Source organism: Chlamydotis macqueenii, chromosome 1 (assembly GCF_036417535.1).
Source record: "Chlamydotis macqueenii isolate bChlMac1 chromosome 1, bChlMac1.mat, whole genome shotgun sequence".
NCBI classification, from domain to species: Eukaryota; Metazoa; Chordata; class Aves; order Otidiformes; family Otididae; genus Chlamydotis; species Chlamydotis macqueenii.
Genome location: NC_141556.1, coordinates 58,066,206 through 58,210,384, shown reverse-complemented (window position 1 = coordinate 58,210,384; position 144,179 = coordinate 58,066,206). Strand labels below are relative to the sequence as shown.

Sequence of the window (144,179 nt, the reverse complement as noted above, 5' to 3'; positions counted from 1 at the left end):
CACACGCGAGCTGGCCGCACTCGGAGCTTTCGCGGCTCTTCTCTCGCTCTTTCCCGCAGAGCTCCGGCGATGCGCAACTCGAACCGCGAAAGCCGCAATGAGCTTTGTGCAAGCTGCGCAGAAGAAACAAGGCACTAAAGCGGCAAATGTCCAGCTAATCTCCCACGTGAAAAGGGTCAGCAAGGAAAGCTCTTGCTGCTCTTCACTCGCTCTTGCTAACAGCCCAGAAGCATTGCGACTCTTCTCTGGATGATTTGCCCACCAACACTTCACATCAGCTAAAGCCGGCTGCCCGGAGGAAAAGAGGCTAGGAAAGATCGTAGCAGGCACGGTTGTTGCCGCACGAGAAGTGCCTGCTCCGGAGGCTTCTTGCGAGCAGCGCTTAAAGCACGCGAACATCGCATTTCTGTGCTTTCCTGAACAGCTTGCGCTGGGACAGCTACAGCCGTGTTTTGCAAGCTGCCCGGGGTTCTGAGGCACTAAAAGTGCGGATGTGTGGCGACTGTCCAAGACGAGAACCGGCTGCTCTGAAAGCCCTTCCTGCTCTTCACGTACGCTTTCTAGCAGCTCTACGGACACACACGTCAGCCTCTTCACTGTCCCACACAGCTAGCACGCTGGCAGTTACGGTCAACTTGGAAGCAGCCGCGCAGAAGGCAGTCGCCCGCCAACCGACGAACAGCGGATCATCGCGGCCACACGCGAGCTGGCCGCACTCGGAGCTTTCGCGGCTCTTCTCTCGCTCTTTCCCGCAGAGCTCCGGCGATGCACAACTCGAACCGCGAAAGTGCAATGAGCTTTGTGCAAGCTGCGCAGAAGAAACAAGGCACTAAAGCGGCAAATGTCCAGCTAATCTCCCACGTGAAAAGGGTCAGCAAGGAAAGCTCTTGCTGCTCTTCACTCGCTCTTGCTAACAGCCCAGAAGCATTGCGACTCTTCTCTGGATGATTTGCCCACCAACACTTCACATCAGCTAAAGCCGGCTGCCCGGAGGAAAAGATGCTAGGAAAGATCGTAGCAGGCACGGTTGTTGCCGCACGAGAAGTGCCTGCTCCGGAGGCTTCTTGCGAGCAGCGCTTAAAGCACGCGAACATCGCATTTCTGTGCTTTCCTGAACAGCTTGCGCTGGGACAGCTACAGCCGTGTTTTGCAAGCTGCCCGGGGTTCTGAGGCACTAAAAGTGCGGATGTGTGGCGACTGTCCAAGACGAGAACCGGCTGCTCTGAAAGCCCTTCCTGCTCTTCACGTACGCTTTCTAGCAGCTCTACGGACACACACACGTCAGCCTCTTCACTATCCTACACAGCTAGCACGCTGGCAGTTACGGTCAACTTGGAAGCAGCCGCGCAGAAGGCAGTCGCCCTCCAACCGGCGAACAACGCATCATCGCGGCCACACGCGAGCTGGCCGCACTCGGAGCTTTCGCGGCTCTTCTCTCGCTCTTTCCCGCAGAGCTCCGGCGATGCACAACTCAAACCGCGAAAGCCGCAATGAGCTTTGTGCAAGCTGCGCAGAAGAAACAAGGCACTAAAGCGGCAAATGTCCAGCTAATCTCCCACGTGAAAAGGGTCAGCAAGGAAAGCTCTTGCTGCTCTTCACTCGCTCTTGCTAACAGCCCAGAAGCATTGCGACTCTTCTCTGGATGATTTGCCCACCAACACTTCACATCAGCCAAAGCCGGCTGCCCGGAGGAAAAGAGGCTAGGAAGGATCGTAGCAGGCACGGTTGTTGCCGCACGAGAAGTGCCTGCTCCGGAGGCTTCTTGCGAGCAGCGCTAAAGGCACGCGAACATCGCGTCTCTGTGCTTTCCTGAACAGCTTGCGCTGGGACAGCTACAGCCGTGTTTTGCAAGCTGCCCGGGGTTCTGAGGCACTAAAAGTGCAGATGTGTGGTGACTTTCCTTTCAAAGTCAGTGGCACTGTCCCAAACTATTTTCCGAATTTCAGTGGGGAAAGTGCCTTCTTCACCTTCTCTTATAATTGATGCGGCTACTGATTGCATCCACAGTTGAGCTTGGATACAACTGAGAGCCAGGGAGAGGTTGTTTTGGACCACACCGAGTGCATCTATAACCAATTCATGGTCTTTTTCATTCACCTTCTCCCATTTTGGTAATATATTTGATAACATCCATTGATTAGTTCCCAAAGCCACTAGGGAAGATCGTAAAGGACGTTGCAATTTAGTCAGGTCCCTAGTTGTGGTAGCCAATTTGTTCATCTGAATCAATACTATTTAGAACTCCCAATCCTGTTCCCAGAACACCAGTTAGGTCTCTCTTTATTCGTTTCTCGGAAGGGGTCCGTTTTTGCAGCCAGGTTGTCCATCCCTCGTAAGAGGTTTTTAGGAGAGGTGAGCAAGCTGGCTGAATTTCTGAAGCATTATTTTGCATTGACAATTCAACTTGTTTCAGGGACCATGATGGATTGAATAACATCTGTTGCTGGCCCATATTTCTAATTACATATGGTCCAATCTCAAAAATTTTCGGGTTCAGTACAATAACTGGTTCAGTGGTAAGAGGTGCTGTGTATCTTGTCATGTTGGGGCTGGGAGTAGTAGTTGTTGGCTCAATAATGGCCATTTTAAATTTGAATGTCAGTGCCACGTCACCTTTCTGGTTATTCCAGAGACAGATTACAAAGACAGGTTGGGTTAGTGTAAAATTACTCCAGCATTCCAATTTTTCCTTTTCAAGGACACAAAGACTCTTTGTGAGTACAGATTCATTAGTTCTTCTTACAATAATTTGGGTTGCTTTTTCATGGATAGATCCATTGACCATTCGGCAACCTATTTGAATTTTTTTCTCCAATTGTTCCCATCAAGAGGGGAGCCCTGCTGTCTCTGTCCCAGCCCCACTCATGCCCTGAGTACATTTCCATTTTGTGCATAACCACAGTGGCCAAGTTTAAGCCCGACCGTTTAAAAGGTGGTCCCATGCTTCCTGTAAACCCAAGGGAGGCGTGAGACCACGGCCATTTGGTGTTCTTTTGATTACAGGTTAGTGGTAAGATGCAGAAAAATATTGTAAGCCCAATCACAGGTCCAATTAAAAAATTGGTCATTTTTAGAATTTATGCTTCCAAATTATCATCCATGTGCAGCTTTTCCCACTCACTGTTGTCCCTCGGAGTTCTTCTGCAAGATGAAATAACAGAGCTTGCCTCCTTGAGGCACAGCTAAAATGACGGAACTATCCAACGGGTATTTATCCGATGTTCCTTTCCCAGGGCATCAGAGGCTACCCACGCATATGCATTTAGAGGGGTTTTTAGGACCAATGGTACTGTTCCCGCGGTGGGAAGCTCCACTAAAACAGGTTGTCCTGGGAGGTGAGCTGGATTTTTAGAGTCATTCGGTCCTTTTAAAGAAGGGATTAAAGTAGGGACTTTTGGACAGAAGGCAGTGATTTTAGGGCATCCATTTACCCCCATCTGTCATTTACACCTTTGACAGCTTCCCACAGGCGAGCATCCCAATTGCCTTCCTGTGGTTTCAAAAGTCGTTTCAGCAAACCATTGGTTCTTTCTACAATACCATTGTGGGTAATAAGGAGTGTGAAAAATCCATTTAATCCCTTCACTTCGTGCCCAATCCTGTACTATTCTGGCAGTGAAGTGGGAACCGTTATCAGACTGTATTTCTTGTGGTTTTGGAAAAGTTCCAAACCATTGTCGCAATGCTCTCACAGTGCTTTCTCCCGTAGCCCTGTTAAAGGCTTCTGCTTGGACTGGTCCTGATATTATTTCCACTCCCACCAACACAAAATGTTTCCCTCCTGATTTCTTAAAGGGTCCAATATAATCCACCTGCCACGCATCCCACAAACCTTTACCCTCTCTTAGATGCAGGGGATCATCTTCTAAAGGGTGTCTTTCCAGTCGCCTACGACATTGCTCACAGGCAGATATGCAAGTTTCGCATGTTGCTCTGGTGACAGGCCAGCCTCGAGCAAGGGCTTCACGACACAGGTCCTTAGCTCCTGTGTGTTTACGCTTTACATGCAACCATTCTAGCAGGCGGTCCCAATCTTCTGTGACTTGGTCCTTTTGTACAGGGGCTAGCCTTGCTAACTCATCCGCTCTGTTATTCCATTTACCCGCTGAGCCCCCATCTGCCTGATGAGAAGCTACCCATCCCACGGCAAAGTTCCCCTGTTTAGCAATGTTTAAGATATCTTGCCATTTTTCCTTTTGCCACACTGGCATTCTGTTAACCTCCCATTCATTTTGCTCCCAAAAAGGCAGCCATTCAGTACAACCCTTAAACACAGCGTAGGAATCAGTATAGATGTGGATGGGAGAAGTGGCTTGAGCTTCACGCTGGAAAACACTCCACACTGCAATTAACTCTCCTACTTGGGCGCTGCCCACTCCCTCTGTACTAATTTGTTCATCAGAGGAGGTATGGAGTGCTACTGCTCGATAGTTCCATACTTTCCCTTCTCTTTTTGCAGAAGCATCGGTAAACCAGGCACTCACTGCTTGGTCGGGAGAGAAAGGAGGAGCCGCTTGGATGACAGAGGCAGGTTTATCTTGGCTGCCATCCGAGCTTTCTGTTTCTTGTATAGCCAGGTGTTTTAAAGCTCCTTCAGTCACTGAGAAAATGTTACAGTAGTGTTCAATCTGGGCATACCATTTTCATACTGAGGCTTTCTGAGCCACCCCGTCAGGGGGAGGGGTCCCACTGGTAACTGCCTTTATCACTTTAAATGGGCCTCTCAGTACAATTGGTTGTTGGCGTGCAATTTTCTCTACTTCTATGAGAGCCAGGCTAACCACAAACAACCCTTTCTCCCAAGCAGTGTATCTCCTCTCGGCATCTTTAAAGCTGCGAGAATAAAATCCCACAGGCCAAGTTGGACCCTCAGGGCCCCGTTGCCATATATGTACTGATAATCCTGATATGGCAAATCCCCATTCCACCTGAAAAGGGTCTGTAGGGTGGATAGGACCGAGAGCCTGGTGAGCCGTTGCTTCAAAAATTAACAATTGCACAGCTTCTTCCTGAGATGGGGTCCATTCCCATTTGACCCCTTTCCTCAGCAAATCATAAAGAGGTCTAGCAATAATGGAGAAGTCCGGAATATGTTTTCTCCAGAACACCAATAGTCCTAAAGTATGTTGTAAATCCTTTTTTGACTCAGGCATTTTAATCTGACCTAAAGAAGTGAGGGTGTCCGGTGGGATACACATCATTCCCCCTTTCCACCAAATTCCCAAAAACTTTACTTCTTGTGATGGCTTTTGGACCTTTTCGGGGGGAATTTGCAAACCCAGATTCTGGTGGGTTGTTTCCACCTCCTTTATTTCTTCCCCCCCCCCCCCCGGATGTCATAAATATATTGGTAAACATCTACAGCTTCAGGTTTTGGTATTTTTTCCAATTCTTGGGCTAAAGCATGATGAGCCAATGTAGGAGAGTGCTTATACCCCTGGGGTAGCCGGGTGAAAGTATATTGTTGCCCTTCCCACGTAAAGGCAAAACGGTCTCTGTCCTCTGGTTGCAAAGGTACCATAAAAAACATGTCTTTAACATCTATAGTTGCCATAATTGGGTGAGCTTTCTCCTGAATTATTGTTACCAATTCCGCCAAATTGGGCACTGCGGCAGTCAAAGGTTCGGTGTTGGCGTTCAGTCTCCTAAAATCCACTGTGAGTCGCCACTTTCCATTTGGTTTTCGCAGTGGCCACACCGGAGAGTTAAAAGGAGAATGTGTATTTATCACAACCCCTTGCTCCCAAAGTTCCTGCATAACAGGTCTGATACCTTCTTTTGCTCCCAGGGGAAGGGGATATTGTTTGACATTAGTTGCTTTGCTAAACGGCAGAGAGGGTGCAGTTTGGAGTAACCTAATATTTAATTGCGGGGTCCCAAAAGTCCACCACAAGCCTTCTGGGTCTTTCCAACCTTTCCCTTTAAGGACATCCATTCCTAATAAATTAGTAGGAATATTCCCGATCACCATTGTAACAGTGACCGTGTTTTCCTCTCCCGGCAACGTTAGCTTTACCTGAGCAACACTCATGGCTTCTGTTGACCCTAAAGCATTCAGGACACAAAAACGTCTTCTCGAGGGAGAGACACCACACCTTTGTGCATCTTCTTTAGTCAAAGCGGAGACTTGGGCACCGGTATCAACCAAAAAGGTCACCAGTCCACGTTTTGGACCCACAGTAGCCGTAATTAGCCAATCTCCCCTGCTAGTCTTGGTGAGCTGTCGGATATAAATCCATCCTCCATTCCCTCGCTCACCAATGGGGAATGGAGGTTCTAGTTTTCCTGCATCTGGGGAAAAACCTCACTGTTTCTGTTGCCTGTGTCTTCCAAAGGTGGGGCTGTGGGTGTGATGGGTGAGATTTCTTTCCCTTTGGGTGGGTATTGTTTTGGGTTACACCATTTTGATACCACCTTGCTCAGCTTTCCAATGGGTAAACCATCCATTACATCTCTTGGAACACCCTTTTTAATTCCCAAAAGCCACCACTGTTGTCGGGTCATGGGCTGTGCTCCCCCCGCTGTTTTAAAACGAGGGCTAGGTTGACTGATGTGGGGGGGGGTGAGTCCCTGATGTCTATCTGACGGATTCCTTTTGGTCTGTCCTCTGGGAGTTTTACTGGACCATATTTTCTCCCATAATTTATCAGCTCCTGTGCTACCTCCCCCCAAGTCCACACCTTTGCTTTATCACCTGATGAGGGTCGAGATGGGCTGAGATCGGAGGGAGACACATTCATAGGGCTATTGGTTGCATTTCCATGGCCTCTCATAAAGCCCTCCAATCTTTCTAAGGGACCGAGTGTCTCAATGGTCTTTCGAAGTTGAATCCCCAAAGGTTTAAGTGACTCTGGAAGTCCCCTTATCAAGGGAGTCATGCTCTCAGGGTCCACCGGCAACATCATTGGAGATTCACATCTAGGAGTTAACTTTCTTTCTTTCATCATTTGCAAACAAGCAGCTTTTTGGACGCTTTCCACCAGCTGATCAACTGTGCCAGTGATTGGAAGAGGATCCCCTCTCTCCAAAGGGTTTAACCCCCCAGCCCAATAAGCGGCTCGCTGAGTTAAGGACCATGGGGCACGATTATCTCCTGTGGTCAAAAAGACTCCAGGACCCCAATATCCCTCAGCCTCCTTTTCACTCGGCTGGATTTGATCTCCCCCGGTTAGAGATACACGCCACACATACTCCGTCTCAGATTCTTTGGCAAGATGCCCGTACTCCCGCTTCAGTTTGGCAAGCTCAGTAGCGGTATACGGCGACTCCTTAGTTGTTATCTGTGGGTTGCTATCCTCATCATTCAAATAAAAGAATTCTGTTTTAACCAAAGGTCTTACCCGAGGGTGGTCGCCAGAGTGATCCCTCATTTTCTCCAATTTCTTCTGAGGGTATATTGGACTTATCTGTTGAATACCTCTCTCCTCAAGCTTCAGATCTGTCTCACTGTCCAATTCTGAATTCTTTGGATATTCCTCCCTCAAGATAGATTTTAGCAAAAGGTTTTGCTCCTTTTCTCCCCCCAGCTGTTTTTCGAGGTAGGATACTGTCCCCTGAGGGCCTCCACCAAACGCTGGAGCAACTCAATAATCGTCTCCTGCTCTCGCTGCTTAAGGCGGCCCTCTGCTGCTGCTGCCAGACTGGCACCCAGAACAGCACAAACTATGGCTTTGCCTCTGCCAGATATTACCCTCGCCTCCTTCTACAAGGAAGTCATTCGATCTACTACGCTCTGCAAATTTGTCCAATTATCCCGAGCCCAATCTTGCCCAGGTGTGGACGGCCGGGCACCGTGCTGTGCCACGAACTCATAAAGCAAGTCTCGATTTCTCACTAACAAAGAGACACACGACACACACGTCGAGTCTCTTCACTGTCCTACACAGCTAGCACGCTGGCAGTTACCGTCAACTTGGAAGCAGCCGCGCAGAAGGCAGTCGCCCTCCAACCGGCGAACAGCGGATCATCGCGGCCACACGCGAGCTGGCCGCACTCGGAGCTTTCGCGGCTCTTCTCTCGCTCTTTCCCGCAGAGCTCCGGCGATGCGCAACTCGAACCGCGAAAGCCGCAATGAGCTTTGTGCAAGCTGCGCAGAAGAAACAAGGCACTAAAGCGGCAAATGTCCAGCTAATCTCCCACGTGAAAAGGGTCAGCAAGGAAAGCTCTTGCTGCTCTTCACTCGCTCTTGCTAACAGCCCAGAAGCATTGCGACTCTTCTCTGGATGATTTGCCCACCAACACTTCACATCAGCTAAAGCCGGCTGCCCGGAGGAAAAGAGGCTAGGAAAGATCGTAGCAGGCACGGTTGTTGCCGCACGAGAAGTGCCTGCTCCGGAGGCTTCTTGCGAGCAGCGCTTAAAGCACGCGAACATCGCATTTCTGTGCTTTCCTGAACAGCTTGCGCTGGGACAGCTACAGCCGTGTTTTGCAAGCTGCCCGGGGTTCTGAGGCACTAAAAGTGCGGATGTGTGGCGACTGTCCAAGACGAGAACCGGCTGCTCTGAAAGCCCTTCCTGCTCTTCACGTACGCTTTCTAGCAGCTCTACGGACACACACGTCAGCCTCTTCACTGTCCCACACAGCTAGCACGCTGGCAGTTACGGTCAACTTGGAAGCAGCCGCGCAGAAGGCAGTCGCCCGCCAACCGACGAACAACGCATCATCGCGGCCACACGCGAGCTGGCCGCACTCGGAGCTTTCGCGGCTCTTCTCTCGCTCTTTCCCGCAGAGCTCCGGCGATGCACAACTCGAACCGCGAAAGTGCAATGAGCTTTGTGCAAGCTGCGCAGAAGAAACAAGGCACTAAAGCGGCAAATGTCCAGCTAATCTCCCACGTGAAAAGGGTCAGCAAGGAAAGCTCTTGCTGCTCTTCACTCGCTCTTGCTAACAGCCCAGAAGCATTGCGACTCTTCTCTGGATGATTTGCCCACCAACACTTCACATCAGCTAAAGCCGGCTGCCCGGAGGAAAAGATGCTAGGAAAGATCGTAGCAGGCACGGTTGTTGCCGCACGAGAAGTGCCTGCTCCGGAGGCTTCTTGCGAGCAGCGCTTAAAGCACGCGAACATCGCATTTCTGTGCTTTCCTGAACAGCTTGCGCTGGGACAGCTACAGCCGTGTTTTGCAAGCTGCCCGGGGTTCTGAGGCACTAAAAGTGCGGATGTGTGGCCACTGTCCAAGACGAGAACCGGCTGCTCTGAAAGCCCTTCCTGCTCTTCACGTACGCTTTCTAGCAGCTCTACGGACACACACACGTCAGCCTCTTCACTATCCTACACAGCTAGCACGCTGGCAGTTACGGTCAACTTGGAAGCAGCCGCGCAGAAGGCAGTCGCCCTCCAACCGGCGAACAACGCATCATCGCGGCCACACGCGAGCTGGCCGCACTCGGAGCTTTCGCGGCTCTTCTCTCGCTCTTTCCCGCAGAGCTCCGGCGATGCACAACTCGAACCGCGAAAGTGCAATGAGCTTTGTGCAAGCTGCGCAGAAGAAACAAGGCACTAAAGCGGCAAATGTCCAGCTAATCTCCCACGTGAAAAGGGTCAGCAAGGAAAGCTCTTGCTGCTCTTCACTCGCTCTTGCTAACAGCCCAGAAGCATTGCGACTCTTCTCTGGATGATTTGCCCACCAACACTTCACATCAGCCAAAGCCGGCTGCCCGGAGGAAAAGAGGCTAGGAAGGATCGTAGCAGGCACGGTTGTTGCCGCACGAGAAGTGCCTGCTCCGGAGGCTTCTTGCGAGCAGCGCTAAAGGCACGCGAACATCGCGTCTCTGTGCTTTCCTGAACAGCTTGCGCTGGGACAGCTACAGCCGTGTTTTGCAAGCTGCCCGGGGTTCTGAGGCACTAAAAGTGCAGATGTGTGGTGACTTTCCTTTCAAAGTCAGTGGCACTGTCCCAAACTATTTTCCGAATTTCAGTGGGGAAAGTGCCTTCTTCACCTTCTCTTATAATTGATGCGGCTACTGATTGCATCCACAGTTGAGCTTGGATACAACTGAGAGCCAGGGAGAGGTTGTTTTGGACCACACCGAGTGCATCTATAACCAATTCATGGTCTTTTTCATTCACCTTCTCCCATTTTGGTAATATATTTGATAACATCCATTGATTAGTTCCCAAAGCCACTAGGGAAGATCGTAAAGGACGTTGCAATTTAGTCAGGTCCCTAGTTGTGGTAGCCAATTTGTTCATCTGAATCAATACTATTTAGAACTCCCAATCCTGTTCCCAGAACACCAGTTAGGTCTCTCTTTATTCGTTTCTCGGAAGGGGTCCGTTTTTGCAGCCAGGTTGTCCATCCCTCGTAAGAGGTTTTTAGGAGAGGTGAGCAAGCTGGCTGAATTTCTGAAGCATTATTTTGCATTGACAATTCAACTTGTTTCAGGGACCATGATGGATTGAATAACATCTGTTGCTGGCCCATATTTCTAATTACATATGGTCCAATCTCAAAAATTTTCGGGTTCAGTACAATAACTGGTTCAGTGGTAAGAGGTGCTGTGTATCTTGTCATGTTGGGGCTGGGAGTAGTAGTTGTTGGCTCAATAATGGCCATTTTAAATTTGAATGTCAGTGCCACGTCACCTTTCTGGTTATTCCAGAGACAGATTACAAAGACAGGTTGGGTTAGTGTAAAATTACTCCAGCATTCCAATTTTTCCTTTTCAAGGACACAAAGACTCTTTGTGAGTACAGATTCATTAGTTCTTCTTACAATAATTTGGGTTGCTTTTTCATGGATAGATCCATTGACCATTCGGCAACCTATTTGAATTTTTTTCTCCAATTGTTCCCATCAAGAGGGGAGCCCTGCTGTCTCTGTCCCAGCCCCACTCATGCCCTGAGTACATTTCCATTTTGTGCATAACCACAGTGGCCAAGTTTAAGCCCGACCGTTTAAAAGGTGGTCCCATGCTTCCTGTAAACCCAAGGGAGGCGTGAGACCACGGCCATTTGGTGTTCTTTTGATTACAGGTTAGTGGTAAGATGCAGAAAAATATTGTAAGCCCAATCACAGGTCCAATTAAAAAATTGGTCATTTTTAGAATTTATGCTTCCAAATTATCATCCATGTGCAGCTTTTCCCACTCACTGTTGTCCCTCGGAGTTCTTCTGCAAGATGAAATAACAGAGCTTGCCTCCTTGAGGCACAGCTAAAATGACGGAACTATCCAACGGGTATTTATCCGATGTTCCTTTCCCAGGGCATCAGAGGCTACCCACGCATATGCATTTAGAGGGGTTTTTAGGACCAATGGTACTGTTCCCGCGGTGGGAAGCTCCACTAAAACAGGTTGTCCTGGGAGGTGAGCTGGATTTTTAGAGTCATTCGGTCCTTTTAAAGAAGGGATTAAAGTAGGGACTTTTGGACAGAAGGCAGTGATTTTAGGGCATCCATTTACCCCCATCTGTCATTTACACCTTTGACAGCTTCCCACAGGCGAGCATCCCAATTGCCTTCCTGTGGTTTCAAAAGTCGTTTCAGCAAACCATTGGTTCTTTCTACAATACCATTGTGGGTAATAAGGAGTGTGAAAAATCCATTTAATCCCTTCACTTCGTGCCCAATCCTGTACTATTCTGGCAGTGAAGTGGGAACCGTTATCAGACTGTATTTCTTGTGGTTTTGGAAAAGTTCCAAACCATTGTCGCAATGCTCTCACAGTGCTTTCTCCCGTAGCCCTGTTAAAGGCTTCTGCTTGGACTGGTCCTGATATTATTTCCACTCCCACCAACACAAAATGTTTCCCTCCTGATTTCTTAAAGGGTCCAATATAATCCACCTGCCACGCATCCCACAAACCTTTACCCTCTCTTAGATGCAGGGGATCATCTTCTAAAGGGTGTCTTTCCAGTCGCCTACGACATTGCTCACAGGCAGATATGCAAGTTTCGCATGTTGCTCTGGTGACAGGCCAGCCTCGAGCAAGGGCTTCACGACACAGGTCCTTAGCTCCTGTGTGTTTACGCTTTACATGCAACCATTCTAGCAGGCGGTCCCAATCTTCTGTGACTTGGTCCTTTTGTACAGGGGCTAGCCTTGCTAACTCATCCGCTCTGTTATTCCATTTACCCGCTGAGCCCCCATCTGCCTGATGAGAAGCTACCCATCCCACGGCAAAGTTCCCCTGTTTAGCAATGTTTAAGATATCTTGCCATTTTTCCTTTTGCCACACTGGCATTCTGTTAACCTCCCATTCATTTTGCTCCCAAAAAGGCAGCCATTCAGTACAACCCTTAAACACAGCGTAGGAATCAGTATAGATGTGGATGGGAGAAGTGGCTTGAGCTTCACGCTGGAAAACACTCCACACTGCAATTAACTCTCCTACTTGGGCGCTGCCCACTCCCTCTGTACTAATTTGTTCATCAGAGGAGGTATGGAGTGCTACTGCTCGATAGTTCCATACTTTCCCTTCTCTTTTTGCAGAAGCATCGGTAAACCAGGCACTCACTGCTTGGTCGGGAGAGAAAGGAGGAGCCGCTTGGATGACAGAGGCAGGTTTATCTTGGCTGCCATCCGAGCTTTCTGTTTCTTGTATAGCCAGGTGTTTTAAAGCTCCTTCAGTCACTGAGAAAATGTTACAGTAGTGTTCAATCTGGGCATACCATTTTCATACTGAGGCTTTCTGAGCCACCCCGTCAGGGGGAGGGGTCCCACTGGTAACTGCCTTTATCACTTTAAATGGGCCTCTCAGTACAATTGGTTGTTGGCGTGCAATTTTCTCTACTTCTATGAGAGCCAGGCTAACCACAAACAACCCTTTCTCCCAAGCAGTGTATCTCCTCTCGGCATCTTTAAAGCTGCGAGAATAAAATCCCACAGGCCAAGTTGGACCCTCAGGGCCCCGTTGCCATATATGTACTGATAATCCTGATATGGCAAATCCCCATTCCACCTGAAAAGGGTCTGTAGGGTGGATAGGACCGAGAGCCTGGTGAGCCGTTGCTTCAAAAATTAACAATTGCACAGCTTCTTCCTGAGATGGGGTCCATTCCCATTTGACCCCTTTCCTCAGCAAATCATAAAGAGGTCTAGCAATAATGGAGAAGTCCGGAATATGTTTTCTCCAGAACACCAATAGTCCTAAAGTATGTTGTAAATCCTTTTTTGACTCAGGCATTTTAATCTGACCTAAAGAAGTGAGGGTGTCCGGTGGGATACACATCATTCCCCCTTTCCACCAAATTCCCAAAAACTTTACTTCTTGTGATGGCTTTTGGACCTTTTCGGGGGGAATTTGCAAACCCAGATTCTGGTGGGTTGTTTCCACCTCCTTTATTTCTTCCCCCCCCCCCCCCGGATGTCATAAATATATTGGTAAACATCTACAGCTTCAGGTTTTGGTATTTTTTCCAATTCTTGGGCTAAAGCATGATGAGCCAATGTAGGAGAGTGCTTATACCCCTGGGGTAGCCGGGTGAAAGTATATTGTTGCCCTTCCCACGTAAAGGCAAAACGGTCTCTGTCCTCTGGTTGCAAAGGTACCATAAAAAACATGTCTTTAACATCTATAGTTGCCATAATTGGGTGAGCTTTCTCCTGAATTATTGTTACCAATTCCGCCAAATTGGGCACTGCGGCAGTCAAAGGTTCGGTGTTGGCGTTCAGTCTCCTAAAATCCACTGTGAGTCGCCACTTTCCATTTGGTTTTCGCAGTGGCCACACCGGAGAGTTAAAAGGAGAATGTGTATTTATCACAACCCCTTGCTCCCAAAGTTCCTGCATAACAGGTCTGATACCTTCTTTTGCTCCCAGGGGAAGGGGATATTGTTTGACATTAGTTGCTTTGCTAAACGGCAGAGAGGGTGCAGTTTGGAGTAACCTAATATTTAATTGCGGGGTCCCAAAAGTCCACCACAAGCCTTCTGGGTCTTTCCAACCTTTCCCTTTAAGGACATCCATTCCTAATAAATTAGTAGGAATATTCCCGATCACCATTGTAACAGTGACCGTGTTTTCCTCTCCCGGCAACGTTAGCTTTACCTGAGCAACACTCATGGCTTCTGTTGACCCTAAAGCATTCAGGACACAAAAACGTCTTCTCGAGGGAGAGACACCACACCTTTGTGCATCTTCTTTAGTCAAAGCGGAGACTTGGGCACCGGTATCAACCAAAAAGGTCACCAGTCCACGTTTTGGACCCACAGTAGCCGTAATTAGCCAATCTCCCCTGCTAGTCTTGGTGAGCTGTCGGATATAAATCCATCCTCCATTCCCTCGCTCACCAATGGGGAATGGAGGTTCTAGTTTTCCTGCATCTGGGGAAAAACCTCACTGTTTCTGTTGCCTGTGTCTTCCAAAGGTGGGGCTGTGGGTGTGATGGGTGAGATTTCTTTCCCTTTGGGTGGGTATTGTTTTGGGTTACACCATTTTGATACCACCTTGCTCAGCTTTCCAATGGGTAAACCATCCATTACATCTCTTGGAACACCCTTTTTAATTCCCAAAAGCCACCACTGTTGTCGGGTCATGGGCTGTGCTCCCCCCGCTGTTTTAAAACGAGGGCTAGGTTGACTGATGTGGGGGGGGGTGAGTCCCTGATGTCTATCTGACGGATTCCTTTTGGTCTGTCCTCTGGGAGTTTTACTGGACCATATTTTCTCCCATAATTTATCAGCTCCTGTGCTACCTCCCCCCAAGTCCACACCTTTGCTTTATCACCTGATGAGGGTCGAGATGGGCTGAGATCGGAGGGAGACACATTCATAGGGCTATTGGTTGCATTTCCATGGCCTCTCATAAAGCCCTCCAATCTTTCTAAGGGACCGAGTGTCTCAATGGTCTTTCGAAGTTGAATCCCCAAAGGTTTAAGTGACTCTGGAAGTCCCCTTATCAAGGGAGTCATGCTCTCAGGGTCCACCGGCAACATCATTGGAGATTCACATCTAGGAGTTAACTTTCTTTCTTTCATCATTTGCAAACAAGCAGCTTTTTGGACGCTTTCCACCAGCTGATCAACTGTGCCAGTGATTGGAAGAGGATCCCCTCTCTCCAAAGGGTTTAACCCCCCAGCCCAATAAGCGGCTCGCTGAGTTAAGGACCATGGGGCACGATTATCTCCTGTGGTCAAAAAGACTCCAGGACCCCAATATCCCTCAGCCTCCTTTTCACTCGGCTGGATTTGATCTCCCCCGGTTAGAGATACACGCCACACATACTCCGTCTCAGATTCTTTGGCAAGATGCCCGTACTCCCGCTTCAGTTTGGCAAGCTCAGTAGCGGTATACGGCGACTCCTTAGTTGTTATCTGTGGGTTGCTATCCTCATCATTCAAATAAAAGAATTCTGTTTTAACCAAAGGTCTTACCCGAGGGTGGTCGCCAGAGTGATCCCTCATTTTCTCCAATTTCTTCTGAGGGTATATTGGACTTATCTGTTGAATACCTCTCTCCTCAAGCTTCAGATCTGTCTCACTGTCCAATTCTGAATTCTTTGGATATTCCTCCCTCAAGATAGATTTTAGCAAAAGGTTTTGCTCCTTTTCTCCCCCCAGCTGTTTTTCGAGGTAGGATACTGTCCCCTGAGGGCCTCCACCAAACGCTGGAGCAACTCAATAATCGTCTCCTGCTCTCGCTGCTTAAGGCGGCCCTCTGCTGCTGCTGCCAGACTGGCACCCAGAACAGCACAAACTATGGCTTTGCCTCTGCCAGATATTACCCTCGCCTCCTTCTACAAGGAAGTCATTCGATCTACTACGCTCTGCAAATTTGTCCAATTATCCCGAGCCCAATCTTGCCCAGGTGTGGACGGCCGGGCACCGTGCTGTGCCACGAACTCATAAAGCAAGTCTCGATTTCTCACTAACAAAGAGACACACGACACACACGTCGAGTCTCTTCACTGTCCTACACAGCTAGCACGCTGGCAGTTACCGTCAACTTGGAAGCAGCCGCGCAGAAGGCAGTCGCCCTCCAACCGGCGAACAGCGGATCATCGCGGCCACACGCGAGCTGGCCGCACTCGGAGCTTTCGCGGCTCTTCTCTCGCTCTTTCCCGCAGAGCTCCGGCGATGCGCAACTCGAACCGCGAAAGCCGCAATGAGCTTTGTGCAAGCTGCGCAGAAGAAACAAGGCACTAAAGCGGCAAATGTCCAGCTAATCTCCCACGTGAAAAGGGTCAGCAAGGAAAGCTCTTGCTGCTCTTCACTCGCTCTTGCTAACAGCCCAGAAGCATTGCGACTCTTCTCTGGATGATTTGCCCACCAACACTTCACATCAGCTAAAGCCGGCTGCCCGGAGGAAAAGAGGCTAGGAAAGATCGTAGCAGGCACGGTTGTTGCCGCACGAGAAGTGCCTGCTCCGGAGGCTTCTTGCGAGCAGCGCTTAAAGCACGCGAACATCGCATTTCTGTGCTTTCCTGAACAGCTTGCGCTGGGACAGCTACAGCCGTGTTTTGCAAGCTGCCCGGGGTTCTGAGGCACTAAAAGTGCGGATGTGTGGCGACTGTCCAAGACGAGAACCGGCTGCTCTGAAAGCCCTTCCTGCTCTTCACGTACGCTTTCTAGCAGCTCTACGGACACACACGTCAGCCTCTTCACTGTCCCACACAGCTAGCACGCTGGCAGTTACGGTCAACTTGGAAGCAGCCGCGCAGAAGGCAGTCGCCCGCCAACCGACGAACAACGCATCATCGCGGCCACACGCGAGCTGGCCGCACTCGGAGCTTTCGCGGCTCTTCTCTCGCTCTTTCCCGCAGAGCTCCGGCGATGCACAACTCGAACCGCGAAAGTGCAATGAGCTTTGTGCAAGCTGCGCAGAAGAAACAAGGCACTAAAGCGGCAAATGTCCAGCTAATCTCCCACGTGAAAAGGGTCAGCAAGGAAAGCTCTTGCTGCTCTTCACTCGCTCTTGCTAACAGCCCAGAAGCATTGCGACTCTTCTCTGGATGATTTGCCCACCAACACTTCACATCAGCTAAAGCCGGCTGCCCGGAGGAAAAGATGCTAGGAAAGATCGTAGCAGGCACGGTTGTTGCCGCACGAGAAGTGCCTGCTCCGGAGGCTTCTTGCGAGCAGCGCTTAAAGCACGCGAACATCGCATTTCTGTGCTTTCCTGAACAGCTTGCGCTGGGACAGCTACAGCCGTGTTTTGCAAGCTGCCCGGGGTTCTGAGGCACTAAAAGTGCGGATGTGTGGCCACTGTCCAAGACGAGAACCGGCTGCTCTGAAAGCCCTTCCTGCTCTTCACGTACGCTTTCTAGCAGCTCTACGGACACACACACGTCAGCCTCTTCACTATCCTACACAGCTAGCACGCTGGCAGTTACGGTCAACTTGGAAGCAGCCGCGCAGAAGGCAGTCGCCCTCCAACCGGCGAACAACGCATCATCGCGGCCACACGCGAGCTGGCCGCACTCGGAGCTTTCGCGGCTCTTCTCTCGCTCTTTCCCGCAGAGCTCCGGCGATGCACAACTCAAACCGCGAAAGCCGCAATGAGCTTTGTGCAAGCTGCGCAGAAGAAACAAGGCACTAAAGCGGCAAATGTCCAGCTAATCTCCCACGTGAAAAGGGTCAGCAAGGAAAGCTCTTGCTGCTCTTCACTCGCTCTTGCTAACAGCCCAGAAGCATTGCGACTCTTCTCTGGATGATTTGCCCACCAACACTTCACATCAGCCAAAGCCGGCTGCCCGGAGGAAAAGAGGCTAGGAAGGATCGTAGCAGGCACGGTTGTTGCCGCACGAGAAGTGCCTGCTCCGGAGGCTTCTTGCGAGCAGCGCTAAAGGCACGCGAACATCGCGTCTCTGTGCTTTCCTGAACAGCTTGCGCTGGGACAGCTACAGCCGTGTTTTGCAAGCTGCCCGGGGTTCTGAGGCACTAAAAGTGCAGATGTGTGGTGACTTTCCTTTCAAAGTCAGTGGCACTGTCCCAAACTATTTTCCGAATTTCAGTGGGGAAAGTGCCTTCTTCACCTTCTCTTATAATTGATGCGGCTACTGATTGCATCCACAGTTGAGCTTGGATACAACTGAGAGCCAGGGAGAGGTTGTTTTGGACCACACCGAGTGCATCTATAACCAATTCATGGTCTTTTTCATTCACCTTCTCCCATTTTGGTAATATATTTGATAACATCCATTGATTAGTTCCCAAAGCCACTAGGGAAGATCGTAAAGGACGTTGCAATTTAGTCAGGTCCCTAGTTGTGGTAGCCAATTTGTTCATCTGAATCAATACTATTTAGAACTCCCAATCCTGTTCCCAGAACACCAGTTAGGTCTCTCTTTATTCGTTTCTCGGAAGGGGTCCGTTTTTGCAGCCAGGTTGTCCATCCCTCGTAAGAGGTTTTTAGGAGAGGTGAGCAAGCTGGCTGAATTTCTGAAGCATTATTTTGCATTGACAATTCAACTTGTTTCAGGGACCATGATGGATTGAATAACATCTGTTGCTGGCCCATATTTCTAATTACATATGGTCCAATCTCAAAAATTTTCGGGTTCAGTACAATAACTGGTTCAGTGGTAAGAGGTGCTGTGTATCTTGTCATGTTGGGGCTGGGAGTAGTAGTTGTTGGCTCAATAATGGCCATTTTAAATTTGAATGTCAGTGCCACGTCACCTTTCTGGTTATTCCAGAGACAGATTACAAAGACAGGTTGGGTTAGTGTAAAATTACTCCAGCATTCCAATTTTTCCTTTTCAAGGACACAAAGACTCTTTGTGAGTACAGATTCATTAGTTCTTCTTACAATAATTTGGGTTGCTTTTTCATGGATAGATCCATTGACCATTCGGCAACCTATTTGAATTTTTTTCTCCAATTGTTCCCATCAAGAGGGGAGCCCTGCTGTCTCTGTCCCAGCCCCACTCATGCCCTGAGTACATTTCCATTTTGTGCATAACCACAGTGGCCAAGTTTAAGCCCGACCGTTTAAAAGGTGGTCCCATGCTTCCTGTAAACCCAAGGGAGGCGTGAGACCACGGCCATTTGGTGTTCTTTTGATTACAGGTTAGTGGTAAGATGCAGAAAAATATTGTAAGCCCAATCACAGGTCCAATTAAAAAATTGGTCATTTTTAGAATTTATGCTTCCAAATTATCATCCATGTGCAGCTTTTCCCACTCACTGTTGTCCCTCGGAGTTCTTCTGCAAGATGAAATAACAGAGCTTGCCTCCTTGAGGCACAGCTAAAATGACGGAACTATCCAACGGGTATTTATCCGATGTTCCTTTCCCAGGGCATCAGAGGCTACCCACGCATATGCATTTAGAGGGGTTTTTAGGACCAATGGTACTGTTCCCGCGGTGGGAAGCTCCACTAAAACAGGTTGTCCTGGGAGGTGAGCTGGATTTTTAGAGTCATTCGGTCCTTTTAAAGAAGGGATTAAAGTAGGGACTTTTGGACAGAAGGCAGTGATTTTAGGGCATCCATTTACCCCCATCTGTCATTTACACCTTTGACAGCTTCCCACAGGCGAGCATCCCAATTGCCTTCCTGTGGTTTCAAAAGTCGTTTCAGCAAACCATTGGTTCTTTCTACAATACCATTGTGGGTAATAAGGAGTGTGAAAAATCCATTTAATCCCTTCACTTCGTGCCCAATCCTGTACTATTCTGGCAGTGAAGTGGGAACCGTTATCAGACTGTATTTCTTGTGGTTTTGGAAAAGTTCCAAACCATTGTCGCAATGCTCTCACAGTGCTTTCTCCCGTAGCCCTGTTAAAGGCTTCTGCTTGGACTGGTCCTGATATTATTTCCACTCCCACCAACACAAAATGTTTCCCTCCTGATTTCTTAAAGGGTCCAATATAATCCACCTGCCACGCATCCCACAAACCTTTACCCTCTCTTAGATGCAGGGGATCATCTTCTAAAGGGTGTCTTTCCAGTCGCCTACGACATTGCTCACAGGCAGATATGCAAGTTTCGCATGTTGCTCTGGTGACAGGCCAGCCTCGAGCAAGGGCTTCACGACACAGGTCCTTAGCTCCTGTGTGTTTACGCTTTACATGCAACCATTCTAGCAGGCGGTCCCAATCTTCTGTGACTTGGTCCTTTTGTACAGGGGCTAGCCTTGCTAACTCATCCGCTCTGTTATTCCATTTACCCGCTGAGCCCCCATCTGCCTGATGAGAAGCTACCCATCCCACGGCAAAGTTCCCCTGTTTAGCAATGTTTAAGATATCTTGCCATTTTTCCTTTTGCCACACTGGCATTCTGTTAACCTCCCATTCATTTTGCTCCCAAAAAGGCAGCCATTCAGTACAACCCTTAAACACAGCGTAGGAATCAGTATAGATGTGGATGGGAGAAGTGGCTTGAGCTTCACGCTGGAAAACACTCCACACTGCAATTAACTCTCCTACTTGGGCGCTGCCCACTCCCTCTGTACTAATTTGTTCATCAGAGGAGGTATGGAGTGCTACTGCTCGATAGTTCCATACTTTCCCTTCTCTTTTTGCAGAAGCATCGGTAAACCAGGCACTCACTGCTTGGTCGGGAGAGAAAGGAGGAGCCGCTTGGATGACAGAGGCAGGTTTATCTTGGCTGCCATCCGAGCTTTCTGTTTCTTGTATAGCCAGGTGTTTTAAAGCTCCTTCAGTCACTGAGAAAATGTTACAGTAGTGTTCAATCTGGGCATACCATTTTCATACTGAGGCTTTCTGAGCCACCCCGTCAGGGGGAGGGGTCCCACTGGTAACTGCCTTTATCACTTTAAATGGGCCTCTCAGTACAATTGGTTGTTGGCGTGCAATTTTCTCTACTTCTATGAGAGCCAGGCTAACCACAAACAACCCTTTCTCCCAAGCAGTGTATCTCCTCTCGGCATCTTTAAAGCTGCGAGAATAAAATCCCACAGGCCAAGTTGGACCCTCAGGGCCCCGTTGCCATATATGTACTGATAATCCTGATATGGCAAATCCCCATTCCACCTGAAAAGGGTCTGTAGGGTGGATAGGACCGAGAGCCTGGTGAGCCGTTGCTTCAAAAATTAACAATTGCACAGCTTCTTCCTGAGATGGGGTCCATTCCCATTTGACCCCTTTCCTCAGCAAATCATAAAGAGGTCTAGCAATAATGGAGAAGTCCGGAATATGTTTTCTCCAGAACACCAATAGTCCTAAAGTATGTTGTAAATCCTTTTTTGACTCAGGCATTTTAATCTGACCTAAAGAAGTGAGGGTGTCCGGTGGGATACACATCATTCCCCCTTTCCACCAAATTCCCAAAAACTTTACTTCTTGTGATGGCTTTTGGACCTTTTCGGGGGGAATTTGCAAACCCAGATTCTGGTGGGTTGTTTCCACCTCCTTTATTTCTTCCCCCCCCCCCCCCGGATGTCATAAATATATTGGTAAACATCTACAGCTTCAGGTTTTGGTATTTTTTCCAATTCTTGGGCTAAAGCATGATGAGCCAATGTAGGAGAGTGCTTATACCCCTGGGGTAGCCGGGTGAAAGTATATTGTTGCCCTTCCCACGTAAAGGCAAAACGGTCTCTGTCCTCTGGTTGCAAAGGTACCATAAAAAACATGTCTTTAACATCTATAGTTGCCATAATTGGGTGAGCTTTCTCCTGAATTATTGTTACCAATTCCGCCAAATTGGGCACTGCGGCAGTCAAAGGTTCGGTGTTGGCGTTCAGTCTCCTAAAATCCACTGTGAGTCGCCACTTTCCATTTGGTTTTCGCAGTGGCCACACCGGAGAGTTAAAAGGAGAATGTGTATTTATCACAACCCCTTGCTCCCAAAGTTCCTGCATAACAGGTCTGATACCTTCTTTTGCTCCCAGGGGAAGGGGATATTGTTTGACATTAGTTGCTTTGCTAAACGGCAGAGAGGGTGCAGTTTGGAGTAACCTAATATTTAATTGCGGGGTCCCAAAAGTCCACCACAAGCCTTCTGGGTCTTTCCAACCTTTCCCTTTAAGGACATCCATTCCTAATAAATTAGTAGGAATATTCCCGATCACCATTGTAACAGTGACCGTGTTTTCCTCTCCCGGCAACGTTAGCTTTACCTGAGCAACACTCATGGCTTCTGTTGACCCTAAAGCATTCAGGACACAAAAACGTCTTCTCGAGGGAGAGACACCACACCTTTGTGCATCTTCTTTAGTCAAAGCGGAGACTTGGGCACCGGTATCAACCAAAAAGGTCACCAGTCCACGTTTTGGACCCACAGTAGCCGTAATTAGCCAATCTCCCCTGCTAGTCTTGGTGAGCTGTCGGATATAAATCCATCCTCCATTCCCTCGCTCACCAATGGGGAATGGAGGTTCTAGTTTTCCTGCATCTGGGGAAAAACCTCACTGTTTCTGTTGCCTGTGTCTTCCAAAGGTGGGGCTGTGGGTGTGATGGGTGAGATTTCTTTCCCTTTGGGTGGGTATTGTTTTGGGTTACACCATTTTGATACCACCTTGCTCAGCTTTCCAATGGGTAAACCATCCATTACATCTCTTGGAACACCCTTTTTAATTCCCAAAAGCCACCACTGTTGTCGGGTCATGGGCTGTGCTCCCCCCGCTGTTTTAAAACGAGGGCTAGGTTGACTGATGTGGGGGGGGGTGAGTCCCTGATGTCTATCTGACGGATTCCTTTTGGTCTGTCCTCTGGGAGTTTTACTGGACCATATTTTCTCCCATAATTTATCAGCTCCTGTGCTACCTCCCCCCAAGTCCACACCTTTGCTTTATCACCTGATGAGGGTCGAGATGGGCTGAGATCGGAGGGAGACACATTCATAGGGCTATTGGTTGCATTTCCATGGCCTCTCATAAAGCCCTCCAATCTTTCTAAGGGACCGAGTGTCTCAATGGTCTTTCGAAGTTGAATCCCCAAAGGTTTAAGTGACTCTGGAAGTCCCCTTATCAAGGGAGTCATGCTCTCAGGGTCCACCGGCAACATCATTGGAGATTCACATCTAGGAGTTAACTTTCTTTCTTTCATCATTTGCAAACAAGCAGCTTTTTGGACGCTTTCCACCAGCTGATCAACTGTGCCAGTGATTGGAAGAGGATCCCCTCTCTCCAAAGGGTTTAACCCCCCAGCCCAATAAGCGGCTCGCTGAGTTAAGGACCATGGGGCACGATTATCTCCTGTGGTCAAAAAGACTCCAGGACCCCAATATCCCTCAGCCTCCTTTTCACTCGGCTGGATTTGATCTCCCCCGGTTAGAGATACACGCCACACATACTCCGTCTCAGATTCTTTGGCAAGATGCCCGTACTCCCGCTTCAGTTTGGCAAGCTCAGTAGCGGTATACGGCGACTCCTTAGTTGTTATCTGTGGGTTGCTATCCTCATCATTCAAATAAAAGAATTCTGTTTTAACCAAAGGTCTTACCCGAGGGTGGTCGCCAGAGTGATCCCTCATTTTCTCCAATTTCTTCTGAGGGTATATTGGACTTATCTGTTGAATACCTCTCTCCTCAAGCTTCAGATCTGTCTCACTGTCCAATTCTGAATTCTTTGGATATTCCTCCCTCAAGATAGATTTTAGCAAAAGGTTTTGCTCCTTTTCTCCCCCCAGCTGTTTTTCGAGGTAGGATACTGTCCCCTGAGGGCCTCCACCAAACGCTGGAGCAACTCAATAATCGTCTCCTGCTCTCGCTGCTTAAGGCGGCCCTCTGCTGCTGCTGCCAGACTGGCACCCAGAACAGCACAAACTATGGCTTTGCCTCTGCCAGATATTACCCTCGCCTCCTTCTACAAGGAAGTCATTCGATCTACTACGCTCTGCAAATTTGTCCAATTATCCCGAGCCCAATCTTGCCCAGGTGTGGACGGCCGGGCACCGTGCTGTGCCACGAACTCATAAAGCAAGTCTCGATTTCTCACTAACAAAGAGACACACGACACACACGTCGAGTCTCTTCACTGTCCTACACAGCTAGCACGCTGGCAGTTACCGTCAACTTGGAAGCAGCCGCGCAGAAGGCAGTCGCCCTCCAACCGACGAACAGCGGATCATCGCGGCCACACGCGAGCTGGCCGCACTCGGAGCTTTCGCGGCTCTTCTCTCGCTCTTTCCCGCAGAGCTCCGGCGATGCACAACTCGAACCGCGAAAGCCGCAATGAGCTTTGTGCAAGCTGCGCAGAAGAAACAAGGCACTAAAGCGGCAAATGTCCAGCTAATCTCCCACGTGAAAAGGGTCAGCAAGGAAAGCTCTTGCTGCTCTTCACTCGCTCTTGCTAACAGCCCAGAAGCATTGCGACTCTTCTCTGGATGATTTGCCCACCAACACTTCACATCAGCTAAAGCCGGCTGCCCGGAGGAAAAGATGCTAGGAAAGATCGTAGCAGGCACGGTTGTTGCCGCACGAGACGTGCCTGCTCCGGAGGCTTCTTGCGAGCAGCGCTTAAAGCACGCGAACATCGCATTTCTGTGCTTTCCTGAACAGCTTGCGCTGGGACAGCTACAGCCGTGTTTTGCAAGCTGCCCGGGGTTCTGAGGCACTAAAAGTGCGGATGTGTGGCGACTGTCCAAGACGAGAACCGGCTGCTCTGAAAGCCCTTCCTGCTCTTCACGTACGCTTTCTAGCAGCTCTACGGACACACACGCGTCAGCCTCTTCACTGTCCCACACAGCTAGCACGCTGGCAGTTACGGTCAACTTGGAAGCAGCCGCGCAGAAGGCAGTCGCCCTCCAACCGGCGAACAACGCATCATCGCGGCCACACGCGAGCTGGCCGCACTCGGAGCTTTCGCGGCTCTTCTCTCGCTCTTTCCCGCAGAGCTCCGGCGATGCACAACTCAAACCGCGAAAGCCGCAATGAACTTTGTGCAAGCTGCGCAGAAGAAACAAGGCACTAAAGCGGCAAATGTCCAGCTAATCTCCCACGTGAAAAGGGTCAGCAAGGAAAGCTCTTGCTGCTCTTCACTCGCTCTTGCTAACAGCCCAGAAGCATTGCGACTCTTCTCTGGATGATTTGCCCACCAACACTTCACATCAGCTAAAGCCGGCTGCCCGGAGGAAAAGACGCTAGGAAGGATCGTAGCAGGCACGGTTGTTGCCGCACGAGAAGTGCCTGCTCCGGAGGCTTCTTGCGAGCAGCGCTAAAGGCACGCGAACATCGCGTCTCTGTGCTTTCCTGAACAGCTTGCGCTGGGACAGCTACAGCCGTGTTTTGCAAGCTGTCCGGGGTTCTGAGGCACTAAAAGTGCAGATGTGTGGTGACTTTCCTTTCAAAGTCAGTGGCACTGTCCCAAACTATTTTCCGAATTTCAGTGGGGAAAGTGCCTTCTTCACCTTCTCTTATAATTGATGCGGCTACTGATTGCATCCACAGTTGAGCTTGGATACAACTGAGAGCCAGGGAGAGGTTGTTTTGGACCACACCGAGTGCATCTATAACCAATTCATGGTCTTTTTCATTCACCTTCTCCCATTTTGGTAATATATTTGATAACATCCATTGATTAGTTCCCAAAGCCACTAGGGAAGATCGTAAAGGACGTTGCAATTTAGTCAGGTCCCTAGTTGTGGTAGCCAATTTGTTCATCTGAATCAATACTATTTAGAACTCCCAATCCTGTTCCCAGAACACCAGTTAGGTCTCTCTTTATTCGTTTCTCGGAAGGGGTCCGTTTTTGCAGCCAGGTTGTCCATCCCTCGTAAGAGGTTTTTAGGAGAGGTGAGCAAGCTGGCTGAATTTCTGAAGCATTATTTTGCATTGACAATTCAACTTGTTTCAGGGACCATGATGGATTGAATAACATCTGTTGCTGGCCCATATTTCTAATTACATATGGTCCAATCTCAAAAATTTTCGGGTTCAGTACAATAACTGGTTCAGTGGTAAGAGGTGCTGTGTATCTTGTCATGTTGGGGCTGGGAGTAGTAGTTGTTGGCTCAATAATGGCCATTTTAAATTTGAATGTCAGTGCCACGTCACCTTTCTGGTTATTCCAGAGACAGATTACAAAGACAGGTTGGGTTAGTGTAAAATTACTCCAGCATTCCAATTTTTCCTTTTCAAGGACACAAAGACTCTTTGTGAGTACAGATTCATTAGTTCTTCTTACAATAATTTGGGTTGCTTTTTCATGGATAGATCCATTGACCATTCGGCAACCTATTTGAATTTTTTTCTCCAATTGTTCCCATCAAGAGGGGAGCCCTGCTGTCTCTGTCCCAGCCCCACTCATGCCCTGAGTACATTTCCATTTTGTGCATAACCACAGTGGCCAAGTTTAAGCCCGACCGTTTAAAAGGTGGTCCCATGCTTCCTGTAAACCCAAGGGAGGCGTGAGACCACGGCCATTTGGTGTTCTTTTGATTACAGGTTAGTGGTAAGATGCAGAAAAATATTGTAAGCCCAATCACAGGTCCAATTAAAAAATTGGTCATTTTTAGAATTTATGCTTCCAAATTATCATCCATGTGCAGCTTTTCCCACTCACTGTTGTCCCTCGGAGTTCTTCTGCAAGATGAAATAACAGAGCTTGCCTCCTTGAGGCACAGCTAAAATGACGGAACTATCCAACGGGTATTTATCCGATGTTCCTTTCCCAGGGCATCAGAGGCTACCCACGCATATGCATTTAGAGGGGTTTTTAGGACCAATGGTACTGTTCCCGCGGTGGGAAGCTCCACTAAAACAGGTTGTCCTGGGAGGTGAGCTGGATTTTTAGAGTCATTCGGTCCTTTTAAAGAAGGGATTAAAGTAGGGACTTTTGGACAGAAGGCAGTGATTTTAGGGCATCCATTTACCCCCATCTGTCATTTACACCTTTGACAGCTTCCCACAGGCGAGCATCCCAATTGCCTTCCTGTGGTTTCAAAAGTCGTTTCAGCAAACCATTGGTTCTTTCTACAATACCATTGTGGGTAATAAGGAGTGTGAAAAATCCATTTAATCCCTTCACTTCGTGCCCAATCCTGTACTATTCTGGCAGTGAAGTGGGAACCGTTATCAGACTGTATTTCTTGTGGTTTTGGAAAAGTTCCAAACCATTGTCGCAATGCTCTCACAGTGCTTTCTCCCGTAGCCCTGTTAAAGGCTTCTGCTTGGACTGGTCCTGATATTATTTCCACTCCCACCAACACAAAATGTTTCCCTCCTGATTTCTTAAAGGGTCCAATATAATCCACCTGCCACGCATCCCACAAACCTTTACCCTCTCTTAGATGCAGGGGATCATCTTCTAAAGGGTGTCTTTCCAGTCGCCTACGACATTGCTCACAGGCAGATATGCAAGTTTCGCATGTTGCTCTGGTGACAGGCCAGCCTCGAGCAAGGGCTTCACGACACAGGTCCTTAGCTCCTGTGTGTTTACGCTTTACATGCAACCATTCTAGCAGGCGGTCCCAATCTTCTGTGACTTGGTCCTTTTGTACAGGGGCTAGCCTTGCTAACTCATCCGCTCTGTTATTCCATTTACCCGCTGAGCCCCCATCTGCCTGATGAGAAGCTACCCATCCCACGGCAAAGTTCCCCTGTTTAGCAATGTTTAAGATATCTTGCCATTTTTCCTTTTGCCACACTGGGATTCTGTTAACCTCCCATTCATTTTGCTCCCAAAAAGGCAGCCATTCAGTACAACCCTTAAACACAGCGTAGGAATCAGTATAGATGTGGATGGGAGAAGTGGCTTGAGCTTCACGCTGGAAAACACTCCACACTGCAATTAACTCTCCTACTTGGGCGCTGCCCACTCCCTCTGTAATAATTTGTTCATCAGAGGAGGTATGGAGTGCTACTGCTCGATAGTTCCATACTTTCCCTTCTCTTTTTGCAGAAGCATCGGTAAACCAGGCACTCACTGCTTGGTCGGGAGAGAAAGGAGGAGCCGCTTGGATGACAGAGGCAGGTTTATCTTGGCTGCCATCCGAGCTTTCTGTTTCTTGTATAGCCAGGTGTTTTAAAGCTCCTTCAGTCACTGAGAAAATGTTACAGTAGTGTTCAATCTGGGCATACCATTTTCATACTGAGGCTTTCTGAGCCACCCCGTCAGGGGGAGGGGTCCCACTGGTAACTGCCTTTATCACTTTAAATGGGCCTCTCAGTACAATTGGTTGTTGGCGTGCAATTTTCTCTACTTCTATGAGAGCCAGGCTAACCACAAACAACCCTTTCTCCCAAGCAGTGTATCTCCTCTCGGCATCTTTAAAGCTGCGAGAATAAAATCCCACAGGCCAAGTTGGACCCTCAGGGCCCCGTTGCCATATATGTACTGATAATCCTGATATGGCAAATCCCCATTCCACCTGAAAAGGGTCTGTAGGGTGGATAGGACCGAGAGCCTGGTGAGCCGTTGCTTCAAAAATTAACAATTGCACAGCTTCTTCCTGAGATGGGGTCCATTCCCATTTGACCCCTTTCCTCAGCAAATCATAAAGAGGTCTAGCAATAATGGAGAAGTCCGGAATATGTTTTCTCCAGAACACCAATAGTCCTAAAGTATGTTGTAAATCCTTTTTTGACTCAGGCATTTTAATCTGACCTAAAGAAGTGAGGGTGTCCGGTGGGATACACATCATTCCCCCTTTCCACCAAATTCCCAAAAACTTTACTTCTTGTGATGGCTTTTGGACCTTTTCGGGGGGAATTTGCAAACCCAGATTCTGGTGGGTTGTTTCCACCTCCTTTATTTCTTCCCCCCCCCCCCCCCCGATGTCATAAATATATTGGTAAACATCTACAGCTTCAGGTTTTGGTATTTTTTCCAATTCTTGGGCTAAAGCATGATGAGCCAATGTAGGAGAGTGCTTATACCCCTGGGGTAGCCGGGTGAAAGTATATTGTTGCCCTTCCCACGTAAAGGCAAAACGGTCTCTGTCCTCTGGTTGCAAAGGTACCATAAAAAACATGTCTTTAACATCTATAGTTGCCATAATTGGGTGAGCTTTCTCCTGAATTATTGTTACCAATTCCGCCAAATTGGGCACTGCGGCAGTCAAAGGTTCGGTGTTGGCGTTCAGTCTCCTAAAATCCACTGTGAGTCGCCACTTTCCATTTGGTTTTCGCAGTGGCCACACCGGAGAGTTAAAAGGAGAATGTGTATTTATCACAACCCCTTGCTCCCAAAGTTCCTGCATAACAGGTCTGATACCTTCTTTTGCTCCCAGGGGAAGGGGATATTGTTTGACATTAGTTGCTTTGCTAAACGGCAGAGAGGGTGCAGTTTGGAGTAACCTAATATTTAATTGCGGGGTCCCAAAAGTCCACCACAAGCCTTCTGGGTCTTTCCAACCTTTCCCTTTAAGGACATCCATTCCTAATAAATTAGTAGGAATATTCCCGATCACCATTGTAACAGTGACCGTGTTTTCCTCTCCCGGCAACGTTAGCTTTACCTGAGCAACACTCATGGCTTCTGTTGACCCTAAAGCATTCAGGACACAAAAACGTCTTCTCGAGGGAGAGACACCACACCTTTGTGCATCTTCTTTAGTCAAAGCGGAGACTTGGGCACCGGTATCAACCAAAAAGGTCACCAGTCCACGTTTTGGACCCACAGTAGCCGTAATTAGCCAATCTCCCCTGCTAGTCTTGGTGAGCTGTCGGATATAAATCCATCCTCCATTCCCTCGCTCACCAATGGGGAATGGAGGTTCTAGTTTTCCTGCATCTGGGGAAAAACCTCACTGTTTCTGTTGCCTGTGTCTTCCAAAGGTGGGGCTGTGGGTGTGATGGGTGAGATTTCTTTCCCTTTGGGTGGGTATTGTTTTGGGTTACACCATTTTGATACCACCTTGCTCAGCTTTCCAATGGGTAAACCATCCATTACATCTCTTGGAACACCCTTTTTAATTCCCAAAAGCCACCACTGTTGTCGGGTCATGGGCTGTGCTCCCCCCGCTGTTTTAAAACGAGGGCTAGGTTGACTGATGTGGGGGGGGGTGAGTCCCTGATGTCTATCTGACGGATTCCTTTTGGTCTGTCCTCTGGGAGTTTTACTGGACCATATTTTCTCCCATAATTTATCAGCTCCTGTGCTACCTCCCCCCAAGTCCACACCTTTGCTTTATCACCTGATGAGGGTCGAGATGGGCTGAGATCGGAGGGAGACACATTCATAGGTTGCATTTCCATGGCCTCTCATAAAGCCCTCCAATCTTTCTAAGGGACCGAGTGTCTCAATGGTCTTTCGAAGTTGAATCCCCAAAGGTTTAAGTGACTCTGGAAGTCCCCTTATCAAGGGAGTCATGCTCTCAGGGTCCACCGGCAATATCATTGGAGATTCACATCTAGGAGTTAACTTTCTTTCTTTCATCATTTGCAAACAAGCAGCTTTTTGGACGCTTTCCACCAGCTGATCAACTGTGCCAGTGATTGGAAGAGGATCCCCTCTCTCCAAAGGGTTTAACCCCCCAGCCCAATAAGCGGCTCGCTGAGTTAAGGACCATGGGGCACGATTATCTCCTGTGGTCAAAAAGACTCCAGGACCCCAATATCCCTCAGCCTCCTTTTCACTCGGCTGGATTTGATCTCCCCCGGTTAGAGATACACGCCACACATACTCCGTCTCAGATTCTTTGGCAAGATGCCCGTACTCCCGCTTCAGTTTGGCAAGCTCAGTAGCGGTATACGGCGACTCCTTAGTTGTTATCTGTGGGTTGCTATCCTCATCATTCAAATAAAAGAATTCTGTTTTAACCAAAGGTCTTACCCGAGGGTGGTCGCCAGAGTGATCCCTCATTTTCTCCAATTTCTTCTGAGGGTATATTGGACTTATCTGTTGAATACCTCTCTCCTCAAGCTTCAGATCTGTCTCACTGTCCAATTCTGAATTCTTTGGATATTCCTCCCTCAAGATAGATTTTAGCAAAAGGTTTTGCTCCTTTTCTCCCCCCAGCTGTTTTTCGAGGTAGGATACTGTCCCCTGAGGGCCTCCACCAAACGCTGGAGCAACTCAATAATCGTCTCCTGCTCTCGCTGCTTAAGGCGGCCCTCTGCTGCTGCTGCCAGACTGGCACCCAGAACAGCACAAACTATGGCTTTGCCTCTGCCAGATATTACCCTCGCCTCCTTCTACAAGGAAGTCATTCGATCTACTACGCTCTGCAAATTTGTCCAATTATCCCGAGCCCAATCTTGCCCAGGTGTGGACGGCCGGGCACCGTGCTGTGCCACGAACTCATAAAGCAAGTCTCGATTTCTCACTAACAAAGAGACACACGACACACACGTCGAGTCTCTTCACTGTCCTACACAGCTAGCACGCTGGCAGTTACCGTCAACTTGGAAGCAGCCGCGCAGAAGGCAGTCGCCCTCCAACCGACGAACAGCGGATCATCGCGGCCACACGCGAGCTGGCCGCACTCGGAGCTTTCGCGGCTCTTCTCTCGCTCTTTCCCGCAGAGCTCCGGCGATGCACAACTCGAACCGCGAAAGCCGCAATGAGCTTTGTGCAAGCTGCGCAGAAGAAACAAGGCACTAAAGCGGCAAATGTCCAGCTAATCTCCCACGTGAAAAGGGTCAGCAAGGAAAGCTCTTGCTGCTCTTCACTCGCTCTTGCTAACAGCCCAGAAGCATTGCGACTCTTCTCTGGATGATTTGCCCACCAACACTTCACATCAGCTAAAGCCGGCTGCCCGGAGGAAAAGATGCTAGGAAAGATCGTAGCAGGCACGGTTGTTGCCGCACGAGACGTGCCTGCTCCGGAGGCTTCTTGCGAGCAGCGCTTAAAGCACGCGAACATCGCATTTCTGTGCTTTCCTGAACAGCTTGCGCTGGGACAGCTACAGCCGTGTTTTGCAAGCTGCCCGGGGTTCTGAGGCACTAAAAGTGCGGATGTGTGGCGACTGTCCAAGACGAGAACCGGCTGCTCTGAAAGCCCTTCCTGCTCTTCACGTACGCTTTCTAGCAGCTCTACGGACACACACGCGTCAGCCTCTTCACTGTCCCACACAGCTAGCACGCTGGCAGTTACGGTCAACTTGGAAGCAGCCGCGCAGAAGGCAGTCGCCCTCCAACCGGCGAACAACGCATCATCGCGGCCACACGCGAGCTGGCCGCACTCGGAGCTTTCGCGGCTCTTCTCTCGCTCTTTCCCGCAGAGCTCCGGCGATGCACAACTCAAACCGCGAAAGCCGCAATGAACTTTGTGCAAGCTGCGCAGAAGAAACAAGGCACTAAAGCGGCAAATGTCCAGCTAATCTCCCACGTGAAAAGGGTCAGCAAGGAAAGCTCTTGCTGCTCTTCACTCGCTCTTGCTAACAGCCCAGAAGCATTGCGACTCTTCTCTGGATGATTTGCCCACCAACACTTCACATCAGCTAAAGCCGGCTGCCCGGAGGAAAAGACGCTAGGAAGGATCGTAGCAGGCACGGTTGTTGCCGCACGAGAAGTGCCTGCTCCGGAGGCTTCTTGCGAGCAGCGCTAAAGGCACGCGAACATCGCGTCTCTGTGCTTTCCTGAACAGCTTGCGCTGGGACAGCTACAGCCGTGTTTTGCAAGCTGTCCGGGGTTCTGAGGCACTAAAAGTGCAGATGTGTGGTGACTTTCCTTTCAAAGTCAGTGGCACTGTCCCAAACTATTTTCCGAATTTCAGTGGGGAAAGTGCCTTCTTCACCTTCTCTTATAATTGATGCGGCTACTGATTGCATCCACAGTTGAGCTTGGATACAACTGAGAGCCAGGGAGAGGTTGTTTTGGACCACACCGAGTGCATCTATAACCAATTCATGGTCTTTTTCATTCACCTTCTCCCATTTTGGTAATATATTTGATAACATCCATTGATTAGTTCCCAAAGCCACTAGGGAAGATCGTAAAGGACGTTGCAATTTAGTCAGGTCCCTAGTTGTGGTAGCCAATTTGTTCATCTGAATCAATACTATTTAGAACTCCCAATCCTGTTCCCAGAACACCAGTTAGGTCTCTCTTTATTCGTTTCTCGGAAGGGGTCCGTTTTTGCAGCCAGGTTGTCCATCCCTCGTAAGAGGTTTTTAGGAAAGGTGAGCAAGCTGGCTGAATTTCTGAAGCATTATTTTGCATTGACAATTCAACTTGTTTCAGGGACCATGATGGATTGAATAACATCTGTTGCTGGCCCATATTTCTAATTACATATGGTCCAATCTCAAAAATTTTCGGGTTCAGTACAATAACTGGTTCAGTGGTAAGAGGTGCTGTGTATCTTGTCATGTTGGGGCTGGGAGTAGTAGTTGTTGGCTCAATAATGGCCATTTTAAATTTGAATGTCAGTGCCACGTCACCTTTCTGGTTATTCCAGAGACAGATTACAAAGACAGGTTGGGTTAGTGTAAAATTACTCCAGCATTCCAATTTTTCCTTTTCAAGGACACAAAGACTCTTTGTGAGTACAGATTCATTAGTTCTTCTTACAATAATTTGGGTTGCTTTTTCATGGATAGATCCATTGACCATTCGGCAACCTATTTGAATTTTTTTCTCCAATTGTTCCCATCAAGAGGGGAGCCCTGCTGTCTCTGTCCCAGCCCCACTCATGCCCTGAGTACATTTCCATTTTGTGCATAACCACAGTGGCCAAGTTTAAGCCCGACCGTTTAAAAGGTGGTCCCATGCTTCCTGTAAACCCAAGGGAGGCGTGAGACCACGGCCATTTGGTGTTCTTTTGATTACAGGTTAGTGGTAAGATGCAGAAAAATATTGTAAGCCCAATCACAGGTCCAATTAAAAAATTGGTCATTTTTAGAATTTATGCTTCCAAATTATCATCCATGTGCAGCTTTTCCCACTCACTGTTGTCCCTCGGAGTTCTTCTGCAAGATGAAATAACAGAGCTTGCCTCCTTGAGGCACAGTTAAAATGACGGAACTATCCAACGGGTATTTATCCGATGTTCCTTTCCCAGGGCATCAGAGGCTACCCACGCATATGCATTTAGAGGGGTTTTTAGGACCAATGGTACTGTTCCCGCAGTGGGAAGCTCCACTAAAACAGGTTGTCCTGGGAGGTGAGCTGGATTTTTAGAGTCATTCGGTCCTTTTAAAGAAGGGATTAAAGTAGGGACTTTTGGACAGAAGGCAGTGATTTTAGGGCATCCATTTACCCCCATCTGTCATTTACACCTTTGACAGCTTCCCACAGGCGAGCATCCCAATTGCCTTCCTGTGGTTTCAAAAGTCGTTTCAGCAAACCATTGGTTCTTTCTACAATACCATTGTGGGTAATAAGGAGTGTGAAAAATCCATTTAATCCCTTCACTTCGTGCCCAATCCTGTACTATTCTGGCAGTGAAGTGGGAACCGTTATCAGACTGTATTTCTTGTGGTTTTGGAAAAGTTCCAAACCATTGTCGCAATGCTCTCACAGTGCTTTCTCCCGTAGCCCTGTTAAAGGCTTCTGCTTGGACTGGTCCTGATATTATTTCCACTCCCACCAACACAAAATGTTTCCCTCCTGATTTCTTAAAGGGTCCAATATAATCCACCTGCCACGCATCCCACAAACCTTTACCCTCTCTTAGATGCAGGGGATCATCTTCTAAAGAGTGTCTTTCCAGTCGCCTACGACATTGCTCACAGGCAGATATGCAAGTTTCGCATGTTGCTCTGGTGACAGGCCAGCCTCGAGCAAGGGCTTCACGACACAGGTCCTTAGCTCCTGTGTGTTTACGCTTTACATGCAACCATTCTAGCAGGCGGTCCCAATCTTCTGTGACTTGGTCCTTTTGTACAGGGGCTAGCCTTGCTAACTCATCCGCTCTGTTATTCCATTTACCCGCTGAGCCCCCATCTGCCTGATGAGAAGCTACCCATCCCACGGCAAAGTTCCCCTGTTTAGCAATGTTTAAGATATCTTGCCATTTTTCCTTTTGCCACACTGGCATTCTGTTAACCTCCCATTCATTTTGCTCCCAAAAAGGCAGCCATTCAGTACAACCCTTAAACACAGCGTAGGAATCAGTATAGATGTGGATGGGAGAAGTGGCTTGAGCTTCACGCTGGAAAACACTCCACACTGCAATTAACTCTCCTACTTGGGCGCTGCCCACTCCCTCTGTACTAATTTGTTCATCAGAGGAGGTATGGAGTGCTACTGCTCGATAGTTCCATACTTTCCCTTCTCTTTTTGCAGAAGCATCGGTAAACCAGGCACTCACTGCTTGGTCGGGAGAGAAAGGAGGAGCCGCTTGGATGACAGAGGCAGGTTTATCTTGGCTGCCATCCGAGCTTTCTGTTTCTTGTATAGCCAGGTGTTTTAAAGCTCCTTCAGTCACTGAGAAAATGTTACAGTAGTGTTCAATCTGGGCATACCATTTTCATACTGAGGCTTTCTGAGCCACCCCGTCAGGGGGAGGGGTCCCACTGGTAACTGCCTTTATCACTTTAAATGGGCCTCTCAGTACAATTGGTTGTTGGCGTGCAATTTTCTCTACTTCTATGAGAGCCAGGCTAACCACAAACAACCCTTTCTCCCAAGCAGTGTATCTCCTCTCGGCATCTTTAAAGCTGCGAGAATAAAATCCCACAGGCCAAGTTGGACCCTCAGGGCCCCGTTGCCATATATGTACTGATAATCCTGATATGGCAAATCCCCATTCCACCTGAAAAGGGTCTGTAGGGTGGATAGGACCGAGAGCCTGGTGAGCCGTTGCTTCAAAAATTAACAATTGCACAGCTTCTTCCTGAGATGGGGTCCATTCCCATTTGACCCCTTTCCTCAGCAAATCATAAAGAGGTCTAGCAATAATGGAGAAGTCCGGAATATGTTTTCTCCAGAACACCAATAGTCCTAAAGTATGTTGTAAATCCTTTTTTGACTCAGGCATTTTAATCTGACCTAAAGAAGTGAGGGTGTCCGGTGGGATACACATCATTCCCCCTTTCCACCAAATTCCCAAAAACTTTACTTCTTGTGATGGCTTTTGGACCTTTTCGGGGGGAATTTGCAAACCCAGATTCTGGTGGGTTGTTTCCACCTCCTTTATTTCTTCCCCCCCCCCCCCCCCCCCCCCCCCCGGATGTCATAAATATATTGGTAAACATCTACAGCTTCAGGTTTTGGTATTTTTTCCAGTTCTTGGGCTAAAGCATGATGAGCCAATGTAGGAGAGTGCTTATACCCCTGGGGTAGCCGGGTGAAAGTATATTGTTGCCCTTCCCACGTAAAGGCAAAACGGTCTCTGTCCTCTGGTTGCAAAGGTACCATAAAAAACATGTCTTTAACATCTATAGTTGCCATAATTGGGTGAGCTTTCTCCTGAATTATTGTTACCAATTCCGCCAAATTGGGCACTGCGGCAGTCAAAGGTTCGGTGTTGGCGTTCAGTCTCCTAAAATCCACTGTGAGTCGCCACTTTCCATTTGGTTTTCGCAGTGGCCACACCGGAGAGTTAAAAGGAGAATGTGTATTTATCACAACCCCTTGCTCCCAAAGTTCCTGCATAACAGGTCTGATACCTTCTTTTGCTCCCAGGGGAAGGGGATATTGTTTGACATTAGTTGCTTTGCTAAACGGCAGAGAGGGTGCAGTTTGGAGTAACCTAATATTTAATTGCGGGGTCCCAAAAGTCCACCACAAGCCTTCTGGGTCTTTCCAACCTTTCCCTTTAAGGACATCCATTCCTAATAAATTAGTAGGAATATTCCCGATCACCATTGTAACAGTGACCGTGTTTTCCTCTCCCGGCAACGTTAGCTTTACCTGAGCAACACTCATGGCTTCTGTTGACCCTAAAGCATTCAGGACACAAAAACGTCTTCTCGAGGGAGAGACACCACACCTTTGTGCATCTTCTTTAGTCAAAGCGGAGACTTGGGCACCGGTATCAACCAAAAAGGTCACCAGTCCACGTTTTGGACCCACAGTAGCCGTAATTAGCCAATCTCCCCTGCTAGTCTTGGTGAGCTGTCGGATATAAATCCATCCTCCATTCCCTCGCTCACCAATGGGGAATGGAGGTTCTAGTTTTCCTGCATCTGGGGAAAAACCTCACTGTTTCTGTTGCCTGTGTCTTCCAAAGGTGGGGCTGTGGGTGTGATGGGTGAGATTTCTTTCCCTTTGGGTGGGTATTGTTTTGGGTTACACCATTTTGATACCACCTTGCTCAGCTTTCCAATGGGTAAACCATCCATTACATCTCTTGGAACACCCTTTTTAATTCCCAAAAGCCACCACTGTTGTCGGGTCATGGGCTGTGCTCCCCCCGCTGTTTTAAAACGAGGGCTAGGTTGACTGATGTGGGGGGGGGTGAGTCCCTGATGTCTATCTGACGGATTCCTTTTGGTCTGTCCTCTGGGAGTTTTACTGGACCATATTTTCTCCCATAATTTATCAGCTCCTGTGCTACCTCCCCCCAAGTCCACACCTTTGCTTTATCACCTGATGAGGGTCGAGATGGGCTGAGATCGGAGGGAGACACATTCATAGGTTGCATTTCCATGGCCTCTCATAAAGCCCTCCAATCTTTCTAAGGGACCGAGTGTCTCAATGGTCTTTCGAAGTTGAATCCCCAAAGGTTTAAGTGACTCTGGAAGTCCCCTTATCAAGGGAGTCATGCTCTCAGGGTCCACCGGCAATATCATTGGAGATTCACATCTAGGAGTTAACTTTCTTTCTTTCATCATTTGCAAACAAGCAGCTTTTTGGACGCTTTCCACCAGCTGATCAACTGTGCCAGTGATTGGAAGAGGATCCCCTCTCTCCAAAGGGTTTAACCCCCCAGCCCAATAAGCGGCTCGCTGAGTTAAGGACCATGGGGCACGATTATCTCCTGTGGTCAAAAAGACTCCAGGACCCCAATATCCCTCAGCCTCCTTTTCACTCGGCTGGATTTGATCTCCCCCGGTTAGAGATACACGCCACACATACTCCGTCTCAGATTCTTTGGCAAGATGCCCGTACTCCCGCTTCAGTTTGGCAAGCTCAGTAGCGGTATACGGCGACTCCTTAGTTGTTATCTGTGGGTTGCTATCCTCATCATTCAAATAAAAGAATTCTGTTTTAACCAAAGGTCTTACCCGAGGGTGGTCGCCAGAGTGATCCCTCATTTTCTCCAATTTCTTCTGAGGGTATATTGGACTTATCTGTTGAATACCTCTCTCCTCAAGCTTCAGATCTGTCTCACTGTCCAATTCTGAATTCTTTGGATATTCCTCCCTCAAGATAGATTTTAGCAAAAGGTTTTGCTCCTTTTCTCCCCCCAGCTGTTTTTCGAGGTAGGATACTGTCCCCTGAGGGCCTCCACCAAACGCTGGAGCAACTCAATAATCGTCTCCTGCTCTCGCTGCTTAAGGCGGCCCTCTGCTGCTGCTGCCAGACTGGCACCCAGAACAGCACAAACTATGGCTTTGCCTCTGCCAGATATTACCCTCGCCTCCTTCTACAAGGAAGTCATTCGATCTACTACGCTCTGCAAATTTGTCCAATTATCCCGAGCCCAATCTTGCCCAGGTGTGGACGGCCGGGCACCGTGCTGTGCCACGAACTCATAAAGCAAGTCTCGATTTCTCACTAACAAAGAGACACACGACACACACGTCGAGTCTCTTCACTGTCCTACACAGCTAGCACGCTGGCAGTTACCGTCAACTTGGAAGCAGCCGCGCAGAAGGCAGTCGCCCTCCAACCGACGAACAGCGGATCATCGCGGCCACACGCGAGCTGGCCGCACTCGGAGCTTTCGCGGCTCTTCTCTCGCTCTTTCCCGCAGAGCTCCGGCGATGCACAACTCGAACCGCGAAAGCCGCAATGAGCTTTGTGCAAGCTGCGCAGAAGAAACAAGGCACTAAAGCGGCAAATGTCCAGCTAATCTCCCACGTGAAAAGGGTCAGCAAGGAAAGCTCTTGCTGCTCTTCACTCGCTCTTGCTAACAGCCCAGAAGCATTGCGACTCTTCTCTGGATGATTTGCCCACCAACACTTCACATCAGCTAAAGCCGGCTGCCCGGAGGAAAAGATGCTAGGAAAGATCGTAGCAGGCACGGTTGTTGCCGCACGAGACGTGCCTGCTCCGGAGGCTTCTTGCGAGCAGCGCTTAAAGCACGCGAACATCGCATTTCTGTGCTTTCCTGAACAGCTTGCGCTGGGACAGCTACAGCCGTGTTTTGCAAGCTGCCCGGGGTTCTGAGGCACTAAAAGTGCGGATGTGTGGCGACTGTCCAAGACGAGAACCGGCTGCTCTGAAAGCCCTTCCTGCTCTTCACGTACGCTTTCTAGCAGCTCTACGGACACACACGCGTCAGCCTCTTCACTGTCCCACACAGCTAGCACGCTGGCAGTTACGGTCAACTTGGAAGCAGCCGCGCAGAAGGCAGTCGCCCTCCAACCGGCGAACAACGCATCATCGCGGCCACACGCGAGCTGGCCGCACTCGGAGCTTTCGCGGCTCTTCTCTCGCTCTTTCCCGCAGAGCTCCGGCGATGCACAACTCAAACCGCGAAAGCCGCAATGAACTTTGTGCAAGCTGCGCAGAAGAAACAAGGCACTAAAGCGGCAAATGTCCAGCTAATCTCCCACGTGAAAAGGGTCAGCAAGGAAAGCTCTTGCTGCTCTTCACTCGCTCTTGCTAACAGCCCAGAAGCATTGCGACTCTTCTCTGGATGATTTGCCCACCAACACTTCACATCAGCTAAAGCCGGCTGCCCGGAGGAAAAGACGCTAGGAAGGATCGTAGCAGGCACGGTTGTTGCCGCACGAGAAGTGCCTGCTCCGGAGGCTTCTTGCGAGCAGCGCTAAAGGCACGCGAACATCGCGTCTCTGTGCTTTCCTGAACAGCTTGCGCTGGGACAGCTACAGCCGTGTTTTGCAAGCTGTCCGGGGTTCTGAGGCACTAAAAGTGCAGATGTGTGGTGACTTTCCTTTCAAAGTCAGTGGCACTGTCCCAAACTATTTTCCGAATTTCAGTGGGGAAAGTGCCTTCTTCACCTTCTCTTATAATTGATGCGGCTACTGATTGCATCCACAGTTGAGCTTGGATACAACTGAGAGCCAGGGAGAGGTTGTTTTGGACCACACCGAGTGCATCTATAACCAATTCATGGTCTTTTTCATTCACCTTCTCCCATTTTGGTAATATATTTGATAACATCCATTGATTAGTTCCCAAAGCCACTAGGGAAGATCGTAAAGGACGTTGCAATTTAGTCAGGTCCCTAGTTGTGGTAGCCAATTTGTTCATCTGAATCAATACTATTTAGAACTCCCAATCCTGTTCCCAGAACACCAGTTAGGTCTCTCTTTATTCGTTTCTCGGAAGGGGTCCGTTTTTGCAGCCAGGTTGTCCATCCCTCGTAAGAGGTTTTTAGGAAAGGTGAGCAAGCTGGCTGAATTTCTGAAGCATTATTTTGCATTGACAATTCAACTTGTTTCAGGGACCATGATGGATTGAATAACATCTGTTGCTGGCCCATATTTCTAATTACATATGGTCCAATCTCAAAAATTTTCGGGTTCAGTACAATAACTGGTTCAGTGGTAAGAGGTGCTGTGTATCTTGTCATGTTGGGGCTGGGAGTAGTAGTTGTTGGCTCAATAATGGCCATTTTAAATTTGAATGTCAGTGCCACGTCACCTTTCTGGTTATTCCAGAGACAGATTACAAAGACAGGTTGGGTTAGTGTAAAATTACTCCAGCATTCCAATTTTTCCTTTTCAAGGACACAAAGACTCTTTGTGAGTACAGATTCATTAGTTCTTCTTACAATAATTTGGGTTGCTTTTTCATGGATAGATCCATTGACCATTCGGCAACCTATTTGAATTTTTTTCTCCAATTGTTCCCATCAAGAGGGGAGCCCTGCTGTCTCTGTCCCAGCCCCACTCATGCCCTGAGTACATTTCCATTTTGTGCATAACCACAGTGGCCAAGTTTAAGCCCGACCGTTTAAAAGGTGGTCCCATGCTTCCTGTAAACCCAAGGGAGGCGTGAGACCACGGCCATTTGGTGTTCTTTTGATTACAGGTTAGTGGTAAGATGCAGAAAAATATTGTAAGCCCAATCACAGGTCCAATTAAAAAATTGGTCATTTTTAGAATTTATGCTTCCAAATTATCATCCATGTGCAGCTTTTCCCACTCACTGTTGTCCCTCGGAGTTCTTCTGCAAGATGAAATAACAGAGCTTGCCTCCTTGAGGCACAGTTAAAATGACGGAACTATCCAACGGGTATTTATCCGATGTTCCTTTCCCAGGGCATCAGAGGCTACCCACGCATATGCATTTAGAGGGGTTTTTAGGACCAATGGTACTGTTCCCGCAGTGGGAAGCTCCACTAAAACAGGTTGTCCTGGGAGGTGAGCTGGATTTTTAGAGTCATTCGGTCCTTTTAAAGAAGGGATTAAAGTAGGGACTTTTGGACAGAAGGCAGTGATTTTAGGGCATCCATTTACCCCCATCTGTCATTTACACCTTTGACAGCTTCCCACAGGCGAGCATCCCAATTGCCTTCCTGTGGTTTCAAAAGTCGTTTCAGCAAACCATTGGTTCTTTCTACAATACCATTGTGGGTAATAAGGAGTGTGAAAAATCCATTTAATCCCTTCACTTCGTGCCCAATCCTGTACTATTCTGGCAGTGAAGTGGGAACCGTTATCAGACTGTATTTCTTGTGGTTTTGGAAAAGTTCCAAACCATTGTCGCAATGCTCTCACAGTGCTTTCTCCCGTAGCCCTGTTAAAGGCTTCTGCTTGGACTGGTCCTGATATTATTTCCACTCCCACCAACACAAAATGTTTCCCTCCTGATTTCTTAAAGGGTCCAATATAATCCACCTGCCACGCATCCCACAAACCTTTACCCTCTCTTAGATGCAGGGGATCATCTTCTAAAGAGTGTCTTTCCAGTCGCCTACGACATTGCTCACAGGCAGATATGCAAGTTTCGCATGTTGCTCTGGTGACAGGCCAGCCTCGAGCAAGGGCTTCACGACACAGGTCCTTAGCTCCTGTGTGTTTACGCTTTACATGCAACCATTCTAGCAGGCGGTCCCAATCTTCTGTGACTTGGTCCTTTTGTACAGGGGCTAGCCTTGCTAACTCATCCGCTCTGTTATTCCATTTACCCGCTGAGCCCCCATCTGCCTGATGAGAAGCTACCCATCCCACGGCAAAGTTCCCCTGTTTAGCAATGTTTAAGATATCTTGCCATTTTTCCTTTTGCCACACTGGCATTCTGTTAACCTCCCATTCATTTTGCTCCCAAAAAGGCAGCCATTCAGTACAACCCTTAAACACAGCGTAGGAATCAGTATAGATGTGGATGGGAGAAGTGGCTTGAGCTTCACGCTGGAAAACACTCCACACTGCAATTAACTCTCCTACTTGGGCGCTGCCCACTCCCTCTGTACTAATTTGTTCATCAGAGGAGGTATGGAGTGCTACTGCTCGATATTTCCATACTTTCCCTTCTCTTTTTGCAGAAGCATCGGTAAACCAGGCACTCACTGCTTGGTCGGGAGAGAAAGGAGGAGCCGCTTGGATGACAGAGGCAGGTTTATCTTGGCTGCCATCCGAGCTTTCTGTTTCTTGTATAGCCAGGTGTTTTAAAGCTCCTTCAGTCACTGAGAAAATGTTACAGTAGTGTTCAATCTGGGCATACCATTTTCATACTGAGGCTTTCTGAGCCACCCCGTCAGGGGGAGGGGTCCCACTGGTAACTGCCTTTATCACTTTAAATGGGCCTCTCAGTACAATTGGTTGTTGGCGTGCAATTTTCTCTACTTCTATGAGAGCCAGGCTAACCACAAACAACCCTTTCTCCCAAGCAGTGTATCTCCTCTCGGCATCTTTAAAGCTGCGAGAATAAAATCCCACAGGCCAAGTTGGACCCTCAGGGCCCCGTTGCCATATATGTACTGATAATCCTGATATGGCAAATCCCCATTCCACCTGAAAAGGGTCTGTAGGGTGGATAGGACCGAGAGCCTGGTGAGCCGTTGCTTCAAAAATTAACAATTGCACAGCTTCTTCCTGAGATGGGGTCCATTCCCATTTGACCCCTTTCCTCAGCAAATCATAAAGAGGTCTAGCAATAATGGAGAAGTCCGGAATATGTTTTCTCCAGAACACCAATAGTCCTAAAGTATGTTGTAAATCCTTTTTTGACTCAGGCATTTTAATCTGACCTAAAGAAGTGAGGGTGTCCGGTGGGATACACATCATTCCCCCTTTCCACCAAATTCCCAAAAACTTTACTTCTTGTGATGGCTTTTGGACCTTTTCGGGGGGAATTTGCAAACCCAGATTCTGGTGGGTTGTTTCCACCTCCTTTATTTCTTCCCCCCCCCCCCCCCCCCCCCCCCCCCGGATGTCATAAATATATTGGTAAACATCTACAGCTTCAGGTTTTGGTATTTTTTCCAATTCTTGGGCTAAAGCATGATGAGCCAATGTAGGAGAGTGCTTATACCCCTGGGGTAGCCGGGTGAAAGTATATTGTTGCCCTTCCCACGTAAAGGCAAAACGGTCTCTGTCCTCTGGTTGCAAAGGTACCATAAAAAACATGTCTTTAACGTCTATAGTTGCCATAATTGGGTGAGCTTTCTCCTGAATTATTGTTACCAATTCCGCCAAATTGGGCACTGCGGCAGTCAAAGGTTCGGTGTTGGCGTTCAGTCTCCTAAAATCCACTGTGAGTCGCCACTTTCCATTTGGTTTTCGCAGTGGCCACACCGGAGAGTTAAAAGGAGAATGTGTATTTATCACAACCCCTTGCTCCCAAAGTTCCTGCATAACAGGTCTGATACCTTCTTTTGCTCCCAGGGGAAGGGGATATTGTTTGACATTAGTTGCTTTGCTAAACGGCAGAGAGGGTGCAGTTTGGAGTAACCTAATATTTAATTGCGGGGTCCCAAAAGTCCACCACAAGCCTTCTGGGTCTTTCCAACCTTTCCCTTTAAGGACATCCATTCCTAATAAATTAGTAGGAATATTCCCGATCACCATTGTAACAGTGACCGTGTTTTCCTCTCCCGGCAACGTTAGCTTTACCTGAGCAACACTCATGGCTTCTGTTGACCCTAAAGCATTCAGGACACAAAAACGTCTTCTCGAGGGAGAGACACCACACCTTTGTGCATCTTCTTTAGTCAAAGCGGAGACTTGGGCACCGGTATCAACCAAAAAGGTCACCAGTCCACGTTTTGGACCCACAATAGCCGTAATTAGCCAATCTCCCCTGCTAGTCTTGGTGAGCTGTCGGATATAAATCCATCCTCCATTCCCTCGCTCACCAATGGGGAATGGAGGTTCTAGTTTTCCTGCATCTGGGGAAAAACCTCACTGTTTCTGTTGCCTGTGTCTTCCAAAGGTGGGGCTGTGGGTGTGATGGGTGAGATTTCTTTCCCTTTGGGTGGGTATTGTTTTGGGTTACACCATTTTGATACCACCTTGCTCAGCTTTCCAATGGGTAAACCATCCATTACATCTCTTGGAACACCCTTTTTAATTCCCAAAAGCCACCACTGTTGTCGGGTCATGGGCTGTGCTCCCCCCGCTGTTTTAAAACGAGGGCTAGGTTGACTGATGTGGGGGGGTGAGTCCCTGATGTCTATCTGACGGATTCCTTTTGGTCTGTCCTCTGGGAGTTTTACTGGACCATATTTTCTCCCATAATTTATCAGCTCCTGTGCTACCTCCCCCCAAGTCCACACCTTTGCTTTATCACCTGATGAGGGTCGAGATGGGCTGAGATCGGAGGGAGACACATTCATAGGGCTATTGGTTGCATTTCCATGGCCTCTCATAAAGCCCTCCAATCTTTCTAAGGGACCGAGTGTCTCAATGGTCTTTCGAAGTTGAATCCCCAAAGGTTTAAGTGACTCTGGAAGTCCCCTTATCAAGGGAGTCATGCTCTCAGGGTCCACCGGCAACATCATTGGAGATTCACATCTAGGAGTTAACTTTCTTTCTTTCATCATTTGCAAACAAGCAGCTTTTTGGACGCTTTCCACCAGCTGATCAACTGTGCCAGTGATTGGAAGAGGATCCCCTCTCTCCAAAGGGTTTAACCCCCCAGCCCAATAAGCGGCTCGCTGAGTTAAGGACCATGGGGCACGATTATCTCCTGTGGTCAAAAAGACTCCAGGACCCCAATATCCCTCAGCCTCCTTTTCACTCGGCTGGATTTGATCTCCCCCGGTTAGAGATACACGCCACACATACTCCGTCTCAGATTCTTTGGCAAGATGCCCGTACTCCCGCTTCAGTTTGGCAAGCTCAGTAGCGGTATACGGCGACTCCTTAGTTGTTATCTGTGGGTTGCTATCCTCATCATTCAAATAAAAGAATTCTGTTTTAACCAAAGGTCTTACCCGAGGGTGGTCGCCAGAGTGATCCCTCATTTTCTCCAATTTCTTCTGAGGGTATATTGGACTTATCTGTTGAATACCTCTCTCCTCAAGCTTCAGATCTGTCTCACTGTCCAATTCTGAATTCTTTGGATATTCCTCCCTCAAGATAGATTTTAGCAAAAGGTTTTGCTCCTTTTCTCCCCCCAGCTGTTTTTCGAGGTAGGATACTGTCCCCTGAGGGCCTCCACCAAACGCTGGAGCAACTCAATAATCGTCTCCTGCTCTCGCTGCTTAAGGCGGCCCTCTGCTGCTGCTGCCAGACTGGCACCCAGAACAGCACAAACTATGGCTTTGCCTCTGCCAGATATTACCCTCGCCTCCTTCTACAAGGAAGTCATTCGATCTACTACGCTCTGCAAATTTGTCCAATTATCCCGAGCCCAATCTTGCCCAGGTGTGGACGGCCGGGCACCGTGCTGTGCCACGAACTCATAAAGAAAGTCTCGATTTCTCACTAACAAAGAGACACACGACACACACGTCGAGTCTCTTCACTGTCCTACGCAGCTAGCACGCTGGCAGTTACGGTCAACTTGGAAGCAGCCGCGCAGAAGGCAGTCGCCCTCCAACCGACGAACAACGCATCATCGCGGCCACACGCGAGCTGGCCGCACTCGGAGCTTTCGCGGCTCTTCTCTCGCTCTTTCCCGCAGAGCTCCGGCGATGCACAACTCGAACCGCGAAAGTGCAATGAGCTTTGTGCAAGCTGCGCAGAAGAAACAAGGCACTAAAGCGGCAAATGTCCAGCTAATCTCCCCCGTGAAAAGGGTCAGCAAGGAAAGCTCTTGCTGCTCTTCACTCGCTCTTGGTAAAAGCCCAGAAGCATTGCGACACTTCTCTGGATGATTTGCCCACCAACACTTCACATCAGCTAAAGCCGGCTGCCCGGAGGAAAAGACGCTAGGAAGGATCGTAGCAGGCACGGTTGTTGCCGCACGAGAAGTGCCTGCTCCGGAGGCTTCTTGCGAGCAGCGCTAAAAGCACGCGAACATCGCATTTCTGTGCTTTCCTGAACAGCTTGCGCTGGGACAGCTACAGCCGTGTTTTGCAAGCTGTCCGGGGTTCTGAGGCACTAAAAGTGCAGATGTGTGGCGACTGTCCAAGACGAGAACCGGCTGCTCTGGAAGCCCTTCCTGCTCTTCACGTACGCTTTCTAGCAGCTCTACGGACACACACACGTCAGCCTCTTCACTGTCCTACACAGCTAGCACGCTGGCAGTTACCGTCAACTTGGAAGCAGCCGCGCAGAAGGCAGTCGCCCTCCAACCGGCGAACAGCGGATCATCGCGGCCACACGCGAGCTGGCCGCACTCGGAGCTTTCGCGGCTCTTCTCTCGCTCTTTCCCGCAGAGCTCCGGCGATGCACAACTCGAACCGCGAAAGTGCAATGAGCTTTGTGCAAGCTGCGCAGAAGAAACAAGGCACTAAAGCGGCAAATGTCCAGCTAATCTCCCACGTGAAAAGGGTCAGCAAGGAAAGCTCTTGCTGCTCTTCACTCGCTCTTGGTAAAAGCCCAGAAGCATTGCGACACTTCTCTGGATGATTTGCCCACCAACACTTCACATCAGCTAAAGCCGGCTGCCCGGAGGAAAAGACGCTAGGAAGGATCGTAGCAGGCACGGTTGTTGCCGCACGAGAAGTGCCTGCTCCGGAGGCTTCTTGCGAGCAGCGCTAAAAGCACGCGAACATCGCATTTCTGTGCTTTCCTGAACAGCTTGCGCTGGGACAGCTACAGCCGTGTTTTGCAAGCTGTCCGGGGTTCTGAGGCACTAAAAGTGCAGATGTGTGGCCAGTGTCCAAGACGAGAACCGGCTGCTCTGAAAGCCCTTCCTGCTCTTCACGTACGCTTTCTAGCAGCTCTACGGACACACACACGTCAGCCTCTTCACTATCCTACACAGCTAGCACGCTGGCAGTTACGGTCAACTTGGAAGCAGCCGCGCAGAAGGCAGTCGCCCTCCAACCGACGAACAACGCATCATCGCGGCCACACGCGAGCTGGCCGCACTCGGAGCTTTCGCGGCTCTTCTCTCGCTCTTTCCCGCAGAGCTCCGGCGATGCACAACTCGAACCGCGAAAGTGCAATGAGCTTTGTGCAAGCTGCGCAGAAGAAACAAGGCACTAAAGCGGCAAATGTCCAGCTAATCTCCAACGTGAAAAGGGTCAGCAAGGAAAGCTCTTGCTGCTCTTCACTCGCTCTTGCTAACAGCCCAGAAGCATTGCGACTCTTCTCTGGATGATTTGCCCACCAACACTTCACATCAGCTAAAGCCGGCTGCCCGGAGGAAAAGATGCTAGGAAAGATCGTAGCAGGCACGGTTGTTGCCGCACGAGACGTGCCTGCTCCGGAGGCTTCTTGCGAGCAGCGCTTAAAGCACGCGAACATCGCATTTCTGTGCTTTCCTGAACAGCTTGCGCTGGGACAGTTACAGCCGTGTTTTGCAAGCTGCCCGGGGTTCTGAGGCACTAAAAGTGCGGATGTGTGGCCACTGTCCAAGACGAGAACCGGCTGCTCTGAAAGCCCTTCCTGCTCTTCACGTACGCTTTCTAGCAGCTCTACGGACACACACACGTCAGCCTCTTCACTATCCTACACAGCTAGCACGCTGGCAGTTACGGTCAACTTGGAAGCAGCCGCGCAGAAGGCAGTCGCCCTCCAACCGGCGAACAACGCATCATCGCGGCCACACGCGAGCTGGCCGCACTCGGAGCTTTCGCGGCTCTTCTCTCGCTCTTTCCCGCAGAGCTCCGGCGATGCACAACTCAAACCGCGAAAGCCGCAATGAGCTTTGTGCAAGCTGCGCAGAAGAAACAAGGCACTAAAGCGGCAAATGTCCAGCTAATCTCCCACGTGAAAAGGGTCAGCAAGGAAAGCTCTTGCTGCTCTTCACTCGCTCTTGGTAAAAGCCCAGAAGCATTGCGACACTTCTCTGGATGATTTGCCCACCAACACTTCACATCAGCTAAAGCCGGCTGCCCGGAGGAAAAGACGCTAGGAAGGATCGTAGCAGGCACGGTTGTTGCCGCACGAGAAGTGCCTGCTCCGGAGGCTTCTTGCGAGCAGCGCTAAAGGCACGCGAACATCGCGTCTCTGTGCTTTCCTGAACAGCTTGCGCTGGGACAGCTACAGCCGTGTTTTGCAAGCTGTCCGGGGTTCTGAGGCACTAAAAGTGCAGATGTGTGGCGACTGTCCAAGACGAGAACCGGCTGCTCTGGAAGCCCTTCCTGCTCTTCACGTACGCTTTCTAGCAGCTCTACGGACACACACACGTCAGCCTCTTCACTGTCCTACACAGCTAGCACGCTGGCAGTTACCGTCAACTTGGAAGCAGCCGCGCAGAAGGCAGTCGCCCTCCAACCGGCGAACAGCGGATCATCGCGGCCACACGCGAGCTGGCCGCACTCGGAGCTTTCGCGGCTCTTCTCTCGCTCTTTCCCGCAGAGCTCCGGCGATGCACAACTCGAACCGCGAAAGTGCAATGAGCTTTGTGCAAGCTGCGCAGAAGAAACAAGGCACTAAAGCGGCAAATGTCCAGCTAATCTCCCACGTGAAAAGGGTCAGCAAGGAAAGCTCTTGCTGCTCTTCACTCGCTCTTGGTAAAAGCCCAGAAGCATTGCGACACTTCTCTGGATGATTTGCCCACCAACACTTCACATCAGCTAAAGCCGGCTGCCCGGAGGAAAAGACGCTAGGAAGGATCGTAGCAGGCACGGTTGTTGCCGCACGAGAAGTGCCTGCTCCGGAGGCTTCTTGCGAGCAGCGCTAAAAGCACGCGAACATCGCATTTCTGTGCTTTCCTGAACAGCTTGCGCTGGGACAGCTACAGCCGTGTTTTGCAAGCTGTCCGGGGTTCTGAGGCACTAAAAGTGCAGATGTGTGGCCAGTGTCCAAGACGAGAACCGGCTGCTCTGAAAGCCCTTCCTGCTCTTCACGTACGCTTTCTAGCAGCTCTACGGACACACACACGTCAGCCTCTTCACTATCCTACACAGCTAGCACGCTGGCAGTTACGGTCAACTTGGAAGCAGCCGCGCAGAAGGCAGTCGCCCTCCAACCGACGAACAACGCATCATCGCGGCCACACGCGAGCTGGCCGCACTCGGAGCTTTCGCGGCTCTTCTCTCGCTCTTTCCCGCAGAGCTCCGGCGATGCACAACTCGAACCGCGAAAGTGCAATGAGCTTTGTGCAAGCTGCGCAGAAGAAACAAGGCACTAAAGCGGCAAATGTCCAGCTAATCTCCAACGTGAAAAGGGTCAGCAAGGAAAGCTCTTGCTGCTCTTCACTCGCTCTTGCTAACAGCCCAGAAGCATTGCGACTCTTCTCTGGATGATTTGCCCACCAACACTTCACATCAGCTAAAGCCGGCTGCCCGGAGGAAAAGATGCTAGGAAAGATCGTAGCAGGCACGGTTGTTGCCGCACGAGACGTGCCTGCTCCGGAGGCTTCTTGCGAGCAGCGCTTAAAGCACGCGAACATCGCATTTCTGTGCTTTCCTGAACAGCTTGCGCTGGGACAGCTACAGCCGTGTTTTGCAAGCTGCCCGGGGTTCTGAGGCACTAAAAGTGCGGATGTGTGGCCACTGTCCAAGACGAGAACCGGCTGCTCTGAAAGCCCTTCCTGCTCTTCACGTACGCTTTCTAGCAGCTCTACGGACACACACACGTCAGCCTCTTCACTATCCTACACAGCTAGCACGCTGGCAGTTACGGTCAACTTGGAAGCAGCCGCGCAGAAGGCAGTCGCCCTCCAACCGGCGAACAACGCATCATCGCGGCCACACGCGAGCTGGCCGCACTCGGAGCTTTCGCGGCTCTTCTCTCGCTCTTTCCCGCAGAGCTCCGGCGATGCACAACTCAAACCGCGAAAGCCGCAATGAGCTTTGTGCAAGCTGCGCAGAAGAAACAAGGCACTAAAGCGGCAAATGTCCAGCTAATCTCCCACGTGAAAAGGGTCAGCAAGGAAAGCTCTTGCTGCTCTTCACTCGCTCTTGGTAAAAGCCCAGAAGCATTGCGACACTTCTCTGGATGATTTGCCCACCAACACTTCACATCAGCTAAAGCCGGCTGCCCGGAGGAAAAGACGCTAGGAAGGATCGTAGCAGGCACGGTTGTTGCCGCACGAGAAGTGCCTGCTCCGGAGGCTTCTTGCGAGCAGCGCTAAAGGCACGCGAACATCGCGTCTCTGTGCTTTCCTGAACAGCTTGCGCTGGGACAGCTACAGCCGTGTTTTGCAAGCTGTCCGGGGTTCTGAGGCACTAAAAGTGCAGATGTGTGGTGACTTTCCTTTCAAAGTCAGTGGCACTGTCCCAAACTATTTTCCGAATTTCAGTGGGGAAAGTGCCTTCTTCACCTTCTCTTATAATTGATGCGGCTACTGATTGCATCCACAGTTGAGCTTGGATACAACTGAGAGCCAGGGAGAGGTTGTTTTGGACCACACCGAGTGCATCTATAACCAATTCATGGTCTTTTTCATTCACCTTCTCCCATTTTGGTAATATATTTGATAACATCCATTGATTAGTTCCCAAAGCCACTAGGGAAGATCGTAAAGGACGTTGCAATTTAGTCAGGTCCCTAGTTGTGGTAGCCAATTTGTTCATCTGAATCAATACTATTTAGAACTCCCAATCCTGTTCCCAGAACACCAGTTAGGTCTCTCTTTATTCGTTTCTCGGAAGGGGTCCGTTTTTGCAGCCAGGTTGTCCATCCCTCGTAAGAGGTTTTTAGGAAAGGTGAGCAAGCTGGCTGAATTTCTGAAGCATTATTTTGCATTGACAATTCAACTTGTTTCAGGGACCATGATGGATTGAATAACATCTGTTGCTGGCCCATATTTCTAATTACATATGGTCCAATCTCAAAAATTTTCGGGTTCAGTACAATAACTGGTTCAGTGGTAAGAGGTGCTGTGTATCTTGTCATGTTGGGGCTGGGAGTAGTAGTTGTTGGCTCAATAATGGCCATTTTAAATTTGAATGTCAGTGCCACGTCACCTTTCTGGTTATTCCAGAGACAGATTACAAAGACAGGTTGGGTTAGTGTAAAATTACTCCAGCATTCCAATTTTTCCTTTTCAAGGACACAAAGACTCTTTGTGAGTACAGATTCATTAGTTCTTCTTACAATAATTTGGGTTGCTTTTTCATGGATAGATCCATTGACCATTCGGCAACCTATTTGAATTTTTTTCTCCAATTGTTCCCATCAAGAGGGGAGCCCTGCTGTCTCTGTCCCAGCCCCACTCATGCCCTGAGTACATTTCCATTTTGTGCATAACCACAGTGGCCAAGTTTAAGCCCGACCGTTTAAAAGGTGGTCCCATGCTTCCTGTAAACCCAAGGGAGGCGTGAGACCACGGCCATTTGGTGTTCTTTTGATTACAGGTTAGTGGTAAGATGCAGAAAAATATTGTAAGCCCAATCACAGGTCCAATTAAAAAATTGGTCATTTTTAGAATTTATGCTTCCAAATTATCATCCATGTGCAGCTTTTCCCACTCACTGTTGTCCCTCGGAGTTCTTCTGCAAGATGAAATAACAGAGCTTGCCTCCTTGAGGCACAGCTAAAATGACGGAACTATCCAACGGGTATTTATCCGATGTTCCTTTCCCAGGGCATCAGAGGCTACCCACGCATATGCATTTAGAGGGGTTTTTAGGACCAATGGTACTGTTCCCGCGGTGGGAAGCTCCACTAAAACAGGTTGTCCTGGGAGGTGAGCTGGATTTTTAGAGTCATTCGGTCCTTTTAAAGAAGGGATTAAAGTAGGGACTTTTGGACAGAAGGCAGTGATTTTAGGGCATCCATTTACCCCCATCTGTCATTTACACCTTTGACAGCTTCCCACAGGCGAGCATCCCAATTGCCTTCCTGTGGTTTCAAAAGTCGTTTCAGCAAACCATTGGTTCTTTCTACAATACCATTGTGGGTAATAAGGAGTGTGAAAAATCCATTTAATCCCTTCACTTCGTGCCCAATCCTGTACTATTCTGGCAGTGAAGTGGGAACCGTTATCAGACTGTATTTCTTGTGGTTTTGGAAAAGTTCCAAACCATTGTCGCAATGCTCTCACAGTGCTTTCTCCCGTAGCCCTGTTAAAGGCTTCTGCTTGGACTGGTCCTGATATTATTTCCACTCCCACCAACACAAAATGTTTCCCTCCTGATTTCTTAAAGGGTCCAATATAATCCACCTGCCACGCATCCCACAAACCTTTACCCTCTCTTAGATGCAGGGGATCATCTTCTAAAGGGTGTCTTTCCAGTCGCCTACGACATTGCTCACAGGCAGATATGCAAGTTTCGCATGTTGCTCTGGTGACAGGCCAGCCTCGAGCAAGGGCTTCACGACACAGGTCCTTAGCTCCTGTGTGTTTACGCTTTACATGCAACCATTCTAGCAGGCGGTCCCAATCTTCTGTGACTTGGTCCTTTTGTACAGGGGCTAGCCTTGCTAACTCATCCGCTCTGTTATTCCATTTACCCGCTGAGCCCCCATCTGCCTGATGAGAAGCTACCCATCCCACGGCAAAGTTCCCCTGTTTAGCAATGTTTAAGATATCTTGCCATTTTTCCTTTTGCCACACTGGCATTCTGTTAACCTCCCATTCATTTTGCTCCCAAAAAGGCAGCCATTCAGTACAACCCTTAAACACAGCGTAGGAATCAGTATAGATGTGGATGGGAGAAGTGGCTTGAGCTTCACGCTGGAAAACACTCCACACTGCAATTAACTCTCCTACTTGGGCGCTGCCCACTCCCTCTGTAATAATTTGTTCATCAGAGGAGGTATGGAGTGCTACTGCTCGATATTTCCATACTTTCCCTTCTCTTTTTGCAGAAGCATCGGTAAACCAGGCACTCACTGCTTGGTCGGGAGAGAAAGGAGGAGCCGCTTGGATGACAGAGGCAGGTTTATCTTGGCTGCCATCCGAGCTTTCTGTTTCTTGTATAGCCAGGTGTTTTAAAGCTCCTTCAGTCACTGAGAAAATGTTACAGTAGTGTTCAATCTGGGCATACCATTTTCATACTGAGGCTTTCTGAGCCACCCCGTCAGGGGGAGGGGTCCCACTGGTAACTGCCTTTATCACTTTAAATGGGCCTCTCAGTACAATTGGTTGTTGGCGTGCAATTTTCTCTACTTCTATGAGAGCCAGGCTAACCACAAACAACCCTTTCTCCCAAGCAGTGTATCTCCTCTCGGCATCTTTAAAGCTGCGAGAATAAAATCCCACAGGCCAAGTTGGACCCTCAGGGCCCCGTTGCCATATATGTACTGATAATCCTGATATGGCAAATCCCCATTCCACCTGAAAAGGGTCTGTAGGGTGGATAGGACCGAGAGCCTGGTGAGCCGTTGCTTCAAAAATTAACAATTGCACAGCTTCTTCCTGAGATGGGGTCCATTCCCATTTGACCCCTTTCCTCAGCAAATCATAAAGAGGTCTAGCAATAATGGAGAAGTCCGGAATATGTTTTCTCCAGAACACCAATAGTCCTAAAGTATGTTGTAAATCCTTTTTTGACTCAGGCATTTTAATCTGACCTAAAGAAGTGAGGGTGTCCGGTGGGATACACATCATTCCCCCTTTCCACCAAATTCCCAAAAACTTTACTTCTTGTGATGGCTTTTGGACCTTTTCGGGGGGAATTTGCAAACCCAGATTCTGGTGGGTTGTTTCCACCTCCTTTATTTCTTCCCCCCCCCCCCCCCCCCCCCCCCCCGGATGTCATAAATATATTGGTAAACATCTACAGCTTCAGGTTTTGGTATTTTTTCCAATTCTTGGGCTAAAGCATGATGAGCCAATGTAGGAGAGTGCTTATACCCCTGGGGTAGCCGGGTGAAAGTATATTGTTGCCCTTCCCACGTAAAGGCAAAACGGTCTCTGTCCTCTGGTTGCAAAGGTACCATAAAAAACATGTCTTTAACGTCTATAGTTGCCATAATTGGGTGAGCTTTCTCCTGAATTATTGTTACCAATTCCGCCAAATTGGGCACTGCGGCAGTCAAAGGTTCGGTGTTGGCGTTCAGTCTCCTAAAATCCACTGTGAGTCGCCACTTTCCATTTGGTTTTCGCAGTGGCCACACCGGAGAGTTAAAAGGAGAATGTGTATTTATCACAACCCCTTGCTCCCAAAGTTCCTGCATAACAGGTCTGATACCTTCTTTTGCTCCCAGGGGAAGGGGATATTGTTTGACATTAGTTGCTTTGCTAAACGGCAGAGAGGGTGCAGTTTGGAGTAACCTAATATTTAATTGCGGGGTCCCAAAAGTCCACCACAAGCCTTCTGGGTCTTTCCAACCTTTCCCTTTAAGGACATCCATTCCTAATAAATTAGTAGGAATATTCCCGATCACCATTGTAACAGTGACCGTGTTTTCCTCTCCCGGCAACGTTAGCTTTACCTGAGCAACACTCATGGCTTCTGTTGACCCTAAAGCATTCAGGACACAAAAACGTCTTCTCGAGGGAGAGACACCACACCTTTGTGCATCTTCTTTAGTCAAAGCGGAGACTTGGGCACCGGTATCAACCAAAAAGGTCACCAGTCCACGTTTTGGACCCACAATAGCCGTAATTAGCCAATCTCCCCTGCTAGTCTTGGTGAGCTGTCGGATATAAATCCATCCTCCATTCCCTCGCTCACCAATGGGGAATGGAGGTTCTAGTTTTCCTGCATCTGGGGAAAAACCTCACTGTTTCTGTTGCCTGTGTCTTCCAAAGGTGGGGCTGTGGGTGTGATGGGTGAGATTTCTTTCCCTTTGGGTGGGTATTGTTTTGGGTTACACCATTTTGATACCACCTTGCTCAGCTTTCCAATGGGTAAACCATCCATTACATCTCTTGGAACACCCTTTTTAATTCCCAAAAGCCACCACTGTTGTCGGGTCATGGGCTGTGCTCCCCCCGCTGTTTTAAAACGAGGGCTAGGTTGACTGATGTGGGGGGGTGAGTCCCTGATGTCTATCTGACGGATTCCTTTTGGTCTGTCCTCTGGGAGTTTTACTGGACCATATTTTCTCCCATAATTTATCAGCTCCTGTGCTACCTCCCCCCAAGTCCACACCTTTGCTTTATCACCTGATGAGGGTCGAGATGGGCTGAGATCGGAGGGAGACACATTCATAGGGCTATTGGTTGCATTTCCATGGCCTCTCATAAAGCCCTCCAATCTTTCTAAGGGACCGAGTGTCTCAATGGTCTTTCGAAGTTGAATCCCCAAAGGTTTAAGTGACTCTGGAAGTCCCCTTATCAAGGGAGTCATGCTCTCAGGGTCCACCGGCAACATCATTGGAGATTCACATCTAGGAGTTAACTTTCTTTCTTTCATCATTTGCAAACAAGCAGCTTTTTGGACGCTTTCCACCAGCTGATCAACTGTGCCAGTGATTGGAAGAGGATCCCCTCTCTCCAAAGGGTTTAACCCCCCCAGCCCAATAAGCGGCTCGCTGAGTTAAGGACCATGGGGCACGATTATCTCCTGTGGTCAAAAAGACTCCAGGACCCCAATATCCCTCAGCCTCCTTTTCACTCGGCTGGATTTGATCTCCCCCGGTTAGAGATACACGCCACACATACTCCGTCTCAGATTCTTTGGCAAGATGCCCGTACTCCCGCTTCAGTTTGGCAAGCTCAGTAGCGGTATACGGCGACTCCTTAGTTGTTATCTGTGGGTTGCTATCCTCATCATTCAAATAAAAGAATTCTGTTTTAACCAAAGGTCTTACCCGAGGGTGGTCGCCAGAGTGATCCCTCATTTTCTCCAATTTCTTCTGAGGGTATATTGGACTTATCTGTTGAATACCTCTCTCCTCAAGCTTCAGATCTGTCTCACTGTCCAATTCTGAATTCTTTGGATATTCCTCCCTCAAGATAGATTTTAGCAAAAGGTTTTGCTCCTTTTCTCCCCCCAGCTGTTTTTCGAGGTAGGATACTGTCCCCTGAGGGCCTCCACCAAACGCTGGAGCAACTCAATAATCGTCTCCTGCTCTCGCTGCTTAAGGCGGCCCTCTGCTGCTGCTGCCAGACTGGCACCCAGAACAGCACAAACTATGGCTTTGCCTCTGCCAGATATTACCCTCGCCTCCTTCTACAAGGAAGTCATTCGATCTACTACGCTCTGCAAATTTGTCCAATTATCCCGAGCCCAATCTTGCCCAGGTGTGGACGGCCGGGCACCGTGCTGTGCCACGAACTCATAAAGAAAGTCTCGATTTCTCACTAACAAAGAGACACACGACACACACGTCGAGTCTCTTCACTGTCCTACGCAGCTAGCACGCTGGCAGTTACGGTCAACTTGGAAGCAGCCGCGCAGAAGGCAGTCGCCCTCCAACCGACGAACAACGCATCATCGCGGCCACACGCGAGCTGGCCGCACTCGGAGCTTTCGCGGCTCTTCTCTCGCTCTTTCCCGCAGAGCTCCGGCGATGCACAACTCGAACCGCGAAAGTGCAATGAGCTTTGTGCAAGCTGCGCAGAAGAAACAAGGCACTAAAGCGGCAAATGTCCAGCTAATCTCCCACGTGAAAAGGGTCAGCAAGGAAAGCTCTTGCTGCTCTTCACTCGCTCTTGCTAACAGCCCAGAAGCATTGCGACACTTCTCTGGATGATTTGCCCACCAACACTTCACATCAGCTAAAGCCGGCTGCCCGGAGGAAAAGAGGCTAGGAAGGATCGTAGCAGGCACGGTTGTTGCCGCACGAGAAGTGCCTGCTCCGGAGGCTTCTTGCGAGCAGCGCTAAAAGCACGCGAACATCGCATTTCTGTGCTTTCCTGAACAGCTTGCGCTGGGACAGCTACAGCCGTGTTTTGCAAGCTGCCCGGGGTTCTGAGGCACTAAAAGTGCGGATGTGTGGCCACTGTCCAAGACGAGAACCGGCTGCTCTGAAAGCCCTTCCTGCTCTTCACGTACGCTTTCTAGCAGCTCTACGGACACACACACGTCAGCCTCTTCACTATCCTACACAGCTAGCACGCTGGCAGTTACGGTCAACTTGGAAGCAGCCGCGCAGAAGGCAGTCGCCCTCCAACCGGCGAACAACGCATCATCGCGGCCACACGCGAGCTGGCCGCACTCGGAGCTTTCGCGGCTCTTCTCTCGCTCTTTCCCGCAGAGCTCCGGCGATGCACAACTCAAACCGCGAAAGCCGCAATGAGCTTTGTGCAAGCTGCGCAGAAGAAACAAGGCACTAAAGCGGCAAATGTCCAGCTAATCTCCCACGTGAAAAGGGTCAGCAAGGAAAGCTCTTGCTGCTCTTCACTCGCTCTTGGTAAAAGCCCAGAAGCATTGCGACACTTCTCTGGATGATTTGCCCACCAACACTTCACATCAGCTAAAGCCGGCTGCCCGGAGGAAAAGACGCTAGGAAGGATCGTAGCAGGCACGGTTGTTGCCGCACGAGAAGTGCCTGCTCCGGAGGCTTCTTGCGAGCAGCGCTAAAGGCACGCGAACATCGCGTCTCTGTGCTTTCCTGAACAGCTTGCGCTGGGACAGCTACAGCCGTGTTTTGCAAGCTGTCCGGGGTTCTGAGGCACTAAAAGTGCAGATGTGTGGCGACTGTCCAAGACGAGAACCGGCTGCTCTGGAAGCCCTTCCTGCTCTTCACGTACGCTTTCTAGCAGCTCTACGGACACACACACGTCAGCCTCTTCACTGTCCTACACAGCTAGCACGCTGGCAGTTACCGTCAACTTGGAAGCAGCCGCGCAGAAGGCAGTCGCCCTCCAACCGGCGAACAGCGGATCATCGCGGCCACACGCGAGCTGGCCGCACTCGGAGCTTTCGCGGCTCTTCTCTCGCTCTTTCCCGCAGAGCTCCGGCGATGCACAACTCGAACCGCGAAAGTGCAATGAGCTTTGTGCAAGCTGCGCAGAAGAAACAAGGCACTAAAGCGGCAAATGTCCAGCTAATCTCCCACGTGAAAAGGGTCAGCAAGGAAAGCTCTTGCTGCTCTTCACTCGCTCTTGGTAAAAGCCCAGAAGCATTGCGACACTTCTCTGGATGATTTGCCCACCAACACTTCACATCAGCTAAAGCCGGCTGCCCGGAGGAAAAGACGCTAGGAAGGATCGTAGCAGGCACGGTTGTTGCCGCACGAGAAGTGCCTGCTCCGGAGGCTTCTTGCGAGCAGCGCTAAAAGCACGCGAACATCGCATTTCTGTGCTTTCCTGAACAGCTTGCGCTGGGACAGCTACAGCCGTGTTTTGCAAGCTGTCCGGGGTTCTGAGGCACTAAAAGTGCAGATGTGTGGCCAGTGTCCAAGACGAGAACCGGCTGCTCTGAAAGCCCTTCCTGCTCTTCACGTACGCTTTCTAGCAGCTCTACGGACACACACACGTCAGCCTCTTCACTATCCTACACAGCTAGCACGCTGGCAGTTACGGTCAACTTGGAAGCAGCCGCGCAGAAGGCAGTCGCCCTCCAACCGACGAACAACGCATCATCGCGGCCACACGCGAGCTGGCCGCACTCGGAGCTTTCGCGGCTCTTCTCTCGCTCTTTCCCGCAGAGCTCCGGCGATGCACAACTCGAACCGCGAAAGTGCAATGAGCTTTGTGCAAGCTGCGCAGAAGAAACAAGGCACTAAAGCGGCAAATGTCCAGCTAATCTCCAACGTGAAAAGGGTCAGCAAGGAAAGCTCTTGCTGCTCTTCACTCGCTCTTGCTAACAGCCCAGAAGCATTGCGACTCTTCTCTGGATGATTTGCCCACCAACACTTCACATCAGCTAAAGCCGGCTGCCCGGAGGAAAAGATGCTAGGAAAGATCGTAGCAGGCACGGTTGTTGCCGCACGAGACGTGCCTGCTCCGGAGGCTTCTTGCGAGCAGCGCTTAAAGCACGCGAACATCGCATTTCTGTGCTTTCCTGAACAGCTTGCGCTGGGACAGCTACAGCCGTGTTTTGCAAGCTGCCCGGGGTTCTGAGGCACTAAAAGTGCGGATGTGTGGCCACTGTCCAAGACGAGAACCGGCTGCTCTGAAAGCCCTTCCTGCTCTTCACGTACGCTTTCTAGCAGCTCTACGGACACACACACGTCAGCCTCTTCACTATCCTACACAGCTAGCACGCTGGCAGTTACGGTCAACTTGGAAGCAGCCGCGCAGAAGGCAGTCGCCCTCCAACCGGCGAACAACGCATCATCGCGGCCACACGCGAGCTGGCCGCACTCGGAGCTTTCGCGGCTCTTCTCTCGCTCTTTCCCGCAGAGCTCCGGCGATGCACAACTCAAACCGCGAAAGCCGCAATGAGCTTTGTGCAAGCTGCGCAGAAGAAACAAGGCACTAAAGCGGCAAATGTCCAGCTAATCTCCCACGTGAAAAGGGTCAGCAAGGAAAGCTCTTGCTGCTCTTCACTCGCTCTTGGTAAAAGCCCAGAAGCATTGCGACACTTCTCTGGATGATTTGCCCACCAACACTTCACATCAGCTAAAGCCGGCTGCCCGGAGGAAAAGACGCTAGGAAGGATCGTAGCAGGCACGGTTGTTGCCGCACGAGAAGTGCCTGCTCCGGAGGCTTCTTGCGAGCAGCGCTAAAGGCACGCGAACATCGCGTCTCTGTGCTTTCCTGAACAGCTTGCGCTGGGACAGCTACAGCCGTGTTTTGCAAGCTGTCCGGGGTTCTGAGGCACTAAAAGTGCAGATGTGTGGTGACTTTCCTTTCAAAGTCAGTGGCACTGTCCCAAACTATTTTCCGAATTTCAGTGGGGAAAGTGCCTTCTTCACCTTCTCTTATAATTGATGCGGCTACTGATTGCATCCACAGTTGAGCTTGGATACAACTGAGAGCCAGGGAGAGGTTGTTTTGGACCACACCGAGTGCATCTATAACCAATTCATGGTCTTTTTCATTCACCTTCTCCCATTTTGGTAATATATTTGATAACATCCATTGATTAGTTCCCAAAGCCACTAGGGAAGATCGTAAAGGACGTTGCAATTTAGTCAGGTCCCTAGTTGTGGTAGCCAATTTGTTCATCTGAATCAATACTATTTAGAACTCCCAATCCTGTTCCCAGAACACCAGTTAGGTCTCTCTTTATTCGTTTCTCGGAAGGGGTCCGTTTTTGCAGCCAGGTTGTCCATCCCTCGTAAGAGGTTTTTAGGAAAGGTGAGCAAGCTGGCTGAATTTCTGAAGCATTATTTTGCATTGACAATTCAACTTGTTTCAGGGACCATGATGGATTGAATAACATCTGTTGCTGGCCCATATTTCTAATTACATATGGTCCAATCTCAAAAATTTTCGGGTTCAGTACAATAACTGGTTCAGTGGTAAGAGGTGCTGTGTATCTTGTCATGTTGGGGCTGGGAGTAGTAGTTGTTGGCTCAATAATGGCCATTTTAAATTTGAATGTCAGTGCCACGTCACCTTTCTGGTTATTCCAGAGACAGATTACAAAGACAGGTTGGGTTAGTGTAAAATTACTCCAGCATTCCAATTTTTCCTTTTCAAGGACACAAAGACTCTTTGTGAGTACAGATTCATTAGTTCTTCTTACAATAATTTGGGTTGCTTTTTCATGGATAGATCCATTGACCATTCGGCAACCTATTTGAATTTTTTTCTCCAATTGTTCCCATCAAGAGGGGAGCCCTGCTGTCTCTGTCCCAGCCCCACTCATGCCCTGAGTACATTTCCATTTTGTGCATAACCACAGTGGCCAAGTTTAAGCCCGACCGTTTAAAAGGTGGTCCCATGCTTCCTGTAAACCCAAGGGAGGCGTGAGACCACGGCCATTTGGTGTTCTTTTGATTACAGGTTAGTGGTAAGATGCAGAAAAATATTGTAAGCCCAATCACAGGTCCAATTAAAAAATTGGTCATTTTTAGAATTTATGCTTCCAAATTATCATCCATGTGCAGCTTTTCCCACTCACTGTTGTCCCTCGGAGTTCTTCTGCAAGATGAAATAACAGAGCTTGCCTCCTTGAGGCACAGCTAAAATGACGGAACTATCCAACGGGTATTTATCCGATGTTCCTTTCCCAGGGCATCAGAGGCTACCCACGCATATGCATTTAGAGGGGTTTTTAGGACCAATGGTACTGTTCCCGCGGTGGGAAGCTCCACTAAAACAGGTTGTCCTGGGAGGTGAGCTGGATTTTTAGAGTCATTCGGTCCTTTTAAAGAAGGGATTAAAGTAGGGACTTTTGGACAGAAGGCAGTGATTTTAGGGCATCCATTTACCCCCATCTGTCATTTACACCTTTGACAGCTTCCCACAGGCGAGCATCCCAATTGCCTTCCTGTGGTTTCAAAAGTCGTTTCAGCAAACCATTGGTTCTTTCTACAATACCATTGTGGGTAATAAGGAGTGTGAAAAATCCATTTAATCCCTTCACTTCGTGCCCAATCCTGTACTATTCTGGCAGTGAAGTGGGAACCGTTATCAGACTGTATTTCTTGTGGTTTTGGAAAAGTTCCAAACCATTGTCGCAATGCTCTCACAGTGCTTTCTCCCGTAGCCCTGTTAAAGGCTTCTGCTTGGACTGGTCCTGATATTATTTCCACTCCCACCAACACAAAATGTTTCCCTCCTGATTTCTTAAAGGGTCCAATATAATCCACCTGCCACGCATCCCACAAACCTTTACCCTCTCTTAGATGCAGGGGATCATCTTCTAAAGGGTGTCTTTCCAGTCGCCTACGACATTGCTCACAGGCAGATATGCAAGTTTCGCATGTTGCTCTGGTGACAGGCCAGCCTCGAGCAAGGGCTTCACGACACAGGTCCTTAGCTCCTGTGTGTTTACGCTTTACATGCAACCATTCTAGCAGGCGGTCCCAATCTTCTGTGACTTGGTCCTTTTGTACAGGGGCTAGCCTTGCTAACTCATCCGCTCTGTTATTCCATTTACCCGCTGAGCCCCCATCTGCCTGATGAGAAGCTACCCATCCCACGGCAAAGTTCCCCTGTTTAGCAATGTTTAAGATATCTTGCCATTTTTCCTTTTGCCACACTGGGATTCTGTTAACCTCCCATTCATTTTGCTCCCAAAAAGGCAGCCATTCAGTACAACCCTTAAACACAGCGTAGGAATCAGTATAGATGTGGATGGGAGAAGTGGCTTGAGCTTCACGCTGGAAAACACTCCACACTGCAATTAACTCTCCTACTTGGGCGCTGCCCACTCCCTCTGTAATAATTTGTTCATCAGAGGAGGTATGGAGTGCTACTGCTCGATATTTCCATACTTTCCCTTCTCTTTTTGCAGAAGCATCGGTAAACCAGGCACTCACTGCTTGGTCGGGAGAGAAAGGAGGAGCCGCTTGGATGACAGAGGCAGGTTTATCTTGGCTGCCATCCGAGCTTTCTGTTTCTTGTATAGCCAGGTGTTTTAAAGCTCCTTCAGTCACTGAGAAAATGTTACAGTAGTGTTCAATCTGGGCATACCATTTTCATACTGAGGCTTTCTGAGCCACCCCGTCAGGGGGAGGGGTCCCACTGGTAACTGCCTTTATCACTTTAAATGGGCCTCTCAGTACAATTGGTTGTTGGCGTGCAATTTTCTCTACTTCTATGAGAGCCAGGCTAACCACAAACAACCCTTTCTCCCAAGCAGTGTATCTCCTCTCGGCATCTTTAAAGCTGCGAGAATAAAATCCCACAGGCCAAGTTGGACCCTCAGGGCCCCGTTGCCATATATGTACTGATAATCCTGATATGGCAAATCCCCATTCCACCTGAAAAGGGTCTGTAGGGTGGATAGGACCGAGAGCCTGGTGAGCCGTTGCTTCAAAAATTAACAATTGCACAGCTTCTTCCTGAGATGGGGTCCATTCCCATTTGACCCCTTTCCTCAGCAAATCATAAAGAGGTCTAGCAATAATGGAGAAGTCCGGAATATGTTTTCTCCAGAACACCAATAGTCCTAAAGTATGTTGTAAATCCTTTTTTGACTCAGGCATTTTAATCTGACCTAAAGAAGTGAGGGTGTCCGGTGGGATACACATCATTCCCCCTTTCCACCAAATTCCCAAAAACTTTACTTCTTGTGATGGCTTTTGGACCTTTTCGGGGGGAATTTGCAAACCCAGATTCTGGTGGGTTGTTTCCACCTCCTTTATTTCTTCCCCCCCCCCCCCCCCCCCCCCCCCCGGATGTCATAAATATATTGGTAAACATCTACAGCTTCAGGTTTTGGTATTTTTTCCAATTCTTGGGCTAAAGCATGATGAGCCAATGTAGGAGAGTGCTTATACCCCTGGGGTAGCCGGGTGAAAGTATATTGTTGCCCTTCCCACGTAAAGGCAAAACGGTCTCTGTCCTCTGGTTGCAAAGGTACCATAAAAAACATGTCTTTAACGTCTATAGTTGCCATAATTGGGTGAGCTTTCTCCTGAATTATTGTTACCAATTCCGCCAAATTGGGCACTGCGGCAGTCAAAGGTTCGGTGTTGGCGTTCAGTCTCCTAAAATCCACTGTGAGTCGCCACTTTCCATTTGGTTTTCGCAGTGGCCACACCGGAGAGTTAAAAGGAGAATGTGTATTTATCACAACCCCTTGCTCCCAAAGTTCCTGCATAACAGGTCTGATACCTTCTTTTGCTCCCAGGGGAAGGGGATATTGTTTGACATTAGTTGCTTTGCTAAACGGCAGAGAGGGTGCAGTTTGGAGTAACCTAATATTTAATTGCGGGGTCCCAAAAGTCCACCACAAGCCTTCTGGGTCTTTCCAACCTTTCCCTTTAAGGACATCCATTCCTAATAAATTAGTAGGAATATTCCCGATCACCATTGTAACAGTGACCGTGTTTTCCTCTCCCGGCAACGTTAGCTTTACCTGAGCAACACTCATGGCTTCTGTTGACCCTAAAGCATTCAGGACACAAAAACGTCTTCTCGAGGGAGAGACACCACACCTTTGTGCATCTTCTTTAGTCAAAGCGGAGACTTGGGCACCGGTATCAACCAAAAAGGTCACCAGTCCACGTTTTGGACCCACAATAGCCGTAATTAGCCAATCTCCCCTGCTAGTCTTGGTGAGCTGTCGGATATAAATCCATCCTCCATTCCCTCGCTCACCAATGGGGAATGGAGGTTCTAGTTTTCCTGCATCTGGGGAAAAACCTCACTGTTTCTGTTGCCTGTGTCTTCCAAAGGTGGGGCTGTGGGTGTGATGGGTGAGATTTCTTTCCCTTTGGGTGGGTATTGTTTTGGGTTACACCATTTTGATACCACCTTGCTCAGCTTTCCAATGGGTAAACCATCCATTACATCTCTTGGAACACCCTTTTTAATTCCCAAAAGCCACCACTGTTGTCGGGTCATGGGCTGTGCTCCCCCCGCTGTTTTAAAACGAGGGCTAGGTTGACTGATGTGGGGGGGTGAGTCCCTGATGTCTATCTGACGGATTCCTTTTGGTCTGTCCTCTGGGAGTTTTACTGGACCATATTTTCTCCCATAATTTATCAGCTCCTGTGCTACCTCCCCCCAAGTCCACACCTTTGCTTTATCACCTGATGAGGGTCGAGATGGGCTGAGATCGGAGGGAGACACATTCATAGGGCTATTGGTTGCATTTCCATGGCCTCTCATAAAGCCCTCCAATCTTTCTAAGGGACCGAGTGTCTCAATGGTCTTTCGAAGTTGAATCCCCAAAGGTTTAAGTGACTCTGGAAGTCCCCTTATCAAGGGAGTCATGCTCTCAGGGTCCACCGGCAACATCATTGGAGATTCACATCTAGGAGTTAACTTTCTTTCTTTCATCATTTGCAAACAAGCAGCTTTTTGGACGCTTTCCACCAGCTGATCAACTGTGCCAGTGATTGGAAGAGGATCCCCTCTCTCCAAAGGGTTTAACCCCCCCAGCCCAATAAGCGGCTCGCTGAGTTAAGGACCATGGGGCACGATTATCTCCTGTGGTCAAAAAGACTCCAGGACCCCAATATCCCTCAGCCTCCTTTTCACTCGGCTGGATTTGATCTCCCCCGGTTAGAGATACACGCCACACATACTCCGTCTCAGATTCTTTGGCAAGATGCCCGTACTCCCGCTTCAGTTTGGCAAGCTCAGTAGCGGTATACGGCGACTCCTTAGTTGTTATCTGTGGGTTGCTATCCTCATCATTCAAATAAAAGAATTCTGTTTTAACCAAAGGTCTTACCCGAGGGTGGTCGCCAGAGTGATCCCTCATTTTCTCCAATTTCTTCTGAGGGTATATTGGACTTATCTGTTGAATACCTCTCTCCTCAAGCTTCAGATCTGTCTCACTGTCCAATTCTGAATTCTTTGGATATTCCTCCCTCAAGATAGATTTTAGCAAAAGGTTTTGCTCCTTTTCTCCCCCCAGCTGTTTTTCGAGGTAGGATACTGTCCCCTGAGGGCCTCCACCAAACGCTGGAGCAACTCAATAATCGTCTCCTGCTCTCGCTGCTTAAGGCGGCCCTCTGCTGCTGCTGCCAGACTGGCACCCAGAACAGCACAAACTATGGCTTTGCCTCTGCCAGATATTACCCTCGCCTCCTTCTACAAGGAAGTCATTCGATCTACTACGCTCTGCAAATTTGTCCAATTATCCCGAGCCCAATCTTGCCCAGGTGTGGACGGCCGGGCACCGTGCTGTGCCACGAACTCATAAAGAAAGTCTCGATTTCTCACTAACAAAGAGACACACGACACACACGTCGAGTCTCTTCACTGTCCTACGCAGCTAGCACGCTGGCAGTTACGGTCAACTTGGAAGCAGCCGCGCAGAAGGCAGTCGCCCTCCAACCGACGAACAACGCATCATCGCGGCCACACGCGAGCTGGCCGCACTCGGAGCTTTCGCGGCTCTTCTCTCGCTCTTTCCCGCAGAGCTCCGGCGATGCACAACTCGAACCGCGAAAGTGCAATGAGCTTTGTGCAAGCTGCGCAGAAGAAACAAGGCACTAAAGCGGCAAATGTCCAGCTAATCTCCCACGTGAAAAGGGTCAGCAAGGAAAGCTCTTGCTGCTCTTCACTCGCTCTTGCTAACAGCCCAGAAGCATTGCGACACTTCTCTGGATGATTTGCCCACCAACACTTCACATCAGCTAAAGCCGGCTGCCCGGAGGAAAAGAGGCTAGGAAGGATCGTAGCAGGCACGGTTGTTGCCGCACGAGAAGTGCCTGCTCCGGAGGCTTCTTGCGAGCAGCGCTAAAAGCACGCGAACATCGCATTTCTGTGCTTTCCTGAACAGCTTGCGCTGGGACAGCTACAGCCGTGTTTTGCAAGCTGCCCGGGGTTCTGAGGCACTAAAAGTGCGGATGTGTGGCCACTGTCCAAGACGAGAACCGGCTGCTCTGAAAGCCCTTCCTGCTCTTCACGTACGCTTTCTAGCAGCTCTACGGACACACACACGTCAGCCTCTTCACTATCCTACACAGCTAGCACGCTGGCAGTTACGGTCAACTTGGAAGCAGCCGCGCAGAAGGCAGTCGCCCTCCAACCGGCGAACAACGCATCATCGCGGCCACACGCGAGCTGGCCGCACTCGGAGCTTTCGCGGCTCTTCTCTCGCTCTTTCCCGCAGAGCTCCGGCGATGCACAACTCGAACCGCGAAAGCCGCAATGAGCTTTGTGCAAGCTGCGCAGAAGAAACAAGGCACTAAAGCGGCAAATGTCCAGCTAATCTCCCCCGTGAAAAGGGTCAGCAAGGAAAGCTCTTGCTGCTCTTCACTCGCTCTTGGTAAAAGCCCAGAAGCATTGCGACACTTCTCTGGATGATTTGCCCACCAACACTTCACATCAGCTAAAGCCGGCTGCCCGGAGGAAAAGACGCTAGGAAGGATCGTAGCAGGCACGGTTGTTGCCGCACGAGAAGTGCCTGCTCCGGAGGCTTCTTGCGAGCAGCGCTAAAGGCACGCGAACATCGCGTCTCTGTGCTTTCCTGAACAGCTTGCGCTGGGACAGCTACAGCCGTGTTTTGCAAGCTGTCCGGGGTTCTGAGGCACTAAAAGTGCAGATGTGTGGTGACTTTCCTTTCAAAGTCAGTGGCACTGTCCCAAACTATTTTCCGAATTTCAGTGGGGAAAGTGCCTTCTTCACCTTCTCTTATAATTGATGCGGCTACTGATTGCATCCACAGTTGAGCTTGGATACAACTGAGAGCCAGGGAGAGGTTGTTTTGGACCACACCGAGTGCATCTATAACCAATTCATGGTCTTTTTCATTCACCTTCTCCCATTTTGGTAATATATTTGATAACATCCATTGATTAGTTCCCAAAGCCAATAGGGAAGATCGTAAAGGACGTTGCAATTTAGTCAGGTCCCTAGTTGTGGTAGCCAATTTGTTCATCTGAATCAATACTATTTAGAACTCCCAATCCTGTTCCCAGAACACCAGTTAGGTCTCTCTTTATTCGTTTCTCGGAAGGGGTCCGTTTTTGCAGCCAGGTTGTCCATCCCTCGTAAGAGGTTTTTAGGAGAGGTGAGCAAGCTGGCTGAATTTCTGAAGCATTATTTTGCATTGACAATTCAACTTGTTTCAGGGACCATGATGGATTGAATAACATCTGTTGCTGGCCCATATTTCTAATTACATATGGTCCAATCTCAAAAATTTTCGGGTTCAGTACAATAACTGGTTCAGTGGTAAGAGGTGCTGTGTATCTTGTCATGTTGGGGCTGGGAGTAGTAGTTGTTGGCTCAATAATGGCCATTTTAAATTTGAATGTCAGTGCCACGTCACCTTTCTGGTTATTCCAGAGACAGATTACAAAGACAGGTTGGGTTAGTGTAAAATTACTCCAGCATTCCAATTTTTCCTTTTCAAGGACACAAAGACTCTTTGTGAGTACAGATTCATTAGTTCTTCTTACAATAATTTGGGTTGCTTTTTCATGGATAGATCCATTGACCATTCGGCAACCTATTTGAATTTTTTTCTCCAATTGTTCCCATCAAGAGGGGAGCCCTGCTGTCTCTGTCCCAGCCCCACTCATGCCCTGAGTACATTTCCATTTTGTGCATAACCACAGTGGCCAAGTTTAAGCCCGACCGTTTAAAAGGTGGTCCCATGCTTCCTGTAAACCCAAGGGAGGCGTGAGACCACGGCCATTTGGTGTTCTTTTGATTACAGGTTAGTGGTAAGATGCAGAAAAATATTGTAAGCCCAATCACAGGTCCAATTAAAAAATTGGTCATTTTTAGAATTTATGCTTCCAAATTATCATCCATGTGCAGCTTTTCCCACTCACTGTTGTCCCTCGGAGTTCTTCTGCAAGATGAAATAACAGAGCTTGCCTCCTTGAGGCACAGTTAAAATGACGGAACTATCCAACGGGTATTTATCCGATGTTCCTTTCCCAGGGCATCAGAGGCTACCCACGCATATGCATTTAGAGGGGTTTTTAGGACCAATGGTACTGTTCCCGCGGTGGGAAGCTCCACTAAAACAGGTTGTCCTGGGAGGTGAGCTGGATTTTTAGAGTCATTCGGTCCTTTTAAAGAAGGGATTAAAGTAGGGACTTTTGGACAGAAGGCAGTGATTTTAGGGCATCCATTTACCCCCATCTGTCATTTACACCTTTGACAGCTTCCCACAGGCGAGCATCCCAATTGCCTTCCTGTGGTTTCAAAAGTCGTTTCAGCAAACCATTGGTTCTTTCTACAATACCATTGTGGGTAATAAGGAGTGTGAAAAATCCATTTAATCCCTTCACTTCGTGCCCAATCCTGTACTATTCTGGCAGTGAAGTGGGAACCGTTATCAGACTGTATTTCTTGTGGTTTTGGAAAAGTTCCAAACCATTGTCGCAATGCTCTCACAGTGCTTTCTCCCGTAGCCCTGTTAAAGGCTTCTGCTTGGACTGGTCCTGATATTATTTCCACTCCCACCAACACAAAATGTTTCCCTCCTGATTTCTTAAAGGGTCCAATATAATCCACCTGCCACGCATCCCACAAACCTTTACCCTCTCTTAGATGCAGGGGATCATCTTCTAAAGGGTGTCTTTCCAGTCGCCTACGACATTGCTCACAGGCAGATATGCAAGTTTCGCATGTTGCTCTGGTGACAGGCCAGCCTCGAGCAAGGGCTTCACGACACAGGTCCTTAGCTCCTGTGTGTTTACGCTTTACATGCAACCATTCTAGCAGGCGGTCCCAATCTTCTGTGACTTGGTCCTTTTGTACAGGGGCTAGCCTTGCTAACTCATCCGCTCTGTTATTCCATTTACCCGCTGAGCCCCCATCTGCCTGATGAGAAGCTACCCATCCCACGGCAAAGTTCCCCTGTTTAGCAATGTTTAAGATATCTTGCCATTTTTCCTTTTGCCACACTGGCATTCTGTTAACCTCCCATTCATTTTGCTCCCAAAAAGGCAGCCATTCAGTACAACCCTTAAACACAGCGTAGGAATCAGTATAGATGTGGATGGGAGAAGTGGCTTGAGCTTCACGCTGGAAAACACTCCACACTGCAATTAACTCTCCTACTTGGGCGCTGCCCACTCCCTCTGTACTAATTTGTTCATCAGAGGAGGTATGGAGTGCTACTGCTCGATAGTTCCATACTTTCCCTTCTCTTTTTGCAGAAGCATCGGTAAACCAGGCACTCACTGCTTGGTCGGGAGAGAAAGGAGGAGCCGCTTGGATGACAGAGGCAGGTTTATCTTGGCTGCCATCCGAGCTTTCTGTTTCTTGTATAGCCAGGTGTTTTAAAGCTCCTTCAGTCACTGAGAAAATGTTACAGTAGTGTTCAATCTGGGCATACCATTTTCATACTGAGGCTTTCTGAGCCACCCCGTCAGGGGGAGGGGTCCCACTGGTAACTGCCTTTATCACTTTAAATGGGCCTCTCAGTACAATTGGTTGTTGGCGTGCAATTTTCTCTACTTCTATGAGAGCCAGGCTAACCACAAACAACCCTTTCTCCCAAGCAGTGTATCTCCTCTCGGCATCTTTAAAGCTGCGAGAATAAAATCCCACAGGCCAAGTTGGACCCTCAGGGCCCCGTTGCCATATATGTACTGATAATCCTGATATGGCAAATCCCCATTCCACCTGAAAAGGGTCTGTAGGGTGGATAGGACCGAGAGCCTGGTGAGCCGTTGCTTCAAAAATTAACAATTGCACAGCTTCTTCCTGAGATGGGGTCCATTCCCATTTGACCCCTTTCCTCAGCAAATCATAAAGAGGTCTAGCAATAATGGAGAAGTCCGGAATATGTTTTCTCCAGAACACCAATAGTCCTAAAGTATGTTGTAAATCCTTTTTTGACTCAGGCATTTTAATCTGACCTAAAGAAGTGAGGGTGTCCGGTGGGATACACATCATTCCCCCTTTCCACCAAATTCCCAAAAACTTTACTTCTTGTGATGGCTTTTGGACCTTTTCGGGGGGAATTTGCAAACCCAGATTCTGGTGGGTTGTTTCCACCTCCTTTATTTCTTCCCCCCCCCCCCCCCGATGTCATAAATATATTGGTAAACATCTACAGCTTCAGGTTTTGGTATTTTTTCCAATTCTTGGGCTAAAGCATGATGAGCCAATGTAGGAGAGTGCTTATACCCCTGGGGTAGCCGGGTGAAAGTATATTGTTGCCCTTCCCACGTAAAGGCAAAACGGTCTCTGTCCTCTGGTTGCAAAGGTACCATAAAAAACATGTCTTTAACATCTATAGTTGCCATAATTGGGTGAGCTTTCTCCTGAATTATTGTTACCAATTCCGCCAAATTGGGCACTGCGGCAGTCAAAGGTTCGGTGTTGGCGTTCAGTCTCCTAAAATCCACTGTGAGTCGCCACTTTCCATTTGGTTTTCGCAGTGGCCACACCGGAGAGTTAAAAGGAGAATGTGTATTTATCACAACCCCTTGCTCCCAAAGTTCCTGCATAACAGGTCTGATACCTTCTTTTGCTCCCAGGGGAAGGGGATATTGTTTGACATTAGTTGCTTTGCTAAACGGCAGAGAGGGTGCAGTTTGGAGTAACCTAATATTTAATTGCGGGGTCCCAAAAGTCCACCACAAGCCTTCTGGGTCTTTCCAACCTTTCCCTTTAAGGACATCCATTCCTAATAAATTAGTAGGAATATTCCCGATCACCATTGTAACAGTGACCGTGTTTTCCTCTCCCGGCAACGTTAGCTTTACCTGAGCAACACTCATGGCTTCTGTTGACCCTAAAGCATTCAGGACACAAAAACGTCTTCTCGAGGGAGAGACACCACACCTTTGTGCATCTTCTTTAGTCAAAGCGGAGACTTGGGCACCGGTATCAACCAAAAAGGTCACCAGTCCACGTTTTGGACCCACAGTAGCCGTAATTAGCCAATCTCCCCTGCTAGTCTTGGTGAGCTGTCGGATATAAATCCATCCTCCATTCCCTCGCTCACCAATGGGGAATGGAGGTTCTAGTTTTCCTGCATCTGGGGAAAAACCTCACTGTTTCTGTTGCCTGTGTCTTCCAAAGGTGGGGCTGTGGGTGTGATGGGTGAGATTTCTTTCCCTTTGGGTGGGTATTGTTTTGGGTTACACCATTTTGATACCACCTTGCTCAGCTTTCCAATGGGTAAACCATCCATTACATCTCTTGGAACACCCTTTTTAATTCCCAAAAGCCACCACTGTTGTCGGGTCATGGGCTGTGCTCCCCCCGCTGTTTTAAAACGAGGGCTAGGTTGACTGATGTGGGGGGGGGTGAGTCCCTGATGTCTATCTGACGGATTCCTTTTGGTCTGTCCTCTGGGAGTTTTACTGGACCATATTTTCTCCCATAATTTATCAGCTCCTGTGCTACCTCCCCCCAAGTCCACACCTTTGCTTTATCACCTGATGAGGGTCGAGATGGGCTGAGATCGGAGGGAGACACATTCATAGGTTGCATTTCCATGGCCTCTCATAAAGCCCTCCAATCTTTCTAAGGGACCGAGTGTCTCAATGGTCTTTCGAAGTTGAATCCCCAAAGGTTTAAGTGACTCTGGAAGTCCCCTTATCAAGGGAGTCATGCTCTCAGGGTCCACCGGCAATATCATTGGAGATTCACATCTAGGAGTTAACTTTCTTTCTTTCATCATTTGCAAACAAGCAGCTTTTTGGACGCTTTCCACCAGCTGATCAACTGTGCCAGTGATTGGAAGAGGATCCCCTCTCTCCAAAGGGTTTAACCCCCCAGCCCAATAAGCGGCTCGCTGAGTTAAGGACCATGGGGCACGATTATCTCCTGTGGTCAAAAAGACTCCAGGACCCCAATATCCCTCAGCCTCCTTTTCACTCGGCTGGATTTGATCTCCCCCGGTTAGAGATACACGCCACACATACTCCGTCTCAGATTCTTTGGCAAGATGCCCGTACTCCCGCTTCAGTTTGGCAAGCTCAGTAGCGGTATACGGCGACTCCTTAGTTGTTATCTGTGGGTTGCTATCCTCATCATTCAAATAAAAGAATTCTGTTTTAACCAAAGGTCTTACCCGAGGGTGGTCGCCAGAGTGATCCCTCATTTTCTCCAATTTCTTCTGAGGGTATATTGGACTTATCTGTTGAATACCTCTCTCCTCAAGCTTCAGATCTGTCTCACTGTCCAATTCTGAATTCTTTGGATATTCCTCCCTCAAGATAGATTTTAGCAAAAGGTTTTGCTCCTTTTCTCCCCCCAGCTGTTTTTCGAGGTAGGATACTGTCCCCTGAGGGCCTCCACCAAACGCTGGAGCAACTCAATAATCGTCTCCTGCTCTCGCTGCTTAAGGCGGCCCTCTGCTGCTGCTGCCAGACTGGCACCCAGAACAGCACAAACTATGGCTTTGCCTCTGCCAGATATTACCCTCGCCTCCTTCTACAAGGAAGTCATTCGATCTACTACGCTCTGCAAATTTGTCCAATTATCCCGAGCCCAATCTTGCCCAGGTGTGGACGGCCGGGCACCGTGCTGTGCCACGAACTCATAAAGCAAGTCTCGATTTCTCACTAACAAAGAGACACACGACACACACGTCGAGTCTCTTCACTGTCCTACACAGCTAGCACGCTGGCAGTTACCGTCAACTTGGAAGCAGCCGCGCAGAAGGCAGTCGCCCTCCAACCGACGAACAGCGGATCATCGCGGCCACACGCGAGCTGGCCGCACTCGGAGCTTTCGCGGCTCTTCTCTCGCTCTTTCCCGCAGAGCTCCGGCGATGCACAACTCGAACCGCGAAAGCCGCAATGAGCTTTGTGCAAGCTGCGCAGAAGAAACAAGGCACTAAAGCGGCAAATGTCCAGCTAATCTCCCACGTGAAAAGGGTCAGCAAGGAAAGCTCTTGCTGCTCTTCACTCGCTCTTGCTAACAGCCCAGAAGCATTGCGACTCTTCTCTGGATGATTTGCCCACCAACACTTCACATCAGCTAAAGCCGGCTGCCCGGAGGAAAAGATGCTAGGAAAGATCGTAGCAGGCACGGTTGTTGCCGCACGAGACGTGCCTGCTCCGGAGGCTTCTTGCGAGCAGCGCTTAAAGCACGCGAACATCGCATTTCTGTGCTTTCCTGAACAGCTTGCGCTGGGACAGCTACAGCCGTGTTTTGCAAGCTGCCCGGGGTTCTGAGGCACTAAAAGTGCGGATGTGTGGCGACTGTCCAAGACGAGAACCGGCTGCTCTGAAAGCCCTTCCTGCTCTTCACGTACGCTTTCTAGCAGCTCTACGGACACACACGCGTCAGCCTCTTCACTGTCCCACACAGCTAGCACGCTGGCAGTTACGGTCAACTTGGAAGCAGCCGCGCAGAAGGCAGTCGCCCTCCAACCGGCGAACAACGCATCATCGCGGCCACACGCGAGCTGGCCGCACTCGGAGCTTTCGCGGCTCTTCTCTCGCTCTTTCCCGCAGAGCTCCGGCGATGCACAACTCAAACCGCGAAAGCCGCAATGAACTTTGTGCAAGCTGCGCAGAAGAAACAAGGCACTAAAGCGGCAAATGTCCAGCTAATCTCCCACGTGAAAAGGGTCAGCAAGGAAAGCTCTTGCTGCTCTTCACTCGCTCTTGCTAACAGCCCAGAAGCATTGCGACTCTTCTCTGGATGATTTGCCCACCAACACTTCACATCAGCTAAAGCCGGCTGCCCGGAGGAAAAGACGCTAGGAAGGATCGTAGCAGGCACGGTTGTTGCCGCACGAGAAGTGCCTGCTCCGGAGGCTTCTTGCGAGCAGCGCTAAAGGCACGCGAACATCGCGTCTCTGTGCTTTCCTGAACAGCTTGCGCTGGGACAGCTACAGCCGTGTTTTGCAAGCTGTCCGGGGTTCTGAGGCACTAAAAGTGCAGATGTGTGGTGACTTTCCTTTCAAAGTCAGTGGCACTGTCCCAAACTATTTTCCGAATTTCAGTGGGGAAAGTGCCTTCTTCACCTTCTCTTATAATTGATGCGGCTACTGATTGCATCCACAGTTGAGCTTGGATACAACTGAGAGCCAGGGAGAGGTTGTTTTGGACCACACCGAGTGCATCTATAACCAATTCATGGTCTTTTTCATTCACCTTCTCCCATTTTGGTAATATATTTGATAACATCCATTGATTAGTTCCCAAAGCCACTAGGGAAGATCGTAAAGGACGTTGCAATTTAGTCAGGTCCCTAGTTGTGGTAGCCAATTTGTTCATCTGAATCAATACTATTTAGAACTCCCAATCCTGTTCCCAGAACACCAGTTAGGTCTCTCTTTATTCGTTTCTCGGAAGGGGTCCGTTTTTGCAGCCAGGTTGTCCATCCCTCGTAAGAGGTTTTTAGGAGAGGTGAGCAAGCTGGCTGAATTTCTGAAGCATTATTTTGCATTGACAATTCAACTTGTTTCAGGGACCATGATGGATTGAATAACATCTGTTGCTGGCCCATATTTCTAATTACATATGGTCCAATCTCAAAAATTTTCGGGTTCAGTACAATAACTGGTTCAGTGGTAAGAGGTGCTGTGTATCTTGTCATGTTGGGGCTGGGAGTAGTAGTTGTTGGCTCAATAATGGCCATTTTAAATTTGAATGTCAGTGCCACGTCACCTTTCTGGTTATTCCAGAGACAGATTACAAAGACAGGTTGGGTTAGTGTAAAATTACTCCAGCATTCCAATTTTTCCTTTTCAAGGACACAAAGACTCTTTGTGAGTACAGATTCATTAGTTCTTCTTACAATAATTTGGGTTGCTTTTTCATGGATAGATCCATTGACCATTCGGCAACCTATTTGAATTTTTTTCTCCAATTGTTCCCATCAAGAGGGGAGCCCTGCTGTCTCTGTCCCAGCCCCACTCATGCCCTGAGTACATTTCCATTTTGTGCATAACCACAGTGGCCAAGTTTAAGCCCGACCGTTTAAAAGGTGGTCCCATGCTTCCTGTAAACCCAAGGGAGGCGTGAGACCACGGCCATTTGGTGTTCTTTTGATTACAGGTTAGTGGTAAGATGCAGAAAAATATTGTAAGCCCAATCACAGGTCCAATTAAAAAATTGGTCATTTTTAGAATTTATGCTTCCAAATTATCATCCATGTGCAGCTTTTCCCACTCACTGTTGTCCCTCGGAGTTCTTCTGCAAGATGAAATAACAGAGCTTGCCTCCTTGAGGCACAGTTAAAATGACGGAACTATCCAACGGGTATTTATCCGATGTTCCTTTCCCAGGGCATCAGAGGCTACCCACGCATATGCATTTAGAGGGGTTTTTAGGACCAATGGTACTGTTCCCGCGGTGGGAAGCTCCACTAAAACAGGTTGTCCTGGGAGGTGAGCTGGATTTTTAGAGTCATTCGGTCCTTTTAAAGAAGGGATTAAAGTAGGGACTTTTGGACAGAAGGCAGTGATTTTAGGGCATCCATTTACCCCCATCTGTCATTTACACCTTTGACAGCTTCCCACAGGCGAGCATCCCAATTGCCTTCCTGTGGTTTCAAAAGTCGTTTCAGCAAACCATTGGTTCTTTCTACAATACCATTGTGGGTAATAAGGAGTGTGAAAAATCCATTTAATCCCTTCACTTCGTGCCCAATCCTGTACTATTCTGGCAGTGAAGTGGGAACCGTTATCAGACTGTATTTCTTGTGGTTTTGGAAAAGTTCCAAACCATTGTCGCAATGCTCTCACAGTGCTTTCTCCCGTAGCCCTGTTAAAGGCTTCTGCTTGGACTGGTCCTGATATTATTTCCACTCCCACCAACACAAAATGTTTCCCTCCTGATTTCTTAAAGGGTCCAATATAATCCACCTGCCACGCATCCCACAAACCTTTACCCTCTCTTAGATGCAGGGGATCATCTTCTAAAGGGTGTCTTTCCAGTCGCCTACGACATTGCTCACAGGCAGATATGCAAGTTTCGCATGTTGCTCTGGTGACAGGCCAGCCTCGAGCAAGGGCTTCACGACACAGGTCCTTAGCTCCTGTGTGTTTACGCTTTACATGCAACCATTCTAGCAGGCGGTCCCAATCTTCTGTGACTTGGTCCTTTTGTACAGGGGCTAGCCTTGCTAACTCATCCGCTCTGTTATTCCATTTACCCGCTGAGCCCCCATCTGCCTGATGAGAAGCTACCCATCCCACGGCAAAGTTCCCCTGTTTAGCAATGTTTAAGATATCTTGCCATTTTTCCTTTTGCCACACTGGCATTCTGTTAACCTCCCATTCATTTTGCTCCCAAAAAGGCAGCCATTCAGTACAACCCTTAAACACAGCGTAGGAATCAGTATAGATGTGGATGGGAGAAGTGGCTTGAGCTTCACGCTGGAAAACACTCCACACTGCAATTAACTCTCCTACTTGGGCGCTGCCCACTCCCTCTGTACTAATTTGTTCATCAGAGGAGGTATGGAGTGCTACTGCTCGATAGTTCCATACTTTCCCTTCTCTTTTTGCAGAAGCATCGGTAAACCAGGCACTCACTGCTTGGTCGGGAGAGAAAGGAGGAGCCGCTTGGATGACAGAGGCAGGTTTATCTTGGCTGCCATCCGAGCTTTCTGTTTCTTGTATAGCCAGGTGTTTTAAAGCTCCTTCAGTCACTGAGAAAATGTTACAGTAGTGTTCAATCTGGGCATACCATTTTCATACTGAGGCTTTCTGAGCCACCCCGTCAGGGGGAGGGGTCCCACTGGTAACTGCCTTTATCACTTTAAATGGGCCTCTCAGTACAATTGGTTGTTGGCGTGCAATTTTCTCTACTTCTATGAGAGCCAGGCTAACCACAAACAACCCTTTCTCCCAAGCAGTGTATCTCCTCTCGGCATCTTTAAAGCTGCGAGAATAAAATCCCACAGGCCAAGTTGGACCCTCAGGGCCCCGTTGCCATATATGTACTGATAATCCTGATATGGCAAATCCCCATTCCACCTGAAAAGGGTCTGTAGGGTGGATAGGACCGAGAGCCTGGTGAGCCGTTGCTTCAAAAATTAACAATTGCACAGCTTCTTCCTGAGATGGGGTCCATTCCCATTTGACCCCTTTCCTCAGCAAATCATAAAGAGGTCTAGCAATAATGGAGAAGTCCGGAATATGTTTTCTCCAGAACACCAATAGTCCTAAAGTATGTTGTAAATCCTTTTTTGACTCAGGCATTTTAATCTGACCTAAAGAAGTGAGGGTGTCCGGTGGGATACACATCATTCCCCCTTTCCACCAAATTCCCAAAAACTTTACTTCTTGTGATGGCTTTTGGACCTTTTCGGGGGGAATTTGCAAACCCAGATTCTGGTGGGTTGTTTCCACCTCCTTTATTTCTTCCCCCCCCCCCCCCCGATGTCATAAATATATTGGTAAACATCTACAGCTTCAGGTTTTGGTATTTTTTCCAATTCTTGGGCTAAAGCATGATGAGCCAATGTAGGAGAGTGCTTATACCCCTGGGGTAGCCGGGTGAAAGTATATTGTTGCCCTTCCCACGTAAAGGCAAAACGGTCTCTGTCCTCTGGTTGCAAAGGTACCATAAAAAACATGTCTTTAACATCTATAGTTGCCATAATTGGGTGAGCTTTCTCCTGAATTATTGTTACCAATTCCGCCAAATTGGGCACTGCGGCAGTCAAAGGTTCGGTGTTGGCGTTCAGTCTCCTAAAATCCACTGTGAGTCGCCACTTTCCATTTGGTTTTCGCAGTGGCCACACCGGAGAGTTAAAAGGAGAATGTGTATTTATCACAACCCCTTGCTCCCAAAGTTCCTGCATAACAGGTCTGATACCTTCTTTTGCTCCCAGGGGAAGGGGATATTGTTTGACATTAGTTGCTTTGCTAAACGGCAGAGAGGGTGCAGTTTGGAGTAACCTAATATTTAATTGCGGGGTCCCAAAAGTCCACCACAAGCCTTCTGGGTCTTTCCAACCTTTCCCTTTAAGGACATCCATTCCTAATAAATTAGTAGGAATATTCCCGATCACCATTGTAACAGTGACCGTGTTTTCCTCTCCCGGCAACGTTAGCTTTACCTGAGCAACACTCATGGCTTCTGTTGACCCTAAAGCATTCAGGACACAAAAACGTCTTCTCGAGGGAGAGACACCACACCTTTGTGCATCTTCTTTAGTCAAAGCGGAGACTTGGGCACCGGTATCAACCAAAAAGGTCACCAGTCCACGTTTTGGACCCACAGTAGCCGTAATTAGCCAATCTCCCCTGCTAGTCTTGGTGAGCTGTCGGATATAAATCCATCCTCCATTCCCTCGCTCACCAATGGGGAATGGAGGTTCTAGTTTTCCTGCATCTGGGGAAAAACCTCACTGTTTCTGTTGCCTGTGTCTTCCAAAGGTGGGGCTGTGGGTGTGATGGGTGAGATTTCTTTCCCTTTGGGTGGGTATTGTTTTGGGTTACACCATTTTGATACCACCTTGCTCAGCTTTCCAATGGGTAAACCATCCATTACATCTCTTGGAACACCCTTTTTAATTCCCAAAAGCCACCACTGTTGTCGGGTCATGGGCTGTGCTCCCCCCGCTGTTTTAAAACGAGGGCTAGGTTGACTGATGTGGGGGGGGGTGAGTCCCTGATGTCTATCTGACGGATTCCTTTTGGTCTGTCCTCTGGGAGTTTTACTGGACCATATTTTCTCCCATAATTTATCAGCTCCTGTGCTACCTCCCCCCAAGTCCACACCTTTGCTTTATCACCTGATGAGGGTCGAGATGGGCTGAGATCGGAGGGAGACACATTCATAGGTTGCATTTCCATGGCCTCTCATAAAGCCCTCCAATCTTTCTAAGGGACCGAGTGTCTCAATGGTCTTTCGAAGTTGAATCCCCAAAGGTTTAAGTGACTCTGGAAGTCCCCTTATCAAGGGAGTCATGCTCTCAGGGTCCACCGGCAATATCATTGGAGATTCACATCTAGGAGTTAACTTTCTTTCTTTCATCATTTGCAAACAAGCAGCTTTTTGGACGCTTTCCACCAGCTGATCAACTGTGCCAGTGATTGGAAGAGGATCCCCTCTCTCCAAAGGGTTTAACCCCCCAGCCCAATAAGCGGCTCGCTGAGTTAAGGACCATGGGGCACGATTATCTCCTGTGGTCAAAAAGACTCCAGGACCCCAATATCCCTCAGCCTCCTTTTCACTCGGCTGGATTTGATCTCCCCCGGTTAGAGATACACGCCACACATACTCCGTCTCAGATTCTTTGGCAAGATGCCCGTACTCCCGCTTCAGTTTGGCAAGCTCAGTAGCGGTATACGGCGACTCCTTAGTTGTTATCTGTGGGTTGCTATCCTCATCATTCAAATAAAAGAATTCTGTTTTAACCAAAGGTCTTACCCGAGGGTGGTCGCCAGAGTGATCCCTCATTTTCTCCAATTTCTTCTGAGGGTATATTGGACTTATCTGTTGAATACCTCTCTCCTCAAGCTTCAGATCTGTCTCACTGTCCAATTCTGAATTCTTTGGATATTCCTCCCTCAAGATAGATTTTAGCAAAAGGTTTTGCTCCTTTTCTCCCCCCAGCTGTTTTTCGAGGTAGGATACTGTCCCCTGAGGGCCTCCACCAAACGCTGGAGCAACTCAATAATCGTCTCCTGCTCTCGCTGCTTAAGGCGGCCCTCTGCTGCTGCTGCCAGACTGGCACCCAGAACAGCACAAACTATGGCTTTGCCTCTGCCAGATATTACCCTCGCCTCCTTCTACAAGGAAGTCATTCGATCTACTACGCTCTGCAAATTTGTCCAATTATCCCGAGCCCAATCTTGCCCAGGTGTGGACGGCCGGGCACCGTGCTGTGCCACGAACTCATAAAGCAAGTCTCGATTTCTCACTAACAAAGAGACACACGACACACACGTCGAGTCTCTTCACTGTCCTACACAGCTAGCACGCTGGCAGTTACCGTCAACTTGGAAGCAGCCGCGCAGAAGGCAGTCGCCCTCCAACCGACGAACAGCGGATCATCGCGGCCACACGCGAGCTGGCCGCACTCGGAGCTTTCGCGGCTCTTCTCTCGCTCTTTCCCGCAGAGCTCCGGCGATGCACAACTCGAACCGCGAAAGCCGCAATGAGCTTTGTGCAAGCTGCGCAGAAGAAACAAGGCACTAAAGCGGCAAATGTCCAGCTAATCTCCCACGTGAAAAGGGTCAGCAAGGAAAGCTCTTGCTGCTCTTCACTCGCTCTTGCTAACAGCCCAGAAGCATTGCGACTCTTCTCTGGATGATTTGCCCACCAACACTTCACATCAGCTAAAGCCGGCTGCCCGGAGGAAAAGATGCTAGGAAAGATCGTAGCAGGCACGGTTGTTGCCGCACGAGACGTGCCTGCTCCGGAGGCTTCTTGCGAGCAGCGCTTAAAGCACGCGAACATCGCATTTCTGTGCTTTCCTGAACAGCTTGCGCTGGGACAGCTACAGCCGTGTTTTGCAAGCTGCCCGGGGTTCTGAGGCACTAAAAGTGCGGATGTGTGGCGACTGTCCAAGACGAGAACCGGCTGCTCTGAAAGCCCTTCCTGCTCTTCACGTACGCTTTCTAGCAGCTCTACGGACACACACGCGTCAGCCTCTTCACTGTCCCACACAGCTAGCACGCTGGCAGTTACGGTCAACTTGGAAGCAGCCGCGCAGAAGGCAGTCGCCCTCCAACCGGCGAACAACGCATCATCGCGGCCACACGCGAGCTGGCCGCACTCGGAGCTTTCGCGGCTCTTCTCTCGCTCTTTCCCGCAGAGCTCCGGCGATGCACAACTCAAACCGCGAAAGCCGCAATGAACTTTGTGCAAGCTGCGCAGAAGAAACAAGGCACTAAAGCGGCAAATGTCCAGCTAATCTCCCACGTGAAAAGGGTCAGCAAGGAAAGCTCTTGCTGCTCTTCACTCGCTCTTGCTAACAGCCCAGAAGCATTGCGACTCTTCTCTGGATGATTTGCCCACCAACACTTCACATCAGCTAAAGCCGGCTGCCCGGAGGAAAAGACGCTAGGAAGGATCGTAGCAGGCACGGTTGTTGCCGCACGAGAAGTGCCTGCTCCGGAGGCTTCTTGCGAGCAGCGCTAAAGGCACGCGAACATCGCGTCTCTGTGCTTTCCTGAACAGCTTGCGCTGGGACAGCTACAGCCGTGTTTTGCAAGCTGTCCGGGGTTCTGAGGCACTAAAAGTGCAGATGTGTGGTGACTTTCCTTTCAAAGTCAGTGGCACTGTCCCAAACTATTTTCCGAATTTCAGTGGGGAAAGTGCCTTCTTCACCTTCTCTTATAATTGATGCGGCTACTGATTGCATCCACAGTTGAGCTTGGATACAACTGAGAGCCAGGGAGAGGTTGTTTTGGACCACACCGAGTGCATCTATAACCAATTCATGGTCTTTTTCATTCACCTTCTCCCATTTTGGTAATATATTTGATAACATCCATTGATTAGTTCCCAAAGCCACTAGGGAAGATCGTAAAGGACGTTGCAATTTAGTCAGGTCCCTAGTTGTGGTAGCCAATTTGTTCATCTGAATCAATACTATTTAGAACTCCCAATCCTGTTCCCAGAACACCAGTTAGGTCTCTCTTTATTCGTTTCTCGGAAGGGGTCCGTTTTTGCAGCCAGGTTGTCCATCCCTCGTAAGAGGTTTTTAGGAGAGGTGAGCAAGCTGGCTGAATTTCTGAAGCATTATTTTGCATTGACAATTCAACTTGTTTCAGGGACCATGATGGATTGAATAACATCTGTTGCTGGCCCATATTTCTAATTACATATGGTCCAATCTCAAAAATTTTCGGGTTCAGTACAATAACTGGTTCAGTGGTAAGAGGTGCTGTGTATCTTGTCATGTTGGGGCTGGGAGTAGTAGTTGTTGGCTCAATAATGGCCATTTTAAATTTGAATGTCAGTGCCACGTCACCTTTCTGGTTATTCCAGAGACAGATTACAAAGACAGGTTGGGTTAGTGTAAAATTACTCCAGCATTCCAATTTTTCCTTTTCAAGGACACAAAGACTCTTTGTGAGTACAGATTCATTAGTTCTTCTTACAATAATTTGGGTTGCTTTTTCATGGATAGATCCATTGACCATTCGGCAACCTATTTGAATTTTTTTCTCCAATTGTTCCCATCAAGAGGGGAGCCCTGCTGTCTCTGTCCCAGCCCCACTCATGCCCTGAGTACATTTCCATTTTGTGCATAACCACAGTGGCCAAGTTTAAGCCCGACCGTTTAAAAGGTGGTCCCATGCTTCCTGTAAACCCAAGGGAGGCGTGAGACCACGGCCATTTGGTGTTCTTTTGATTACAGGTTAGTGGTAAGATGCAGAAAAATATTGTAAGCCCAATCACAGGTCCAATTAAAAAATTGGTCATTTTTAGAATTTATGCTTCCAAATTATCATCCATGTGCAGCTTTTCCCACTCACTGTTGTCCCTCGGAGTTCTTCTGCAAGATGAAATAACAGAGCTTGCCTCCTTGAGGCACAGTTAAAATGACGGAACTATCCAACGGGTATTTATCCGATGTTCCTTTCCCAGGGCATCAGAGGCTACCCACGCATATGCATTTAGAGGGGTTTTTAGGACCAATGGTACTGTTCCCGCGGTGGGAAGCTCCACTAAAACAGGTTGTCCTGGGAGGTGAGCTGGATTTTTAGAGTCATTCGGTCCTTTTAAAGAAGGGATTAAAGTAGGGACTTTTGGACAGAAGGCAGTGATTTTAGGGCATCCATTTACCCCCATCTGTCATTTACACCTTTGACAGCTTCCCACAGGCGAGCATCCCAATTGCCTTCCTGTGGTTTCAAAAGTCGTTTCAGCAAACCATTGGTTCTTTCTACAATACCATTGTGGGTAATAAGGAGTGTGAAAAATCCATTTAATCCCTTCACTTCGTGCCCAATCCTGTACTATTCTGGCAGTGAAGTGGGAACCGTTATCAGACTGTATTTCTTGTGGTTTTGGAAAAGTTCCAAACCATTGTCGCAATGCTCTCACAGTGCTTTCTCCCGTAGCCCTGTTAAAGGCTTCTGCTTGGACTGGTCCTGATATTATTTCCACTCCCACCAACACAAAATGTTTCCCTCCTGATTTCTTAAAGGGTCCAATATAATCCACCTGCCACGCATCCCACAAACCTTTACCCTCTCTTAGATGCAGGGGATCATCTTCTAAAGGGTGTCTTTCCAGTCGCCTACGACATTGCTCACAGGCAGATATGCAAGTTTCGCATGTTGCTCTGGTGACAGGCCAGCCTCGAGCAAGGGCTTCACGACACAGGTCCTTAGCTCCTGTGTGTTTACGCTTTACATGCAACCATTCTAGCAGGCGGTCCCAATCTTCTGTGACTTGGTCCTTTTGTACAGGGGCTAGCCTTGCTAACTCATCCGCTCTGTTATTCCATTTACCCGCTGAGCCCCCATCTGCCTGATGAGAAGCTACCCATCCCACGGCAAAGTTCCCCTGTTTAGCAATGTTTAAGATATCTTGCCATTTTTCCTTTTGCCACACTGGCATTCTGTTAACCTCCCATTCATTTTGCTCCCAAAAAGGCAGCCATTCAGTACAACCCTTAAACACAGCGTAGGAATCAGTATAGATGTGGATGGGAGAAGTGGCTTGAGCTTCACGCTGGAAAACACTCCACACTGCAATTAACTCTCCTACTTGGGCGCTGCCCACTCCCTCTGTACTAATTTGTTCATCAGAGGAGGTATGGAGTGCTACTGCTCGATAGTTCCATACTTTCCCTTCTCTTTTTGCAGAAGCATCGGTAAACCAGGCACTCACTGCTTGGTCGGGAGAGAAAGGAGGAGCCGCTTGGATGACAGAGGCAGGTTTATCTTGGCTGCCATCCGAGCTTTCTGTTTCTTGTATAGCCAGGTGTTTTAAAGCTCCTTCAGTCACTGAGAAAATGTTACAGTAGTGTTCAATCTGGGCATACCATTTTCATACTGAGGCTTTCTGAGCCACCCCGTCAGGGGGAGGGGTCCCACTGGTAACTGCCTTTATCACTTTAAATGGGCCTCTCAGTACAATTGGTTGTTGGCGTGCAATTTTCTCTACTTCTATGAGAGCCAGGCTAACCACAAACAACCCTTTCTCCCAAGCAGTGTATCTCCTCTCGGCATCTTTAAAGCTGCGAGAATAAAATCCCACAGGCCAAGTTGGACCCTCAGGGCCCCGTTGCCATATATGTACTGATAATCCTGATATGGCAAATCCCCATTCCACCTGAAAAGGGTCTGTAGGGTGGATAGGACCGAGAGCCTGGTGAGCCGTTGCTTCAAAAATTAACAATTGCACAGCTTCTTCCTGAGATGGGGTCCATTCCCATTTGACCCCTTTCCTCAGCAAATCATAAAGAGGTCTAGCAATAATGGAGAAGTCCGGAATATGTTTTCTCCAGAACACCAATAGTCCTAAAGTATGTTGTAAATCCTTTTTTGACTCAGGCATTTTAATCTGACCTAAAGAAGTGAGGGTGTCCGGTGGGATACACATCATTCCCCCTTTCCACCAAATTCCCAAAAACTTTACTTCTTGTGATGGCTTTTGGACCTTTTCGGGGGGAATTTGCAAACCCAGATTCTGGTGGGTTGTTTCCACCTCCTTTATTTCTTCCCCCCCCCCCCCCCGATGTCATAAATATATTGGTAAACATCTACAGCTTCAGGTTTTGGTATTTTTTCCAATTCTTGGGCTAAAGCATGATGAGCCAATGTAGGAGAGTGCTTATACCCCTGGGGTAGCCGGGTGAAAGTATATTGTTGCCCTTCCCACGTAAAGGCAAAACGGTCTCTGTCCTCTGGTTGCAAAGGTACCATAAAAAACATGTCTTTAACATCTATAGTTGCCATAATTGGGTGAGCTTTCTCCTGAATTATTGTTACCAATTCCGCCAAATTGGGCACTGCGGCAGTCAAAGGTTCGGTGTTGGCGTTCAGTCTCCTAAAATCCACTGTGAGTCGCCACTTTCCATTTGGTTTTCGCAGTGGCCACACCGGAGAGTTAAAAGGAGAATGTGTATTTATCACAACCCCTTGCTCCCAAAGTTCCTGCATAACAGGTCTGATACCTTCTTTTGCTCCCAGGGGAAGGGGATATTGTTTGACATTAGTTGCTTTGCTAAACGGCAGAGAGGGTGCAGTTTGGAGTAACCTAATATTTAATTGCGGGGTCCCAAAAGTCCACCACAAGCCTTCTGGGTCTTTCCAACCTTTCCCTTTAAGGACATCCATTCCTAATAAATTAGTAGGAATATTCCCGATCACCATTGTAACAGTGACCGTGTTTTCCTCTCCCGGCAACGTTAGCTTTACCTGAGCAACACTCATGGCTTCTGTTGACCCTAAAGCATTCAGGACACAAAAACGTCTTCTCGAGGGAGAGACACCACACCTTTGTGCATCTTCTTTAGTCAAAGCGGAGACTTGGGCACCGGTATCAACCAAAAAGGTCACCAGTCCACGTTTTGGACCCACAGTAGCCGTAATTAGCCAATCTCCCCTGCTAGTCTTGGTGAGCTGTCGGATATAAATCCATCCTCCATTCCCTCGCTCACCAATGGGGAATGGAGGTTCTAGTTTTCCTGCATCTGGGGAAAAACCTCACTGTTTCTGTTGCCTGTGTCTTCCAAAGGTGGGGCTGTGGGTGTGATGGGTGAGATTTCTTTCCCTTTGGGTGGGTATTGTTTTGGGTTACACCATTTTGATACCACCTTGCTCAGCTTTCCAATGGGTAAACCATCCATTACATCTCTTGGAACACCCTTTTTAATTCCCAAAAGCCACCACTGTTGTCGGGTCATGGGCTGTGCTCCCCCCGCTGTTTTAAAACGAGGGCTAGGTTGACTGATGTGGGGGGGGGTGAGTCCCTGATGTCTATCTGACGGATTCCTTTTGGTCTGTCCTCTGGGAGTTTTACTGGACCATATTTTCTCCCATAATTTATCAGCTCCTGTGCTACCTCCCCCCAAGTCCACACCTTTGCTTTATCACCTGATGAGGGTCGAGATGGGCTGAGATCGGAGGGAGACACATTCATAGGTTGCATTTCCATGGCCTCTCATAAAGCCCTCCAATCTTTCTAAGGGACCGAGTGTCTCAATGGTCTTTCGAAGTTGAATCCCCAAAGGTTTAAGTGACTCTGGAAGTCCCCTTATCAAGGGAGTCATGCTCTCAGGGTCCACCGGCAATATCATTGGAGATTCACATCTAGGAGTTAACTTTCTTTCTTTCATCATTTGCAAACAAGCAGCTTTTTGGACGCTTTCCACCAGCTGATCAACTGTGCCAGTGATTGGAAGAGGATCCCCTCTCTCCAAAGGGTTTAACCCCCCAGCCCAATAAGCGGCTCGCTGAGTTAAGGACCATGGGGCACGATTATCTCCTGTGGTCAAAAAGACTCCAGGACCCCAATATCCCTCAGCCTCCTTTTCACTCGGCTGGATTTGATCTCCCCCGGTTAGAGATACACGCCACACATACTCCGTCTCAGATTCTTTGGCAAGATGCCCGTACTCCCGCTTCAGTTTGGCAAGCTCAGTAGCGGTATACGGCGACTCCTTAGTTGTTATCTGTGGGTTGCTATCCTCATCATTCAAATAAAAGAATTCTGTTTTAACCAAAGGTCTTACCCGAGGGTGGTCGCCAGAGTGATCCCTCATTTTCTCCAATTTCTTCTGAGGGTATATTGGACTTATCTGTTGAATACCTCTCTCCTCAAGCTTCAGATCTGTCTCACTGTCCAATTCTGAATTCTTTGGATATTCCTCCCTCAAGATAGATTTTAGCAAAAGGTTTTGCTCCTTTTCTCCCCCCAGCTGTTTTTCGAGGTAGGATACTGTCCCCTGAGGGCCTCCACCAAACGCTGGAGCAACTCAATAATCGTCTCCTGCTCTCGCTGCTTAAGGCGGCCCTCTGCTGCTGCTGCCAGACTGGCACCCAGAACAGCACAAACTATGGCTTTGCCTCTGCCAGATATTACCCTCGCCTCCTTCTACAAGGAAGTCATTCGATCTACTACGCTCTGCAAATTTGTCCAATTATCCCGAGCCCAATCTTGCCCAGGTGTGGACGGCCGGGCACCGTGCTGTGCCACGAACTCATAAAGCAAGTCTCGATTTCTCACTAACAAAGAGACACACGACACACACGTCGAGTCTCTTCACTGTCCTACACAGCTAGCACGCTGGCAGTTACCGTCAACTTGGAAGCAGCCGCGCAGAAGGCAGTCGCCCTCCAACCGACGAACAGCGGATCATCGCGGCCACACGCGAGCTGGCCGCACTCGGAGCTTTCGCGGCTCTTCTCTCGCTCTTTCCCGCAGAGCTCCGGCGATGCACAACTCGAACCGCGAAAGCCGCAATGAGCTTTGTGCAAGCTGCGCAGAAGAAACAAGGCACTAAAGCGGCAAATGTCCAGCTAATCTCCCACGTGAAAAGGGTCAGCAAGGAAAGCTCTTGCTGCTCTTCACTCGCTCTTGCTAACAGCCCAGAAGCATTGCGACTCTTCTCTGGATGATTTGCCCACCAACACTTCACATCAGCCAAAGCCGGCTGCCCGGAGGAAAAGAGGCTAGGAAGGATCGTAGCAGGCACGGTTGTTGCCGCACGAGAAGTGCCTGCTCCGGAGGCTTCTTGCGAGCAGCGCTAAAGGCACGCGAACATCGCGTCTCTGTGCTTTCCTGAACAGCTTGCGCTGGGACAGCTACAGCCGTGTTTTGCAAGCTGTCCGGGGTTCTGAGGCACTAAAAGTGCAGATGTGTGGTGACTTTCCTTTCAAAGTCAGTGGCACTGTCCCAAACTATTTTCCGAATTTCAGTGGGGAAAGTGCCTTCTTCACCTTCTCTTATAATTGATGCGGCTACTGATTGCATCCACAGTTGAGCTTGGATACAACTGAGAGCCAGGGAGAGGTTGTTTTGGACCACACCGAGTGCATCTATAACCAATTCATGGTCTTTTTCATTCACCTTCTCCCATTTTGGTAATATATTTGATAACATCCATTGATTAGTTCCCAAAGCCACTAGGGAAGATCGTAAAGGACGTTGCAATTTAGTCAGGTCCCTAGTTGTGGTAGCCAATTTGTTCATCTGAATCAATACTATTTAGAACTCCCAATCCTGTTCCCAGAACACCAGTTAGGTCTCTCTTTATTCGTTTCTCGGAAGGGGTCCGTTTTTGCAGCCAGGTTGTCCATCCCTCGTAAGAGGTTTTTAGGAGAGGTGAGCAAGCTGGCTGAATTTCTGAAGCATTATTTTGCATTGACAATTCAACTTGTTTCAGGGACCATGATGGATTGAATAACATCTGTTGCTGGCCCATATTTCTAATTACATATGGTCCAATCTCAAAAATTTTCGGGTTCAGTACAATAACTGGTTCAGTGGTAAGAGGTGCTGTGTATCTTGTCATGTTGGGGCTGGGAGTAGTAGTTGTTGGCTCAATAATGGCCATTTTAAATTTGAATGTCAGTGCCACGTCACCTTTCTGGTTATTCCAGAGACAGATTACAAAGACAGGTTGGGTTAGTGTAAAATTACTCCAGCATTCCAATTTTTCCTTTTCAAGGACACAAAGACTCTTTGTGAGTACAGATTCATTAGTTCTTCTTACAATAATTTGGGTTGCTTTTTCATGGATAGATCCATTGACCATTCGGCAACCTATTTGAATTTTTTTCTCCAATTGTTCCCATCAAGAGGGGAGCCCTGCTGTCTCTGTCCCAGCCCCACTCATGCCCTGAGTACATTTCCATTTTGTGCATAACCACAGTGGCCAAGTTTAAGCCCGACCGTTTAAAAGGTGGTCCCATGCTTCCTGTAAACCCAAGGGAGGCGTGAGACCACGGCCATTTGGTGTTCTTTTGATTACAGGTTAGTGGTAAGATGCAGAAAAATATTGTAAGCCCAATCACAGGTCCAATTAAAAAATTGGTCATTTTTAGAATTTATGCTTCCAAATTATCATCCATGTGCAGCTTTTCCCACTCACTGTTGTCCCTCGGAGTTCTTCTGCAAGATGAAATAACAGAGCTTGCCTCCTTGAGGCACAGTTAAAATGACGGAACTATCCAACGGGTATTTATCCGATGTTCCTTTCCCAGGGCATCAGAGGCTACCCACGCATATGCATTTAGAGGGGTTTTTAGGACCAATGGTACTGTTCCCGCGGTGGGAAGCTCCACTAAAACAGGTTGTCCTGGGAGGTGAGCTGGATTTTTAGAGTCATTCGGTCCTTTTAAAGAAGGGATTAAAGTAGGGACTTTTGGACAGAAGGCAGTGATTTTAGGGCATCCATTTACCCCCATCTGTCATTTACACCTTTGACAGCTTCCCACAGGCGAGCATCCCAATTGCCTTCCTGTGGTTTCAAAAGTCGTTTCAGCAAACCATTGGTTCTTTCTACAATACCATTGTGGGTAATAAGGAGTGTGAAAAATCCATTTAATCCCTTCACTTCGTGCCCAATCCTGTACTATTCTGGCAGTGAAGTGGGAACCGTTATCAGACTGTATTTCTTGTGGTTTTGGAAAAGTTCCAAACCATTGTCGCAATGCTCTCACAGTGCTTTCTCCCGTAGCCCTGTTAAAGGCTTCTGCTTGGACTGGTCCTGATATTATTTCCACTCCCACCAACACAAAATGTTTCCCTCCTGATTTCTTAAAGGGTCCAATATAATCCACCTGCCACGCATCCCACAAACCTTTACCCTCTCTTAGATGCAGGGGATCATCTTCTAAAGGGTGTCTTTCCAGTCGCCTACGACATTGCTCACAGGCAGATATGCAAGTTTCGCATGTTGCTCTGGTGACAGGCCAGCCTCGAGCAAGGGCTTCACGACACAGGTCCTTAGCTCCTGTGTGTTTACGCTTTACATGCAACCATTCTAGCAGGCGGTCCCAATCTTCTGTGACTTGGTCCTTTTGTACAGGGGCTAGCCTTGCTAACTCATCCGCTCTGTTATTCCATTTACCCGCTGAGCCCCCATCTGCCTGATGAGAAGCTACCCATCCCACGGCAAAGTTCCCCTGTTTAGCAATGTTTAAGATATCTTGCCATTTTTCCTTTTGCCACACTGGCATTCTGTTAACCTCCCATTCATTTTGCTCCCAAAAAGGCAGCCATTCAGTACAACCCTTAAACACAGCGTAGGAATCAGTATAGATGTGGATGGGAGAAGTGGCTTGAGCTTCACGCTGGAAAACACTCCACACTGCAATTAACTCTCCTACTTGGGCGCTGCCCACTCCCTCTGTAATAATTTGTTCATCAGAGGAGGTATGGAGTGCTACTGCTCGATAGTTCCATACTTTCCCTTCTCTTTTTGCAGAAGCATCGGTAAACCAGGCACTCACTGCTTGGTCGGGAGAGAAAGGAGGAGCCGCTTGGATGACAGAGGCAGGTTTATCTTGGCTGCCATCCGAGCTTTCTGTTTCTTGTATAGCCAGGTGTTTTAAAGCTCCTTCAGTCACTGAGAAAATGTTACAGTAGTGTTCAATCTGGGCATACCATTTTCATACTGAGGCTTTCTGAGCCACCCCGTCAGGGGGAGGGGTCCCACTGGTAACTGCCTTTATCACTTTAAATGGGCCTCTCAGTACAATTGGTTGTTGGCGTGCAATTTTCTCTACTTCTATGAGAGCCAGGCTAACCACAAACAACCCTTTCTCCCAAGCAGTGTATCTCCTCTCGGCATCTTTAAAGCTGCGAGAATAAAATCCCACAGGCCAAGTTGGACCCTCAGGGCCCCGTTGCCATATATGTACTGATAATCCTGATATGGCAAATCCCCATTCCACCTGAAAAGGGTCTGTAGGGTGGATAGGACCGAGAGCCTGGTGAGCCGTTGCTTCAAAAATTAACAATTGCACAGCTTCTTCCTGAGATGGGGTCCATTCCCATTTGACCCCTTTCCTCAGCAAATCATAAAGAGGTCTAGCAATAATGGAGAAGTCCGGAATATGTTTTCTCCAGAACACCAATAGTCCTAAAGTATGTTGTAAATCCTTTTTTGACTCAGGCATTTTAATCTGACCTAAAGAAGTGAGGGTGTCCGGTGGGATACACATCATTCCCCCTTTCCACCAAATTCCCAAAAACTTTACTTCTTGTGATGGCTTTTGGACCTTTTCGGGGGGAATTTGCAAACCCAGATTCTGGTGGGTTGTTTCCACCTCCTTTATTTCTTCCCCCCCCCCCCCCCGATGTCATAAATATATTGGTAAACATCTACAGCTTCAGGTTTTGGTATTTTTTCCAATTCTTGGGCTAAAGCATGATGAGCCAATGTAGGAGAGTGCTTATACCCCTGGGGTAGCCGGGTGAAAGTATATTGTTGCCCTTCCCACGTAAAGGCAAAACGGTCTCTGTCCTCTGGTTGCAAAGGTACCATAAAAAACATGTCTTTAACATCTATAGTTGCCATAATTGGGTGAGCTTTCTCCTGAATTATTGTTACCAATTCCGCCAAATTGGGCACTGCGGCAGTCAAAGGTTCGGTGTTGGCGTTCAGTCTCCTAAAATCCACTGTGAGTCGCCACTTTCCATTTGGTTTTCGCAGTGGCCACACCGGAGAGTTAAAAGGAGAATGTGTATTTATCACAACCCCTTGCTCCCAAAGTTCCTGCATAACAGGTCTGATACCTTCTTTTGCTCCCAGGGGAAGGGGATATTGTTTGACATTAGTTGCTTTGCTAAACGGCAGAGAGGGTGCAGTTTGGAGTAACCTAATATTTAATTGCGGGGTCCCAAAAGTCCACCACAAGCCTTCTGGGTCTTTCCAACCTTTCCCTTTAAGGACATCCATTCCTAATAAATTAGTAGGAATATTCCCGATCACCATTGTAACAGTGACCGTGTTTTCCTCTCCCGGCAACGTTAGCTTTACCTGAGCAACACTCATGGCTTCTGTTGACCCTAAAGCATTCAGGACACAAAAACGTCTTCTCGAGGGAGAGACACCACACCTTTGTGCATCTTCTTTAGTCAAAGCGGAGACTTGGGCACCGGTATCAACCAAAAAGGTCACCAGTCCACGTTTTGGACCCACAGTAGCCGTAATTAGCCAATCTCCCCTGCTAGTCTTGGTGAGCTGTCGGATATAAATCCATCCTCCATTCCCTCGCTCACCAATGGGGAATGGAGGTTCTAGTTTTCCTGCATCTGGGGAAAAACCTCACTGTTTCTGTTGCCTGTGTCTTCCAAAGGTGGGGCTGTGGGTGTGATGGGTGAGATTTCTTTCCCTTTGGGTGGGTATTGTTTTGGGTTACACCATTTTGATACCACCTTGCTCAGCTTTCCAATGGGTAAACCATCCATTACATCTCTTGGAACACCCTTTTTAATTCCCAAAAGCCACCACTGTTGTCGGGTCATGGGCTGTGCTCCCCCCGCTGTTTTAAAACGAGGGCTAGGTTGACTGATGTGGGGGGGGGTGAGTCCCTGATGTCTATCTGACGGATTCCTTTTGGTCTGTCCTCTGGGAGTTTTACTGGACCATATTTTCTCCCATAATTTATCAGCTCCTGTGCTACCTCCCCCCAAGTCCACACCTTTGCTTTATCACCTGATGAGGGTCGAGATGGGCTGAGATCGGAGGGAGACACATTCATAGGTTGCATTTCCATGGCCTCTCATAAAGCCCTCCAATCTTTCTAAGGGACCGAGTGTCTCAATGGTCTTTCGAAGTTGAATCCCCAAAGGTTTAAGTGACTCTGGAAGTCCCCTTATCAAGGGAGTCATGCTCTCAGGGTCCACCGGCAACATCATTGGAGATTCACATCTAGGAGTTAACTTTCTTTCTTTCATCATTTGCAAACAAGCAGCTTTTTGGACGCTTTCCACCAGCTGATCAACTGTGCCAGTGATTGGAAGAGGATCCCCTCTCTCCAAAGGGTTTAACCCCCCAGCCCAATAAGCGGCTCGCTGAGTTAAGGACCATGGGGCACGATTATCTCCTGTGGTCAAAAAGACTCCAGGACCCCAATATCCCTCAGCCTCCTTTTCACTCGGCTGGATTTGATCTCCCCCGGTTAGAGATACACGCCACACATACTCCGTCTCAGATTCTTTGGCAAGATGCCCGTACTCCCGCTTCAGTTTGGCAAGCTCAGTAGCGGTATACGGCGACTCCTTAGTTGTTATCTGTGGGTTGCTATCCTCATCATTCAAATAAAAGAATTCTGTTTTAACCAAAGGTCTTACCCGAGGGTGGTCGCCAGAGTGATCCCTCATTTTCTCCAATTTCTTCTGAGGGTATATTGGACTTATCTGTTGAATACCTCTCTCCTCAAGCTTCAGATCTGTCTCACTGTCCAATTCTGAATTCTTTGGATATTCCTCCCTCAAGATAGATTTTAGCAAAAGGTTTTGCTCCTTTTCTCCCCCCAGCTGTTTTTCGAGGTAGGATACTGTCCCCTGAGGGCCTCCACCAAACGCTGGAGCAACTCAATAATCGTCTCCTGCTCTCGCTGCTTAAGGCGGCCCTCTGCTGCTGCTGCCAGACTGGCACCCAGAACAGCACAAACTATGGCTTTGCCTCTGCCAGATATTACCCTCGCCTCCTTCTACAAGGAAGTCATTCGATCTACTACGCTCTGCAAATTTGTCCAATTATCCCGAGCCCAATCTTGCCCAGGTGTGGACGGCCGGGCACCGTGCTGTGCCACGAACTCATAAAGCAAGTCTCGATTTCTCACTAACAAAGAGACACACGACACACACGTCGAGTCTCTTCACTGTCCTACACAGCTAGCACGCTGGCAGTTACCGTCAACTTGGAAGCAGCCGCGCAGAAGGCAGTCGCCCTCCAACCGACGAACAGCGGATCATCGCGGCCACACGCGAGCTGGCCGCACTCGGAGCTTTCGCGGCTCTTCTCTCGCTCTTTCCCGCAGAGCTCCGGCGATGCACAACTCGAACCGCGAAAGCCGCAATGAGCTTTGTGCAAGCTGCGCAGAAGAAACAAGGCACTAAAGCGGCAAATGTCCAGCTAATCTCCCACGTGAAAAGGGTCAGCAAGGAAAGCTCTTGCTGCTCTTCACTCGCTCTTGCTAACAGCCCAGAAGCATTGCGACTCTTCTCTGGATGATTTGCCCACCAACACTTCACATCAGCTAAAGCCGGCTGCCCGGAGGAAAAGATGCTAGGAAAGATCGTAGCAGGCACGGTTGTTGCCGCACGAGACGTGCCTGCTCCGGAGGCTTCTTGCGAGCAGCGCTTAAAGCACGCGAACATCGCATTTCTGTGCTTTCCTGAACAGCTTGCGCTGGGACAGCTACAGCCGTGTTTTGCAAGCTGCCCGGGGTTCTGAGGCACTAAAAGTGCGGATGTGTGGCGACTGTCCAAGACGAGAACCGGCTGCTCTGAAAGCCCTTCCTGCTCTTCACGTACGCTTTCTAGCAGCTCTACGGACACACACGCGTCAGCCTCTTCACTGTCCCACACAGCTAGCACGCTGGCAGTTACGGTCAACTTGGAAGCAGCCGCGCAGAAGGCAGTCGCCCTCCAACCGGCGAACAACGCATCATCGCGGCCACACGCGAGCTGGCCGCACTCGGAGCTTTCGCGGCTCTTCTCTCGCTCTTTCCCGCAGAGCTCCGGCGATGCACAACTCAAACCGCGAAAGCCGCAATGAACTTTGTGCAAGCTGCGCAGAAGAAACAAGGCACTAAAGCGGCAAATGTCCAGCTAATCTCCCACGTGAAAAGGGTCAGCAAGGAAAGCTCTTGCTGCTCTTCACTCGCTCTTGCTAACAGCCCAGAAGCATTGCGACTCTTCTCTGGATGATTTGCCCACCAACACTTCACATCAGCTAAAGCCGGCTGCCCGGAGGAAAAGACGCTAGGAAGGATCGTAGCAGGCACGGTTGTTGCCGCACGAGAAGTGCCTGCTCCGGAGGCTTCTTGCGAGCAGCGCTAAAGGCACGCGAACATCGCGTCTCTGTGCTTTCCTGAACAGCTTGCGCTGGGACAGCTACAGCCGTGTTTTGCAAGCTGTCCGGGGTTCTGAGGCACTAAAAGTGCAGATGTGTGGTGACTTTCCTTTCAAAGTCAGTGGCACTGTCCCAAACTATTTTCCGAATTTCAGTGGGGAAAGTGCCTTCTTCACCTTCTCTTATAATTGATGCGGCTACTGATTGCATCCACAGTTGAGCTTGGATACAACTGAGAGCCAGGGAGAGGTTGTTTTGGACCACACCGAGTGCATCTATAACCAATTCATGGTCTTTTTCATTCACCTTCTCCCATTTTGGTAATATATTTGATAACATCCATTGATTAGTTCCCAAAGCCACTAGGGAAGATCGTAAAGGACGTTGCAATTTAGTCAGGTCCCTAGTTGTGGTAGCCAATTTGTTCATCTGAATCAATACTATTTAGAACTCCCAATCCTGTTCCCAGAACACCAGTTAGGTCTCTCTTTATTCGTTTCTCGGAAGGGGTCCGTTTTTGCAGCCAGGTTGTCCATCCCTCGTAAGAGGTTTTTAGGAAAGGTGAGCAAGCTGGCTGAATTTCTGAAGCATTATTTTGCATTGACAATTCAACTTGTTTCAGGGACCATGATGGATTGAATAACATCTGTTGCTGGCCCATATTTCTAATTACATATGGTCCAATCTCAAAAATTTTCGGGTTCAGTACAATAACTGGTTCAGTGGTAAGAGGTGCTGTGTATCTTGTCATGTTGGGGCTGGGAGTAGTAGTTGTTGGCTCAATAATGGCCATTTTAAATTTGAATGTCAGTGCCACGTCACCTTTCTGGTTATTCCAGAGACAGATTACAAAGACAGGTTGGGTTAGTGTAAAATTACTCCAGCATTCCAATTTTTCCTTTTCAAGGACACAAAGACTCTTTGTGAGTACAGATTCATTAGTTCTTCTTACAATAATTTGGGTTGCTTTTTCATGGATAGATCCATTGACCATTCGGCAACCTATTTGAATTTTTTTCTCCAATTGTTCCCATCAAGAGGGGAGCCCTGCTGTCTCTGTCCCAGCCCCACTCATGCCCTGAGTACATTTCCATTTTGTGCATAACCACAGTGGCCAAGTTTAAGCCCGACCGTTTAAAAGGTGGTCCCATGCTTCCTGTAAACCCAAGGGAGGCGTGAGACCACGGCCATTTGGTGTTCTTTTGATTACAGGTTAGTGGTAAGATGCAGAAAAATATTGTAAGCCCAATCACAGGTCCAATTAAAAAATTGGTCATTTTTAGAATTTATGCTTCCAAATTATCATCCATGTGCAGCTTTTCCCACTCACTGTTGTCCCTCGGAGTTCTTCTGCAAGATGAAATAACAGAGCTTGCCTCCTTGAGGCACAGTTAAAATGACGGAACTATCCAACGGGTATTTATCCGATGTTCCTTTCCCAGGGCATCAGAGGCTACCCACGCATATGCATTTAGAGGGGTTTTTAGGACCAATGGTACTGTTCCCGCAGTGGGAAGCTCCACTAAAACAGGTTGTCCTGGGAGGTGAGCTGGATTTTTAGAGTCATTCGGTCCTTTTAAAGAAGGGATTAAAGTAGGGACTTTTGGACAGAAGGCAGTGATTTTAGGGCATCCATTTACCCCCATCTGTCATTTACACCTTTGACAGCTTCCCACAGGCGAGCATCCCAATTGCCTTCCTGTGGTTTCAAAAGTCGTTTCAGCAAACCATTGGTTCTTTCTACAATACCATTGTGGGTAATAAGGAGTGTGAAAAATCCATTTAATCCCTTCACTTCGTGCCCAATCCTGTACTATTCTGGCAGTGAAGTGGGAACCGTTATCAGACTGTATTTCTTGTGGTTTTGGAAAAGTTCCAAACCATTGTCGCAATGCTCTCACAGTGCTTTCTCCCGTAGCCCTGTTAAAGGCTTCTGCTTGGACTGGTCCTGATATTATTTCCACTCCCACCAACACAAAATGTTTCCCTCCTGATTTCTTAAAGGGTCCAATATAATCCACCTGCCACGCATCCCACAAACCTTTACCCTCTCTTAGATGCAGGGGATCATCTTCTAAAGGGTGTCTTTCCAGTCGCCTACGACATTGCTCACAGGCAGATATGCAAGTTTCGCATGTTGCTCTGGTGACAGGCCAGCCTCGAGCAAGGGCTTCACGACACAGGTCCTTAGCTCCTGTGTGTTTACGCTTTACATGCAACCATTCTAGCAGGCGGTCCCAATCTTCTGTGACTTGGTCCTTTTGTACAGGGGCTAGCCTTGCTAACTCATCCGCTCTGTTATTCCATTTACCCGCTGAGCCCCCATCTGCCTGATGAGAAGCTACCCATCCCACGGCAAAGTTCCCCTGTTTAGCAATGTTTAAGATATCTTGCCATTTTTCCTTTTGCCACACTGGCATTCTGTTAACCTCCCATTCATTTTGCTCCCAAAAAGGCAGCCATTCAGTACAACCCTTAAACACAGCGTAGGAATCAGTATAGATGTGGATGGGAGAAGTGGCTTGAGCTTCACGCTGGAAAACACTCCACACTGCAATTAACTCTCCTACTTGGGCGCTGCCCACTCCCTCTGTAATAATTTGTTCATCAGAGGAGGTATGGAGTGCTACTGCTCGATAGTTCCATACTTTCCCTTCTCTTTTTGCAGAAGCATCGGTAAACCAGGCACTCACTGCTTGGTCGGGAGAGAAAGGAGGAGCCGCTTGGATGACAGAGGCAGGTTTATCTTGGCTGCCATCCGAGCTTTCTGTTTCTTGTATAGCCAGGTGTTTTAAAGCTCCTTCAGTCACTGAGAAAATGTTACAGTAGTGTTCAATCTGGGCATACCATTTTCATACTGAGGCTTTCTGAGCCACCCCGTCAGGGGGAGGGGTCCCACTGGTAACTGCCTTTATCACTTTAAATGGGCCTCTCAGTACAATTGGTTGTTGGCGTGCAATTTTCTCTACTTCTATGAGAGCCAGGCTAACCACAAACAACCCTTTCTCCCAAGCAGTGTATCTCCTCTCGGCATCTTTAAAGCTGCGAGAATAAAATCCCACAGGCCAAGTTGGACCCTCAGGGCCCCGTTGCCATATATGTACTGATAATCCTGATATGGCAAATCCCCATTCCACCTGAAAAGGGTCTGTAGGGTGGATAGGACCGAGAGCCTGGTGAGCCGTTGCTTCAAAAATTAACAATTGCACAGCTTCTTCCTGAGATGGGGTCCATTCCCATTTGACCCCTTTCCTCAGCAAATCATAAAGAGGTCTAGCAATAATGGAGAAGTCCGGAATATGTTTTCTCCAGAACACCAATAGTCCTAAAGTATGTTGTAAATCCTTTTTTGACTCAGGCATTTTAATCTGACCTAAAGAAGTGAGGGTGTCCGGTGGGATACACATCATTCCCCCTTTCCACCAAATTCCCAAAAACTTTACTTCTTGTGATGGCTTTTGGACCTTTTCGGGGGGAATTTGCAAACCCAGATTCTGGTGGGTTGTTTCCACCTCCTTTATTTCTTCCCCCCCCCCCCCCCCCCCCCCCCCCCGGATGTCATAAATATATTGGTAAACATCTACAGCTTCAGGTTTTGGTATTTTTTCCAATTCTTGGGCTAAAGCATGATGAGCCAATGTAGGAGAGTGCTTATACCCCTGGGGTAGCCGGGTGAAAGTATATTGTTGCCCTTCCCACGTAAAGGCAAAACGGTCTCTGTCCTCTGGTTGCAAAGGTACCATAAAAAACATGTCTTTAACATCTATAGTTGCCATAATTGGGTGAGCTTTCTCCTGAATTATTGTTACCAATTCCGCCAAATTGGGCACTGCGGCAGTCAAAGGTTCGGTGTTGGCGTTCAGTCTCCTAAAATCCACTGTGAGTCGCCACTTTCCATTTGGTTTTCGCAGTGGCCACACCGGAGAGTTAAAAGGAGAATGTGTATTTATCACAACCCCTTGCTCCCAAAGTTCCTGCATAACAGGTCTGATACCTTCTTTTGCTCCCAGGGGAAGGGGATATTGTTTGACATTAGTTGCTTTGCTAAACGGCAGAGAGGGTGCAGTTTGGAGTAACCTAATATTTAATTGCGGGGTCCCAAAAGTCCACCACAAGCCTTCTGGGTCTTTCCAACCTTTCCCTTTAAGGACATCCATTCCTAATAAATTAGTAGGAATATTCCCGATCACCATTGTAACAGTGACCGTGTTTTCCTCTCCCGGCAACGTTAGCTTTACCTGAGCAACACTCATGGCTTCTGTTGACCCTAAAGCATTCAGGACACAAAAACGTCTTCTCGAGGGAGAGACACCACACCTTTGTGCATCTTCTTTAGTCAAAGCGGAGACTTGGGCACCGGTATCAACCAAAAAGGTCACCAGTCCACGTTTTGGACCCACAATAGCCGTAATTAGCCAATCTCCCCTGCTAGTCTTGGTGAGCTGTCGGATATAAATCCATCCTCCATTCCCTCGCTCACCAATGGGGAATGGAGGTTCTAGTTTTCCTGCATCTGGGGAAAAACCTCACTGTTTCTGTTGCCTGTGTCTTCCAAAGGTGGGGCTGTGGGTGTGATGGGTGAGATTTCTTTCCCTTTGGGTGGGTATTGTTTTGGGTTACACCATTTTGATACCACCTTGCTCAGCTTTCCAATGGGTAAACCATCCATTACATCTCTTGGAACACCCTTTTTAATTCCCAAAAGCCACCACTGTTGTCGGGTCATGGGCTGTGCTCCCCCCGCTGTTTTAAAACGAGGGCTAGGTTGACTGATGTGGGGGGGTGAGTCCCTGATGTCTATCTGACGGATTCCTTTTGGTCTGTCCTCTGGGAGTTTTACTGGACCATATTTTCTCCCATAATTTATCAGCTCCTGTGCTACCTCCCCCCAAGTCCACACCTTTGCTTTATCACCTGATGAGGGTCGAGATGGGCTGAGATCGGAGGGAGACACATTCATAGGGCTATTGGTTGCATTTCCATGGCCTCTCATAAAGCCCTCCAATCTTTCTAAGGGACCGAGTGTCTCAATGGTCTTTCGAAGTTGAATCCCCAAAGGTTTAAGTGACTCTGGAAGTCCCCTTATCAAGGGAGTCATGCTCTCAGGGTCCACCGGCAACATCATTGGAGATTCACATCTAGGAGTTAACTTTCTTTCTTTCATCATTTGCAAACAAGCAGCTTTTTGGACGCTTTCCACCAGCTGATCAACTGTGCCAGTGATTGGAAGAGGATCCCCTCTCTCCAAAGGGTTTAACCCCCCAGCCCAATAAGCGGCTCGCTGAGTTAAGGACCATGGGGCACGATTATCTCCTGTGGTCAAAAAGACTCCAGGACCCCAATATCCCTCAGCCTCCTTTTCACTCGGCTGGATTTGATCTCCCCCGGTTAGAGATACACGCCACACATACTCCGTCTCAGATTCTTTGGCAAGATGCCCGTACTCCCGCTTCAGTTTGGCAAGCTCAGTAGCGGTATACGGCGACTCCTTAGTTGTTATCTGTGGGTTGCTATCCTCATCATTCAAATAAAAGAATTCTGTTTTAACCAAAGGTCTTACCCGAGGGTGGTCGCCAGAGTGATCCCTCATTTTCTCCAATTTCTTCTGAGGGTATATTGGACTTATCTGTTGAATACCTCTCTCCTCAAGCTTCAGATCTGTCTCACTGTCCAATTCTGAATTCTTTGGATATTCCTCCCTCAAGATAGATTTTAGCAAAAGGTTTTGCTCCTTTTCTCCCCCCAGCTGTTTTTCGAGGTAGGATACTGTCCCCTGAGGGCCTCCACCAAACGCTGGAGCAACTCAATAATCGTCTCCTGCTCTCGCTGCTTAAGGCGGCCCTCTGCTGCTGCTGCCAGACTGGCACCCAGAACAGCACAAACTATGGCTTTGCCTCTGCCAGATATTACCCTCGCCTCCTTCTACAAGGAAGTCATTCGATCTACTACGCTCTGCAAATTTGTCCAATTATCCCGAGCCCAATCTTGCCCAGGTGTGGACGGCCGGGCACCGTGCTGTGCCACGAACTCATAAAGAAAGTCTCGATTTCTCACTAACAAAGAGACACACGACACACACGTCGAGTCTCTTCACTGTCCTACGCAGCTAGCACGCTGGCAGTTACGGTCAACTTGGAAGCAGCCGCGCAGAAGGCAGTCGCCCTCCAACCGACGAACAACGCATCATCGCGGCCACACGCGAGCTGGCCGCACTCGGAGCTTTCGCGGCTCTTCTCTCGCTCTTTCCCGCAGAGCTCCGGCGATGCACAACTCGAACCGCGAAAGTGCAATGAGCTTTGTGCAAGCTGCGCAGAAGAAACAAGGCACTAAAGCGGCAAATGTCCAGCTAATCTCCCCCGTGAAAAGGGTCAGCAAGGAAAGCTCTTGCTGCTCTTCACTCGCTCTTGGTAAAAGCCCAGAAGCATTGCGACACTTCTCTGGATGATTTGCCCACCAACACTTCACATCAGCTAAAGCCGGCTGCCCGGAGGAAAAGACGCTAGGAAGGATCGTAGCAGGCACGGTTGTTGCCGCACGAGAAGTGCCTGCTCCGGAGGCTTCTTGCGAGCAGCGCTAAAAGCACGCGAACATCGCATTTCTGTGCTTTCCTGAACAGCTTGCGCTGGGACAGCTACAGCCGTGTTTTGCAAGCTGTCCGGGGTTCTGAGGCACTAAAAGTGCAGATGTGTGGCGACTGTCCAAGACGAGAACCGGCTGCTCTGGAAGCCCTTCCTGCTCTTCACGTACGCTTTCTAGCAGCTCTACGGACACACACACGTCAGCCTCTTCACTGTCCTACACAGCTAGCACGCTGGCAGTTACCGTCAACTTGGAAGCAGCCGCGCAGAAGGCAGTCGCCCTCCAACCGGCGAACAGCGGATCATCGCGGCCACACGCGAGCTGGCCGCACTCGGAGCTTTCGCGGCTCTTCTCTCGCTCTTTCCCGCAGAGCTCCGGCGATGCACAACTCGAACCGCGAAAGTGCAATGAGCTTTGTGCAAGCTGCGCAGAAGAAACAAGGCACTAAAGCGGCAAATGTCCAGCTAATCTCCCACGTGAAAAGGGTCAGCAAGGAAAGCTCTTGCTGCTCTTCACTCGCTCTTGGTAAAAGCCCAGAAGCATTGCGACACTTCTCTGGATGATTTGCCCACCAACACTTCACATCAGCTAAAGCCGGCTGCCCGGAGGAAAAGACGCTAGGAAGGATCGTAGCAGGCACGGTTGTTGCCGCACGAGAAGTGCCTGCTCCGGAGGCTTCTTGCGAGCAGCGCTAAAAGCACGCGAACATCGCATTTCTGTGCTTTCCTGAACAGCTTGCGCTGGGACAGCTACAGCCGTGTTTTGCAAGCTGTCCGGGGTTCTGAGGCACTAAAAGTGCAGATGTGTGGCCAGTGTCCAAGACGAGAACCGGCTGCTCTGAAAGCCCTTCCTGCTCTTCACGTACGCTTTCTAGCAGCTCTACGGACACACACACGTCAGCCTCTTCACTATCCTACACAGCTAGCACGCTGGCAGTTACGGTCAACTTGGAAGCAGCCGCGCAGAAGGCAGTCGCCCTCCAACCGACGAACAACGCATCATCGCGGCCACACGCGAGCTGGCCGCACTCGGAGCTTTCGCGGCTCTTCTCTCGCTCTTTCCCGCAGAGCTCCGGCGATGCACAACTCGAACCGCGAAAGTGCAATGAGCTTTGTGCAAGCTGCGCAGAAGAAACAAGGCACTAAAGCGGCAAATGTCCAGCTAATCTCCCACGTGAAAAGGGTCAGCAAGGAAAGCTCTTGCTGCTCTTCACTCGCTCTTGCTAACAGCCCAGAAGCATTGCGACTCTTCTCTGGATGATTTGCCCACCAACACTTCACATCAGCTAAAGCCGGCTGCCCGGAGGAAAAGATGCTAGGAAAGATCGTAGCAGGCACGGTTGTTGCCGCACGAGACGTGCCTGCTCCGGAGGCTTCTTGCGAGCAGCGCTTAAAGCACGCGAACATCGCATTTCTGTGCTTTCCTGAACAGCTTGCGCTGGGACAGTTACAGCCGTGTTTTGCAAGCTGCCCGGGGTTCTGAGGCACTAAAAGTGCGGATGTGTGGCCACTGTCCAAGACGAGAACCGGCTGCTCTGAAAGCCCTTCCTGCTCTTCACGTACGCTTTCTAGCAGCTCTACGGACACACACACGTCAGCCTCTTCACTATCCTACACAGCTAGCACGCTGGCAGTTACGGTCAACTTGGAAGCAGCCGCGCAGAAGGCAGTCGCCCTCCAACCGGCGAACAACGCATCATCGCGGCCACACGCGAGCTGGCCGCACTCGGAGCTTTCGCGGCTCTTCTCTCGCTCTTTCCCGCAGAGCTCCGGCGATGCACAACTCAAACCGCGAAAGCCGCAATGAGCTTTGTGCAAGCTGCGCAGAAGAAACAAGGCACTAAAGCGGCAAATGTCCAGCTAATCTCCCACGTGAAAAGGGTCAGCAAGGAAAGCTCTTGCTGCTCTTCACTCGCTCTTGGTAAAAGCCCAGAAGCATTGCGACACTTCTCTGGATGATTTGCCCACCAACACTTCACATCAGCTAAAGCCGGCTGCCCGGAGGAAAAGACGCTAGGAAGGATCGTAGCAGGCACGGTTGTTGCCGCACGAGAAGTGCCTGCTCCGGAGGCTTCTTGCGAGCAGCGCTAAAGGCACGCGAACATCGCGTCTCTGTGCTTTCCTGAACAGCTTGCGCTGGGACAGCTACAGCCGTGTTTTGCAAGCTGTCCGGGGTTCTGAGGCACTAAAAGTGCAGATGTGTGGCGACTGTCCAAGACGAGAACCGGCTGCTCTGGAAGCCCTTCCTGCTCTTCACGTACGCTTTCTAGCAGCTCTACGGACACACACACGTCAGCCTCTTCACTGTCCTACACAGCTAGCACGCTGGCAGTTACCGTCAACTTGGAAGCAGCCGCGCAGAAGGCAGTCGCCCTCCAACCGGCGAACAGCGGATCATCGCGGCCACACGCGAGCTGGCCGCACTCGGAGCTTTCGCGGCTCTTCTCTCGCTCTTTCCCGCAGAGCTCCGGCGATGCACAACTCGAACCGCGAAAGTGCAATGAGCTTTGTGCAAGCTGCGCAGAAGAAACAAGGCACTAAAGCGGCAAATGTCCAGCTAATCTCCCACGTGAAAAGGGTCAGCAAGGAAAGCTCTTGCTGCTCTTCACTCGCTCTTGGTAAAAGCCCAGAAGCATTGCGACACTTCTCTGGATGATTTGCCCACCAACACTTCACATCAGCTAAAGCCGGCTGCCCGGAGGAAAAGACGCTAGGAAGGATCGTAGCAGGCACGGTTGTTGCCGCACGAGAAGTGCCTGCTCCGGAGGCTTCTTGCGAGCAGCGCTAAAAGCACGCGAACATCGCATTTCTGTGCTTTCCTGAACAGCTTGCGCTGGGACAGCTACAGCCGTGTTTTGCAAGCTGTCCGGGGTTCTGAGGCACTAAAAGTGCAGATGTGTGGCCAGTGTCCAAGACGAGAACCGGCTGCTCTGAAAGCCCTTCCTGCTCTTCACGTACGCTTTCTAGCAGCTCTACGGACACACACACGTCAGCCTCTTCACTATCCTACACAGCTAGCACGCTGGCAGTTACGGTCAACTTGGAAGCAGCCGCGCAGAAGGCAGTCGCCCTCCAACCGACGAACAACGCATCATCGCGGCCACACGCGAGCTGGCCGCACTCGGAGCTTTCGCGGCTCTTCTCTCGCTCTTTCCCGCAGAGCTCCGGCGATGCACAACTCGAACCGCGAAAGTGCAATGAGCTTTGTGCAAGCTGCGCAGAAGAAACAAGGCACTAAAGCGGCAAATGTCCAGCTAATCTCCAACGTGAAAAGGGTCAGCAAGGAAAGCTCTTGCTGCTCTTCACTCGCTCTTGCTAACAGCCCAGAAGCATTGCGACTCTTCTCTGGATGATTTGCCCACCAACACTTCACATCAGCTAAAGCCGGCTGCCCGGAGGAAAAGATGCTAGGAAAGATCGTAGCAGGCACGGTTGTTGCCGCACGAGACGTGCCTGCTCCGGAGGCTTCTTGCGAGCAGCGCTTAAAGCACGCGAACATCGCATTTCTGTGCTTTCCTGAACAGCTTGCGCTGGGACAGTTACAGCCGTGTTTTGCAAGCTGCCCGGGGTTCTGAGGCACTAAAAGTGCGGATGTGTGGCCACTGTCCAAGACGAGAACCGGCTGCTCTGAAAGCCCTTCCTGCTCTTCACGTACGCTTTCTAGCAGCTCTACGGACACACACACGTCAGCCTCTTCACTATCCTACACAGCTAGCACGCTGGCAGTTACGGTCAACTTGGAAGCAGCCGCGCAGAAGGCAGTCGCCCTCCAACCGGCGAACAACGCATCATCGCGGCCACACGCGAGCTGGCCGCACTCGGAGCTTTCGCGGCTCTTCTCTCGCTCTTTCCCGCAGAGCTCCGGCGATGCACAACTCAAACCGCGAAAGCCGCAATGAGCTTTGTGCAAGCTGCGCAGAAGAAACAAGGCACTAAAGCGGCAAATGTCTAGCTAATCTCCCACGTGAAAAGGGTCAGCAAGGAAAGCTCTTGCTGCTCTTCACTCGCTCTTGGTAAAAGCCCAGAAGCATTGCGACACTTCTCTGGATGATTTGCCCACCAACACTTCACATCAGCTAAAGCCGGCTGCCCGGAGGAAAAGACGCTAGGAAGGATCGTAGCAGGCACGGTTGTTGCCGCACGAGAAGTGCCTGCTCCGGAGGCTTCTTGCGAGCAGCGCTAAAGGCACGCGAACATCGCGTCTCTGTGCTTTCCTGAACAGCTTGCGCTGGGACAGCTACAGCCGTGTTTTGCAAGCTGTCCGGGGTTCTGAGGCACTAAAAGTGCAGATGTGTGGTGACTTTCCTTTCAAAGTCAGTGGCACTGTCCCAAACTATTTTCCGAATTTCAGTGGGGAAAGTGCCTTCTTCACCTTCTCTTATAATTGATGCGGCTACTGATTGCATCCACAGTTGAGCTTGGATACAACTGAGAGCCAGGGAGAGGTTGTTTTGGACCACACCGAGTGCATCTATAACCAATTCATGGTCTTTTTCATTCACCTTCTCCCATTTTGGTAATATATTTGATAACATCCATTGATTAGTTCCCAAAGCCACTAGGGAAGATCGTAAAGGACGTTGCAATTTAGTCAGGTCCCTAGTTGTGGTAGCCAATTTGTTCATCTGAATCAATACTATTTAGAACTCCCAATCCTGTTCCCAGAAAAACGGGACCCCTTCCGAGAAACGATTTCTCGGAAGGGGTCCGTTTTTGCAGCCAGGTTGTCCATCCCTCGTAAGAGGTTTTTAGGAAAGGTGAGCAAGCTGGCTGAATTTCTGAAGCATTATTTTGCATTGACAATTCAACTTGTTTCAGGGACCATGATGGATTGAATAACATCTGTTGCTGGCCCATATTTCTAATTACATATGGTCCAATCTCAAAAATTTTCGGGTTCAGTACAATAACTGGTTCAGTGGTAAGAGGTGCTGTGTATCTTGTCATGTTGGGGCTGGGAGTAGTAGTTGTTGGCTCAATAATGGCCATTTTAAATTTGAATGTCAGTGCCACGTCACCTTTCTGGTTATTCCAGAGACAGATTACAAAGACAGGTTGGGTTAGTGTAAAATTACTCCAGCATTCCAATTTTTCCTTTTCAAGGACACAAAGACTCTTTGTGAGTACAGATTCATTAGTTCTTCTTACAATAATTTGGGTTGCTTTTTCATGGATAGATCCATTGACCATTCGGCAACCTATTTGAATTTTTTTCTCCAATTGTTCCCATCAAGAGGGGAGCCCTGCTGTCTCTGTCCCAGCCCCACTCATGCCCTGAGTACATTTCCATTTTGTGCATAACCACAGTGGCCAAGTTTAAGCCCGACCGTTTAAAAGGTGGTCCCATGCTTCCTGTAAACCCAAGGGAGGCGTGAGACCACGGCCATTTGGTGTTCTTTTGATTACAGGTTAGTGGTAAGATGCAGAAAAATATTGTAAGCCCAATCACAGGTCCAATTAAAAAATTGGTCATTTTTAGAATTTATGCTTCCAAATTATCATCCATGTGCAGCTTTTCCCACTCACTGTTGTCCCTCGGAGTTCTTCTGCAAGATGAAATAACAGAGCTTGCCTCCTTGAGGCACAGCTAAAATGACGGAACTATCCAACGGGTATTTATCCGATGTTCCTTTCCCAGGGCATCAGAGGCTACCCACGCATATGCATTTAGAGGGGTTTTTAGGACCAATGGTACTGTTCCCGCGGTGGGAAGCTCCACTAAAACAGGTTGTCCTGGGAGGTGAGCTGGATTTTTAGAGTCATTCGGTCCTTTTAAAGAAGGGATTAAAGTAGGGACTTTTGGACAGAAGGCAGTGATTTTAGGGCATCCATTTACCCCCATCTGTCATTTACACCTTTGACAGCTTCCCACAGGCGAGCATCCCAATTGCCTTCCTGTGGTTTCAAAAGTCGTTTCAGCAAACCATTGGTTCTTTCTACAATACCATTGTGGGTAATAAGGAGTGTGAAAAATCCATTTAATCCCTTCACTTCGTGCCCAATCCTGTACTATTCTGGCAGTGAAGTGGGAACCGTTATCAGACTGTATTTCTTGTGGTTTTGGAAAAGTTCCAAACCATTGTCGCAATGCTCTCACAGTGCTTTCTCCCGTAGCCCTGTTAAAGGCTTCTGCTTGGACTGGTCCTGATATTATTTCCACTCCCACCAACACAAAATGTTTCCCTCCTGATTTCTTAAAGGGTCCAATATAATCCACCTGCCACGCATCCCACAAACCTTTACCCTCTCTTAGATGCAGGGGATCATCTTCTAAAGGGTGTCTTTCCAGTCGCCTACGACATTGCTCACAGGCAGATATGCAAGTTTCGCATGTTGCTCTGGTGACAGGCCAGCCTCGAGCAAGGGCTTCACGACACAGGTCCTTAGCTCCTGTGTGTTTACGCTTTACATGCAACCATTCTAGCAGGCGGTCCCAATCTTCTGTGACTTGGTCCTTTTGTACAGGGGCTAGCCTTGCTAACTCATCCGCTCTGTTATTCCATTTACCCGCTGAGCCCCCATCTGCCTGATGAGAAGCTACCCATCCCACGGCAAAGTTCCCCTGTTTAGCAATGTTTAAGATATCTTGCCATTTTTCCTTTTGCCACACTGGGATTCTGTTAACCTCCCATTCATTTTGCTCCCAAAAAGGCAGCCATTCAGTACAACCCTTAAACACAGCGTAGGAATCAGTATAGATGTGGATGGGAGAAGTGGCTTGAGCTTCACGCTGGAAAACACTCCACACTGCAATTAACTCTCCTACTTGGGCGCTGCCCACTCCCTCTGTAATAATTTGTTCATCAGAGGAGGTATGGAGTGCTACTGCTCGATATTTCCATACTTTCCCTTCTCTTTTTGCAGAAGCATCGGTAAACCAGGCACTCACTGCTTGGTCGGGAGAGAAAGGAGGAGCCGCTTGGATGACAGAGGCAGGTTTATCTTGGCTGCCATCCGAGCTTTCTGTTTCTTGTATAGCCAGGTGTTTTAAAGCTCCTTCAGTCACTGAGAAAATGTTACAGTAGTGTTCAATCTGGGCATACCATTTTCATACTGAGGCTTTCTGAGCCACCCCGTCAGGGGGAGGGGTCCCACTGGTAACTGCCTTTATCACTTTAAATGGGCCTCTCAGTACAATTGGTTGTTGGCGTGCAATTTTCTCTACTTCTATGAGAGCCAGGCTAACCACAAACAACCCTTTCTCCCAAGCAGTGTATCTCCTCTCGGCATCTTTAAAGCTGCGAGAATAAAATCCCACAGGCCAAGTTGGACCCTCAGGGCCCCGTTGCCATATATGTACTGATAATCCTGATATGGCAAATCCCCATTCCACCTGAAAAGGGTCTGTAGGGTGGATAGGACCGAGAGCCTGGTGAGCCGTTGCTTCAAAAATTAACAATTGCACAGCTTCTTCCTGAGATGGGGTCCATTCCCATTTGACCCCTTTCCTCAGCAAATCATAAAGAGGTCTAGCAATAATGGAGAAGTCCGGAATATGTTTTCTCCAGAACACCAATAGTCCTAAAGTATGTTGTAAATCCTTTTTTGACTCAGGCATTTTAATCTGACCTAAAGAAGTGAGGGTGTCCGGTGGGATACACATCATTCCCCCTTTCCACCAAATTCCCAAAAACTTTACTTCTTGTGATGGCTTTTGGACCTTTTCGGGGGGAATTTGCAAACCCAGATTCTGGTGGGTTGTTTCCACCTCCTTTATTTCTTCCCCCCCCCCCCCCCCCCCCCCCCCCGGATGTCATAAATATATTGGTAAACATCTACAGCTTCAGGTTTTGGTATTTTTTCCAATTCTTGGGCTAAAGCATGATGAGCCAATGTAGGAGAGTGCTTATACCCCTGGGGTAGCCGGGTGAAAGTATATTGTTGCCCTTCCCACGTAAAGGCAAAACGGTCTCTGTCCTCTGGTTGCAAAGGTACCATAAAAAACATGTCTTTAACATCTATAGTTGCCATAATTGGGTGAGCTTTCTCCTGAATTATTGTTACCAATTCCGCCAAATTGGGCACTGCGGCAGTCAAAGGTTCGGTGTTGGCGTTCAGTCTCCTAAAATCCACTGTGAGTCGCCACTTTCCATTTGGTTTTCGCAGTGGCCACACCGGAGAGTTAAAAGGAGAATGTGTATTTATCACAACCCCTTGCTCCCAAAGTTCCTGCATAACAGGTCTGATACCTTCTTTTGCTCCCAGGGGAAGGGGATATTGTTTGACATTAGTTGCTTTGCTAAACGGCAGAGAGGGTGCAGTTTGGAGTAACCTAATATTTAATTGCGGGGTCCCAAAAGTCCACCACAAGCCTTCTGGGTCTTTCCAACCTTTCCCTTTAAGGACATCCATTCCTAATAAATTAGTAGGAATATTCCCGATCACCATTGTAACAGTGACCGTGTTTTCCTCTCCCGGCAACGTTAGCTTTACCTGAGCAACACTCATGGCTTCTGTTGACCCTAAAGCATTCAGGACACAAAAACGTCTTCTCGAGGGAGAGACACCACACCTTTGTGCATCTTCTTTAGTCAAAGCGGAGACTTGGGCACCGGTATCAACCAAAAAGGTCACCAGTCCACGTTTTGGACCCACAATAGCCGTAATTAGCCAATCTCCCCTGCTAGTCTTGGTGAGCTGTCGGATATAAATCCATCCTCCATTCCCTCGCTCACCAATGGGGAATGGAGGTTCTAGTTTTCCTGCATCTGGGGAAAAACCTCACTGTTTCTGTTGCCTGTGTCTTCCAAAGGTGGGGCTGTGGGTGTGATGGGTGAGATTTCTTTCCCTTTGGGTGGGTATTGTTTTGGGTTACACCATTTTGATACCACCTTGCTCAGCTTTCCAATGGGTAAACCATCCATTACATCTCTTGGAACACCCTTTTTAATTCCCAAAAGCCACCACTGTTGTCGGGTCATGGGCTGTGCTCCCCCCGCTGTTTTAAAACGAGGGCTAGGTTGACTGATGTGGGGGGGTGAGTCCCTGATGTCTATCTGACGGATTCCTTTTGGTCTGTCCTCTGGGAGTTTTACTGGACCATATTTTCTCCCATAATTTATCAGCTCCTGTGCTACCTCCCCCCAAGTCCACACCTTTGCTTTATCACCTGATGAGGGTCGAGATGGGCTGAGATCGGAGGGAGACACATTCATAGGGCTATTGGTTGCATTTCCATGGCCTCTCATAAAGCCCTCCAATCTTTCTAAGGGACCGAGTGTCTCAATGGTCTTTCGAAGTTGAATCCCCAAAGGTTTAAGTGACTCTGGAAGTCCCCTTATCAAGGGAGTCATGCTCTCAGGGTCCACCGGCAACATCATTGGAGATTCACATCTAGGAGTTAACTTTCTTTCTTTCATCATTTGCAAACAAGCAGCTTTTTGGACGCTTTCCACCAGCTGATCAACTGTGCCAGTGATTGGAAGAGGATCCCCTCTCTCCAAAGGGTTTAACCCCCCAGCCCAATAAGCGGCTCGCTGAGTTAAGGACCATGGGGCACGATTATCTCCTGTGGTCAAAAAGACTCCAGGACCCCAATATCCCTCAGCCTCCTTTTCACTCGGCTGGATTTGATCTCCCCCGGTTAGAGATACACGCCACACATACTCCGTCTCAGATTCTTTGGCAAGATGCCCGTACTCCCGCTTCAGTTTGGCAAGCTCAGTAGCGGTATACGGCGACTCCTTAGTTGTTATCTGTGGGTTGCTATCCTCATCATTCAAATAAAAGAATTCTGTTTTAACCAAAGGTCTTACCCGAGGGTGGTCGCCAGAGTGATCCCTCATTTTCTCCAATTTCTTCTGAGGGTATATTGGACTTATCTGTTGAATACCTCTCTCCTCAAGCTTCAGATCTGTCTCACTGTCCAATTCTGAATTCTTTGGATATTCCTCCCTCAAGATAGATTTTAGCAAAAGGTTTTGCTCCTTTTCTCCCCCCAGCTGTTTTTCGAGGTAGGATACTGTCCCCTGAGGGCCTCCACCAAACGCTGGAGCAACTCAATAATCGTCTCCTGCTCTCGCTGCTTAAGGCGGCCCTCTGCTGCTGCTGCCAGACTGGCACCCAGAACAGCACAAACTATGGCTTTGCCTCTGCCAGATATTACCCTCGCCTCCTTCTTCAAGGAAGTCATTCGATCTACTACGCTCTGCAAATTTGTCCAATTATCCCGAGCCCAATCTTGCCCAGGTGTGGACGGCCGGGCACCGTGCTGTGCCACGAACTCATAAAGAAAGTCTCGATTTCTCACTAACAAAGAGACACACGACACACACGTCGAGTCTCTTCACTGTCCTACGCAGCTAGCACGCTGGCAGTTACGGTCAACTTGGAAGCAGCCGCGCAGAAGGCAGTCGCCCTCCAACCGACGAACAACGCATCATCGCGGCCACACGCGAGCTGGCCGCACTCGGAGCTTTCGCGGCTCTTCTCTCGCTCTTTCCCGCAGAGCTCCGGCGATGCACAACTCGAACCGCGAAAGTGCAATGAGCTTTGTGCAAGCTGCGCAGAAGAAACAAGGCACTAAAGCGGCAAATGTCCAGCTAATCTCCCACGTGAAAAGGGTCAGCAAGGAAAGCTCTTGCTGCTCTTCACTCGCTCTTGCTAACAGCCCAGAAGCATTGCGACACTTCTCTGGATGATTTGCCCACCAACACTTCACATCAGCTAAAGCCGGCTGCCCGGAGGAAAAGAGGCTAGGAAGGATCGTAGCAGGCACGGTTGTTGCCGCACGAGAAGTGCCTGCTCCGGAGGCTTCTTGCGAGCAGCGCTAAAAGCACGCGAACATCGCATTTCTGTGCTTTCCTGAACAGCTTGCGCTGGGACAGCTACAGCCGTGTTTTGCAAGCTGCCCGGGGTTCTGAGGCACTAAAAGTGCGGATGTGTGGCCACTGTCCAAGACGAGAACCGGCTGCTCTGAAAGCCCTTCCTGCTCTTCACGTACGCTTTCTAGCAGCTCTACGGACACACACACGTCAGCCTCTTCACTATCCTACACAGCTAGCACGCTGGCAGTTACGGTCAACTTGGAAGCAGCCGCGCAGAAGGCAGTCGCCCTCCAACCGGCGAACAACGCATCATCGCGGCCACACGCGAGCTGGCCGCACTCGGAGCTTTCGCGGCTCTTCTCTCGCTCTTTCCCGCAGAGCTCCGGCGATGCACAACTCGAACCGCGAAAGCCGCAATGAGCTTTGTGCAAGCTGCGCAGAAGAAACAAGGCACTAAAGCGGCAAATGTCCAGCTAATCTCCCCCGTGAAAAGGGTCAGCAAGGAAAGCTCTTGCTGCTCTTCACTCGCTCTTGGTAAAAGCCCAGAAGCATTGCGACACTTCTCTGGATGATTTGCCCACCAACACTTCACATCAGCTAAAGCCGGCTGCCCGGAGGAAAAGACGCTAGGAAGGATCGTAGCAGGCACGGTTGTTGCCGCACGAGAAGTGCCTGCTCCGGAGGCTTCTTGCGAGCAGCGCTAAAGGCACGCGAACATCGCGTCTCTGTGCTTTCCTGAACAGCTTGCGCTGGGACAGCTACAGCCGTGTTTTGCAAGCTGTCCGGGGTTCTGAGGCACTAAAAGTGCAGATGTGTGGTGACTTTCCTTTCAAAGTCAGTGGCACTGTCCCAAACTATTTTCCGAATTTCAGTGGGGAAAGTGCCTTCTTCACCTTCTCTTATAATTGATGCGGCTACTGATTGCATCCACAGTTGAGCTTGGATACAACTGAGAGCCAGGGAGAGGTTGTTTTGGACCACACCGAGTGCATCTATAACCAATTCATGGTCTTTTTCATTCACCTTCTCCCATTTTGGTAATATATTTGATAACATCCATTGATTAGTTCCCAAAGCCAATAGGGAAGATCGTAAAGGACGTTGCAATTTAGTCAGGTCACTAGTTGTGGTAGCCAATTTGTTCATCTGAATCAATACTATTTAGAACTCCCAATCCTGTTCCCAGAACACCAGTTAGGTCTCTCTTTATTCGTTTCTCGGAAGGGGTCCGTTTTTGCAGCCAGGTTGTCCATCCCTCGTAAGAGGTTTTTAGGAAAGGTGAGCAAGCTGGCTGAATTTCTGAAGCATTATTTTGCATTGACAATTCAACTTGTTTCAGGGACCATGATGGATTGAATAACATCTGTTGCTGGCCCATATTTCTAATTACATATGGTCCAATCTCAAAAATTTTCGGGTTCAGTACAATAACTGGTTCAGTGGTAAGAGGTGCTGTGTATCTTGTCATGTTGGGGCTGGGAGTAGTAGTTGTTGGCTCAATAATGGCCATTTTAAATTTGAATGTCAGTGCCACGTCACCTTTCTGGTTATTCCAGAGACAGATTACAAAGACAGGTTGGGTTAGTGTAAAATTACTCCAGCATTCCAATTTTTCCTTTTCAAGGACACAAAGACTCTTTGTGAGTACAGATTCATTAGTTCTTCTTACAATAATTTGGGTTGCTTTTTCATGGATAGATCCATTGACCATTCGGCAACCTATTTGAATTTTTTTCTCCAATTGTTCCCATCAAGAGGGGAGCCCTGCTGTCTCTGTCCCAGCCCCACTCATGCCCTGAGTACATTTCCATTTTGTGCATAACCACAGTGGCCAAGTTTAAGCCCGACCGTTTAAAAGGTGGTCCCATGCTTCCTGTAAACCCAAGGGAGGCGTGAGACCACGGCCATTTGGTGTTCTTTTGATTACAGGTTAGTGGTAAGATGCAGAAAAATATTGTAAGCCCAATCACAGGTCCAATTAAAAAATTGGTCATTTTTAGAATTTATGCTTCCAAATTATCATCCATGTGCAGCTTTTCCCACTCACTGTTGTCCCTCGGAGTTCTTCTGCAAGATGAAATAACAGAGCTTGCCTCCTTGAGGCACAGTTAAAATGACGGAACTATCCAACGGGTATTTATCCGATGTTCCTTTCCCAGGGCATCAGAGGCTACCCACGCATATGCATTTAGAGGGGTTTTTAGGACCAATGGTACTGTTCCCGCAGTGGGAAGCTCCACTAAAACAGGTTGTCCTGGGAGGTGAGCTGGATTTTTAGAGTCATTCGGTCCTTTTAAAGAAGGGATTAAAGTAGGGACTTTTGGACAGAAGGCAGTGATTTTAGGGCATCCATTTACCCCCATCTGTCATTTACACCTTTGACAGCTTCCCACAGGCGAGCATCCCAATTGCCTTCCTGTGGTTTCAAAAGTCGTTTCAGCAAACCATTGGTTCTTTCTACAATACCATTGTGGGTAATAAGGAGTGTGAAAAATCCATTTAATCCCTTCACTTCGTGCCCAATCCTGTACTATTCTGGCAGTGAAGTGGGAACCGTTATCAGACTGTATTTCTTGTGGTTTTGGAAAAGTTCCAAACCATTGTCGCAATGCTCTCACAGTGCTTTCTCCCGTAGCCCTGTTAAAGGCTTCTGCTTGGACTGGTCCTGATATTATTTCCACTCCCACCAACACAAAATGTTTCCCTCCTGATTTCTTAAAGGGTCCAATATAATCCACCTGCCACGCATCCCACAAACCTTTACCCTCTCTTAGATGCAGGGGATCATCTTCTAAAGAGTGTCTTTCCAGTCGCCTACGACATTGCTCACAGGCAGATATGCAAGTTTCGCATGTTGCTCTGGTGACAGGCCAGCCTCGAGCAAGGGCTTCACGACACAGGTCCTTAGCTCCTGTGTGTTTACGCTTTACATGCAACCATTCTAGCAGGCGGTCCCAATCTTCTGTGACTTGGTCCTTTTGTACAGGGGCTAGCCTTGCTAACTCATCCGCTCTGTTATTCCATTTACCCGCTGAGCCCCCATCTGCCTGATGAGAAGCTACCCATCCCACGGCAAAGTTCCCCTGTTTAGCAATGTTTAAGATATCTTGCCATTTTTCCTTTTGCCACACTGGGATTCTGTTAACCTCCCATTCATTTTGCTCCCAAAAAGGCAGCCATTCAGTACAACCCTTAAACACAGCGTAGGAATCAGTATAGATGTGGATGGGAGAAGTGGCTTGAGCTTCACGCTGGAAAACACTCCACACTGCAATTAACTCTCCTACTTGGGCGCTGCCCACTCCCTCTGTAATAATTTGTTCATCAGAGGAGGTATGGAGTGCTACTGCTCGATATTTCCATACTTTCCCTTCTCTTTTTGCAGAAGCATCGGTAAACCAGGCACTCACTGCTTGGTCGGGAGAGAAAGGAGGAGCCGCTTGGATGACAGAGGCAGGTTTATCTTGGCTGCCATCCGAGCTTTCTGTTTCTTGTATAGCCAGGTGTTTTAAAGCTCCTTCAGTCACTGAGAAAATGTTACAGTAGTGTTCAATCTGGGCATACCATTTTCATACTGAGGCTTTCTGAGCCACCCCGTCAGGGGGAGGGGTCCCACTGGTAACTGCCTTTATCACTTTAAATGGGCCTCTCAGTACAATTGGTTGTTGGCGTGCAATTTTCTCTACTTCTATGAGAGCCAGGCTAACCACAAACAACCCTTTCTCCCAAGCAGTGTATCTCCTCTCGGCATCTTTAAAGCTGCGAGAATAAAATCCCACAGGCCAAGTTGGACCCTCAGGGCCCCGTTGCCATATATGTACTGATAATCCTGATATGGCAAATCCCCATTCCACCTGAAAAGGGTCTGTAGGGTGGATAGGACCGAGAGCCTGGTGAGCCGTTGCTTCAAAAATTAACAATTGCACAGCTTCTTCCTGAGATGGGGTCCATTCCCATTTGACCCCTTTCCTCAGCAAATCATAAAGAGGTCTAGCAATAATGGAGAAGTCCGGAATATGTTTTCTCCAGAACACCAATAGTCCTAAAGTATGTTGTAAATCCTTTTTTGACTCAGGCATTTTAATCTGACCTAAAGAAGTGAGGGTGTCCGGTGGGATACACATCATTCCCCCTTTCCACCAAATTCCCAAAAACTTTACTTCTTGTGATGGCTTTTGGACCTTTTCGGGGGGAATTTGCAAACCCAGATTCTGGTGGGTTGTTTCCACCTCCTTTATTTCTTCCCCCCCCCCCCCCCCCCCCGGATGTCATAAATATATTGGTAAACATCTACAGCTTCAGGTTTTGGTATTTTTTCCAATTCTTGGGCTAAAGCATGATGAGCCAATGTAGGAGAGTGCTTATACCCCTGGGGTAGCCGGGTGAAAGTATATTGTTGCCCTTCCCACGTAAAGGCAAAACGGTCTCTGTCCTCTGGTTGCAAAGGTACCATAAAAAACATGTCTTTAACATCTATAGTTGCCATAATTGGGTGAGCTTTCTCCTGAATTATTGTTACCAATTCCGCCAAATTGGGCACTGCGGCAGTCAAAGGTTCGGTGTTGGCGTTCAGTCTCCTAAAATCCACTGTGAGTCGCCACTTTCCATTTGGTTTTCGCAGTGGCCACACCGGAGAGTTAAAAGGAGAATGTGTATTTATCACAACCCCTTGCTCCCAAAGTTCCTGCGTAACAGGTCTGATACCTTCTTTTGCTCCCAGGGGAAGGGGATATTGTTTGACATTAGTTGCTTTGCTAAACGGCAGAGAGGGTGCAGTTTGGAGTAACCTAATATTTAATTGCGGGGTCCCAAAAGTCCACCACAAGCCTTCTGGGTCTTTCCAACCTTTCCCTTTAAGGACATCCATTCCTAATAAATTAGTAGGAATATTCCCGATCACCATTGTAACAGTGACCGTGTTTTCCTCTCCCGGCAACGTTAGCTTTACCTGAGCAACACTCATGGCTTCTGTTGACCCTAAAGCATTCAGGACACAAAAACGTCTTCTCGAGGGAGAGACACCACACCTTTGTGCATCTTCTTTAGTCAAAGCGGAGACTTGGGCACCGGTATCAACCAAAAAGGTCACCAGTCCACGTTTTGGACCCACAGTAGCCGTAATTAGCCAATCTCCCCTGCTAGTCTTGGTGAGCTGTCGGATATAAATCCATCCTCCATTCCCTCGCTCACCAATGGGGAATGGAGGTTCTAGTTTTCCTGCATCTGGGGAAAAACCTCACTGTTTCTGTTGCCTGTGTCTTCCAAAGGTGGGGCTGTGGGTGTGATGGGTGAGATTTCTTTCCCTTTGGGTGGGTATTGTTTTGGGTTACACCATTTTGATACCACCTTGCTCAGCTTTCCAATGGGTAAACCATCCATTACATCTCTTGGAACACCCTTTTTAATTCCCAAAAGCCACCACTGTTGTCGGGTCATGGGCTGTGCTCCCCCCGCTGTTTTAAAACGAGGGCTAGGTTGACTGATGTGGGGGGGTGAGTCCCTGATGTCTATCTGACGGATTCCTTTTGGTCTGTCCTCTGGGAGTTTTACTGGACCATATTTTCTCCCATAATTTATCAGCTCCTGTGCTACCTCCCCCCAAGTCCACACCTTTGCTTTATCACCTGATGAGGGTCGAGATGGGCTGAGATCGGAGGGAGACACATTCATAGGGCTATTGGTTGCATTTCCATGGCCTCTCATAAAGCCCTCCAATCTTTCTAAGGGACCGAGTGTCTCAATGGTCTTTCGAAGTTGAATCCCCAAAGGTTTAAGTGACTCTGGAAGTCCCCTTATCAAGGGAGTCATGCTCTCAGGGTCCACCGGCAACATCATTGGAGATTCACATCTAGGAGTTAACTTTCTTTCTTTCATCATTTGCAAACAAGCAGCTTTTTGGACGCTTTCCACCAGCTGATCAACTGTGCCAGTGATTGGAAGAGGATCCCCTCTCTCCAAAGGGTTTAACCCCCCAGCCCAATAAGCGGCTCGCTGAGTTAAGGACCATGGGGCACGATTATCTCCTGTGGTCAAAAAGACTCCAGGACCCCAATATCCCTCAGCCTCCTTTTCACTCGGCTGGATTTGATCTCCCCCGGTTAGAGATACACGCCACACATACTCCGTCTCAGATTCTTTGGCAAGATGCCCGTACTCCCGCTTCAGTTTGGCAAGCTCAGTAGCGGTATACGGCGACTCCTTAGTTGTTATCTGTGGGTTGCTATCCTCATCATTCAAATAAAAGAATTCTGTTTTAACCAAAGGTCTTACCCGAGGGTGGTCGCCAGAGTGATCCCTCATTTTCTCCAATTTCTTCTGAGGGTATATTGGACTTATCTGTTGAATACCTCTCTCCTCAAGCTTCAGATCTGTCTCACTGTCCAATTCTGAATTCTTTGGATATTCCTCCCTCAAGATAGATTTTAGCAAAAGGTTTTGCTCCTTTTCTCCCCCCAGCTGTTTTTCGAGGTAGGATACTGTCCCCTGAGGGCCTCCACCAAACGCTGGAGCAACTCAATAATCGTCTCCTGCTCTCGCTGCTTAAGGCGGCCCTCTGCTGCTGCTGCCAGACTGGCACCCAGAACAGCACAAACTATGGCTTTGCCTCTGCCAGATATTACCCTCGCCTCCTTCTACAAGGAAGTCATTCGATCTACTACGCTCTGCAAATTTGTCCAATTATCCCGAGCCCAATCTTGCCCAGGTGTGGACGGCCGGGCACCGTGCTGTGCCACGAACTCATAAAGAAAGTCTCGATTTCTCACTAACAAAGAGACACACGACACACACGTCGAGTCTCTTCACTGTCCTACGCAGCTAGCACGCTGGCAGTTACGGTCAACTTGGAAGCAGCCGCGCAGAAGGCAGTCGCCCTCCAACCGACGAACAACGCATCATCGCGGCCACACGCGAGCTGGCCGCACTCGGAGCTTTCGCGGCTCTTCTCTCGCTCTTTCCCGCAGAGCTCCGGCGATGCGCAACTCGAACCGCGAAAGTGCAATGAGCTTTGTGCAAGCTGCGCAGAAGAAACAAGGCACTAAAGCGGCAAATGTCCAGCTAATCTCCCACGTGAAAAGGGTCAGCAAGGAAAGCTCTTGCTGCTCTTCACTCGCTCTTGGTAAAAGCCCAGAAGCATTGCGACACTTCTCTGGATGATTTGCCCACCAACACTTCACATCAGCTAAAGCCGGCTGCCCGGAGGAAAAGAGGCTAGGAAGGATCGTAGCAGGCACGGTTGTTGCCGCACGAGAAGTGCCTGCTCCGGAGGCTTCTTGCGAGCAGCGCTAAAGGCACGCGAACATCGCGTCTCTGTGCTTTCCTGAACAGCTTGCGCTGGGACAGCTACAGGCGTGTTTTGCAAGCTGTCCGGGGTTCTGAGGCACTAAAAGTGCAGATGTGTGGCGACTGTCCAAGACGAGAACCGGCTGCTCTGAAAGCCCTTCCTGCTCTTCACGTACGCTTTCTAGCAGCTCTACGGACACACACACGTCAGCCTCTTCATTGTCCCACACAGCTAGCACGCTGGCAGTTACCGTCAACTTGGAAGCAGCCGCGCAGAAGGCAGTCGCCCGCCAACCAAGGAACAACGCATCATCGCGGCCACACGCAAGATGGCCGCACTCGGAGCTTTTGCGGCTCTTCTCTCGCTCTATCCCGCAGAGCTCCGGCGATGCACAACTCGAACCGCGAAAGCCGCAATGAGCTTTGTGCAAGCTGCGCAGAAGAAACAAGGCACTAAAGCGGCAAATGTCCAGCTAATCTCCCACGTGAAAAGGGTCAGCAAGGAAAGCTCTTGCTGCTCTTCACTCGCTCTTGCTAACAGCCCAGAAGCATTGCGACTCTTCTCTGGATGATTTGCCCACCAACACTTCACATCAGCCAAAGCCGGCTGCCCGGAGGAAAAGAGGCTAGGAAGGATCGTAGCAGGCACGGTTGTTGCCGCACGAGAAGTGCCTGCTCCGGAGGCTTCTTGCGAGCAGCGCTAAAGGCACGCGAACATCGCGTCTCTGTGCTTTCCTGAACAGCTTGCGCTGGGACAGCTACAGCCGTGTTTTGCAAGCTGTCCGGGGTTCTGAGGCACTAAAAGTGCAGATGTGTGGTGACTTTCCTTTCAAAGTCAGTGGCACTGTCCCAAACTATTTTCCGAATTTCAGTGGGGAAAGTGCCTTCTTCACCTTCTCTTATAATTGATGCGGCTACTGATTGCATCCACAGTTGAGCTTGGATACAACTGAGAGCCAGGGAGAGGTTGTTTTGGACCACACCGAGTGCATCTATAACCAATTCATGGTCTTTTTCATTCACCTTCTCCCATTTTGGTAATATATTTGATAACATCCATTGATTAGTTCCCAAAGCCAATAGGGAAGATCGTAAAGGACGTTGCAATTTAGTCAGGTCCCTAGTTGTGGTAGCCAATTTGTTCATCTGAATCAATACTATTTAGAACTCCCAATCCTGTTCCCAGAACACCAGTTAGGTCTCTCTTTATTCGTTTCTCGGAAGGGGTCCGTTTTTGCAGCCAGGTTGTCCATCCCTCGTAAGAGGTTTTTAGGAAAGGTGAGCAAGCTGGCTGAATTTCTGAAGCATTATTTTGCATTGACAATTCAACTTGTTTCAGGGACCATGATGGATTGAATAACATCTGTTGCTGGCCCATATTTCTAATTACATATGGTCCAATCTCAAAAATTTTCGGGTTCAGTACAATAACTGGTTCAGTGGTAAGAGGTGCTGTGTATCTTGTCATGTTGGGGCTGGGAGTAGTAGTTGTTGGCTCAATAATGGCCATTTTAAATTTGAATGTCAGTGCCACGTCACCTTTCTGGTTATTCCAGAGACAGATTACAAAGACAGGTTGGGTTAGTGTAAAATTACTCCAGCATTCCAATTTTTCCTTTTCAAGGACACAAAGACTCTTTGTGAGTACAGATTCATTAGTTCTTCTTACAATAATTTGGGTTGCTTTTTCATGGATAGATCCATTGACCATTCGGCAACCTATTTGAATTTTTTTCTCCAATTGTTCCCATCAAGAGGGGAGCCCTGCTGTCTCTGTCCCAGCCCCACTCATGCCCTGAGTACATTTCCATTTTGTGCATAACCACAGTGGCCAAGTTTAAGCCCGACCGTTTAAAAGGTGGTCCCATGCTTCCTGTAAACCCAAGGGAGGCGTGAGACCACGGCCATTTGGTGTTCTTTTGATTACAGGTTAGTGGTAAGATGCAGAAAAATATTGTAAGCCCAATCACAGGTCCAATTAAAAAATTGGTCATTTTTAGAATTTATGCTTCCAAATTATCATCCATGTGCAGCTTTTCCCACTCACTGTTCTCTGTTCTTCACTGTCCCTCGGAGTTCTTCTGCAAGATGAAATAACAGAGCTTGCCTCCTTGAGGCACAGTTAAAATGACGGAACTATCCAACGGGTATTTATCCGATGTTCCTTTCCCAGGGCATCAGAGGCTACCCACGCATATGCATTTAGAGGGGTTTTTAGGACCAATGGTACTGTTCCCGCAGTGGGAAGCTCCACTAAAACAGGTTGTCCTGGGAGGTGAGCTGGATTTTTAGAGTCATTCGGTCCTTTTAAAGAAGGGATTAAAGTAGGGACTTTTGGACAGAAGGCAGTGATTTTAGGGCATCCATTTACCCCCATCTGTCATTTACACCTTTGACAGCTTCCCACAGGCGAGCATCCCAATTGCCTTCCTGTGGTTTCAAAAGTCGTTTCAGCAAACCATTGGTTCTTTCTACAATACCATTGTGGGTAATAAGGAGTGTGAAAAATCCATTTAATCCCTTCACTTCGTGCCCAATCCTGTACTATTCTGGCAGTGAAGTGGGAACCGTTATCAGACTGTATTTCTTGTGGTTTTGGAAAAGTTCCAAACCATTGTCGCAATGCTCTCACAGTGCTTTCTCCCGTAGCCCTGTTAAAGGCTTCTGCTTGGACTGGTCCTGATATTATTTCCACTCCCACCAACACAAAATGTTTCCCTCCTGATTTCTTAAAGGGTCCAATATAATCCACCTGCCACGCATCCCACAAACCTTTACCCTCTCTTAGATGCAGGGGATCATCTTCTAAAGGGTGTCTTTCCAGTCGCCTACGACATTGCTCACAGGCAGATATGCAAGTTTCGCATGTTGCTCTGGTGACAGGCCAGCCTCGAGCAAGGGCTTCACGACACAGGTCCTTAGCTCCTGTGTGTTTACGCTTTACATGCAACCATTCTAGCAGGCGGTCCCAATCTTCTGTGACTTGGTCCTTTTGTACAGGGGCTAGCCTTGCTAACTCATCCGCTCTGTTATTCCATTTACCCGCTGAGCCCCCATCTGCCTGATGAGAAGCTACCCATCCCACGGCAAAGTTCCCCTGTTTAGCAATGTTTAAGATATCTTGCCATTTTTCCTTTTGCCACACTGGCATTCTGTTAACCTCCCATTCATTTTGCTCCCAAAAAGGCAGCCATTCAGTACAACCCTTAAACACAGCGTAGGAATCAGTATAGATGTGGATGGGAGAAGTGGCTTGAGCTTCACGCTGGAAAACACTCCACACTGCAATTAACTCTCCTACTTGGGCGCTGCCCACTCCCTCTGTACTAATTTGTTCATCAGAGGAGGTATGGAGTGCTACTGCTCGATAGTTCCATACTTTCCCTTCTCTTTTTGCAGAAGCATCGGTAAACCAGGCACTCACTGCTTGGTCGGGAGAGAAAGGAGGAGCCGCTTGGATGACAGAGGCAGGTTTATCTTGGCTGCCATCCGAGCTTTCTGTTTCTTGTATAGCCAGGTGTTTTAAAGCTCCTTCAGTCACTGAGAAAATGTTACAGTAGTGTTCAATCTGGGCATACCATTTTCATACTGAGGCTTTCTGAGCCACCCCGTCAGGGGGAGGGGTCCCACTGGTAACTGCCTTTATCACTTTAAATGGGCCTCTCAGTACAATTGGTTGTTGGCGTGCAATTTTCTCTACTTCTATGAGAGCCAGGCTAACCACAAACAACCCTTTCTCCCAAGCAGTGTATCTCCTCTCGGCATCTTTAAAGCTGCGAGAATAAAATCCCACAGGCCAAGTTGGACCCTCAGGGCCCCGTTGCCATATATGTACTGATAATCCTGATATGGCAAATCCCCATTCCACCTGAAAAGGGTCTGTAGGGTGGATAGGACCGAGAGCCTGGTGAGCCGTTGCTTCAAAAATTAACAATTGCACAGCTTCTTCCTGAGATGGGGTCCATTCCCATTTGACCCCTTTCCTCAGCAAATCATAAAGAGGTCTAGCAATAATGGAGAAGTCCGGAATATGTTTTCTCCAGAACACCAATAGTCCTAAAGTATGTTGTAAATCCTTTTTTGACTCAGGCATTTTAATCTGACCTAAAGAAGTGAGGGTGTCCGGTGGGATACACATCATTCCCCCTTTCCACCAAATTCCCAAAAACTTTACTTCTTGTGATGGCTTTTGGACCTTTTCGGGGGGAATTTGCAAACCCAGATTCTGGTGGGTTGTTTCCACCTCCTTTATTTCTTCCCCCCCCCCCCCCCCCCCCCGGATGTCATAAATATATTGGTAAACATCTACAGCTTCAGGTTTTGGTATTTTTTCCAATTCTTGGGCTAAAGCATGATGAGCCAATGTAGGAGAGTGCTTATACCCCTGGGGTAGCCGGGTGAAAGTATATTGTTGCCCTTCCCACGTAAAGGCAAAACGGTCTCTGTCCTCTGGTTGCAAAGGTACCATAAAAAACATGTCTTTAACATCTATAGTTGCCATAATTGGGTGAGCTTTCTCCTGAATTATTGTTACCAATTCCGCCAAATTGGGCACTGCGGCAGTCAAAGGTTCGGTGTTGGCGTTCAGTCTCCTAAAATCCACTGTGAGTCGCCACTTTCCATTTGGTTTTCGCAGTGGCCACACCGGAGAGTTAAAAGGAGAATGTGTATTTATCACAACCCCTTGCTCCCAAAGTTCCTGCATAACAGGTCTGATACCTTCTTTTGCTCCCAGGGGAAGGGGATATTGTTTGACATTAGTTGCTTTGCTAAACGGCAGAGAGGGTGCAGTTTGGAGTAACCTAATATTTAATTGCGGGGTCCCAAAAGTCCACCACAAGCCTTCTGGGTCTTTCCAACCTTTCCCTTTAAGGACATCCATTCCTAATAAATTAGTAGGAATATTCCCGATCACCATTGTAACAGTGACCGTGTTTTCCTCTCCCGGCAACGTTAGCTTTACCTGAGCAACACTCATGGCTTCTGTTGACCCTAAAGCATTCAGGACACAAAAACGTCTTCTCGAGGGAGAGACACCACACCTTTGTGCATCTTCTTTAGTCAAAGCGGAGACTTGGGCACCGGTATCAACCAAAAAGGTCACCAGTCCACGTTTTGGACCCACAATAGCCGTAATTAGCCAATCTCCCCTGCTAGTCTTGGTGAGCTGTCGGATATAAATCCATCCTCCATTCCCTCGCTCACCAATGGGGAATGGAGGTTCTAGTTTTCCTGCATCTGGGGAAAAACCTCACTGTTTCTGTTGCCTGTGTCTTCCAAAGGTGGGGCTGTGGGTGTGATGGGTGAGATTTCTTTCCCTTTGGGTGGGTATTGTTTTGGGTTACACCATTTTGATACCACCTTGCTCAGCTTTCCAATGGGTAAACCATCCATTACATCTCTTGGAACACCCTTTTTAATTCCCAAAAGCCACCACTGTTGTCGGGTCATGGGCTGTGCTCCCCCCGCTGTTTTAAAACGAGGGCTAGGTTGACTGATGTGGGGGGGTGAGTCCCTGATGTCTATCTGACGGATTCCTTTTGGTCTGTCCTCTGGGAGCTTTACTGGACCATATTTTCTCCCATAATTTATCAGCTCCTGTGCTACCTCCCCCCAAGTCCACACCTTTGCTTTATCACCTGATGAGGGTCGAGATGGGCTGAGATCGGAGGGAGACACATTCATAGGGCTATTGGTTGCATTTCCATGGCCTCTCATAAAGCCCTCCAATCTTTCTAAGGGACCGAGTGTCTCAATGGTCTTTCGAAGTTGAATCCCCAAAGGTTTAAGTGACTCTGGAAGTCCCCTTATCAAGGGAGTCATGCTCTCAGGGTCCACCGGCAACATCATTGGAGATTCACATCTAGGAGTTAACTTTCTTTCTTTCATCATTTGCAAACAAGCAGCTTTTTGGACGCTTTCCACCAGCTGATCAACTGTGCCAGTGATTGGAAGAGGATCCCCTCTCTCCAAAGGGTTTAACCCCCCAGCCCAATAAGCGGCTCGCTGAGTTAAGGACCATGGGGCACGATTATCTCCTGTGGTCAAAAAGACTCCAGGACCCCAATATCCCTCAGCCTCCTTTTCACTCGGCTGGATTTGATCTCCCCCGGTTAGAGATACACGCCACACATACTCCGTCTCAGATTCTTTGGCAAGATGCCCGTACTCCCGCTTCAGTTTGGCAAGCTCAGTAGCGGTATACGGCGACTCCTTAGTTGTTATCTGTGGGTTGCTATCCTCATCATTCAAATAAAAGAATTCTGTTTTAACCAAAGGTCTTACCCGAGGGTGGTCGCCAGAGTGATCCCTCATTTTCTCCAATTTCTTCTGAGGGTATATTGGACTTATCTGTTGAATACCTCTCTCCTCAAGCTTCAGATCTGTCTCACTGTCCAATTCTGAATTCTTTGGATATTCCTCCCTCAAGATAGATTTTAGCAAAAGGTTTTGCTCCTTTTCTCCCCCCAGCTGTTTTTCGAGGTAGGATACTGTCCCCTGAGGGCCTCCACCAAACGCTGGAGCAACTCAATAATCGTCTCCTGCTCTCGCTGCTTAAGGCGGCCCTCTGCTGCTGCTGCCAGACTGGCACCCAGAACAGCACAAACTATGGCTTTGCCTCTGCCAGATATTACCCTCGCCTCCTTCTACAAGGAAGTCATTCGATCTACTACGCTCTGCAAATTTGTCCAATTATCCCGAGCCCAATCTTGCCCAGGTGTGGACGGCCGGGCACCGTGCTGTGCCACGAACTCATAAAGAAAGTCTCGATTTCTCACTAACAAAGAGACACACGACACACACGTCGAGTCTCTTCACTGTCCTACGCAGCTAGCACGCTGGCAGTTACGGTCAACTTGGAAGCAGCCGCGCAGAAGGCAGTCGCCCTCCAACCGACGAACAACGCATCATCGCGGCCACACGCGAGCTGGCCGCACTCGGAGCTTTCGCGGCTCTTCTCTCGCTCTTTCCCGCAGAGCTCCGGCGATGCACAACTCGAACCGCGAAAGTGCAATGAGCTTTGTGCAAGCTGCGCAGAAGAAACAAGGCACTAAAGCGGCAAATGTCCAGCTAATCTCCCACGTGAAAAGGGTCAGCAAGGAAAGCTGACCCAAATTCCCGCATTTCGCACCAAAATCCGACATTTTGCTCCCAAAATCCTGTGATTTCCCCAAATTCCCCCATTTTGCCCCCCAAATCCCGCATTTTTGCCTTAAATGCCCGCATTTTTGCTCCAAATCTCGCATTTTTGCCCCAAATTCCCGCATTTCACACCAAAATCCCGCATTTTGCCCCAAATTCCCGCATTTTTGCCCCAAATTCCCACATTTCGCACCAAAATTCCCACATTTTGCCCCAAATTCTCTCATTTCACACCAAAATGGCCCATTTTACCCCCAAAATCTCCGCAATTTCCCCCCAAATTCCCACATATTGGCCCCCAAATCCCACATTTTTACAACAAATTCCCGCATTTTACACCAAAATCCCACATTTTGCCCCCAAAATCCCCCATTTCTGCCCCAAATTCCCGCATTTCGCACCAAAATCTGACATTTTGCTCCCAAAATCCTGTGATTTCCCCAAATTCCCCCATTTCGCACCAAAATTCCCACATTTTGCCCCAAATTCCCACATTTTGCCCCAAATTCCCACATTTTGCCCCCAAAATCCCACAATTTTCCCCATTTCCCCCCCAAATCCCGCATTTTTGCCCCAAATTCCCACATTTCGCACCAAAATTCCCACATTTTGCCCCAAATTCCACCATTTCATACAAAAATCCCACATTTTGCCCCCAAAATCCCACATTTCACAGCAAATTCCCCCATTTTGCCCCCCAAATCCCGCATTTTGGCCCCAAAATCCCACATTTCGCACCAAAATCCCACATTGTTGCCCCAAAATCCCGGAATTTCCCCCCAAATTCCCACATTTCGCCCCCCAAATCCTGCATTTTTGCCCCAAATACCCGCATTTCGCACCAAAATCCCACATTCTGCCCCAAAATACCGGGATTTCCCCCAAATTCCCACGTATTGCCCCCCAAACCCCGCATTTTTGCCCCAAATTCCCACATTTCGCACCAAATCCCGCATTTTTGCCCCAAATTCCCACATTTCACACCAAAATCCCACATTTTGCCCCCAAAATCCCGCAATTTCCCCCAAATTCCCCCATTTTGCACCAAAAATCCTGCATTTTGCCCCCAAATTCCCCCATTTCGCACCAAAATCCCACATTTTTGCCCCCCAAATCCCGCATTTTTGCCCCAAATTCCCGCATTTCGCACCAAAATATGACATTTTGCCCCAAACTCCCACGACTTCCCCCCAAATTCTCCCATTTTGCCCCCAAATCCCGCATTTTTGCCCCAAATCTCGCATTTTTGCCCCAAATTCCCCCATTTTGCACCAAAATTCCCACATTTTGCCCCAAATTCCCCCATTTTACACCAAAATCCCACATTTTGCCGCCAAAATCCACCATTTTTGCCCAAATTCCCGCATTTCGCACCAAAATCCGACATTTTGCTCCCAAAATCCTGTGATTTCCCCAAATTCCCACATTATGCCCTTCAAGTCCCGCGTTTTTGCCTTAAATGCCCGCATTTTTACTCCAAATTCCCCCATTTTTGCCCCAAATCCCGCATTTTTGCCCCAAATTCCCCCATTATGCCCCCAAAATCCCACATTGTTGCACCAAAATTCCGCGATTCCCCCCAAATTCCCACATTTTGTCCCCAAAATCTCCCATTTTTGCCCCAAATTCCCCCATTTCGCACCAAAATCCCGCATTTTGCCCCAAAATCCCGGGATTTTCCCCTAAATTCCCCCATTTTGCCCCCCAAATCCCACATTTTTGCCCCAAATTCCCACATTTTGCACACCAAATCCCACATTTTGCCCCCAAAATCCCGCAATTTCCCCCCAAATTCCTCAATTTTGCCCCCAAATCCCGCATTTTTGCCCCAAATTCCCCCATTTTACACCAAATCCCACATTTTGCCCCCAAAATCCCCCATTTCTGCCCCAAATTCCCGCATTTCGCACCAAAATCTGACATTTTGCCCCCAAAATCCTGTAATTTCCCCAAATTCCCCCATTTCGCACCAAAATTCCCACATTTTGCCCCAAATTCCCACATTTTGCACCAAAATTCCCACATTTTGCCCCCAAAATCCCACAATTTCCCCCAAATTCCCCCATTTTGCCCCCCAAATCCCGCATTTATGCCCCAAATTCCCCCATTTCGCACCAAAATCCCACATTTTTGCCCCCCAAATCCCGCATTTTACACCAAAATCTCACATTTGCCCCCAAAATCTCCCATTTTTGCCCCAAATTCCCCCATTTCGCACCAAAATACGACATTTTGCCACAAAATCCCACGATTTCCCCCCAAATTCTCCCATTTTGCCCCCCAAATCCCGCATTTTTGCCCCAAATCCCGCATTTTTGCCCCAAATCCCGCATTTTTGCCCCAAATTCCCCCATTTTGCACCAAAATCCCACATTGTTGCCCCAAATTCCCCCATTTCACACCAAAATCCCACATTGTTGCCCCAAATTCCCCCATTTTACACCAAAATCCCACATTTTGCCCCCAAAATCCCCCATTTTTGCCCAAATTCCCGCATTTCGCACCAAAATCCGACATTTTGCTCCCAAAATCCTATGATTTCCCCCAATTCCCCCATTATGCCCCCCAAGTCCCGCATTTTTGCCTTAAATACCCGCATTTTTGCTCCAAATCTCGCATTTTTGACCCAAATTCCCGCATTTCGCACCAAAATCCCACATTGTTGCCCTCAAAATCCCGCGATTTCCCCCCAAATTCCCCCGTTTCGCCCCCCAAATGCCGCATTTTTGCCCCAAATTCCCACATTTCACACCAAAATAACACATTTTGCCCCAAAATCCCGGGATTTCCCCCCAAATTCCCCCATTTTGCCCCTCAAATACCACTTTTTTGCCCCAAAATCCCCCATTTTTGCCACAAATTCCCACATTTCGAACCAAAATCCGACATTTTGCCCCAAAATCCCACGATTTCCCCCCACATTCTCCCATTTTGCCCCCCAAATCCCGCATTTTTACCCCAAATTCCCCCATTTTACACGAAAATCCCACATTTTGCCCCCAAAATCCCCCATTTCTGCCCCAAATTCCTGCATTTCGCACCAAAATCCGACATTTTACTCCCAAATTCCTGTGATTCCCCAAATTCCCCCATTTTGCCCCCCAAATCCCGCATTTTTGCCTTAAATGCCCGCATTTTTGCTCCAAATCTCGCATTTTTGCCCCAAATTCCCCCATTTTGCACCAAAATTCCCACATTTTGCCCCAAATTCTCCCATTTCACACCAAAATGCCCCATTTTACCCCCAAAATCCCCGCAATTTCCCCCCAAATTCCCCCATTTTGCCCCCCAAATGCCGCATTTTTTGCCCCAAATTCCCCCATTTCGCACCAAAATCCCACATTTTTGCCCCAAATCCCACAATTTCCCCCCAAATTCCCCCATTTTGCCCCCCAAATCCCCCCATTTTTGCCTCTTCACTGTCCTACACAGCTAGCACGCTGGCAGTTACCATCAACTTGGAAGCAGCCGCGCAGAAGGCAGTCGCCCTCCAACCAAGGAACAACGCATCATCGCGGCTACACGCGAGCTGGCCGCACTCGGAGCTTTCGCGGCTCTTCTCTCGCTCTTTCCCGCAGAGCTCCGGTGATGCACAACTCGAACCGCGAAAGCCGCAATGAGCTTTGTGCAAGCTGCGCAGAAGAAACAAGGCACTAAAGCGGCAAATGTCCAGCTAATCTCCCACGTGAAAAGGGTCAGCAAGGAAAGCTGACCCAAATTCCCGCATTTCGCACCAAAATCCGACATTTTGCTCCCAAAATCCTGTGATTTCCCCAAATTCCCCCATTTTGCCCCCCAAATCCCGCATTTTTGCCTTAAATGCCCGCATTTTTGCTCCAAATCTCGCATTTTTGCCCCAAATTCCCGCATTTCACACCAAAATCCCGCATTTTGCCCCAAATTCCCGCATTTTTGCCCCAAATTCCCACATTTCGCACCAAAATTCCCACATTTTGCCCCAAATTCTCTCATTTCACACCAAAATGGCCCATTTTACCCCCAAAATCTCCGCAATTTCCCCCCAAATTCCCACATATTGGCCCCCAAATCCCACATTTTTACAACAAATTCCCGCATTTTACACCAAAATCCCACATTTTGCCCCCAAAATCCACCATTTCTGCCCCAAATTCCCGCATTTCGCACCAAAATCTGACATTTTGCTCCCAAAATCCTGTGATTTCCCCAAATTCCCCCATTTCGCACCAAAATTCCCACATTTTGCCCCAAATTCCCACATTTTGCACCAAAATTCCCACATTTTGCCCCCAAAATCCCACAATTTCCCCCATTTCCCCCCCAAATCCCGCATTTTTGCCCCAAATTCCCACATTTCGCACCAAAATTCCCACATTTTGCCCCAAATTCCACCATTTCATACAAAAATCCCACATTTTGCCCCCAAAATCCCACATTTCCAGCAAATTCCCCCATTTTGCCCCCCAAATCCCGCATTTTTGCCCCAAAATCCCCCATTTCGCACCAAAATCCCACATTGTTGCCCCAAAATCCCGGAATTTCCCCCCAAATTCCCACATTTTGCCCCCCAAATCCTGCATTTTTGCCCCAAATACCCGCATTTCGCACCAAAATCCCACATTCTGCCCCAAAATCCCGGAATTTCCCCCCAAATTCCCACATTTCGCCCCCCAAATCCTGCATTTTTGCCCCAAATACCCGCATTTCGCACCAAAATCCCACATTCTGCCCCAAAATACCGGGATTTCCCCCAAATTCCCACGTATTGCCCCCCAAACCCCGCATTTTTGCCCCAAATTCCCACATTTCGCACCAAATCCCGCATTTTTGCCCCAAATTCCCACATTTCACACCAAAATCCCACATTTTGCCCCCAAAATCCCGCAATTTCCCCCAAATTCCCCCATTTTGCCCCCCAAATCCTGCATTTTGCCCCCAAATTCCCCCATTTCGCACCAAAATCCCACATTTTTGCCCCCCAAATCCCGCATTTTTGCCCCAAATTCCCGCATTTCGCACCAAAATATGACATTTTGCCCCAAACTCCCACGACTTCCCCCCAAATTCTCCCATTTTGCCCCCAAATCCCGCATTTTTGCCCCAAATCTCGCATTTTTGCCCCAAATTCCCCCATTTTGCACCAAAATTCCCACATTTTGCCCCAAATTCCCCCATTTTACACCAAAATCCCACATTTTGCCGCCAAAATCCACCATTTTTGCCCAAATTCCCGCATTTCGCACCAAAATCCGACATTTTGCTCCCAAAATCCTGTGATTTCCCCAAATTCCCACATTATGCCCTTCAAGTCCCGCGTTTTTGCCTTAAATGCCCGCATTTTTACTCCAAATTCCCCCATTTTTGCCCCAAATCCCGCATTTTTGCCCCAAATTCCCCCATTATGCCCCCAAAATCCCACATTGTTGCACCAAAATTCCGCGATTCCCCCCAAATTCCCACATTTTGTCCCCAAAATCTCCCATTTTTGCCCCAAATTCCCCCATTTCGCACCAAAATCCCGCATTTTGCCCCAAAATCCCGGGATTTTCCCCTAAATTCCTCCATTTTGCCCCCCAAATCCCACATTTTTGCCCCAAATTCCCCCATTTTGCCCCCCAAATCCCACATTTTGCCCCCAAAATCCCGCAATTTCCCCCCAAATTCCTCAATTTTGCCCCAAAATTCCCACATTTTTGCCCCAAATTCCCCCATTTTACACCAAATCCCACATTTTGCCCCCAAAATCCCCCATTTCTGCCCCAAATTCCCACATTTCGCACCAAAATCTGACATTTTGCTCCCAAAATCCTGTGATTTCCCCAAATTCCCCCATTTCGCACGAAAATCCCACATTTTGCCCCCCAAATCCCACAATTTCCCCCAAATTCCCCCATTTTGCCCCTTAAATCCCCCATTTCTGCCCCAAATTCCCCCATTTTTGCCCCAAATTCCTCCATTTTACACCAAAATCCCACATTTTGCCCCCCAAATCCCGCGGTTTTGCCCCTAATTCCCGCATTTCGCACCAAAATCCCCCATTTTGCTCCCAAAATCCTGTGATTTCCCAAAATTCCCCCATTTTGCCCCCCAAATCCCGCATTTTTGCCCCAAATTCCCCCATTTTTGCCCCAAATTCCCCCATTTTTGCCCCAAATTCTCCCATTTCGCACCAAAATTCCCACATTTTGCCCCAAATTCCCCCATTTCACACCAAAATCCCCCATTTCGCCCCCCAAATCCCGCATTTTGGCCCCAAATTCCCCCATTTCACACCAAAATAACACATTGTTGCCCCAAAATCCTGCAATTTCCCCCCAAACTCCCCCATTTTGCCCCCCAAATTCCCGCATTTTTGCCCCAAATTCCTGCATTTTACACCAAAATCCCACATTTTGCCCCCAAAATCCCGTGATTTCCCCCCAAATTCCCCCATTTTGCCCACAAATCCCACATTTTGCCCCCAAATTCCCCCATTTCGCACCAAAATTCCCACATTATGCCCCAAATTCCCCCATTTTACACCAAAATCCCACATTTTGCCCCCAAAATCCCGCGATTTCCCCCAAATTCCCACATTTTGTCCCCCAATTCCCGCATTTTTGCCCCAAATTCCCGCATTTTTGCCCCAAATTCCCACATTTTGCCCCGCAAATTCCCCCATTTCGCACCAAAATCCCACATTTTGCCCCCAAAATCCCGCATTTTACACCAAAATCCCCCATTTTGCCCCCCAAATCCCACATTTTACACCAAAATCCCACGTTTTGCCCCCAAAATCCCCCATTTTTGCCCCAAATTCCCGCATGGAGACCTATCCCGTACCCCATGCCGCTGCCCGAAACACCATCTTGGGCCTTGAGAAGCAAGTTCTCTGGCGGCATGGCACTGCAGAAAGAACTGAGTCAGACAACGGGACTCATTTCCGAAACAACCTCACAGACCCCTGGGCCAAAGAGCACGGCATCGAGTGGGTATACCACATCCCCTATCACGCACCAGCCTCTGGAAAGATTGAACGGCACAATGGACTGCTGAAAGCTACACTGAAAGCAATGGGTGGTGGGACCCTCAAAAATTGGGATGAACATTTAGCAAAAGCCACCTGGTTAGCCAACACTCGGGGATCCACCAATCGAGCTGGCCCTGCCCAGCCAGAACTGTTACATATTGCAGAGGGTGATAAAGTCCCTGTGGTGCATCTAAGGAATATGTTAGGAAAGACGGTCTGGGTTATTCTTCCCCTTGCAAAAGCAAACCCACCCGTGGGATTGCTTTTGCTCAAGGGCCTGGATGTACTTGGTGGGTAATGCGGGAGGATGGGGAAGTCCCAGTGTAGCTGAAGGAGATCTGCTTTTAGGTGAGAACAGCCAATAATTTGACCTGTATATAATCATTTCTATAGTTCTTACATGTCACGTCAAAGGTATTGCAGCAAGGAACACTCTGATCAGTGAAGAATGAGCTTCAATAAAACCGAGAGAGATGCAATGGTGATGGAACAGGAACTGGCCCCCAACAACTTCCTCGAGATCAACATCTTCCACTCGCAGACCATGGACATGATACACCAGCCACGCCAGATGTACCAACTGCGAGTTCCAGGTGCAGCAGGCAACAACCCCACACTACATACCATCTCGCTTGTCCTGAAAGACTGTCAGGATAGATGGAGCCCAAAGTCATGGACTAAATGAGCTCAACAGACTGAAGGAGTTACATCTCTGTGTATACACACACGCGTATATATGTATACGCATGACGTAGATGGTATGGAATAAGGGGTGGACACTGTCCTGGTTTTGGCAGGGATGGAGTTAATTTTTCCTCTCAGTAGCCGGTGTGTTTTGGATGTCGTGTGTGAAGAATGTTGATAAACACCCTGATGATATGAGTTGCTGTGAATGAGACCAAGGACACCGTCCTGCTCTCCAAGTCTCGCTAATTTGCAGATGCGGGAAGCTGGGAGAAAGACAGACAGAATAACTGACCCAAACTGGCCAAAGAGAGCGTTCCATGCCTGAACGCCATGCGTAGCAGAGAAGTGGGGGCTGGCCAGGGTGGGTGTCTGCCTTCCTGGCATCCATCTTCCTCCCTCGTTTGCTGGCATCGTTCCCTTTCCCTTGCTGGCTCCCTTTTGCTCCTTTGTTCAGGTTTGTTTCCATGATCGCTGCTCGGGACGGGCTGTGTCGGTCATTGGGACATCGGGTGGTGAGAAAACACATATTGTTCACTTTGTATATTTTAATATCCGTATATTCTGTTATTATTGTCGTTTTCCCTTGTTATTTTAGTAAATTGTCTTTTTCTCAACCCAGGAGTTCTCCTTCCTTCCCCACTGGGGAGGGGGAGTGCGAGAGAGAAACTGTGTGGTAATTCGGGCTAAACCATCACAAAGGAAAAAAAGGTTGCAAAAATGAGCAAAATGATTAACGCTTTGATGGCGCTTTATTTTGGGGCACTTTTGATGTTGGGCACTGCTATGCTTGTGTTGGTTTTCGTGTGTTCTCCTTGTGATTGTCCTCGTGAACAATCACCCTCCTCTTCTGATCCCCCAGAGCCACAGGCCTCAAACTTGGCCTGGGACACATTTTTAGTTTGGTAAGATAAAACGTTGTTAATTAGATTTAGAGATGTTAACATAATTTACTCAGATAAGACGTTGTTAATTAGATATAAGATAAGAGAAAGTGTTAATTAGATTTAGATATGTCCTCCTTTTGGAGGCCCGAATCATCATTTTTCATTGCCAGCCTTCATGTTTAGGGCACAAAGCCTCATTTCTTAGTCCAAAGCTGCATCGTAAAGCCACACAATCCTATTTAAAGGGCCCTAAATCCTCAATGTAGAGACTAAATCATCATTGTTCTGGTTTTGTTTAGTGAGGGGGGCCTAAGGTGGCAGCTTCTGTCAGAAACTGCTAGAAGTTGCTCCTCTTTGTTCAGTGGACTCGGCTGGGCCTAGGGCGGACCCGCTGCTGGCCAAGGCTGAGCTGATTGGTGTCAGCACGTTCCATGATAACGCCTCTGCGGTAACGTATTTAAGAAGGGGAAAACAGAAAAAAAGGAAGTAGAGAAGATGTGAAGGAGCTGAGCGGGGACAGAGGGGGGAGGCACGAGCCTCGTGGGCCTTGCAGACCTCACCCTCTGGCCTCCCGACGGGCGGTGACTGGGCCCGACTGGGCCCAGCCCGGCTGAGAGAAGTGGAGAGGAGAGGAGATGTGAATGAGATGTAAAAAGGTCCTGAGAGGCGTCTGCCAGCCTGTTGTGAAGAATTTTCCTTGTGAGAGGAACGGAGACCGCGTAGTTTGGTCCCGATCGCGGCTGAACTACGACAATCATTTTCCGGGTCCAAGGGCTCGTTTCAGTGTCCAAAGACCCAGTTTTAAGGTGCAGTCACATGTTTTTAAAGTTCAAACTTCAAGTCTCATTTTTAGGGCCCAAACTCTCATTTTGGTTGTCCAAAGAGTCATTTTCATGATCTAAAATCTCATTTTTAGGATACAAACCCTCATTTAGAAGATCAAACCCTACTCCAAAGGTTCAAAGACTCATTTTAAGGGCCCAAAGTGTCATTTTTAATGCCTCAGCTCTGATTTTGAGGGTTGAAAGGCTCACTGTTAGGGTCCAAGGCCTCCTTTCCAGGTCCAAACACTCTCTTTAGCTCCCAAAGCTCCCATAGACCAATTTGTAGGATCCAGTCTGCAATTTTTAGGGGTTAAAGCCTCTTTTTTTTTTTTTTTTTTTTACAATACGATAGAATAGAGTATTTAAGGTGGAAGGACCTACAACGATCATCTGGTCAAACTGCCTGACCAGTTCAGGGCTGACCACGTTAAAGCTCGTTAATACCGACACTGCCCAAGTGCCTCTTAAACACTGACAGGCTTGCGGCATCGACTTCTCATGGCCAAAGTCTCATTTTTAAGGTCCAAAGCCTCATTTTCACATTCCAAACCTCAATTTTGAGGGCCTGAACTCTCTCCTACAGATTTCAAAGCCCCGTTTTTATGGTCCAAACCTTCACTTTAGGCCCAATGTCTAAAATGTGGCCTGACACCTAATTTTCAGGGTCAAAGCCTCGGGTTTAGTTTGCAAAGTCTCCTTTTCAGAGCCCAAACATTGCTTTAAGACACTGAAGCTCATTTCAGTGTCCAAAGCCTCATTTCCGTTTCCAAACCATCCGTTACAGGGCTCCAAGCTTCATTTCTGGAGTCCAAATTCTCATTCACAGGGCCCTAACCCCACTTCTACAGCTCAAAGCCTTCATTTTAGGAATCACAATATTATTCAGGCCTAAAGCTTCATTTTAAGCGTCTAAACTCTCTTTTTAGGGCAAACCCCACTTTTTATAGGTCCAAAGATGCACCGAGAGAGTCTGCACTCTCAGTTTCGGCCTGCAGGAAAGGCGGCAAGAGTGGAAAAAGCTGGGCACCCTGCAGGGGCGGGGCACGCTGGCTCCACCAATCACGCCGTGCGGGAGAGCAGCACGTGATGATTGATAAGCTGTCTGACCCGTCATTAGATGGGAGGAGCAAGGGGGAAATCTCAGGCAGCCAATCAGAGGAAGCATTGCCCCAGGTGGAGGGCGGGCACTGCAGCCCAGCAGCCTCACCACCCTGGGACAATCAGAGCCAGCATCCCCTCACGGCAGCCCAGACCAGGGCAGAGTGACAGCCCAGAGGACCAATCAGAGCCAGCACCCTTTCAGGGCAGGCCCAAACCGGGGCAGAGTGACAGCCCAGTGACCAATCCCAGGCGGCATCCCCTCGGGCGCAGGCCGGGCACCGCCCCCGCGCGGCCGGGCCTGGGCAGCAGCTCCGCAGGACGCCAAGGACGCCGTGAGGGTGTGCGGGCGTAGAACTGGCAGTGCCAGCGCCCAGCGAGAGCTGAATCTGCCGCTGCCGTGAGAAAGCGTGAAAGCTGTGTCTGCACGGACAGGAGCAGCAGCAGCAGGGCTGAGGAGAATCCCCGTCCCTGGCGGGGCAGGGGCAGCGCGGGGACAGAGGCCGAGGAAAAGGCTGCGGTGCTGAACGCCTCCTGCGCCTCATCTGTGCCGGCGAGCTGTGCTCAGGGTGCCCAGCCCCCGAGCCAGAGACCGGCACGGGGAGCACGATGCAGCCCCCACCCCCCGGGGAAATGGTCAGCGCCCTGCGACCGCACTGCGACACACACAGATCTGCGGGGCCGGGCGGGACCCGCCCGTTGGGGCTGAGGGTGCTGACCGAAGCGCTCAGCAGGCCACTTTCCACCACTGCCCAGCAGCCCTGGCCGAGCGAGGAGGCCCCGGCTGACGGGAGGGCAGCACGCGTGACGCCCGTCCACAGGAAGAGCCACAGGAGGATGCAGGGAAGCGCAGGCCTGTCAGCCTGGCCTCAGTGCCGGGGAAGGCTGTGGAGCAGATCAGCGTGAGTGCCGTGGCCTGGCCCGGACAGGACAGCCAGGTGAGCGTTGTGAGCTTTTCTTGGCCTCAGAAAGTGTCATGGCCGAGGGAAGGCAGTGGGAACGTAGTGACGGACCCCCGCTGCACGCTAAGTGAAATCATTTATTGTTACAGCTTATGTGCTTATCTACCCTCCGATCGCCCATCCACCCCCAGATGTCCTTTCTCTTGTTTTCCTTCTCTCGCAAAGTCCTTTGTTTCTCATTCCCGTGGCTTCTGATACTCGTCGTCCCCAGTAATTCCCCCTTCTTGTTTTAACAGCACAGTGTATGCGCTTCTATCGAAAGCTCTTGTGAGGGCTTCTTGTAGACATCGTAAAATACAAGGGAGAGCACGTGCCATGGTCAACAATGCTGTAATTACCATAATGGCTCCTTTCCAGAGTAACATAACCCATCCTTACTTCATTCTTGTCCAGTCAACAGTTATGCCACACACAAGCTTAGCCAATAAAATTACTGATCACAAATATTCATGTTTGCTGAGCAAAACTGAGTTTCACTGCTTTCTAGTAGTTTTCTACTACAGCATTCTTCTGCTGTTACAGACATAACAACTGCAGCAACCTCCTTACCTACAAGGCCAGTGACTAGTTTTTTGCAAGCCTCTGTTGAAACAAGCCGTAAGTTCTGCTGACAATGTCTTGTATCCTAAAGCTTCCCTTCTCCTGCCATGGCTTCTTCCTGCGAGCAGGATTGTATCCCTCCCCCAAGGTCGGTGCGCTTTCACTGGCACCGTACTGGCTGGAGAAATACCCACATCTCCCCTGCTTTGTTTCTGAGAAGAGGCTTGTTCCAAGGCTTTATCTATTAAAGTCTGCACACATTTCCACACGCACGGAATGCAGATCAAAATGCACATCTAAAAGGAATGAATGAGCATCCTACAGCTATTTGTAGTAAGCTTTTGTCAACCCACCAAAAAGATTTCTGAATACATCAAAGCCATCCCTTTGTTGCAGTTTCTGTACTCCTTTTTGCAAGTTTTGAATACTTTTGTGAATGGATTCCGAATGATCATACAGATTCACGCAGCAAAGCCCATCAAAATCCTGGCAACCGTGATTTTGTGCTCATAATAAAAATTCTATTGCTGCTCTGTTCTGTTACCACCCCGACTGCGCCGGAGACACCGCCGAGCAGGAGGGTGCTTATCAGCAGGGTCAGGGCAGAGAAAGGAGGCAGGCGCAGCACCTTCAGGGCTCCCCTGTTGTTAATAAAGTGTGCTCTGGGTCCTCTCCCCCTCCCCACCCGGAGTCACCCCCGTTTTATCCTCAGCAGATTCAGTGAAAGAGTAGCCACTAGACGTTGCTGCACGCGTGGCCAACGCATACAACAAGGCCTGACCAGACGTTGCTGCATGTGTGGCCAGCACATGCAACAAGGTCTGTCAAATATGTGCTCTGCAGGCTAACAGCGGTTCTGTTTTGTAAAATAGTATAGCGTATAGAACCTATATCAATTAACAGTGTTAATAGTACTAATATAATTGCATGTGTTTACTTAGCAAGCCAAAAGCCCAATTTATTTAGCGTAGCTAATGCCTAGACACTTGCCACATCAAGTGCAAAGATTGAAGCAGCAATAATTTCACCTGGTTTCCAAAACTCTATATTATCTTGGCAATCAGATTTAAAGCTATGTGTACTTCGTTTAGGTTTTTATGCTGTCAGGATTTTGATATGCGGTCGCATGATTACACCATGCTGTGCCATTGCAATGTATAGGTCTTAAAGCATTTACAATCATTACCCCTCTAGTAACATTAGCTCCTGAATAGTTAAAGAAAATAGGCAGAAGTCCATCTTTAGGGATCCCAAAAGTTCCATCTTCTGTTATTTAGCACTCAGCACTCGCGGCTGCTGTTGTTTTACACAGAATTGTCGTCCTACAGCTATCTGATCTGGCAGATTGACCAAGCATGTTCTGAAAGGCTTATTTGAAGATGATATAGACAAACAAATGATGTCCTGTCCTGTGGCATTAACCATAATTACCCACACATTTGTTCTTTCCGTAACTGATGTCCATGGAGCTGCCACACGGGTTGTTAACAATCCGACAAACGCAAGGCAGCTTGGAGCGCTGGTCGTACCCACTGTGCAGGGATCCACTTGTTCACTGCTCCTGTAGAGACACAAGCGTATCCTTTCCCCCACGTCATAAGAGGGAATGGTCCTTCTCAATTACCTGTTTCCAGATTCTTACTTTCACTTTTTTTTTTTTTTTTTTTTTTTTTTTTGGCTCAGCTTCCTGCACCTGCTCATTAATGAGACTTGGAAAGCCAGACAGTGTCCTTGGTCTCATTAACAACAACCCTTATCATCAGAGCATTTTTATCAACATTCTTCACATAGAAAATCCAAAGCTTCTAAGAGGAAAATTAACTTCATTCCTGCTAAAACCAAGACAGTATTCATCCCTTATTTCACACCATTTACTTCATGCTTATACACACACACACACAAACACGCCACCTCTATAACAAGGAAGCTCCAAAGACCGAAGGCTCCTTTTCTGGATCTATGGGACCTGGATCAAAGGGATTTTTCTGGCTTGCTGTTAGTCTTTGTTTCCATGGATGAAGGAGCGGACGGGGTAACAGGTGCTGTTGAATCTCCTTTCTGTGCGTGATTCTTCAAGGCTTCAAACATTACACGCCACACCGGTAATAACTTTTGAACAGCAGGGTCACCCCGCGTTACACAGTCCCACAGTCTAATACCTATGGTGTTCCAGGAGCCCACTGTATAGATATTACAGAGGTTTGCGTTTGATACGTGAGCGGACACCCAAGTCAACAAGCTCTTCAGGTCAGTGTTATTAATAGCACAGTTCTGTTCTTCTAACATTTTTGTTAGACTTGTTAAAACTGATTTATGTTCCTTTGAAGCAGTGCTTCTCATCGTTCTGATCTGGAGGACCGCGGCTCTATCACCCACCGCTTTATCCTTGATCTCGGGGACCGCGGCTCTTTTCCCCACCGGGAAAGCACTAGGACCCCGCTCCGCGCCCCGCGACTCCTCGGGCGCCACCTCGAAACTGGCTCCCGCCTCACTATCACCCCTCTGCGAATTTACAAGCGGTGGAGCCGATGGGGCAGAAAGAGAGACAGAGGGCATTTCTGTGTCCTCGTATTTGGGGGGGTTGTTCTTTCGGGTCAGGCTCCTCCGGCAAGGAAGGCATGATACACGGGGGGGGTACACCCAAATTCCATCGCCCCTCTACCACCATCAGAGGCTCCCGGCCAAACGAGGCAGACCACCGGAGCGCCACCCCCCGTCCCCTCCGCGCCGTCTCGACCCCGTTCGTCCCCCTCCCCTTCTGAGGGCCACCCTTCTTCGATTGCAATTAAAGCCGCAACCCACACTTCGCGCGCCTCTGGAGCCTTAGCCAGCAGTCTTTTCACCGAACCTAAGGTCTCCAGCCGCGTCGCCACACCCTTCGTTCCGACCCCCGCTTCTGTCTGTAACTCCTTCCCCGCCGCCTGTAACCACGCCACTTCCATCACCTCTCCCGGCTTGTTAATCAAGCCCCTTTTCTGCATCCATAGGATGAACTCCGTCAACGGTGCCGTATGTACCGGACAATTCACATCTTTACCCAACGCCTTTAATACCTTCACTGTATCAGAGATGGATGTCATCTTAACAGCAGGCAGGCACGACCGCCGCGCGGCCCCAGCTCAAAACCGTCCGGACCTGTCACACGTCGGGGTCACCACTTGCCGGCTCTCTTGCCAGCTAACCTACCCCGCACGCACCGGAGCCCCGCTCCGGGGAAAGCAGGGCATCACACGGATACCGTCAAGCCAAGCCTTCAATTTAATGCTGCGCAACACAGGGTTAAATACCCGTACACCCGCTACGCACGCGAACGCACCCGCCCCCCTGCACCCATAGACCCATCCATGCCCGCCACGCACCTACCCCTACACTCCTGGACTTATCCGTGCCTACCGCGTACGTGGACGCACCTGCCCCCTGCACTCCTGGACTTATCCGTGCCCACCACGTACAGGGACACACCTAACCCCTGCACTGATGGATTCATCCGCGTCCAGTGCGTGAGTCGCCACGGACCGCCCCTCCAGCGTACGTGCATCCCTTCTAACGTTACCCCACAGTCCCAAATACGCAAATGTCCAACCCAGCAATAGCTTTCGCTTATGACTTACGGGCAGACGCCCAGGCTTCCAGAACAGACGGGTACCCTCTGAGCGCCAGCTCTGCGAAGCTTTCGCCGCGCCTTACGGGCAGGCTATCCAGAGCAGACAGATTTCAAAGAAGAAGTGCCTTACCCTTTTCTCCAGGGAACGTTGCGAGGAGCTTTGTGAGTCGAGAGTGATGGGTCTCCCCAAGAATCCCTCGGTGCCGGCCGGAGTTTGATCAACACTCGATCTCATCAAGTCTCACTCGCAAGGTCCCATCCGGGTCGCCAAAGCTGTTACCGAAATCCGGAATAAAACTCCTTAACAGCAATGAGAAGTGAGGAAGCGGGCACTCCTTTATTGCAGCGCTGGGCGCACGGGGGATCGCTCCACCTAGCATGCACAACTGTTTGATTAACAGCGCAGGTTAAATACACACTTGTTATACATATTCACTAGATTTCCGAGAAATATTGTACATAAACATTAACTTTCCGAGACATCATTATAATATTTCCCCACCCACTTGCGCATGCTCAGTCTTTTGAGTCGAGGGTCTTCTGGTGGTCTTGGGGGTCATCAGAGCGCCCCCTCCTCAAATTCTCTGGTCAAACTCCTCCTTGAAATCCCCATCTCTGGTCTTGAGCACAAGGTCGCGTTGTCCTTGAGATTTCTGGCTCCAAAATGATGGCTCAGCGCCTATTTTTACAGGTGGTCTTTGGGACCTACCATTGTTCTACCACTCCTCCTAACTACCCCAGACGTGCTAGACTAACTTCTAACAAACGAGATATTGTAATAGCTCTAAGATTCCCATTCCCTCTAAGGACAAATAGATTTCATATAAATTTTAACCTATGTGACTACAGTTCTACAGTTAGCAAGAATCACCTCATATTGATATTTAATTTTCAACGTTTATGTCATGTAACAGAGTGTTGGCTGCCTCTGAAGGACAGTTTGGCATTTCTTGTTAATAGAACTGCTGCTGTACACCAGGGACACTGCCACGCAGATGCTATGGAGCATCAGTTCATCATTCATTTCTAACCGTGGGTGGTTTTTTTCCCTGATAGTGCACGTTAACGGTGTCAGGCCGGTACTGAAGTTTTGCGGCAGAACATTTATGGTGAATAGAAGCAAGAAGGATTCTTAGAGAAGTCATAAATTCATTTAAATCTGCTCAATTCTTGGAGCTGATAATCATAGAATAGTTAGAGTTGGAAGGGACCTTCAACGGTCATCTAGTCCAACCCCCCTGCAAGAAGCAGGGACATCCCTGACTAGATCAGGTTGCTCAGAGCCTCATCCAGCCTGGCCTTGAACGATTCCAGGGATGGGGCATCCACCACCTCTCTGGGCAACCTGTTCCAGTGCTCTACAACTGTCATTGTAAAAAATTTTTTTCTCATATCTAATCTAAACCTACCTCCTTCTAATTTAAACCCATTAC

General features: G+C 48.8%; 1 pseudogene; it reads right to left on the bottom strand.

The window, feature by feature from the left end:
• Positions 1-40,893: 40,893 nt before the first annotated feature.
• On the bottom strand, positions 40,894-134,019 carry LOC147602121 (uncharacterized; annotated as a pseudogene).
• Positions 134,020-144,179: the final 10,160 nt, after the last annotated feature.